This window comes from Amphiura filiformis, unplaced genomic scaffold, assembly GCF_039555335.1.
Source record: "Amphiura filiformis unplaced genomic scaffold, Afil_fr2py scaffold_26, whole genome shotgun sequence".
NCBI classification, from domain to species: domain Eukaryota; kingdom Metazoa; phylum Echinodermata; class Ophiuroidea; order Amphilepidida; family Amphiuridae; genus Amphiura; species Amphiura filiformis.
In genome coordinates this window covers 1219324-1363502 of record NW_027305490.1, presented here as the reverse complement: position 1 = coordinate 1363502, position 144179 = coordinate 1219324, and the positions used below count along the sequence as shown (strand labels likewise).

Below are 144179 nucleotides of genomic sequence, written 5' to 3'. Positions count from 1 at the left end.
TGAAAAAATATTTTGCAAAACATTGTTGTCCAAAATATTTACAATAACGTTTTTAAAATGTTTTCACGACCTTTATATAACCCGATATTTAAATGTTATTAAAACGTTTTGTAAAAAAAACATTTTAAGAACATTTCTGTGATTGCTGGGTGCAAATATTTTAATATAATGTTATTTAAGTGTTGACAAAATATTTGGTCCAAAATATTTGCAAAAATAGTTTACAATGACATTTCGAAAACATTTTAAAAATATTGTTGTAGTGTGTTTTCATACAAAACATTTTAAAACGATTTCATGACCTTTATATATTAAACCCGACATTTTAATGTTATTAAAACGTTTTTTAACTAAACCAAAACCCAAAATATAACTTATTTAAAACGTTTTAAAAACGTTTTTGTGTTTGCTGGGAATCTACCAAATAAATAAGTAAGTAAATAAATAAATAGGTTTAGGCCTAAATAAATAAATAAATAAATACATAAAGCAGAATGCAGTTAGTATTTTAGTTAGAAAATCCCAAACATTCTATTATAATTTTCTGCTATGCACACAAAGGACCTGTGCTTTTAATATCCGCGCCTAATCAATAATGGGTCTTTTACCATGCTCACACCATGTTAAACTACTGACTTTATCCCTGTAGGATTATCTACTGACCAGGTGCTAAACAAGTCAGTAAAGTGGATGCTTTTACAGTACCCAATCAAGTCTACATATCAAGGTCATAGCAGCGCATTTACAAAGTTTCCAACGTTTCCAAAGAAGTATAGTATAGATATTGACGCAAGCTTTGGTGCGGGAAACATAAAAACATACTCGCCAGCCGTGGCCTTTTTATGAGATTTGATACGGCGCGGAAGTCTATAGCTGTTCCAAAATCAGTTCCAGACCCGGTTTCCAGACGCAAATCTGTATGTTGTTACAAGGAATTCAAAGTAATTTTATCATCAAGTGACCCATATAGAAGAATACAACATCTACCGTGAGCCAATCTGCGGCCTGCAAAAGCCAACGATCAGGTAAAAATTCTAAAAGGAGCGTGACTAGATATTCGCGTTAATTTCATGATAAGCTTAAAACGCATTGAAAAGGCCAAATTGCAGTCACAAAATATATAATATCAGTAAATCACCAAAGCAAATGGTAACGTAGGTATGTGGAAAAGAACTGCAATAACAATAACAAACTATGTGCCAAAATAGTTGTCTTTGGCATGTCGCTTTTTTGGAATATCACATATCAAATTTTGGATTAACGCCCCAAAATTTAAAACAAACACGAACCTTCCAAAATACATACACATTCGCACTCGGCGGCCCAGTGACTACCTGCCTCTGTGATTTGGGATAACTCGTTGCTTCCTCTCTCCAGATACATGTACTTCAAGTTCGCCAATACCCACGCCTTAACACTTAAATAACATGCATAAAGATCATACTTTTTTACTTTAGTGTGGATAGGTTGTTTGTACAATAACTTACTTTTATTGCCTTGATATCACGTCCTCCATAAGTTTGACCAACGATTTCTTCAGTTGCTAAACTCTGCTGGGCAGTAAAGTCCGTCACCCACTGATTAATCTATCGGCAAAAAAAAGGTGCTATATCACCCAAATCTTAATCGCTCTATAAAAAATTCCACTGAAAGACCGACCTTATTGCATATAATCATTACTGCAATTTCACTAGGGACTGCGCGCCGAAAATCCCAACTTTTTCGATGTCTGTGTATCGCATCAGGGGCGACTACACCTGTTCCCTCTCACCCTGACTCCCACGGTAAGCACAAAAACACGGGCAACTGGGCAAACTACAATACAAATATACATGATACTAATAATATCGACATACATAATGATCGATTTGAATTTGATAAAATAATAAATAATAAATAAAAAAAGGTCCTCCGCTTCATCTGTTTGGAAAAAAAAAGGTATTTTGTTCTTACTTGGCCTTAAAATATATTGCTTGTATTATTATTGCATATCATAGGCCTATAGATCGCGATCGCTGTTGTCAAATTGTTCCGACAAATATATATGTCAACACAACACAACTTCGTAACCACAATAACTTTTTTGTTAAAGCCTTAATGTACGATCTTTTTTCAGAATATACCTTTATTTTTTTCAAAACCGATTTTTTGGCATATTTGTAATACTTACACATGTTCCAACTTACATCTATGAGCAAACTGTCAAATTCGCCCTATTTGTAGTAAAACGGGATGATTTTCTGTTGGTCCGACATATTATCATAACTTTTCAGATTATCTTAATCTCCTACGAACCCAGTTTGTACGAACCCAGTTTGGTTATGCTCTCTCCACACCTGTGGAGGGAACATAACCAAACTGGCTTCGTAGGAAACTAATTCTGAGGCCGCACTCGGCGTCTAATCCAAAGAGTGCGAGATATTACGAGTGATAGAGGTGAAGTTTATGATGTTGTTTCTTTGCAAATTTACAATGGTTTTCACGTCCAAATGTATTAGGAACTTTCATAATGATTGCATATTATCATTTTGGAAGAAAAAAAGAAAAATCTAAAAATTTAAAAAGATCGTACATTAAGACTTTAAAAGACGCGCGAGTACGTTGTTTTCATTGTATTTTTATTTCTAACATATTTAGTTCTTCAATTGTTTTTAGAAATTGATTCTATATTTTTCAATGGTTCAATTAAGGGATCTGGAATGAGCGTTTCGACAGTATTTTTTTGTGGGACATAAGAGCACATCAGACATATCGAATTGCATTCTGAATACGAAGAATGTCTTTCTGATATCAAATAATTTTCATTTTTGAAATTCACGATATAATACAAATTTTATGACAAATTATTAAAATTTGATATTTTTCACATTTTGATATATAACAGTCCTCGAAGTAAATTTCATAAATCTAATGATATATTCTTAAAGTGTATGTAGCTGGGAGGAAAAGCCGACGATCAATTGAAAATTTTGACCTTTCGTATTGAAGATATGGATTTTTTCCCCAAAGACCTAATTTTTTTGTGTGTTTTGGGGAAAAAATCCATATCTTCAATACGAAAGGTCAAAATTTTCAATTGATCGTCGGCTTTTCATCCCACCTACATACACTTTAAGTATAAATCATCAGATTTATAAAGTTTACTTCGAGTACTGTTAAATATCAAAATATCAATTTTAATCATTTGCCATAAAATGTGTATTACATTGCGAATGTCAAAAACTCAAAATTATTTGACATCAGGACATTCTTCGTATTCCGAATGCAATTCGATATGTCTGATGTGCTCTAATGTCCCACAATAAATACTGTCCAAACGTTCATACCCCATCCCTTAACTGTGCGATGCCAATCTGCATTTTTGATATTCAAGGGTCTCCACATAAAGGAATCCATGGGAGAATAATAAAAAAGAAGAACGAACAATCCTACACTTCTAAGTCAAATTAAACCAAAATGCAGAAAATCATGTACGATAAGGATACTAGAGGACATTCGTACCTCTTCAATGGTATGATAAATATTATAATCAAATCCAGCGCTTGTTTTAACACAGTCTTTACACCTCTCTGTTTCAATCAACGTTTGCACATCTTCAATATTAGTTGTGAAAGTTAGTCCTTGTTTAGCAATCTCAACTTTAGCATCTTCAAGGAGCTCGGGACTTGTCATAATATCTACGGGTCTGTCCACACCCGATGGCTCTTTCCAGAACTGAACCTACAGTACGTACAGTGAGAAAATCAAATAAATGATTATTTATATTATTTCCCTTAACGGTTATTTATATTATTTCTAAACTGGCCTCAAAAAGAAACTTATAATTTTTCACAAGGTCATATCTTAAAATCCTTAGATGAACAAAAATTACAAACAGGATAACTTCAATACTCTACTCTAAACACATGTCAATAACCAAGCAGTTGTCCAACTGACACAACAGTAAAATGCACTGACACGGAACAGCTTCCGGGACCACATTCACAGGCGAATAATTGGAACCCAACAAAAGAAATCTGTTGGGCTGTGAATTTTGGTCCAGGAAGGTGTTCCATGTCAGTGCATTTTACTGTTGTGTCAGTTGACAACTGCTTGGTTACTGACATGTGTTTAAGTAAGTATTGAAGTAATCCTGTGTGCAATTTTTATGGAGAGGATTTTAAGATATGACCTTGTGAAAAAATTATAAGTTTCTTTGAGGCCAATTATAAATACAGATTAATGGAAATGCAATTTGTTATCAGCAGCAGACCAGCAGTAAATTGATAAAGGTCAGCCCTTATCTACATTATTGTTTTATTGTATTCGTGCTTTTTCATATTGAAGAAACGATTGGTGGCAAATGATTATCATTAGTTATGCAATTATTCATCACCAGTATAAAGTGATAAAGGTTGGCTTTTTGGTTTTTCTTGGTTGAAATGAAAACGATAAACGATCATAGTGACCCTTATTCGTTATGTGAGAAATTGGATTCGTCTATAAATGATAATAATTGTATATAGACGAATCCAACGAGCCAAGTCATGGTCAGGATTTGGTCGGCCATCTTTGGGTAGCCGCTAGCACCAACCTGGTGTTTTGAACGCCCTATTGTGCAAATAAAAGCCGCCTAACACCTAGAGAAGATGCAAGGACGAGGAGGGTTAATAGAATAATACAATAGAGATAATTCCGCAGGTAATCCCGTCGCATCTATACATACATAGTCCTTTTATTCGCAAGTACATCCATTTGTAGTGTTTGATATGGTGTAGTTAATCCGATTATTATGTCACTTCAACAGCGAATAGACCATGTATATAGAAACTGTGTGTTTTGCCGAAGGGAACTGTAGGGCCTATTGTGTTGTAAACTTTAATCATTCTTTTGTCTACCTGTGTTTTTGCGGAAGATGTAAAACGGGTGATGGAACGCAGTTTAAAATTTCCGCCAAGGCCGAATCATTTCACATTTTGGGTGCATTGTAGCCGACGGCTACCCAACTAAAGGCTGCTAGACAGGTGTAGGAATGCGTGGATTCGGATTCGTCTATATAAAGGACCGAGAATCTCACCGATAGTACAAAGCGCGGTCAATGGAATGGATCTAATCTCTCTTTATGGTTATGATTCGCCAGCGAAGTGGTGACATAACTTCATGGTAACTGGATCACGCTCCTTTTGGAATTGGCAATACATGTAACATGTCATAGACTTGGTGTTGCGATCATTTTGATCGTGGTGCAGAACTCAAAAGCGTGATCCAGATGACGTGGTGATAACACGTGACACTTCACTGGCGAATAGGATAAACCTTGCTGAAATGAGTTAATGAATCGCATGTAATGTGTTTATAATTATTTGTTGTTATTTACCATATTAGAAAAGTCATCGTAAAAGGTTCGTATCTTGTCCAGCTGTTCTGCATCACGTGGAACTATACGAAGTACCTTGTAGCTGCAAAATAATAAAATGAATTGAAATTTTGCGAAAATGCTCTTCAAATTTATACCCTTGTTGACAGGACGAGAATAATACTTTACAACATAATACATAATACCAAAGAGCTTTCAATAGTCGTAGAGTAGCAATAGATGATGTAATGCTTTGTTCCTTTGATGCCGATTAGAAATTGCGACAGGCTATTCATAAAAGTGGTACCATTGTTTCAAACAAAGGAGTTCCGCCATTAAATTGGTCACTGATCCGGCATCATATTAACGCTTTACACAACAGGCGAGTATAAATAAAGTGACCACAATACAGTCATGTGTAAGGGCAGTCATGTGTAAAGTGGTACCATTGTACTCACGTATCCCAAATGTGCGCGTGTGCGGGCCTGAAGTCTATAAAGGAGGCTTAAGTTGTCGATATAATCTTTTATCACCCACCTGACTTCAGGCGCATTATTTAAATAAATTGAATGCTCCAGCTGATCGATTACACATCAGAATGTGAAGGCTGCCGGGTCCACATTTCTATAGTACTCTATAATGGTAATCGCTGCATATACATGTAAGTATAAGTATAGGCCTATACTAAATTTAGGCCTTTTTTTAAATGTCCATTTAATTTTATTTTAAGAATGAGATTGGCATAGAAATATCGGCGTACCCAAAGGGGGTGGGGGAGGGGCAGCCTCTCCCTGTGAGAGGGGATGAGGGAGGAAGAGGGTATAGGAGGGATATAGAGAATGAACAGGGAGAGTGAGAGAGGACAAAAAGAAAGAAAGAGGGGGAAGAGAGCGAGGGAGTGATAAAGTTAGTGTAGGCCTAGTAAAGAATAAGTACAGAGAAAGAAAAGAAAGGAAAATAAATGTAATAATAATTATTATAGAAACTTAACACATAACAGCACTAAGCAGCCATTCGATGACATCAATGCCGTTGTGCGTTGCGTAAAGAGCCCAGTCAGATGTATTTCGCACCTGCCAAGCACAAGTCACCCAATTTCGAAAACTGGACGTTGAATGTACACTCTCATGAATATTGATTGGCAACATTTTCCAATATGTCAGCGCTCTAATAAGACACAATAGAACAATGAACGTTGCAGCCCGTATATTTATCCGCACCCCTCGTATTCCTTCCACTGAAACCACCAGTAATATCTAATTGTTAGCTATTGGAATTTCCTTCCTGGTTCAGTAACCTCTTTCCCTCCCTAAGACTCCTAGTGCAAACTCAAGGGTCACATTTCTGTCTGCTGAATTTATTGTGCCTACCTGCCCTGGCTGGTCAAAGATTTATCCATGCACTGCAAAAACACTCTTTAGCATTATTGTAATTGCTCAAACATTTCTAAGATACGAAGTACCTTGTAGCTGTAAAATAATGTCATGAATTGGTTTTTTAATTATTTTAACTGTTGGACAGGGCGAGAATAATGCTTTACTGGCCCTATAATTAGTGCAGACAACCACTATACAGCACTGTACACAAAACATACATCTGATCTGATGCACAAAGAGAAAGTGTGGAGCAAACAAACAAACGCAGAGCTTTTTTTAAATTCAGTTTTAATAGTCATTTTAATTATTAATTTCTTTATAATTTTTCAGGGCACGAATATCATAAGTGCTAGGTAGTATGCAAGACTATCGTAAGCACTACATGCAACAGCAAAATAATACTGCACCTATAATGTCTTATTTCATTAATTAAAATAATAATCAATCACCTTCGCATGGGGACACAGTGGCGCAGCGGTACTGGATCTTCCTCGCAATCGAAGGCTTGCGAATTCGAGTCCCGGTGGTGTCACCGTGTTATGCGCTTGGACAAGGCGCTTTACGTCACTTGCCTCTCTGTGCCCAGGGGTAAATTGTGGAGCTGTTAGGAATATTGTCTATTGAGCGCCGCCAAAAAGTATGAACATGCCTTGGACACTGTATAACATATTCTAACGACAGTTGAATAAATGTAAAAGCGCTTTGATACATGTGAAAGGCGCTGAAAAAATGCCAACATTTTTTTCGCAACGTTTTTGTCAAAAATGTGATTATCTAGCATTCCGCCGACAAAATGCATCGTGGTTATGTATTAAACTTTCAATCATCTTGAGCACACCCAAATGACTCACCCAGTATAGTCTTTGGCTGCCAAGGCAGACGAGATGATCACGAGAAACACGCAGATCGACTTCATGTTGTACAATGAGGAAAGGAGTAGTTGCCAGGATCATATTTCTGGGGGGCACTCAACTTAGATTTGGTAGGGGTTGGGGACTAACGAACTGATTTTAGGATAAAATAGGGACTTGATGAACTGAACTTTTAGCATTTTTGGGTGGTCTGGTGAACTGAAATTGGTTCAAATTATAGCTTGGGGATCTAAAAAATTCCAAATTTGAGCGAAAGATCTACGATTGTCAGAGTTTGAGGCTCAAATAACCGGAGCATGATTCAAATGTGTGTCTTAAGGAACTGCCAGAGAGCCTGAAAAAGGGACCCTTGATCGCCGCACATACCCGTACCACCTTTACATGTGAGTGACCCCCCGGGATCATATTGTGTTTGTACAGATGCTGCATTTATTTTGTTATCGTCAACTGGTGAAATGAAAGTTGGGGTGGGCAGAACAAACGTTGATAGCGCAGAGTAAACGGACTTTGAAATTGCCCGGGGGGCACTCGTGTATAAAAGTTGCAAGCATCCGTGTGAATTGACTTTCAAAAATGACCCTTAGCGAGGATGTAGCAAGTTTGATAAAATAACCCTAAACAAGGATTTTACTAAACGAAAAACACCCTAAGCAAGGAATTGGTTTGAAATTTGCCCCTAAGTAAGGATAGACATTTCGTGTGTTGGTATGAGTGTCATTCAGTGATGATGATCGGCTATTCCTGGCGCTGTTGATGTCGGCTCCAAATTCTTTGTAATCTGGTTTGTCAAATCAGTCGGAAACCACTCTTTTTTGTCGAATAACTTGATAAATATGTCACTACACGACTAATGGCTCTTAATTGGGTAATTTTAAACAACTGCTAAGCGAGGACCGCTCCTTCTTCTAGTAAAATGAGTGTTTTGAGACCCTAATCGCTGATCCGCACGGATCCTCGTTTTGTTTTTCAAAACTACACTCAACCCTAGTTTTCTTTCACGCAGATGCATACAAGTATAATTCTGAGTGCCCCCGGGTGAATTTGGAACCCTGTTTATGCGCCTGTCACACAGTGCCGCATCAGCCCTTCGTACAAAGAAACGGATGTAATTTTAGTAAATCCGTTGCTGTTCGTCAATGGTCGTTTTATGTTCTTTTTATGTTCTGCTATCTTGCGCCATTGTGCATTTTGTGTTAGGTGATGTCCGGGGGTGATGTTCGTGAAATCCGTCGGCAAATTTTAAGCATGCACACGGTGCAGTGCGCAGTGGTACAGGCGATGACCATAATTATAACGATGTTCTGGCGAACATGGGACGGATTCGCCGGATACTTGACGGAAGTTGAACGTGAACGAATACATATCGGACATATACAAGGTTATTACTGGCCAGAACTCATATCTTCTGCCTGATGGCAATTGGTGGTGGGTTACCCCCTTATAAGTTTAACTAACCTATTACAATAATAATAATTATTGTTCGCTACAGACAGGTATCCTTGAATGGTTGGTGTCTTGCTTTATCATAACATGCGAGTATATGTATCAGATGGAAGATATGCGGAAGAACTTTCAGAAGTCTTCCGAAGTGGATACAATCAAATTTATGGGTGTTTTTAAAGAATGAATGAATAAATAAATAAATAAATACCCAATTCCATGGTCCCAATTTAATCCCTTAAATAAGTAAATAATAGCTGGAAATGAATATACGTAAACAATTATGTGCGTAATTATTATAAACAAGTTGTTTAGACTCTTAACTCAGGATGGTTAACGCCGAATTTCGTTGTTTAATATGTCAAAAGTTACAAATATAACCAACCATTTATGTGGCGATAATAGCGGCAATCGTTTCGATCTTGTGTTTGTACAGGTGTTGCATAAATTTGTTATCATGACATAAAAGTTGGCATGAAAACAACAAAGAAGACCTTCGACCCCTCATGGGAAGTATAGGGGCATAGAAAAAATGGAACCAATTCGTCGGCCGTATCACATACTGACGTATTTGCAAAATACGCATTTCGAGAAAATCGAACATTTCGCCGTTCAAATGACAAACACGTCGCGCAAATACGTTAGTATGTGAAAAGGACAGAACAGCAATATTGCTTTTCCCCCAATCACCATACCCCCTGGCTCCCTTGGCTATAAATGCCTGTTTAAGCCAATGGATCGGTACCGATGACTTTCAAAGCCTCAAAAGTTTCTATGGCAGTATCATCAATCAATGACTCGGGCAGCAGATATCCATATTCTCCCTGATCTCGTACTTCGATACGATATGGGTATTTCACGCCCAATGTGCCGTATGCGTAGTCTTCGGATACCCCCGCTTCAAGAACTGTGAAATATGACATAAACAATACCGGTTTGAAAAACAAAATATACAACCAACAATGATTTTATTTGACAATGATGCTATTTATTATTCTAGCCTCTTCTACCAACCGAAGGTTCGTATATTGTTGTCTTTAAATCGAAAAACATCAAGCGCTCATTCCAGTACTCTGATCCCACAAGTGAGAAAACATCATAGAAAACATACACAGTATTACAAATATCTTTAGATCTGACATGTTTAGCAGAAATCTATTTTCAACTGTTCCTGATGTTTAGTGAACCTGTGCTTTATGTGATTAACCCTAACACTACTACTAAACTCTACAAAACCATACAGATCGAAGCGACTGCAAGACCATACATTGCACGTGATCCTATTGCGTAATCATGTCAAACTACATAGGCACGAAACCGTTCAGGCCACGGTTACACGCGTGGCTTGCTATACCCGTTATAATGGTTGGCACCCGAGGGTCGGTGGATCAATTCTCGGGCGAAAAAAGACAACTTTTCTCTTCATCTTCTTTCTTCCTTCTTTCCTTCCACTTTTCACAAAGAAAAGCAGAGAGGGATGTTAATCTAATTTGTACATTGTTCAGTGTACAATGTCTGTGACGGATCACAATTTCCCTTGATCAGTTACATGGACAGGTTTCCATTTCTCATAAACGATATTAAAATACAAGTTCAATAGAAGCTAATAGACAATATACTAGTAATGGAGTGCAAAAATAGAACTCTTTCCATAAGTATATGTATAAGTATTGAAACATGATGAAATGATCTAATTTGATATCGTCACAAATTTAGATGTATCTCCGTTGCCATTTTCTTTTGGTACAATTATTTGAAGTATTGAAGTCTATTTTCACTTACTTGAATGTCCTAAGCCGTAAACGGTTCCGTAAGGTACTTGTAATGCGTTCAAGGCCCGTCTCCCCAAGTCGTCCTACATATTATATTAATGAAAATAACGAAACATTCATTCTTTTTGCCATTGGGAGAATGGGTTTGGAAAAAATTTTATTGAAATATAGTAAATCCAGCACAATTTGGCGACAGAATAAGTTTATGGTACAAAGGTGAGTAAAGCGCGCAAAAGTTGTTGCCATAATGAAGCTCAAATGCTGAACTATGGTGCAAAGGTAGAAAAATTCCCGCGAAGCGTATACTTCTCCGTAGTTCACCTGTCCATTGTGCATGCTCTGGCAATTACATTTAAGCATAAAACTCTGATTTGTGTTAATTTGTGCGCAATTGATAGATTTTCACATCTGATCTTTCAGTCACCGTACTCCCTCTGTTTGTTAGCTTCCCAAGTGATTTTTTACTCGGGCTTAGCGATCAATAAACTGGTAGATTCTAAAATCAGATTGTTCAGTATTGAAGTTAGTCATTATAATTAGGCCATTAAGATATGTTGCATTCAATAATATAAGTCTATGTATACTTTACTTTTGCTGTCACTAATTATATAAACGTTTTTATAACTATTTACTAGTATTTTGATGTGATAAACATCAGTATACTTTCGAGTTCAACTGAATGCGTGCATCATGATTAATAACATATTTTTATTTATCAAAAATCGACTATGGCGCAGTCTACGCGAAGTGCAGAAAAATGGGCACTTTGTAGGCTAAAATGACCTGCCTCCCAATCAAAGACATCATTATTATTATTGTTTCAATATTTAAATTCTGGTTCGCGGACAATGTTGCAGAACTAACTAGTTCCTCCGTCAGTCGTCACCGGGTAATGGTGCGTGAGATGCTAAGATTGGTGTTTCTTGAAAATCTTCTATTAGAGTTACCAGTTGGTTTAAATGATTGCACCAATCTGATCCCTCATCATTTTCCATTGAGGAAGGAACCATAAAGTATCTGGTTAAAAACCTGATGAATCCGCAGTTTTAATCTTTCTACTTCTTGTTTGTAACCTGATTATTAATTTATACAATTACTGTAGTGTGCTAAATCGGTACATTGACTATTGCTTAAACTCCTATTCACGCACGGAGACAGAGTATACGTAAAAGCATGAGTCAAAGAGTTCAGAAGTTTATTTCAATAGCCATATTAGAGAGATTGCGACATTCATACTTGGGTACATATTGCTAGTTTCTGTTCCAAGCTGGATTGTGCGCATTTGTCACAAAGGAGCATAAGCCGACTGTGACCGAAACGCTTTTGCAGAAGAAATCTGACCACATGAAGGCGACTGCCTAATATTTTAAAACGATAAGTCTATGCCTGCTTTTGATGTTGACTAAACAGGGTTAACATGCCGCTGAAAATCAATTATATTTCAAAGCTTTCCGAATATTATGGTACGAAAAAATATAATTTCGGTAGGTTCGGGGAATCAGGACCACAACGTGCATATATAATGACGTTATTATCAAAATTATACTTTTTCGTGGGCAAAATAGTCACGTTGCATCAAACCGCGTGAGGCAGTATCAAACGTTAATTTCAGCGTTCGACGGATTTAAGTGGACTTTTGTATGAAAGATGCAAATCGCAAGCTCCTTTTATACACATTTCAATTAACCCGCTGCTTGTATGAACCGCATGTATGAATGAAGTCAAATTTTCACAACTCACTGTTGCTTTATTGTAATAATTTCTTACAAACATAATGTTGCTGAGGGGTCCTCCGATCGGGGGGTGGGACGTGTTGTGTTGCTGAGGGGGTCCTCCGATCGGGGGGTGGGACGTCTGGAGAGGGAGTGAATTGTTGTACTTGTGAAGCGGTTTACCATTGGTATGTCGTCTAACAGTCCTGATGAACTTATTCAATGGGCTCATATTTAATCGTTTTAAATATCTAATTGTTTTTGATGTAGTACTTATAAATGTGCAATATATGTATTTTATAATGTTTTTCTGGCGAATAAAATGAAATGAAATGAAATGAAATGGATCATGTTAATGCAAATTGTATTCTGAGATACAGTGCAAAATATATGTGAAGGTCGTATTCATAGGTGTCTCAATTAGGCGCGACATGTTTCTCATTTGATAGCGTTTAAACCAATCAATAATCCTATTGCTGAAGAGGATAATAATCTTCTACATAAACAATCATTAAATAGATCTAGCCACTGTTTGCTTTGGTTAAATCCTGTTTAAGTGGTGGGTTACAATTGCATTGTATTTTGTCTTGGTATGTACAACCCACAATGACAATGAGAGGACATTCATGAACCTCGTTGACTTGGGGCTGATTTAAAATGACCGCCAATTGTGACTTTATTACAAGCAATGTAGAAAAAGAGACACGTGTAGAACCGAAAAAGGGTACCATTTTGTTGAAGGAGCAGAGTTCAACAAACCATAACCCCGCTTCTGTATATCGTTTGAAGTCAAATGATATACTATTTTAAAGCTTATGATATATATTTTCTAAGCACGAAATAAAACAAAATTGACCTGGGGCCGACTTTACGGTTGATTCGTAGTGTCCAGTCACATATTGTAAAACGTGTACAAATGTTGTGCATTTCTTGCGTTCATTTTGTGCGTGCAGAATCTTCAATACTTGCTAAATACATGAAATAAGGGACTATGCTCCGTCACAGCAGAGTGATTTTGAATAGTTAGACGGGCGTCGCATCACGGTGTATGGAAATCCCAACCTCTTTATTGTCTTTTGACATACGTGTTCCTTTGTCATTACCTCTTTCGAAGACAAAATACAAACCTGGACACCTTTATCTGGCTGTGGAGCATCGTCTTCGTTAAACAGATAGGCCCATGGGTAATACAACACCTGACCATAGCTTTGGAAATCGATAAATGCAGCAATGTTTGACATTTTGTTGACCCAACGGTGAAGATCGTTCAATTCTACGCTGCTTAGTGGTCCCTCTCCAAAAAATCGCTGATCGCAAGGTAAAGGTGATCCACCATATCCTATTAAATCGAGCAACAGCAACATTAACAACAAGGTACAGCGACAACCTTCCATAGGGTGTACTGTGTAGTTGAACAACACATCTGACCTAACTTTTATAACCAGTGTACTTCGTTATATATATAAATGCGCTTTTATAAATGCCCACGTGACCACCTCCGCGCTGCCATAACAGCTTGTAGACAGTACGTCTCGAAGTGACCTTCTACATAGCGAGTGGTCTTCTTATACATTTGAATGGAAAGGCGGAACAACATTATCTATTTTGTTCAACTTTGTGATTATATTGTAAACATTTCCGTCGTTGCTTTTTTTTTTCCGTCATCAAATGCTTTCAAAATGTTGTTTTTAATAACATATTACAAATTCGGAATTGCAAAATGAAAATAATTTTGCAATTCAATTAATACTTAAATTTGATGATATTTATCTACAGAGTTCACATCCCTTTCTGTATGGCGGTCAATGCAAGAGGATTTGGTCACGCTTGCTGGTCTTGGTATGTCGTGCTCATGGGTCACGTGCGCATTTATAAAAGCGCATTTATAGATATAACCGAAGTTACACTGATAACCGAAAGAACACAAATCCTTTGCCATACTATTCACGTGATAGTATGGGAGACGCATTCTTAACAGCTTCAGACATGTTATAAATTATGTTAAGGATGAAGACGATTACGATATAATAAATAGCACATTTTTGTTTGTTTTACTCTTTAAGATTAGTCACATCAGATTCAAACTTGCAGCAAATCGAGCCAATTCGAAAAAAAAATCGCGGATAGGCCAAACTATACTTTAAAAAAATTATTTTAGAATATAAGAGGGCCCAGATTGCACCCTCGCTGGGATTTAATGACACATATTTTTAAAGTGCTAAGATTAAGGGTGCCTATTACCAGATTTAACATGTTTTAAGAACAACATCAAATACAAAAAAGGAAACCAAAAAAACAGCCAACAAACTTTGGTTTTTAAATACATCAGTACAAAGTACACCAAATAGAAATAAAAAACCCACCATTATAAAGTGATTCTAAGCTCGCAAGGGTCAATCAGAGGTCAGCACATGGAAATTTCAAACTTGCCGAGAAAAGGTATAGTTTGACCTACCTGCAACACACCATTCTGATTTCTTGAGCAAAAAGATCATAGCTGGGGGTGGTCAGTTGTTTTGGCCACACGGGGTCAAAAATTAAGAACGCTCCGATCAATGAAAATTGTCTCAAATTGCTCGTCATGTACATGTAAAACAGGCACTATTAACGTACACATAGGATAGAGGAGAGCGTGGCCTAGCGGTTAAGGCATAGGACTGTGAACCCAAGGGTCAAGGGTTCGAATCCCAGGTCCGGCTCTTTGTGTCCTTGAGCAAGACACTTCACTCTACTTGCTTAGTGCTTCGGAGGGCACTTTAAGCTGTCGGTCCCGTGTACATGCATATTTTCTCACATTAATGTAGTGTGCACGTTAAAGAACGTCACAGGCTATTCGAAAAGAGCAGGGGATCATCCCGGTCATGTTGACTGTACTTCAAAATACACTCATCTACTCTAGGTTCCAGAGTAAACAATAAGTACAGCTTGTCTGTACGCAGTGCGACAATACTCATACATATGAGGGAGGCACTTATAAGGAAGAAGAGGACTCTATTACCTCCCCATTGGTACGCGTAGTTGTATTTTAATTGTGTGCCCCAACACACTTGCGTCGAATGCGGTTGCCAGTTCTTGCCCCATAAACGGTCCTGTGCATGAAAGAAGATTAATGTAGCTTTGATAAACAAATTCGATAAACCGAATTGGAGTTGTTTTATAACCTCACAAAAAGTCAGTCTTCTGGTAATTAAGTTTGTCGGGGAAGGGGGGAGAATAAATAATTGGTGAGTATTAATTCTTCGTGGGAACATTTTAAGTTTGACACTGTTTTAAGTGTAAGTTGGCACATAAGAATAGGTTGATTTCGCGCGAAAGCGGGCGAAACTTTGAAATTTTACACTATTTTATACCGAAATCAAGGTGTTTACTAAATGACTGTGTGCGTATTTAAACAGTACTAGAGCAAGGAATATTTCTTCTTCTTTTTTTCGTTTGAGTTATCGAGAGGGGGAAGGGGCAATAATCACACTTCCCCCGTCAGGCACGCCATTGCGTAGGTCTTTATAGCAATTTTATAGTATATTTATAATGCATGTAGGCCTATTGAATTCTTAACCGATTCCTAATTGATCCTAGCACTAACCATATTGTAAAATGTTCTTTAAAAATTGATTTCTTTTCCATAAAATGTCACCTTAATTTTGAATTTTGAGCCGAACAACGGAGATAAAGCAAAGAAAATCGGAATTTGATACCAGCGCCAATTCGTGCTACTCCGTCGGTCGTGCTACGGTACAATCTTTTGATATGTGTGTATGACCGTCCTGCACACCATGTACGTAGTGAGTTATCCGGGTGCGTTATTAACATCGCATACGCTTTCGACTAATTTTTTCCATCGTAATAATACATCATCTTGTTCAGACGGTTTATTCAAAATCTCAGATTTTGACAAAACAACAGCACCTATCTTGATTTTTGCTGGGTAACTTATTAAACAGAAACAGAAAAATTATTGAGGGCGTCCTAGCAAATGGTACAATATGGCTTTAATACAGCAGCTAATGATCAGTGGCGTATACAATCAGACCAGGTAACAAAGACTGTAAATCTTGACCATGCTAACGCTACCCGTTACAATTTAGACGCTACACTTTCCAAAGATAACAATTTAGCGCGTAAAATACTATTTCGACCCATATAGTTCAAGTTGAATTCTACGATTAAACGGGCTAATCTACCAGCTGGTGGATCGAGCTGATACGCTACTCCTTACTCTTAATTCAAACTCTATCAAAAAGTGCTACTTAAAGGTCCTTGACCCGATCGACAGCCGCATCCCCCAGTTTTCTTCATCATTTTGGTATCAGAAGAAAGCTCGTACTTTTTTCATTATCTCAGTGAAATTTAACACATGAGATATTTTTCATTTAAATGGTGTGTATAAAAATGTAGTGATTTGCTTCTCAAATCAAAACCGCTGGAGTAATACAACTCAAGATTTGGGAACATATTGTTTTAATGGTAGGCCTTTATCTAAAATAGAAAACAGAACATGAAAAATCGGACCACGCCTCTTTAATAAAATGGAGCGGCACTGATAATACAGTATAAACGATACACTTACAGTCGTCCATGTCATCTCGTAACCATCAGGGTTAACTACTGGAACAATATGCCAATCATAATTATCTACCATAGCTTGTACTGTAGTATCAGTTGTATACATTGTTGCCAGCTGAAAACAAGTAATAATAATAATAGTAATAATAATAATAATAATAATAATAATAATAATAATAATAATAATAATAATAATAATAATAATAATAATAATAATATGTGCGCGAAATGAAATTGAGGTCAACCAAGGTCAAAGGTCATCAAGTCGGGCTCAAACTAAACTTGGTGAGTGGAATCCTGCATATGAGGGGAACATGTAATAATATAACCAAGGTCATCCGAGGTCAAAAGTCATCCAAGGGTTAAATTTTAAACTTCGACTGATTGACTTAAACTTAGTGAAAGTAATTCTCCATATTACGGGAGCATGGACAAAATCAAACCGAGGTCACTTGAGGTCAGAGGTCATCATATGGGGCCAAATGTAACGTGAATAGTCAAAAAAGTCAAAGGGTCATCAGGGGTGAAAGAGCATCGCTATCAGTTGCTCTCACAGCTACGGGTGAACTAGTAATAATAATAATAATAATAACAACACTAATAATACTAACACTAATAATAATGATAATAATATTAATGATAATGTTGATGATGATGATGATCACACTCAGCAACTCTAAGAATTGCTGACGCATAGCGTCATCATCCTTTTGTCAGAAATTTCCATGATAGTAGGGCGAATTCATTACTTCTTCAATAGCCACGCATGGCGATTTCGTTCCGCCGTGTTGGCCGAAGCAACCAAAAATCGATTTTCATTATCTAAATCAATATATTATTGACAAATGACAATTTGATGTTTTGCAAATGTTCATTCTACAAATCATATACTTTGAAAACTTGCTAGATTTATTGTTATTAATGAGTTATGCACGTTTTACAAAAGAGTTGTTGTTTTAGTCCTCTTTACAACATAACTCAAGAACCACAGGACGCTATGAAATGGTCAATGCATTTTTTGCGAAAAGCTCACTACCATTCACAAGATGCTGTGACAACTACCAAAACGCAACAGTACTTGTACGCACACCACCTGTACGATAGATATATATATTTCTTTCCACTACGCACTGCCATTCATTAGTTAAAATGACTCGTTTTTACGATCTGCGCATGCTCATTACCTTCTTTAACGTTCCCAACTCAAGAAAATTATCATATTCTTTCAACACATATATACAACTGCAAGTCTTACAAAAGTGTTTTACAAATACCAAAAATAAAGAAATATAGTCGAGGATTTGAGATATAATCATACTTTGAATAAGCTAGGAATAAATACCAGAAATTTAAGTGAAGGTCACACAATTCATCTCAATGTGCTTCAGGAATGCGATTCGATTCGAACCATTGTCACTGAGCACTTTTAAAGAAAAGTTGAACAATGGTGGCGCTATTTATCTAAAATCTTGTTTGCATCTTTACAAGAGGTAGACACTGTCTTGTAAAATGGTATTAGAACATCAGCAAACTGACTAACAAATGACAGGGGAATTTTCAAAAAACTTTTTATCATGAATGTAAGGTAGAACTCATATTATTTGGATAATTCAAATTTAAAATATATGTAAACAGCGCCCTCAATTTGCACAGTAATGCACAGTTTATAGAATTAAAATTGCCACAAAAAGCAGAAAAGATGAATAATTTAATATAGAAACGAAAATTTATGATAAAAATTGCTACAAAATATATGTGTATAATGCTGTTGGTATTATTCAGGTCTAGAATTGAACACTATAATAATGTTTTGTTAGCAATATTAATAAATGATCACATCAAGAGCTACCAAGTTTTCAAGTCTATAGAAACAGTGTAAAGCTTTATTGTCCGACATTCAAAATAGGATTTTGCCTGGATATTTTGAAAGACAACTCATAACTGAATTTATTACATCTCTGAGCTATAGCGATTAGTTTTTAGCTAATGAGAAACCAATACCAATCGGTCACCGCGCGCGGAGTATAAATTTAGCTTATTTTTAACCAGCAGCTACTCTCAGTATCCGGTGGGCTTTATAGACCGGTTCGTTTACTGATTATACAAAATCATTAGTATACCTGGTATAGATTTTCATCCTCAACACAAAAGCCGCAGTGTTCATGAATTACACTGGCCTGTTTCAGGTGTTATTAAACTAGTTTCCGTTTTCGTCGTTTGTAATTCCATTAAATGTGCTTCAACCCTACGTAAGACCCGTACAACTCCTTATGTCTCAGAAATCCAACAATATTGCTTTAAGGGCTCGGTCACCCACCTTTGCACAGTATTTTTTATGGGACCTGCGAGCACATCAAACACATTGTATTGCATTCTGAATACGGGGATTGTTCTTCTGATAATTTGGTATTTTATGAAACTTCATGTATATTTTCAATACGAAAGTTCAAAATGTCCATATGATGGTCGGCTTTTAAGTACATTATCATTAGATTTATAAAGTTTACTACGAGGACTGTTAAATGTCAAAATGTAAATTTTTAATAATTTGCCATAAAATTTGTATTATATATACTATATATATGATATCAGAATACAAAATGCAATTTGTTGTGTCTGATATGCTCTCACGTCCCACAAAGGTGGGCTATGTGGGTGACCGAGCCCATAAGTGAACTTTCAAATATAGATGATCCTGTTACCATGTTTGCCATATACATTAACATTGCTGGTGTTATCCAGTGATGTGGTTGAGAACCGCCTTGAAGGTGTATGATTCGTTTTTTATTCCCACCAGAGCTGATCTAAAATTTATAAACATAAAAATATTATTAAAACACAAGTTATTGAATGCTCCTATTAAAAATCAAATTCGGTGTACAAATTCATTCTTATTAAAGGGTTTTACTAGTGAAGTAGCGTGAAATGGGGAATGTGATTCATCCTAGGGAGGACCATGATTGGGGGTGGGGCACACTGGACCTGATGGGGGGGGGGAGGACGGCACAAGCCGTTTTCATCGATTTTCTCAATTTTCAAATCGATTGGGGCACGTTTCTACGCCCCTATGGCACTGGGCTTTACTTCAAATATTAAGTATTTGAAAATCGTATATTCGACATTTAACATGGCTGTATGCCTAGTCTAGACCTTGTTTTTTTCCCCCAAAAATTGAGCTTTTTTGAAATGTATGTACTTTGTTAAGTTTTTTTTTATAACTTAGGAAAGAAAATCCAGATTTATTTCACTATTTCACTCGTTTCCGCAATTTAAAATCTTTGTTGTACCATCGGGGTACACGCGCGAAACAACGTATCGTGTTGCCTAGTCGCGTAATTTGTTAACGCACAGATACGCTACGCATACGCAACGCTTATCTACATGCGCGGCACATCCTATGAAAGCACCATGGAAGCACTGATGTCACAAGAACCTTTTACCGTTTTAGCTGATAAAATGTGATAACTTACTTTTACTGCCTTGATATCAAGTCCTCCATAAGATTGACCAACGATGACTTCAGTTGCTAAACTCTGCTGGGCAGTAAATTCCGTCACCCACTGATTAATCTATAGAAAAAATAAAACACCGGTGCTGTCCTTTTATATCACCCGCAATACTGTAATACCACCGTCTATCATAAATAGTGATAGAGGACATTCTTACCTCTTCAATGGTATGATACACATTATAATCAAATCCAGCGCTTGTTTTAACACAGTCTTTGCACCTCTCCGTCTCAATCAACGTTTGCACATCTTCAATATTAGTTGTGAAAGTTAGTCCTTGTTTAGCAATCTCAACTTTAACATCTTCAAGGAGCTCGGGACTTATCATAATATCCACCGGTCTGCCAACGCCCGATGGCTCTTTCCAGAACTGAATCTACAGTGAGAGAATAAACGATTTGTTGATTTAATTCACTTTTACAAATGAATTGAAATGTTATTATCTATTTGAAACATGAAAATGATATAGGTTTAACCATTATCTACGAATGTTCTTCTACAGTTCCACAAATATCAACAAAATGTATACGTGTATAATCTACACGTATACATTTTGTTGATATTTGTGCTTTCTCATAAAAAAAAACTATAAATATCAAATTAGTATCATTAAAAGTATAAAAAGGCAGGCCGTCAAAGTATCCTCCCCACGTCAGTATTATATGAGACATTTCATACTAGTGGAACCCGACAACGCGTGAACGACTAGGTATGAATCTCTTACAAACTTAAAAAGTTATATAGATGAAACAGTCTACTGGTCAAAGTTTCGAATCCGGGGGTACGTACCAAGTGACTTCTCTTTGTGACTAATAGTATAAGTAACCATAAAAGGATATAAAAGCTGCCCGAGTACCAAGAGCGGTGAATGTATAAATGCTCAGAATAGGACAAACCTTGCTGAAATGTACAGCATTCTCGAAAAGCAAATTTCTTTATATTTGATTTTATAATATAAATTAAAATTAGTGAATGGATAGCAATGTAACTAAAAATTATGGGTGAGTCCATAATAATTTGTCTTTTGTGTTGGTTTCTTTACAGACTCACCGTATTAGAAAAGTCATTGTACCAGGTGCGTATCTTTTCCAGCTGTTCTGCATCAGTTGGAACTATACGAAGTACCTTGTAGCTGCAAAATAATAAAATGAATTGGTTGAGTTTCTTAATTTGCGTGTAATCATTATTTGCTAATTAATTTTGTGCACCGAAGGCTGCTTGGTCTGGTAAGAAGGTAGTCTTATTCTTTTGTAATCTGCATGTGTTTATATAGCACGATGGCCGCTTGTAGCACTCCTGGAAAGGAACTGGTAATAGAATTATCATCATCCCTCGGCTGCGGAGCAGGCGACCAAAAGATTTCTTTGGCAAATGCGGATATCTGATCTGCTGGAATGCCTTCATCATACCCGAGCACACGTTGAAATATAGTTGCATATATTTAAGAACAATTAGAAAACATGTTCCCTCGTTCACTTGACTTGACGTTGTGCATGTTAATATTATTTAGCATAATTCAGAAGCAGGAGGTAGCAAAATTGTTGAGTTTGCCTTCCATGCATAAGGTATTTGACAACAACCAGGATTCACAAGGAGAATAAAACGTTATTGTCAATGCAAGTAGTGTGATAAACCATTTAATTGAACATTAACAAATAATTATTACTGCTTTGGGTCTATTACATACCTCTTAGTCTATTGGGTACAATTATAAACCATTCAGGGAGAAATGAACCAAACCATCATAAGTACCGAGTAAGATACTAGCAAAGTTTGAGAATAGATACAGATTTGGTGAGCTAGAAACCATCGCATTCGAAGAGCGCCGTAAGTTTTGAGGTCATCTTTTGTTTCTTAAGTCGAAACGTAAACCTGCTTCAATCAGTTTTAAATTGGGACTTGTAATATCAATGTTGGTTAATATAATATACCTATTACACTAGAACTGGTTTCCGGCTCTTAAACATTCAAAGTTAAAATGTGCAAACACATTTCACATGAAATTTGTTTGTTATTTTTTAATATCGATCCTGCATCAGCCTATTATTACAAATAATGTGACCTGCGAAATAATGCACAGAAATTAAAGAAATTGGCGAATGAAATATAAAAAAATACGCCCGATTTAAGTCTGCTTATGTAGAAGAAGACTTAAAGTCTGGCGTAAGAAACAAAAGATGACCTCAAACCTTACGTGTTACGACGCTGTTCAAAGAAAGTTGGTAAACTCGCCAAATTTTGATTTATTCATGGCAGGCAGATCGCTACTGAGCAACTCTAATGTTGTGAATAAGTAGCTACGAATCGCAAGACTATTTCTTTGAGACACTGTCGCTATAAATAAATATATCCTACATTATAAAATATTTTAATTTCATATCAATTTGTAAGCGCTATTTTTTAAAAGTCATAGTTCATTGCATTTACAATCGTATGACAAAACAGGCGAAAATAGTAACTTTTTGCGCAAGATTGGCAATTTAAAGAGAATTGACCATTGCTCATTCTAGTGACTCTAGTATATGGACAATATAAGTGTGCTTTTTCATTTAATGACATAAAATTTGACAAATATTGTAAGGAACACTTGAGGTTTTGACTTTTAAAACCTACATATTGGTCAAAAATTGTGCCTGGATAGGTAGTCATCTAGGGTCAAATTAGTAAAAACTGTCATATGAGCATGAAACTTGGTGGGTAGGTGCATCTTGACCTAGGACAGAACAAGTTTGTACTGATTAGTGGGTCAAGGTCACCCAGGGGTCATCTGAGGTCAAATTAGTAAAAACTGTTTTCCGCCTATTTTCTCGGAGACTAGGGGTCGCACGTTCCTCAAACTTGTTGGATGGGTGCATCTGGACCTCAGACAGAACATGTTTGTTTCAGTTAGTGGGCCAAGATCACCCGAGGTCATCCAGGGGTCATCTGAGGTCAAATTCGTAAAAACTATCGTATGGGCATGAAACTTGGTGGGTACAGTCAACTTTTATAGTCAAATTTTTGGAAGTCATTTTGGGGTCATCCGGGGTCACCCAGGGGTCATCTGAGGTCAAATTAGTAAAACAATGTCGTATGCGCATGAAACTTGGTGGGTACAGTCACCTTTTAGAGTCAAATTTTTGGAAGGTCATTTTGGGGTCATCCAAGGTCAAATTACTAAAAACAGTCATATGGGCATGAAACGTGGTGGGTACATTCAACATTTAGAGCCAAACTTTGGAAGGTCATTTCGAGTTCACAAGGGGTCATCTGAGGTCAAATTAGTAAAAACTGTCCTATGGGCATAAAACTTGGTGAGTACAGTCACCATCAGCCAGGTAATCGCGACAGCCGAGAACCGCCAAATACGGGTAACCGCCTAGTTACATTAATTTATAACATAATTAATCGACTTTACAACTTAAAACATTAATGAGAAATGTGTGCTTTGATGATTTTCAAAATTTTCGCCTAAAATTTCACTTTAGATGGTCTCTCTTTCTGTCGACGAAATTGTGGTTATGCCTATAAATATGACAAGCTTGTGTTTTAAACTTTCAACCATCTTAAACATGTTAAATACACCCAAATGACTCACCCAGTATAGTCTTTGGCTGCCAATGCTGACGAGACGAACACGAGAAACACGCAGATCGACTTCATTTTGCACAATAAAGAAAAATATAATTGCCAGGAACATTTTGTGTTTGTACAGATGTTGCATTTGTTATCGTAAAATGAAAGTTGAGTTGAACAGAACAAACGTTGAAGATAGCGCAGAGTAAACGGACTTTTAAGGCCTACTTAAGGTGTGTGGCTAATTAACCACACCCTCTTATGAATATTAATGAGGTGGGCGTGGCTAATGAATCGGACCGGGGCGAATGCATCGGGACGAGGGGGTGGTTTAGGAGGGTTTAAAAAAACATTTCCCCAAAAAACCCCTCAAAAGGTGACCTTTGACCCAGAAGTGACATTTGACCCGGAACGACCCTTACACGAACTTCGATCCCTACGTGACCTCAGACCTTCCCACTATGCGTAAAAGTTCGCCGATTGCGTAACGAAATGCGTAAAAGTCTATCGATTGCGTAACGAAATGCATCGATCGCATAACGAAGTGCCTAAAAGCGCGTCAATTGTATAATGAAATGCTCTAAAAGCCCGGCAAATTTAGGTCGATGTTTAGCCAACGTTATTTTCAGCGCTTTGCGTGCGTCCATGCCCTTATCCGTCTTCTCTCCGAGGCCGGCTACGATATCCTGGTGAGTGTCGTCGTCTTTCAAATGGACATTTTGCGACAAAACGAGTCGTGTTTAACGGCCCACTCGGTCTTCGTATCTGCCTTTTCTTCGGCCAGGTCTTCGTCCATACCTGCGTTGACGTACTTTTCGTATTTTTGGGTCCTCATCTCGCGAGTAGCTCATCTGACCCGGTTTATAGGCCATTCTCGGAACATGACGTTGTCCTCCAGCTCCGCGTCGCTATCGGACGCATCGGAATCATCCATCTTCAAATATTCGGGTTCAGAATCGTCTACTTTGGAGCGTTCTTCTTCCTCTTCGCCGTGAATCGTTTTTACGTGTCTTCTTGTACAATTGATCGAAACGTTTGTCGCACGCGTGACAAGGGTGATTTTTGAACGCTGAAATAGAAGCCATATGTTGACTCGTTGAAGTTTAATCTCCGAATGACGAGAACTGGTTGAAACTAATCTTTATGCTACTCTTTGACTCATTTCCCCGCACATTTGCTCAATTCACCGCTCATTGACTCATTCCTTGCTCATTGACCCATTCCACCACTCATTGGCTCATTCCATTCTCATTCCTCACTCATTTCGCCGCTCATTCACCGTTCATTGACTCATTTCCTCTCTCATTGACTCATTTCATCGCTCATTGACTCATTTCTCTGCTCCCCTTTGATCGTGGAAAGTATATTACTCGCCGTTCATCCCCTAGTTAGGTCGTTTATAAATACGGGTACGTGGGAAAGGTCGGTGGTCACATAGGGATCAAAGTTTGTGTAAGGGTCGTTGCGGGTTAAAGGTCACTTCAGGGTCAAAGTTTACTTTAAAGAAAAATCGATCCGATTCACTAGCAACGTCCACTATATTAATATTCAGCTATGCTAATTAATGCGTGTGTACTAGTTAATCATCCATTGGGCAAAAAATCTGTTTCATATACAGGATGTCCCAGAATGATTTATACCGGGAAAGATGGATTTTTTAAGGTATGAACGGCATTTCTATTGGTCATATTGTTTTGCATTTTAAGTTGTACATATATTTAGCTTTCTCAGATTTTTTTAGATTTTAAAAGTTGGACATTTCTAGTAGAAGTTAGAGAGGATTACGTAAAAATGGTGAATTCCAAGTTTTGACAAAGCAACCTATTTTGAAAATCTGTAAAATTACTAACCGTTCAGTACAAAGTTATTTGGAAAATGTTATGCAGTATATTTGTTGTGTCCTGTTCAATACTTCTACTACTAAATAGTCGATGTCTATCGTTTATTTATGATGTTACGAAGCAATCCTTGGAATAAAGGATTTGCTACGCTTGAGTGACCTTTTAAGGTCTAAAAACTATTCTTTCTTTGGCGGCAGTTTTGAAGCCAATTAGTGCGGTGTGTGAGTTTCATCATTTGAAATGACGACAGAGATGGATTGTTTATAAAAGCATAGAGAAGGTTCGTCCTTAGTGTCACAGCATGTCCACAGTATATTGGCAAACCCACAGCTACGTGACGAAGAAGATCAAAATTTACTGCAAAGGATCCTTGAGGAAGTTATATCCTCTGTAATAATGACATTTTGGGGTAAAAATTGGGTGAAAATCACATAAAAAGTATGTTTTTCAACCTAAATATCTGATGTCATATTGAAATGTTTCACTTAATCCCATATCAAGAATTATTTAGCATTGTAAGCTCTACATCTGTGCCAAATTCGGTGTATTTCCTATAAAAGAATGCAGGTTTTCTCCAATATATTGCACAGTGCGGCTGACGATGGTGATAAAGGATCCATGTGTTATGATGCCTTTGCACTGTAAATTACACAAATGCAGTTTTTGTCCATTTTCAGTAATGGCAATGTCACGCAAAAATGAATCAAGCTATTTCCATGAAAGTCAGATTCAGATTCAACTTTATTTAGCCACGGTGGGCCCACTTCAACCCTAGGTTGTTCTTCCTTGGGGCCGTGGATACAAATTACAGTACTAACAAATATTTAACAAAACATGTTTACAAGAGATATGTTATACAAAATATCAAAAGAATTGTTAAGAGATACAAAAGATCATATAAACTTATATTAGGTTACCTTGTAAAACTGTTTACAAGCAATACTTCATAAAAATATCAAATGAATTGTTAAGAGATACAAAACATCATAAAACTTATAACATACAAGGGGAAAATGAAAGAATTTATAAACTTATAAACAAAAACTGAAAAGAATTAAAATGAAACATCTTTCAGCATATTTTTGAAAGTAAATAAATTAGGTGAATCTGTGACCCTATCATCAAGACTATTCCATAAGATTGCACCTCTATATGATAAGCTACGTTTTTGAAATCAGTTTTAGGCTGTGGGATGAAAACATTATTTTTACTTTGCCGAAAATTGTATTTATTATTAGAAAATGAGGAAACAGTTGAAAGGTAAGGAGGTGCTAAGTTATTCAAAATTTTATAAATCCAAATTGAGGTATTATACTGATGTCTGTGAGAAAGTGGCTTCCAATTGAGCTGATCTAGGACAATAGCACTGGAGGTGTCCCATGGAGCTCCACAAATAATGCGAGCAGCTCTGTTTTGGATAATTTGTAATCTCTTTGCTATAGACATACCACAATTTCCCCAAACAACATTACAATATTCAAGGTGAGGAAGTACAATTGCATTATAAACCATATTCAAAATATCTGTAGAAATAAAATTAGATTTACATTTCTTCAACATAAACATACCTTTGAGAGATTTCTTACGAACTTGATCAATTTGCTGATTCCATGTCAATGTGTCATCAATGATGACACCTAAATGTTTACATTCATTAACTTGTTTAATATTAGCACCATTTATAGTTACAGAAACATCGTGAATATCATCTTTAACAGATTGCAAACGCTGCCTAGATCCTATGAGCATGAATTCAGATTTATCAGTGTTAAGACTAAGTTTGTTGCTTTTCAGCCAATTACTTATTATGTTAAGATCCTCATTTATACAATTCACGATTTCCTTAGTTGAGTTAGAGGCATAATATATTACAGTATCATCAGCATACATATTAACCTTACAGTGTGTGACATAATTTGGCAAATCATTAATATAAATAAGAAAAGCAAGTGGGCCATCGATTGACCCTTGTGGCATTCCACATGTTATTTCACACGTATCAGATAGAGTACCATTAACAGTAGTACATTGGGAACGTCCTGTAAGATAGCTTTTAAACCACTGAATACAATGTTTACCAATTCCATATAATTTAAGTTTATCTAAGAAAATTTCATGGTTTACTGTATCAAAAGCCTTCTTTAGATCAAGTGAACAAAGGCCAATTAGATTTCCCTTATCTATTTCACAGAATAAGTAGGAGACATGTGTGACATTGTATTGCACTTATTAAGATTAGATACACTGTTGACTATATATTTTTGATATTTTGTTCAAACACGGTATAAATCATTCTGGGACAGCTTGTATTTTGAGGAAATCGTTGCATTGTATTCCCTATTAATACTTCATAGCAATGCTGCCTTGTACTTTATAATGATCTCCATTTTGACATTTTCTCCCGCCCAAAAAAAGCATGGTAAATCTTCACATACATTCATTCGATAAATTTTCTTTTATTCTTTGTAACAGTTTCCAAGAAGCAAACTTAAATAATTCTTTGTCTTTCGCAAATTTGAGAACTCAACAACATAATAATAAGGTTCAATCTCTATCAGATATGACAATTTGACTGCTCAAATCGCGTCTCCACTTTTTCACTTACAGTCATGGAAATTGTTTTTAAAAAACACTATATTTTTCTTAAAAAGACAATCCGATATTTTGACAGCGAACCGAAGTGTACCCAGTTAGGGATAATGTTCGATAGGTTATTGAAAAATAAAGGGTTCTTAAAGCGACACAGGAGGTGCTACTAAAAGGGTCCCTATTGGTGGTGATATGTACAATAAAAAGATGTCAATCTTTGTTGGACAAATGAGTTACTAGGATGACAGAATTGTCTTAATGACATGTTTTTGAAAAGCAAGATATTTTGTCACAGTTTCTTTAAAAGCATCCGGGGTACTTTTTTTTGTCAAACTCCTCAAGCCATGGGAAAATTTGCGAATACCTCTACCTTTGTTGGAGTTATTATTGAGTAAAACAGGGTTTTAGCAATGTCATGGCAAGAAGGTGAAAAAATATTACACACTTTTGACTGTAATACAAATAGGGATTGTAACATTTGAACCAGCTATTACTAGACTATATAGCATTGTAAATATAGATTCAACCAATACGTAGAAATTGAGCTGAAAACAGTTAGCACTGCTGCCGAACATGATATTCATGTTCATATTTTATTTCCATAAAATCATTACATTACATTACATCAAAAATATACAAACACGATACATATGGAGGAAAAGGCTGGAAGACCAAAAAGGCCTGAAAGTTAGCCTTTCCCTAAAATCAAATGAAATTAGCACAAAAAATAAAAAACAACTTTACCAAACATTACCAATAGACAAGACAAGGGACGGGGACGTGCTCACGGAAAAGATTAATTATATTGAGAAATAAGTTGTTTTTTAATTCATTGCGGAAATGTTTGACAGATTTTGAAGCTTTCAGATTTTTATCTAAAAAATTCCAAAGAATGGGACCTCTTGTACGTATGGCATGATCAGAAAACACTTTCTTATTTTTGGTTAAATTTAGGTCATTTACATATCTTGTCTTGTAGTCATGTATGTCAGAACGTTTAGTAAAATAATTATCAAATGAACAGGGCAGCTCATTTATGGAGTACCTGTACATGAATGTATCTAATTCCAGTGTGTATGTTTCCCTATTTACGTATTTTAACAGCATCATCCCCGGGCATCATCCTTATTTGCAAGAAATAATCACATACATATATCTTGATGTTAATAGTTTAGGACCTTTTCCAATGATTGTCTCAATTTAAAGGATCCGTTCCAAACACTTTGAGCGCTTCAAATGTCTCGATATCAGACGGTTCAATCAAACTCTCAGGAATCAAGAACCCATATCGTCCTTGGTCTCGCAATTCCACAATGTAAGCATAGTTGGCACCAAGAGTACCATAACCATAATCCACGCTGGCTCCGGGGCCGGGGGCTGAAAATTTGAATGGCAAGAGATAAGTTTAAGCAATAACGTGTGATTTCCATAAAGAGTTTTACACAACAGTGGCGGTGGAAGCATTACAATTTCGGGGGGACGAACAGAATTTGACCCGGTTTTACTGTGACAATGGCAAACGAAAAACATTTGTTATTCAGACCAGTGGCGTAGCTAGGGTTTGTGGCGCCTGTGGGAATTCACAAAAGGTTATAATGATCTAGTTGAATTTCGAGTTTTGTCTTTTAAATGATTGGTCGATTCGGTGCCCCTAAGACGGCATTCAGTGCTCGTGCCTTCCCTTGCCCCTACATTACTAATTCAGACTATTTTAGCCCAAAATTAAAGTGATTTTGGTATTTTCTGCTACAGTTCATGGTCCGAAAACATACATTTATCAAGCTAAAACGGAAGACGAACAGGACAATTATGGAAATTTCAGGTAAAATATATACATGTGAATAAGGTGATACAGATGTTGTTTTGACCATAGTTTTAAAACTACGCAACAGGAGTCAATTTCATGCTCAATTTGAAACAGTAGGATCAAAAAGGGAGTATTATAATAAAAGATAGGGTTTTGTCTTTTGCCTATCCAATATCGTGTCATATATGAATGAACTGGCCAATATTTTGAATGCTGGATGCCGGCGCAGTTACCTTTGTGGGGACATCTCCGTTGTTTTAAATAAACGAAACCGTTATGAACATCTAAGCTGCTGAACCGCGTTCTTAGTTCTCGCACGTGCATTACGTGAACGCATGATTTAGAGAATAAACGATAGGAATTTTGTTTTTACTATCCTCTACTGTGTGATAGACACGGTCCATATTTTGAGTAGTGGATGCCGGCACACACTACGATAAAAATATTGGACCTGCCTGTCGTCTATCATAGGTAGAGGATAGTAAAACCAAAAATTCCTATCGTTTATTCTCATTCTTAGTCAGTTAAATATTATTTTAATAACTGTAAATTATTTTTTTAAGCAAAAACAAAATTACCGTCTTAAAAACTCCCCTTATTATAAAATGAACGAAACTTGTTTACAACTTCACGTATTAGTTACTGCTAGCGCGTTCGCATATCCCGCACTAGTCTACGCATACAACGCGACACATACGCGCACATCTACAAGCGTGTTACGCGTTATCAACGCTCATGATGACGTGGGTCGTCTACGGCCTGATAGACGGCACCCAAAATCATGCGATTGTCCAATCAAATTATGTGTCTACGAAGTACAAAAGGGCCTAAAAAATTTACATTTTAGGGGGGGGGGCAGTTTCCCACACGGGGCAAAAAGGTTGTCAGCTTTTAGAGAAACTTCTAAATAAAGAGTAAATTTGGAACGAGGGATGGGTCATATTAGTTTTAGAGTTTAGTACTTACCTGAGTCAGGTCCAGACATTCCAACGAAATATTCCGTTCCGTACGGCACTTTCAAAGCATCAGTTGCTTTTACAGCTAGAGCGTGCTGTTGTATATCGAATAAATATAAAGAAATAAAACACGAGATGGTTTTAGCTATGGCAGACCACATAAAACATTTCGAACACAACTTGCACTTGTATTTTTTGATGGTATGTATAGCTTGTAACACATTTAAGCATATAAGAGTTTTGGGCATGCAATTTTTTTTAAATCTCAGGCCAAAAGAGGGCGTACTAAAGGTAAACAAATTTCCACTCATCTATATAAAAGTAAATTTTACGGTCTTTCAATATACCGATTTTCCACAAAATGGAAAAAGAGAAGTAAGAAGCAGGAAAAAGGGGAAAGCTTGTTACAGCAAGCCAAACAAAATATTTTGCCCTATCTAGGACAATTTGGTTCCTAGGAATTTAGGATATACAGCAAAATAGGACTAAATAGGTATTGACCCGTTTCACTGTGTTACCTTGGTAACGAACCATCTAGGATATCACAAACTATTCCGTATTTAAAATGTTATAACAAATACATTTGCATAACGTTTTCATTAAAATCATTCTGTTTGGACACAATAGGGCCCAACTGTTGATCTTCGAGCTCTTTGCTCATAACTCCTGAACAGTTGGAGGGCCATTCAACTTTGACGCGCTATTATTAAACTGTACGCTATGAATACGCACACAACGAAAATTCAAATTTGCTTGGTTTGGGTTGCAGTTTTAAAAGCTCCCAAAATTCTCTCTACAACTCCTAATAGCTATATATTTTATAAATAACTACAAGAAAGGCTTTCAACATTCCATATATGTTCACAAACAATACCGTAACTTTGCAAGGAATATGATATTGGCACATAAACACACATTTTTGTCATGAATTGAGATAAAAGAGTAACAAAAACTACTATATTTTAAAACTGGTGCGAGTTCATAAATCAGGAATTTGCATATGATTAGAAACATGGCTTATTATCCTCATATTAAAAAATCAAGATTTTTGGTTGGTTAAGACAAAAACCTGCCGGGATGAAAAGGGTATTTTACAAGACGGAAAAATACCAGTATTCAGTAGGCCATGCGACAACAACATTGAGAAAGTTCATGCGAGCAGTGTTAAACTGCGCGCGCGTATTTCACTGAACGCAGATGAATGACGCGCTTGGGCGCAACAAAGTTGCGCGCGTGTACTCGTTCATGGTGTCAAGTCACGCGCTATTGTTATGAAGTTGTTTACTTAATTTTCGTGGATGGGCCTAATCTGGGTAACCAATTTAAACAATTATAACAACTTAGAATTTTAAGTTCAAAATTTGGGACAAAGACTAATCGATAGATAAAGGTTGAAATTACTTGTCTGGCTAAAAATTAGAATGATTAAAGCGTTAAGACAGAAAATATCCGGGTTAGAAGTCCTTAGCAACGAAAATAAATTTGAAGGTAAAGCAAACGCAAAAATCACAAATTCTAACGACAAAAGTAGACAAAATGGAAATCAAGTAGAGAATTGTGAAGATATTTTCAATACAAGTCATTTGTAAGTTGCCCAAGATGATTGGCTACACATAATACGATACATTTCAAATCGAAATTTTCCGCGGGAAAGGTAAAAAAACATACCCAAGAGTGCGACGGTCATTTTTGCAAAGGTCGCGTACGTTAATAATTTGACCTTTAACGGAAAACGCGCACGATGGCCCTCCGACTGTGAAGGATAAATTCTGCTTCCTAATGACCAAAGAGATATTTTCGACGCATTTACATAAACATTTATAACAACTTTTCATTACGGAGATGATGTTCCTTGGATAGCCGTTTATACCGTCTCTGCACAACCTCCATGCTCATTTCCCGTCCCAGTTCAGACTGAGTCGGATTTACCGCAGGGCCAAGTGGGTTCGGGCCCAGGTGCCACAATCTAGAGAGAGGACCAAAATTGACGTCTGTGTGTATGACTTTGACCAAAATTAATCTCATATTTGACCAATTCTACTTAAAAAGTGTCAGTTCTCCGCGTGTCGCTCGAATTTGTCCCAATTGTTTACAACTTTTGTACCATCTAAATACCCAGAGGCGATCACGTTGCCTTCTCTAGGGCCCGGGAGGTACTCCCATATATTGGTACGCGCCATGATTCTGTTGCATCGCAAACAAAATATATTTGTAATTTGTAGCATCGAACGTACGTGGAATCTATTCAAAATCCCGCCACAGGAGAGTGATTTTGAATAGATTCTGCCTACGTTCGATACGTACGTTTGGAAATCGCAATCTCTCTAATGGCACTTTTCGGAGAACTTATTGTTGAAACTAGCGGGCATATCCCGGGGGTCATATAGCGGAGATGTCGGTGAAACTCACGCTGCAGATAGAAGGTGCAGATGCAGAGTCTGAGATCGAATTGAACACAATTACTTGTTAATATATGATGCCTTACCTAATTACCAATACCGACTTATAGGGATTCATCTGGGGGTGATGGGGTCTGCATCTGCCTTCATTTATCATTTTTAATGTAGTCATAAAGACGACTATGATAATGATATAATGGGATTCATTATTCGGTAATATTTAGACACACATTGCGACTGCTCAGTGCCAGAAATGGGTAAGTACAAATTATACGTTATCATTCCGGTAATAAATGGACGGTTAATTCTGCCTTCCATAATAAATGCAAGTAACTTTGGGGTATATGCATGGTCCATTAATGAGTAATATGTAATTTGCACTTACCCACTTCTGGCACTGAGCAGTCGAAAAAAGGTTTCCCAGAATAATTAAAAAAAACCTGGCCAAGACAATATGTTGTTGGAAAAATTCACAATTGCAAAATGTACAATAAAGTTGAATATATCCCTTCGTTTAAATGCTTAAAAGAAACTCCTGCCCAGGCCCATCATATAATACAAGCTAATACAGGTGTCTATGTCTCTGTGGACGGATACCTACTTGAGCGTCCTTGTCTGGTTGTGGCGTGTTCCTGTCGGCAGTATAACTCCATGGGTACATCCAACGCTGACTGTAGTTATGGAAGTCAATGAACAGTGCTATGTTGCCTGAGAACTGCTTGATCCAGGTATCTACTGCAGAAATCTCTGTTCCACTTAATGCTGCCTTACCACGATATGCGTTGCTGCAAGGATTAGATCCGACACCTGTTTTAAATGAAATAAGCATGGATGAAATATCTTTATTTATTCATCAGAGGTGTTTTCATGTGGTCTCTGTCTCCTTTATTGAGGCGGGAGGGCATTATAATAAGTAGACCTCCTGTGCCTTTCAATATATTCACCTTTTCAGGACAGATCTGTCAGGAACTTTTTAGCGTTTTCGTGAAATTATATCACCCTTGATATATTTGTTGTGTTAGAGGGAGTCTCCGGCAATCATAACATTATGCCTTTTATGTTAGCAAAATAATTATCAAGCACGAATTACATGGTTTTATTTAAAACAAACTCATATTGACCATAAAAACAGTCGGCTCTCAACACGCGATATTCAAAATTCCCGCGCCGAAATTGTCTAAGTGCAATGACGTAATGGTTACTTGTGCTCAATTGTCGTCAGCCGTCATTGTATTACTGTGACGTCATTGCACTCGACAATTTCGGCGCCCGGGAATTTTGAATATCGCGAGTTGAGAGACGGATGTTTTTATTCAGTTTTATGGTCACTATGAGTTTGTCTTAAATAAAACAACGTGATTCGTGCTTGATAATTATTTTTCTTACATATAAAGACTAATTGCCGGAGACTTCCTTTAATCCTTTAATGAGAATGGTTGAGTATTTGTTCCACTTTGGTAGTAAAATTACAAGACCATTAACTAAATAGAGGCACATTTGCTCCAGAGGCGGATTTAAGGAAAAAGGTCCTGTCAGCAAAATATCCTGGGGGCCCATCAGTAAAGAGTTAGAATCAGGAGCGTGTCTGAACTTTTTGTCTGATGGAGGGCAAGAAAAAAAATGACCAGTGAGCATTAGTCCGGCCCAATGTTATGAGATATGTGCGCGCAGTACGCAAATATTCATTCCATTTCATATTTGAGGAAGGCATGTGCACTTAAGTGCCCAATGCTTGGTTTAGGTATAAGATCGACGGTGGTGGAAGGAGATTACAATTTAGGGGGAGATGAACATAGATTTTAGCAGGACATTTTACGGTGCGTGCGAAGCGCGTGAAAAAAGTTCAATTTAGCCGAAAATAAAGGTGAATTTTGCTATATAACTGGCCATTGCGTGCGAAGCGCTCAAAATTATGCAATTTTACCCTATTTTGGCCCAAAACATGGTGTATTTTTGGCTGAAAGGGAAGATGCAAGGGCAATATTTGGGGACCTAAAATTTTGGGGCCCTGGGCCAGGCTAAAATTTGGAGGCCCCAAACTCACCGTGAAGAAGACATGTACACCCAAGTGGCCAGTGCTTGGTTTAGATATAAGATCCACGGTGGCGGTAGGAGCATTACAATTTAGGGGGAGATGAGCATAGATCTTGGTAGTACAATTGTGCGCGCGAAGTGCGCGAAAAAATTTCAGTTTAGGTGAAAATGAAAGTGAATTTTGCTATATAACTCGCTATATAAGCGCGCAAAATTATGCAATTTCAGGGCAATTTTCGGGGCTCCAAAAAAGTTGGGGGCCTGGGCCCGGGCCCATCTGGCTCTATGGTAAATCTGGCCATGGGGCCCCGGACCCATACTAGATGACCTACTTGTATTTTGAGAATGTATAATGCTCTAGGATTATCAGCATACCAACTCGTAATCCTGATTCAATCGCAACTGTATTCACAAATATTAAATTTGGGCCCCTGGGGCCCTTGACCTTTGACTTCTTGCTGGGGCCAAAACGGGCAAAATAAAACTTTTCGGGTAGGGCCCTAGGTGTGCAACATGCCGGGTCTGTTATCTTTTTTAGTTTTAGGGTTGCTATAGCATTGGCACTCATGTGGATAGAGGAGAAGGAGAAGCAACCCGAGAATCATAAATGCGGGCATAAATAGAATGGCCTCTTGCACGTACGGGTAAATATATAACCTTTTCGTTTCTATTCTACCCACCGCACCTTGGAACCTTGCAGAAAACAATTAGCCCTTAAGCTAAAAAAAAAGAAAGCAGGGGGGCCCTTTGGCCAAAATGGCAGGGGGGCCTTGTCAGCAACTGCTGACTTGCTGACAGCTTAAATCCGCCACTGATTTGCTCTCACCGTATAACTTTTGCATTCGCAAGTATTCGGCGAGGATGGTAGCAACGTAATAGATGCAATGAGGACCAGGGTTGAAAGTAGGCAACCAGGTAAAGGGCACAGCAACATAAAATATAGTAAGAACCAAAGACAAACGAAACAGCCCTTTTAAAGCCTGCTTTTTTATCCAAAAAAAAGAGAAACGACTTGTTGTAAATAAAAAGAAAGCAAGAAACAACAATGTAAGAAAGTAAGAAACATAATAAAACAAAAAGGCATAAAAGAAAAAATAAGTAATTGCAAGTATAGCAAAGGAAGTCCCATCCAACATCCATTTTACCCACAAATTAATGACAAAGCCCATAGCCCATAAGCCCACAGGTAAAGCCCATTCCCAAAATAAAGTTGTTATTTTATAAAGTTATCAGAGAGAAATGTTTGATATTCATGTTCTCCTATTCAATCTTTGAAGTAGCCAAACCTCTTTTGTGGAAAGAGTAAATAACATGTACATTTCTTAAGAAGAGCATATCTTCAAAAGTTGTCAGCGATTGAAATATTTTTGGGGTTTATCTTCAAAAGTTGTCAGCGATTGAAATATTTTTGGGGTTTATTAAAGCTAACGATTAAAGGTTTCTTTACATACTAAAATATATTTGATCAACTTTTCTGAAATAGGAGAAAAGGAGGGCGCAATGAGGATTTTTATAGCACTAACCTTGCCAATCTAATAACATTGGACCACAGATCTTTTGGTTATCATTAATAAAATAATTGCAAATCTCTTTAACAAAGAGATAATAAAAAAAAACAACAATTTGTGTCAAAATCTCACCATATATCGATTCGTGATATCCAATCGCGTCACAATTGATCTGGTTTAGAAGCCAGAGTAATTATTTTAATTTTATAGTACGCCCTATTTAGTGAAATTGAAGACTGATGGCCATTTTTTTTATACCAACAATCTTTTTAATCAAAGCAGCATCGTTTAAATCAGTTAGATTTATGTGAAAAAATACATATTGCGCTGTTCGCCGCTTTTTATGGATGATTTAAAAGTTAACATAAATCATACAGTTTCAATTGTTATGAATTGAGCATTAGTATTATGATTAGTTTTTGTTTGAATCCGTTTGAATATGTTGAATTTCAAATGCAAGTATGCATTAACAATTCAGTCCTTTGCATAAATAATATAAAGTAGATAATGTATTATCGAGTAGAGCTCATGAGGACAGCCATTAGGCAAAAAAAAATGTTTGGTTGCCCTCAACCGACCGACCCAAAAAAATTGGAAATCTTGGGTCGGTTTTTTTTTCAGTCACTCATTTTATTTATTAAATGCATATTTGATTGAAAACAAGAAGTATTTCCATTTAAATCCAGTCTAAAAACACACATTGTTGTTTACCATAAAATGATCAAGCATTTGTCAATACTAGCCTTTTCAAAATGGAGGAAAAATCGAGTCCACGAAAAAAAAAGGAATCGACCTACCGACCCTCCAAATTGTTGTCTCGGAAGGGCAACCAAACAATTGTAGCCTTATAAGACCTCCCATTGTTAATAGCAGCAGCAGAGTCTCATATCATAGTATTGACCAATGTGAATATATCACAGTTTAGTATAGTGCCGCGCCCTCAATTGAATGCAGCCAAATGCTATTGTATTTAGTGTTGTTACATTAAGACTACTTTTACCTTGCTTTCATACCCTGCGGGACTCTTATTATTGGAACTCCATAATTTAGTTGCAAGTCTTTACTATGTAATTCTTGCGGCGTCACCCCACCTTTTATTTATGTTTTTTTTAAATATTTACCCTTTAATTTCCCTCATTTTTCAGGTCACCTTTATTACGTCAAATCTGTAATATCCAACGCGACTGGGCTATTTTGTCTTTGAAATCAAAGTAGTCACTTTTGGCTATCTCGGTACAAATAGCGAACTTTTTTTTTTATCTTTTATTTTATTTGCTTCGTTGATTTCATCACATTATATATTTACATAACTCATTTGTTCTCACTTAACTAATTTCTGACTTTGCTAATTTCTACAATTTTTACTACATAAGCTTTCTGATTCTTAATTCAGAATGTAATAGACTGATCAAATCAGGATATTTCCCGTAACGATATTTACTAATTGACAGTTTACTAACACTTATTATTTTATTGATTGTAGTATTACATTTTCCTGCATGGTAGTAACCAAAGATAACATCTGCTTGTGTGGTTTTAATTTTAACATTGTAGCGAACTTTGATGTGAGCTGTGATTATAAAATATAAAACACAATTATTATAATTTTCAAACTAATCATTGAACCTTATTTTGCTCGCAATAAACATTAATTTTTGAAAGTTATGTATACGTTTTCCGCTATCTACGACCTAAAATGATGTGCGACTAACGATTATCATATGGTCAACTCTTCAATTCCAAATAGGTTAATTATACCGTTAATATATCAAAGAAGGTTTTTGTTATTGATTTCTTAGATATTGCTACATTAATACACAAAAACTGAAAATTGAGCATGCAAACTTCATGTAATTTGACACGTACCTCCCCATTTATAGGGGTAGTTGCCGTTCAAATTAGTTCCAACACAAGAAGATCCCTCGTTTGGCTGGCGGTTCTTCGTCCACATACGATCCTAAGTGAGTAGATGAACACGATTTTGATAATGGCTGTGATCGCTATCTTGACTATAAAGCCACAGAATATAAGTCTGCACAAAAAGTAACGCAGCTGTTATTAATACGCCTATAGCTTCAGAACTAATATTTGTTTTCACAATATTTCAACATAGCGAGAAGGATCATGTATTTACGCGCATTTTGATACCCCATTTGTCAAATGTCGTTCAATATTAACAACACAGTAGTGCTTTTTAAAAAAACCACCAGAATTTTAAAGTTGTAATTTACAGTGAATCAGTGATCGATGGTTATTACACAAGCATTAATGTGGCACGGATAACGCTCCATTATCTTCGCGCTGACTTCAAATCAATACAAATAGCTGCAACGTTTAATTAAATTCGAGTACTTTTCTTTCAAAACACTGCTGTGTTGTTAATATTTAACAAAATTAGACAAATGGGATATCAAAATGCGTGTAAATAAATTTTCCTTGTTTTTATGTTGAAATATCGTGAAAACAGTTATTAGTTCTGAAGCTATATGCGTATTTATAACAGGTGGGTACTTTTTGTGCAGTCTTTATATTCAGATGCAGACCAAACGCGGTGAAAATGAACACTCAAAGGGATAATGAATTGTGAAACTTGACAGAATACTATAGATTCTAGTTTATTATTATAAAATATTGTATAGTGGAAACTCTCATACCTTTTGAAATTTTTATAGAGCTAATATAACTTGTAAATTTGTATACTCACATCGGTCCATGTGTACGCATAACCATCTACGTTGATGGATGGTACAATATACCAGTCATAGTTGTCTACCATGGCTTTCACTTTGGCATCGGTGTTGTAATTTGTTGTCAGCTGTAAGATGTAAATTACTGATATTAATAAAGAGCGCGCGAAATACACTTAATAGCATTTGTTACTTTTTTACCAACGAAAATGTTATTTCAATATAAACATCTCAAAAAAGTAACTAACCCCCTTAAATAATTACCAAGTAACGAGTGATTGTATTACAAATCTGTAAGATGCGTCGGAATTTATTTCTGCACATTTTGACACCTCATTTGTAGCAATTGACTAAATATTGACGTCACAACGTACATTTAAATCAATGTAACCCAAGATTTGAAAGTTGCAGTAAATTCTATTGATTTTGCATTCAGTGTATAAATGGAAGGAAATCTGTGCAAAAATTTGTATGTAAGTGCAACATTCAAATCTGGACCTCACTACATTAAATTGACCGGTGTTTTTTGTTTTCTGGGCTATCGTATCAAAATGAATGAGGTGTACAAAATGCGCAGAAATAAATTCTGCTTCCAACACATTTTACAGATTTGTGATACAATAGCCCCCTTTTGAAAAATGGCCATTATTTAAGGGGGGTTAGTTACTTTTTTTGAGATGTTTATAATTGCATATAAACATATAGTCGGCTGGCTTGAAATTGAAATTGAAACCACTGCACTGACGGTTTTTGTGCTAACAGTTTGGTCTGCTACTGATGGAAACACTACTTACTGTGCGACTGCAAAATGTGGGTGTTTTGTTGTTAGTGTTTCAAATGTTAGGGCACCGACAGTTTTGCCTGATTGCTATGAGTTAACTTCAATATGAAATTGCTACAGGTTTGTAAGTGTGAGACAGCCTTGAAAAATTAAGGGGCAAATCAGTGAGAGAGTAATGTAAAAAGTGGCTTTGGGTAAGAGATAGACCTTTCAAATTATGGGTCACTGGGTTAGAACACAATTTTTGCAACAAAAATTGTTTGGAGAATCAAAAAAACACCCCACCGAATATTTGATTGCTTCTTTAAATGGTTTCAAACTGCGTTAGTATTACAAAGAAGCCTTAGTGATATAAAGTGGGTTTATGCCAAACTCATTCATTCATTCATTCATTCATTCATTCATTCATTCATTCATTCATTCATTTTATTTTTCATCATCATCAATACATACATAATCAGCATAACAGAAATAAACAATGTTAAAAATAATGATGTGATGAGGTAGATGCATTACAAAGCCAAAGGCCTGAAAGACAATGCATCACCTTTACATTAAATAATATTTTAGATAGTTTAGATAAGTTTAGATATTTACACAAGAAAGAAAAAATTCAGTGAAAAAAACAGAAAAAAAAAGACAACACGGAACCCATCTTGAAAATATATACATTAGCCAGGCAAATTAATGCAAAGTTTTTTTGTTTTTTTAAAGTGTTTATAAGTAACAACTTCAGTAACTTGTACAATAGAGTAAAAACAGAAATATTACATGTATGCGATAATCAAGAGTTAGTGATCACCTTTAATGATTCTAATAATACCAGTTTTGAATTTGGAGATGCAATTTGCTTCTTTGACTTCCTTTGGTAAGCTATTCCACAGCCTAGGGCCAAGTGACAAAACATTATTAAGTCGATGGACCTCGGCCCGATAATCATTTTTACCTCTTGTATTATAATTGTGGATAGACTTCATATTGATGAAAGTATTATCAAAAGATCTTATTAATAGACACCTGTGGTATTTGTACATAAATAGACCCAATTCCTTATTATAAAGTTGATACACATCAAGAATATTAAATTTTTCAATTGTGTATGACACAAATATGAGCTGTTAGAGATGACCCTTACAGCTCTTTTTTGAAGCTTTACAATTCTATCCAAAATATTTTTATTGGCATTGCCCCACAATATTATACCGTAAGTTAAGAATGGTAAGATAAGCGTACAGAACAACTGGTACATGTTGGGTTTTGGTAAGAAATGTTTGAGTTTGTTTAGTACACCTATATTCTTACAGCATGTTTTACATATACTATTTATATGGGACCTCCATGTGAGGTTATGATCTAGAGTAATACCAAGAAATTTTCCATCATATACACGTGTCAACTTACATCCATCAAGATATATTTGATAATCATTGGTAATATCATTAGTCTGATGAGGTGTTCCAAAGAACATAAGATTTGTCTTGGTGGCATTTAAAGACAGTTTGTTACATTTGAACCAATTTACAACTTTTAACTCTCCATTCATAGTATCACATAATCTTTGTATATTACTATCAGAGTAGCATACTGTTGTATCATCAGCAAACAGTATAAATGATAAAAGTGTTGATGTGTTACATATATCATTCATATATATAATAAAAAGAAGAGGACCAAGGATAGACCCTTGTGGCACTCCACAAAGTACATTTTCATATGATGATTGAGCACCATTAAAGGATACAAATTGTTTTTTGTTTGACAGGTAGTTTTCAAACCATTTATGAGATACACCACGAAAGCCATAATGATATAGTTTGTGTAATAAAATTTCATGGTTGATGGTATCAAAAGCTTTCGATAAATCCATAAAAATACCAGCAGTGTACATATTATCATCAATAGCATTATTTACATCTTTAATAAAATCCAATACCGCCATATATGTTGAATGATTATGGCGAAACCGCGGGGGCGAAACCCATACTGTCTGTTGTAAAGAATATCTTTGGCATCTAAAAAGTTACAACATCTATCATGTATAATTCTTTCTAGAATCTTGGAAAAACAAGGCAACACAGATACAGGCCTGTAGTTCCCAAATGATTCAGGAGATTCTTTCTTATAAATTGGCACCACCTTTGCTATTTTTAAGGAATCTGGAACAATTCCATCTGAGAGTGACTTATTGAATATTAATTTCAACGGATACACAATCTCAGCTGCAACCAATTTTACTAAGTCAGATTTTACAAGATCATGACCCGGGCTTTTTCTGTTACCCAGTTTTTTGATGATTTTCAAGATTTCATTTTCATCTGTTGGTTGGAAAAAACATGTAGAGTTACAACTATTAGCTAGGTACTGGTTAAAATCTTTACCTTGATGTTTGATTGATCCAGCTAATGTTGGTCCAATGCTGGCAAAAAATTCATTAAAATTGTTTGCAATTTCTTTAGGCTCAGTATAGGTCTTATTGTTACTTACAAACTTTTGACATTGTACCTTTTTTGGACATCTGAGTATTGAGTTCAGGGTTTTCCAGGTATTCCTCATGTTGTATCTTTCTTTATCCAGTTGAGAACTGAAGTTGTTTTGTTTTGCTCTCCTTAATAGGGAGTTTAATCTGTTTCGATACATCTTATATTTAGATACATTAGTTTCAGTAGGTTTTTGCATAGATTTTTTATACAACCTGTTCTTCCTGCGTATACATTTCAACAATGAGTAGGTTATCCAAGGTGCCTTTGGCGTCTTGTTTTTTAGCGTTATGTTTTTTAAGCACTTTTTTGGGATACATTCTTCAAACACTTCTTGGAATTTATCTATAAAATTGTTGTATGATACATTAGCATTTTCGTTTTCACACACATTATCCCAGTCAACCTGGCTCAGTTTGTCTTTAAGTAAATCTATATTATGTTTACTCATGTCCCTGATTTCTATATCAACAGTACTGGAATTTCTGTCATAGACACTTACATCTGTAGATACAAATATAGGTAGGTGATCACTTATATCACTTATTAAGATACCAGAGGTTTGCTTAGCATAATTGTTGGTAAATATATTATCAATAAGATTTGCTGACGTACGTGTTATCCTAGTTGGTTTGATGATACTCGGATACAAGGAATATGAAGACAAAATGTCTACAAATTCGCCAGTTGATTCATGGACGTCATTATTTAACAGGTTTATATTAAAGTCACCCATTATATACAGAAGCTTATTTTCTTGACCTGTGATTTTAGACAATATCGTATCAACACATTTGTTGGATTCTTTCATATTCTGGTCAGGTGGCCTATATATCACACCAATGATAATGTTTTGTGATTTGTGCTTTTCAATTTCAATGAACAGAGATTCTGTGTCTTTGAGGCGATTAAGGTTATTAACTATTTTAAAGTGTTGCGATTTGGTAGTTCACAGCATCTTGCGAATGGTAGTGAGCTTTGGCAAAAACTGAATTGCTCATTTCATAGCGAGCATGTAGAAGAATTCAAATATCACAGATATACTTTTGTCATTCCTGTGGTTCTTGAGATATGTTGTAAAAAGGACTGAAACAACAACAATTTTGTAAAACGTACATAACTCATTAACAACAATAAATTAAGCAAGTTTTCAAAGTATAGGATTCGTAGAATGAACTTTTGCAAAACATCAAGGTCTCATTTTTCAATAATATATTGATCTAGATAATGAAAATCGATTTTATTGATTGCTTCGACCAACAATACCTCGTCTACCCTTAAGCTCATTGATGTCATTTCTCATATTATAAACAATATTCTCCTCAACATGCATACACACACCACCGCCTTTCTTATTAATTCTGTTACATACTTCAAGGTTGTAGCCTTTAAGATGATAATAATCATGAGGCTTGTCTTCCAACCAAGTCTCAACAAGTCCAATGACTTGAAAATTGATGTCGACTTCTGACAGTAACTCTGTGAGTGAATCAAAATTCTTTTTTACACTTCTTACATTACTACAAAGCATTGTTAAATTGTGACTGTTGATACCAGCAGTATCTTTTAATTCATCAGTGAAATAATATTGCAAGTTACTATTACAATCAATATTTTCAGGTATACCTACATTGTCATCAACAGGATTAAACTTCATGTTCTCAAAGTGAGTTTTTACATGGTCAGTGTTTAGAACACTATTTTCAAAACACCTGTATAGTTGAAGTTGGAATTCACATTCATTGGTTATATGATTAAAAGGTAATGTAAGACTTTCGTTACAACTAGCACAATGCCAATATTTAGTAGTGTCACTACATCTAAACTCTTTCGCGGTTAGGTTACTACAGCATTTATGAACATATTTCATACATAATTTACACGTTAGCTTTCTATGATTTCTTTTTACAAGATGGGAACATACACTACTTACACAAGACATAAAGAAAAATAGGGAAAAATTACTCAGAGATGCTGTTACTACAGCGATCAATAAGATTTGAATTAGATTTCACTTTACCTGCATCATACAGAAATAAGTTTTAAATCTAACACCATACTACAAGCTGAATTGTTGGAGTACAAAGGTATGTATACAACAACAAAATTATAACATAATATTAGATATATATTGTCACACTCATCAGATATACCAAACACAGAAGCAGTATTTGCAATCATAAATGTGTTTAACCATAACAATGTCAGCCTCATCATTTCAAACTCACAAGCCTCTGCAAGCTTCTGCACACAGAACAGATTATCGCTGACCATTGCCATTGTCACCTCAATCGTTACAGAAATCATTTAAGGTTAAACAAAGTGTTGAAGGGCTTTACCGCCAGAAAAAATATATTATTACCTTATACGTAAGAAAATATGTCTACTTATCATGTGAAATAAAAAAATCCGGAAAAAATTGTGTGAAAATGTGTTTTTAGCCTATTTTTTTAGCTGTTATCAAGCACTATTATTCGATTTGTTTACAAGCGCCAAGCAACTGTCGTCTGGGAGAGTGATTGACATCTTTATTATTAGAGAAGAATGGAATCTGTATAGTTCATGAATATTCATGTAGTATTTACACAACCTGTATCCCAGCCATTTTTGCCTAGTTATCGTAATCGTTCATATAAGACGCCCATATGATCCATGGTGTTAAACTGATATTCAACAACGTTATATCTCTCGATCTTTGCGATCCGAAATATTGAATTTCAACTTTAGGCACATCTCTAGCAAGGTAATAAATACCTGTCACAAATAGAGGTCTTGAAATGTTACTTGCAACGTTAAAAATGTGAATAGAGAACAAATCGGGTTCAAACATGCTTCAAAAATATGAAGGTAATTGTCAACGCCTACTACCAGAATAGCCGGAAGAGGGCAGACTTCATAAGGGAGTGTTCATATATTTTAGTGGGGGACAAAGAATTTGGAACTTATTTCGGGAAATTTCCTGGGTTTTGGTTTTGTTTTTTTATTTTATCTTCCTGTTCGGGTGTTTCGGTTGGCACATTTTCGGGGCATTTTCATGCACTTTACAGGAGTTTTTCGTGGTTTCTCTGTAGCTGCCGTGTGTACTTTTCCCCACGTAGGCCTACAGGGTATAAATCCGAGGGTATAAATAAATAAATGAATAATAACATATAAAAAAAGAATCTGGAACTTCAACGTCAAAAACAAGACAAATTGTACCCTGCTAAAATATCAACCCATATCCTCTCTGAGAATAAAAATAATAAGACTCAACCTCACCTGCAAAAAATATTTTTCGGGGATAATTTATAAGGTGAAATGTGTCGTGGGGATGTGCGGCAGATTTGGGGTGCATTTTCAGCCATTTAGTTTAGACTCTGTTGTATTTTTTAGCCATGATTTTATTGACCCTCAGTGTCATGAAAATTAGGTTCAAGAAGGGTATTTTCAATAATTTTCTCGAAAAAGTAAATATTTGCGAAAACTTTCAGTCCAAAAGTTGATACAATTTTGGGTCTGTTTTCTTCAAATTTGGTTTAAAATCGTACCGTAGTTTTTCGGAGTCACAGCCTCACATCCTTACCCAAACCAGCTTGAGAAGGTTCCCCAGGTGTGTGCAAATTTGTAATTTATAGGCCTACACTCGTTATTTAAGCCTAAAATCAAAGTGTTAATACCATTAACACTGCCATGGCCTGTTTTGTCGTGATGACTGGCTTCCAAAATGTAGGCCTATTTTAAATTATAAATCTGGTCCCGCTAGAGGTGTGTTTTTACCCGCGGAGGTCTCTCCCTCGGGTTCGTGGATGTGCCACAGTTTTGGGGTAGGCCTACCTTTTCAACGACTATGATGGGTGGGTTTACAGCGAAGACCAACTTTTGGGCGCATTTTGGCAAAAGTGCCCTTAAAAAAGCGTCAAATTAGGCCAAATTTGGATGACTTTGATCCCCGCGGTACAAATGTTTTGAAGAGACCCGCCCGAGGTGTTTTATTTAAAAAAATGGTCGGGCCTGCTAAAAAACCTCCCGGAATCAAGCATGGGTAGGCCTACCAAAATGCCTTGAGACCCCCCCACCCAGCGCCGGGACCTACATGACATGATATTCTCCGCAGAGTCCACCAGAAAATATAAAAATACAACATTTTGATAGGCCTACTATATTTGTCTGTATAAAGAGCTAGGCGTACCGGGATTTGCCGACTCAATGTTCATTTTGAACCATTAATATTTGAGCCACGGCGCTCGGGAATGTGAAAAGCGGGGGGGGGGGGGTAGTAGGAGCAACAAATTATTCAGGACGATGCGTGAGATTTTACTCATTTTCCAGCTTTTGCGTGAGATTTATTACGTAGGCGTGAGATTATACTACCTTGGCGTGAGACCGGGAGAAAGTGACGCAACGCGTGAGACTCACGGCCAATGCGTGAGTTGACAGCCCTGCTTGTAGGCCTACCGCGTATGTCTACCGTGATGACAGTAGCGTAGCTGCCGGGGGGGGGGGCAATTGCAAAAATTGCCTATTTGGCCCCCTAGTGCAAGGGAAAAAAGAGGAAGGGGGAGAAAGAGGAAAAAGAGAGGAGAGGGTGAGAGGAGGGGCAGAGATGGGGAATCCAAACGATATGCAATACAGCTCAATAGGCCTACCAGGGTAGTAGGAGCAACAAATTATTCAGGACGATGCGTGAGATTTTACTCATTTTCCAGCTTTTTGCGTGAGATTTATTACGTAGGCGTGAGATTATACTACCTTGGCGTGAGACCGTGAGAAAGTGACCCAATGCGTGAGACTCACGGCCAATGCGTGAGAGTTGACAGCCCTGCTTGTAGGCCTACCGCGTATGTCTACCGTGATGACAGTAGCGTAGCTGCCGGGGGGGCAAATCCAAAAATTGCCTATTTGGCCCCCTAGTGCAAGGGAAAAAAAGAGGGAACGGGGGGGGGAGAAAGAGGAAAAAAGAGAGGAGAGGGTGAGAGGAGGGGCAGAGAGATGGGGAATCCAAACGATATGCAATACAGCTCAATAGGCCTACCATATACGATTATAATAAGCCTGGCAAAAATTGTCTATTTGGGCCCCCGCCCCCAGTGGGAAATTTGGTGGATATTTGGGCCCCTCCCCATAGGGCCTACAGTCTTGCCCCTCCTGGAAAAAATCCCAGCTACGCCGCTGCGTGATGATGTTGCAAAGTTGCGGAAGTTCATTCATAAATTTCCCATTTCCACTCGACAACAACAGACCAGCACGCAGCGCGCAGTAGCTAATCCCCGAGCTAATCAGAGACATGTGCGTTTCTCTTTCAACAGAAAATAATGTGACCATGTGACTGACACGATGTACGCTTCAAATAATTATGCTCTCGGCGTCAAAAGTATGATATTATGAAAAAATTTATAATGAACACTCCCTTATTTAGCCACACCTTTCTCGTGTTGCCTGGTATATCAGCAAAATCCTACACTATCGCCTTCCCTTGGTAAAATCCCTGATAAAAACTCGTGATATTGAAATTGAATTTCAGCGCCAGAACTTCCGTCATTCTAGCATCATGGATGGATAGGCTATGCAGTGGCGCCGCTAGAGGGGGCAGTATTTCCCCCAATATTTTTCTTTCTCATCCAGTTTTTAGGCAAAATCCCCACAATTATGTAATTTTCCACTTTTGCGGCAATTTCAAGTGCAATAAGTGCCCCGTCTCAAATTCACTTCCCCGGGCCCCATGCCCGGAAAAAATTCTGGTTCCGCCACTACGGGTATGGCCATAGCTAGGGGCGTCCCCCGTTGCCCTTGGTTATGCTGGACGTATGAGAAATTTAGAGCTTGTTCAATTCCGCCAATTTTAGAAATTTTAAAGGTAGGCCTATATACAGTGTAGGCATGTATATAGCCTATAGAAAAACGGATCACAGTCAAATAAAATATAAAAATCGTAGGCCCAATAATTTTACTAATGGCATTTATTGAGCTGCTCACTTCTTGAAAATCCTATGGTTTAATATTGATATTATATAATTGAGCTCCTTGTCAAGCTCCTCAGTAGGCCTACACATAGGAGAGTGACTAACTGAGCTCCCGCTATTTTCAGAAATGAAGGCCTGGCCTATTAAATGAATAATTAGGATTGAGGCAGCCTTTTGTTTCATTTTACAGAACTTTTTAATCCCCAAAATTAGTGGGTTTTTTTTAATGGGGAGTAGGCTTTTAAAACGAAATTCAAATTTGGCAATATTTTCCATTGCTTAATGAATTGATCTGCGGGAAAATGCCTAAACATGTGGCCAGAGCGGGATGACTGGTATAAAAATCTTAACTTGTGAGAAAGGACGTAGGCCTATGGGGTTGTATGAGGCTGTGGATCACGAAATGCCCCTTTAATGTGTGCTAGGTAAAGTCATTCTTCCTTTCGACCTGCCAAAATCAGTAATTTTATTCCCTCCCCCGGCCCCGGCTTGCCAAAAAATTGCTTTCTCGAAAGGCTGTGCAATCAGTACCGGTATTAGCCTACTAATTATAAAATTTCCAAGCGACTCGCTAAAAATCGCTTGCCTCCCGTCTCGGCCAGCCGAAAATCGCTTGTCCGCACCCCCTGGACTGCCAAATTTTGTGGCCCCTCCCCTTGGCCTGCCAAAATGCCCCATCCTTTGCATATAGCCTATATATAGGCATATGCCAATTTTTTGGGATCCCCAATTTCCATACCCATACCCATACCTTAAATGGATTTCTAAATAGGCCTATCTACCTGTTGCAAGCGCAGCATTGGCGCTGGATTTTAAGCTAGAAAATACCTAAATATTTTAAAATCCAAACTCGGCAACACCACTTGCCCTCGACAACACCACTTGGCAAATACAGCCCGTCGTAACAATGTCGTACGTAAACATGTGTTTTAAAAAGAAATGAGAGTGTCACTTCTGTCCAAAAAATTTCGAATTTTGGCCTTGAGCAGCGACAATCAGAGGTAAGAACAACACAGTATGACGCAGCTTGAAATATAGAATCACTATATCAATTTTGAAGTGTGTACTTCAAAGCACAAGCCGAAACGAGGTGAAATGGTTCGAAAAATTGATTTCGCTGTATCTTTTTATCGCGAAACTAGACAATTTGGCAGCAGCGAGTCGGAAAAATAGCAAATATCTCAATTTTCTGCTATCGAAATGAAAATTTAAATAGCACCTGCATGCAGAAGAGGGTTTATAGAAATAATGTAGGTCAGAATTTTGTCTATGAAATCTTGCACGGAATTATTATTACTGGTTACAAAACGACATACAAGTGGAGGCCATTTTACTTCAAATTCGGCCAACATTTTAAGCTTACATAAAAATCAGAGACAACCAATATCAAGAATGAATATGCACATTCTTTTATTGACTTGTTTGTAATGTGCGTCGAAGTTCCCAACAAAATCGCCACTTCCAATGAGAAATTATGGCCGTGTTCCCAAAAATCTTGATGCTCCGGATATTGAAAAAAATTTGAAATGTTTGAAAAGTACATTTCATTTTGAGCCAAGTGGAAATTTCAAGCATAATAATGACCCTTACACTTTCAGCTTTTAGACGTAGTTTGCGTTTTCTCTCTCCGATATTTATTTCCAGAAATAGATAAGTTTAAAGGGGGCTACGTGCATCCCATTTTGCTTCTGAAAATGGCAAAATTGTGTATAACCTTAACTTAGTATATGAAAGCCCATAAACTAGGAGCAGATTTTGAAAGGGCCAATGATGAAGAGTTATCCAGACCGACCATTTAACGACATCTCCGGGACGTGCAGTAAGAAGCGCACACCTATTACAGTGGCTCCGGAACCGGGGGGCCTGGGGGGCCCGGCCCCTCAATAATTTTGGTGAGGGGGCCCAAGTACCCTAGAGCCCCCCCCCCCAATAATCTGAGGTAAAATTCATAATTTTAGGGTAAAATTCATAATTTAAGGGTAAAATTCATAAATTTTCGGGTAAAATTCATAATTTTAGGGTATAATTCAAAAATTTTAGAGTAAAATTCATAATTTTAGGGTCAGATTCATAATTTTAAGGTAAAATTCATAATTTTAGGGTATAATTCTAAATGTAAGGTACAATTCGTGTAAAAATGTATGCATTTCAAAAGCTTCCTCGTTTCGCGCGAAAGGGGGATGCCCCTCCCACACCACCCCCTTCAGCGTTTCGCGCCTCGGAGGAGGACAAAAAGTTTGGCCCCCCCCCCCATATTCAAAATCTTCCGGAGCCTCTGTATTATGTTATACATACAACAAGTTTGAACCATGATCAGCTCCCAGTCCGGGTTTGCAATGGAACAATAAGCAGTGAAATATTTGTCCATGAGATTTCACTCACGTAAGCAAACTAACAACACTGCGGGGGTCGAACTCCAACCCTTACACAGCGGAGTATCTTACCTATCAATAGACCTACTATGACCGCTTGCGAAATAGGTGTTAGTTGGGCGACAAGAGAATGAATTTTAACAAAAATATCGGATGACAGCGAGTCCCCAACCGGTTCGAGCAACACGAACTATTGCTTCGGACCTGTCTAGCTTACCTGATTGGCCATATACATCATAGTTGCTGGAGAGAACCACTCCTTTCCATGGATACCACCTTGTATATAAATTACGCGTTTATTTCCTCCGGAGCTGATCTGGGGAAAAACAGATTGTTTATAAACAGTATACTAACGGTAAATTTCCATGCGTATTCGTCCCAGTATTCGTTCTGTGCCATATTGTCGTGGGCTATTCAAAAATATAAATGAGAAGGATATTTAGTCCATATTCAAGATATATCGCATCTAGCGGCAGGGAGCCTTTGGAGCTCACTCTATTATGATTACATTGCTGTCCGTTAGTTCCTCGGGTACAATCAAGTCACCCCTCCCATAAGTAGCCTCCGGGTTGAAGGGTTTTGGGCACGTCCCTGGGCACGGCAACATGTTTCCTGGCTCTTCGGATCGAATTGTTACACCCCACCACTGTTACCTAAGTGTTTTCAAGAACTCGTGCTTCAAGTTGCTTGACTATTCTAGTGTAAAACAAGAAAAAAAGATACGATATCTTCTTTTTGAGACACATTTGCTGCCTGGGTGCTGAGTAGTGAGTACTGACACAAAAACGTTGGACAGTGGTCAAAATGAATTCGTTATGATGAAGCGGGCAATAATTCAGTAGGGGTGATCCCTCTCTAATACATGGAAAGGTTTTGGCAACGTACCTTAACTGCTTTGATCGGGCGACCTTCATAAGAATTACCTATGTTAATTTCGGTAACCATAGCATTTTCGTTGCTAAAATCTGTTACCCATTGACTGATCTGTGTATATCAAGTATCAGTAGAAAAAAACAAGCATTAGCAACATTACATTAGCAACATTACATTTAACTCCACCATCATACACCCCCCCCCCACACACACAAAAGAAATTACACACAGACAGGGAACGCAAAAAAAAGACAAGGTCAACATAGCTTTATAATGGGATGTTACCAGTTTTGCTCCTTCACGCAGGTAACAAAACACCTGAGATATAGCAAACTATTCTGGTTTACATTGTTTTTGAGAAAAAAGTTTTCAATTCAGTGTTATCCACTGTGGAACCCAACATTTAACCAATGAATGAATGAATGAATGAATGAATGAATGAATGAATGAATGAATGAATGAATGAATGAATGAATGAATGAATGAATGGATGAATGCCACATCTACCCTGCTTAGTTGCAGAGTTCAACGAATTATAAGAAAACAAATTACTTTCAATTTGAGAGATTTACCACACCATGCATGAACATCATACATACAATAAAAAAGTCACACAATAATGATAGTGATATATTATTATTATTGGTTTTATGCATTAAGAATAAGATGTATGATCAATCGTACCAAAAGCCTTGTATAAATCCCCAGAAAATACCAACAGTATTCATGCTTTTATCAATTGCTTATATAATTGACAAGATCAGACACATGTTCACAGTGTTTGAGTAGTTCGCTTGGAAGTCATGTTTTTGGAAAAGTATAATTATTGTTCTTTAATACACCGTCAATCTTCATTTGAAGGTCGGAAAAGCACCTCATTACTGCTTTGTATACGAAGACAAATCTTTGCCTGAATGATGAATAGTGGACGCTAGCTAGGGATCAATGTTTGTAAAATTCTTAATAAATCCTGTAGCAATTTGTACTGGAATTCTAATGCACTAAACCACTCACCTCATCAACCGTATGGTATCTATTGTAATCAAACCCGGCCTTAGTATTGAAACAGTTCGTGCATCTCTCATTATCAATGTTAGTTTGCACATCTTCCACAAAGATGGAGAAATCCAAACCTTGGCGAGATAATTCTATCTTCACATCTTGAACAAAATTTGGGCCAATCATAATGTCCACGGGTCGATTCACTTTGGTTGGTTCTCTCCAGAATTCTAAAAAGAAATAACAGTAGTGTGAAAACTGATGTATAAGACTGTGTAAGCGAACATCAACCAGCGATATGAAGTTGTTAGCTAGCACTCAAGACATTGCCAGACTGTTGTCACTGAGAGTCAAGAATATACCTCGATAGTTAGCATATGTGCCTACTATCAAGCGCTTTTGAAAACATGAAATTGTATCATAGTCCGGCGCTTTACCAACTGAGCTAACTATCAAGTTTTTACGGTAAGGCTATCAAAATCGCATTGAAAATATTATAATAACCCTGACAGATATTTAAAACATAAAAACTTCTTTCTGCAAGTGTTGAAAAATGTTGGGAGGGTGGGTTATTATTTATCATGTCTATGGTCTTTTCTTTGCTTGAGTCAACAAGGCTAGGAAAAACAACCTTATTATGCTAGGTAGAGTTAAACCTTATTAGTTTATACAGAGAGAGTACATTATGGTATCGGCCTATATGTAAATAATAGACGACATACGGTATCTTCGAGTAGATTGTACAACTTATGCAGTCTTTGTAATTGTTCCATGTCCTGTGGTACCACACGCAACACCTGGTACCTGAAAATATAGTGGGAAAATGATGCTGATCACTGATTCCAAAATTGAGATTCTTATTATCTTGATCTGATTTATATTTATAGGCAATTAAACAACATGTAGTCATATTTCCTGTATTATTTCACCTTGGATAACCTAGGCCATCTATGGCCTTGAAATCCTTCAAATTGTTGGGTCTACCAAGTTTGATTAAATCCAACCATCTCTACTTATGTGACTTCAGATGACCCACATGACATTGAAATAACGGTAGAAAGTTTGGCACCTAATGTTGATCATTTCCATGTTTTATGAAAATCCAGCAAGAATGCACCTATTATCTACATAATATTATAGAACCATTTAAGACGAAAATGAAATGCAATCCGAAATAAATAAATAAATAAATAAATAAATAAATAAATAAATAAATAAATAAATAAATAAATAAATAAATAAATAAATAAATACATAAATAAATAAATAAATAAATAAATAAATAATAAATAAATAAATAAATAAATAATAAATAAAACATATCGCCATACCTCGTGAAACGAAACATAATCCAGTACTAAAATTTCACTCTTGAGCTGGGACTATGGCAAACAGATGAGCTTTCAATAGATTCCAAAATCTGCATGGGGGTAGGGGTTGGGGAATTGGGGGTATGATGTTGTCAATCTTGTCAAGTTCATTTAATGGTTAGTAGAAGGCTTTTGAACGCGTAATTAAGACCAAACTTGTTTCCCAAATTACGCACAAATGACAAGGGGCCGATGATGAGCATTACAGTATCATACTTCAAGGTTTGCATGGCTCAAGTAAGTGTTCACGTGTCAAGAAAAAGGCATTGGTTGATCATCATGAACTTGAACATTACGCATACCAGTAAATAATGAATTATTAACTTATGAATGTGTAAAATTTGCTTATAATCAATGATGTATTATTTTGCCATGCCAAGAAAACAGTTGCATGTTAAACAAACATTTGTAAAACTTTCTGAATACTGACTTACCCTGCATAGTTCTTGACCGCCGAAGTAGATGCCACAAACACAAAAAGAGCGCAAATCAACCTCATGATTACTGGTAGCTATATAGCTACTGATAGCCGAATGTAATGCAAATAATCAACTTAACAATCCTGTGGCAGTTCTAGGACCATCTTTTCTTGAATGTATAATAACTAACTAGGCGGTCACCCGTATTTGGCGGTTCTCGGCTATCGCGATTATGGCTGTTGCTAGACGCTATACCCATACCACAGTTTATACCAATGTTCGGAGGCTGATATAACTGGGCGGCTAAGTTGTTTTCTTTCATTTACCACATTATTTAATATGATCAGAACATCTTCTTGACAGTTGTTACTAATATTATATAATAATTTGTGGCAAAGAATAACAAAATTTGACCGAAATCTTACGTTATGGCTTTAAAACGTATTATCGTTTATTTCATATCATCATAATCATTGTGTTATCTTGAATCTACTTATATATCATTCAGGCGTGTAAGCTACCTACAAAGCACATTTAAAAATAATCTTTATCATTTATCAGTGTTTACTTCATCTGCACAAATACAGCATTTTCTCGCAATATATAATGCTAATGAATTTTAAGTCATGAAAGCGGGCAGTGAAATCCTAATTTTTCTTTGTTACTTTCTGGCAAATTGGAAGTCTGACATATTTTATTCAGAATAGGTGTTATTGTTGTTAACCCAAACGGCCCACATAGACTTCCCTAGCTTTTCGCAACTTGCTTGCTTACTGTTCTGCCTTATAGGTAGATCCCGTCTACACCATTCTCCTCTCTTCTGCTCTTCTCTTTGTGATGATATTAGCTCCACATACGACCACGTCCTTTAGATAATCAAACATTTTTTCTATTCCTCTCTGTCTTTTCCTTACTTTCCTTTCTTCCTCCCTTCCTTCTTTCCTTCCTTCCTTCCTTAAGTTCCTTCCTTCCTTTCCTCTTCCTTCCTTCCTTCCTTCCTTCCTTCTTTCTATCAATGTGAAATAGTCAGTTTTCCATTGCACTCACTCGCAGCTACCATGGCAACGTTGACAAACACGAGCGTATAACGCTCGCGGTGACCACCTCTTCTAAATACATAAGAGTGTAGATATATTTATTTTGTTTTATTTTGAGTTACAAAAACAAATATTGCATGTTTTTTTTGTTCATGTTCAATGGAAAGAATATTTTTATTCGGTTAAATATGTACTGTTTCATTAAACTAGGTAACGCCTTGTTGAATGGAACAGTCAATATTGTACATAGTGAAAATATTTGTACCATTTTACTCATAAACATTAAATTTTTATATACTATACACCGGCCCACGACGTTAGTTAATCGTTGTGGTGTGTGGGTGTGGGGTGTACCAGTCAATCATCCGTGTGGACAAGAATCTTTTTCATATATTATATGGGAAAGGTTTCCTAAATACTTCATTGGGATGCTGTCTTGTACTTCACAATGATCTCCACATTTCCATCTTGAAATATCCTCAGGTCCATAAAAACAAAAAACATCACAAATTTCTTGACACGTACACAGATTCGGATATTTCCTTTTATTCTTGTCAATAGTTTTCCAGAATCGAACTTAAATAATTTTTCAGGCTTTGTAAAATAGAATCATAATCCCTTAAATAAGGTTCCAGTTTTTACAGATATACACTTTTTCCCTTACAGTCATGGAAGAAAGTTTTTGAAAAACGATGCTTTTTTTCTTGTGAAGACATTCCGATATTTTGACAGCAACTGAAGTGTACCGAGTAGTGGCACATTAAGGATAATTTTCGAAAGATTATTTTGAAAAGCAAATGGGTTTTAAGGTGACACGATCTAAAAGGGGGTTCTGCTTGTAAGTAGAGCACCCTTTTGGTGGTGATATATCCGATTAAAATACCTCAAACTTTATCAGACAAAATAGTTACTAAGACGATATGTGGAATTAAACAAAAACAACAGGAGGTCTAAATGACATTTGTTTTGTAAAAAATAAAAGCAAGATGTTTTATAACAGTTTGTTTTGAAAGAATCCGCAGTACTTTTTCATCATCAGAAACTATAGTATTCGAATACCCTTCCTTCTCCAGAATAATTTTACATATTTTAGAGAGTATTCTTAATCTTGAGTTTATCAATTGAGGTGAAAACAATTAAACTTGAACTTAAGTTATCATTGAGTAAAAAAGGTTTTGGTAATGACATGGCAAAAAGGTAAACATATTCCAAAACTGTATCCATAACTGTAATAGGGAATGCAACATAACCAGTTTTGTTTAAAACTGGAGAAATTCCATACTGCTGCCACAATGAGTATGTATCCCTATTTGCGTATTTAAACAACATTACCCATGTATTTAACAGTGATTTAAGGAAACAATCACGTATCTTAATATTACTCTGTTAGGGCCTTTTCCCATGATTGTCTCAAGCTAAAGGATTGGTTCCAAAAACTTTAAGCGCTGCAAATGTCTCTTTACCAGACTCCTCAATCATCCTCTCTGGAATATTAAACCCATATCGTCCTTCGTCTCTCAATTCCACAACGTAAGTATATTTGACACCAAGAGTGCCATATCCATAATCCTCGCTGGCTCCGGAGGCAGGGTCTGAAATTTTGTAAAAGCAAAAAAGTTTCTTTTCATATAAATGATAATGTACATCTTTATCAAGTTCTAAGGGGTTTTTGATGTCTAAGCCACACACATTTGATTGGTGGATACTACTACATCACCTGACATGAAATGTTTATACTATATCCTCGAATAAAGTTGTCATAAAAAGTATTATATACTTCATTAATATATTCTTGTTCATTGAGAGCAAAAATACGTAAATAGTACCTCTAGTCTATAGGCGTAATTATATTATTATCATTATATTGTCACAACAGGTCAAATATAGAAAAGAAAATAGTCATAACCATAGAAAAGAATCTTTATGATTGCAACATTACTCTAATACAAAACGTTTCGACATTAGTTTCAATCGATCAGAATCGGGTTAGATTATACTTTTTTCGGTGGATTAGCATCTATTTGATATGACAATTAAAATAACTTACACATGTCAGGTCCAGACATTCCAACAAAGTAAGAGGTTCCAGCCACTGCTTGTAAAGCAGCTGTTGCTTCCAGAGCAATGGTTTGCTGTACAAAGGGACATGGAAAAAGAGATGTGAGTATTATCCTCGATCTAAATGCGTCCAGAAATATCTATGAAATGTTCATATTCATATATATTCTTCAAAATCTAGAGTTATTTTATACATTCTGATTAGTGATTATCTTAACAGCCTTCTTTTTAAACTTGCTACCCGGGTCCGGTAACACAACACTTAATACTCTTACCTAATCGATTATGTAGCTTAAGGTTACGCAGGATTTTAATAATCGTTTTATTCTGAGCCAAAGGGAAACATTTGTTGATAATGTTTGAATTGTTACCATATTCAAGAACCATGACTGTTTCCAAAATCACTTCATTTTCGAAAGTAATAAACTAATGTATACAATTCATTAATTTACTAAAACAACGGTTACCCAAACTGTATACTAGTATCCCATACAAAAAGTTCATCTCCATCACTGCACATCCCTTTTACTGAATTTATTCTCATTCAAAGAAAGACCTCACTTGTATGTTCAAATTATGTTCTCACCCGATGAACCCATGTTAGGTCAAAAACAAAGTCCATCTCTCACGGTTTCACCGAAATCTCCTATTTTGTATAATGTTCTCTCACCGAAAGCGCCAATACAGGGTGTAACAATAAAATTTGTACAATTGCATTTTGACTTCTCAAGCAAAAACTAAAAGAGTTACGGCACAAATGTTATAGGCAATAGAATCAGAAATATCTTGGCTAAAAGAAGACGTTTAGTTGGTTTCTTTACTAGCTTGGGTTCAAAAGTTATATTCGATTAATTAAGTCGTCCAGAAAACGTGTTGGGCCACTTTTGCCATGTTAGCGTATATCAAGTTCGAACCACGTAGATTGTGCTTATCGTGCATTGAACATCAAAGAACTGACACAAAAGAATAATAAGTGGTGTTTCTTCATATTATTAACATGAACTTAATAATAATATGATATTTCTTTAAAATCTATAAATGAAGTCATGAAATTTCTTTCAAATTAACTTATAAATAAAGTAATTTCCCCGGGTAATTTCATATCCCTGAGATATCATTGGTAAAACTGAGAACAGTTTTTGCACCCATAAGTACAAAACAATAAAAATTTGAAATTATGTTCAGCTGGGCTTCTAGCTGTTCTGGGGCGACCACTATTGCCAGCATTTCTGTCAACAAATTTTACATACTTCTCATAGTTATATGTAATTGTATGCCTTGATGGAAGACGTGAGTTTGGAAAATGAGCTATAAACAATCTTATGGTTTCTGCTTGACTCCATGTGCTATCGAATGTCACAACCATAAAAATACGCTCTTCCAACGTGAATTGGGGTTGAAGGTGTTGAGCTGCAGCCACGATTTCTAGTAAATGAGGTTGTTATGTCAGTGCTTAGTTGTGACTTTCAAAAACTCAAGGACATATTCTATTATGTAATCATTTCTACCACTTCGAATACCCCGTTGTTTAAATTGACCTATCATAAGAGCACCGCCCAACTGGTACATGGTTCAACTCTATTCAGTCACTTTTGTAACACTTAGACAAAAGTGGCCCAAGCGGTTTTAAGACTAGGTTACATAATTGGCTATATCTTCACTTGTATACCTACGATTTTATTGGAATAAAGCTTATCTGGTGGCTAAAGAAATTATCTTGATAGACATATAAGTATCAAACCAAAAATTAGGCGGCATACTTGTGTCATTCTTTTTTCAAAATTGTACAAATTTTATTGTTACACCCTGTACTTTTAGTCTTTGTTAAAGACTGACTCGCGATCAAGGGGGATGAGCTTTGGATAATATAGGTACACGGTCTGTAACACAGACTACAATACTTTCAGCCTTATACACCTTTATACATTTCATATCGAAATACCCATCCCCGTCCTCCGGGATAGGACTGTTTTCCCCAACACTTGTATAAACCATACAGGAAGCCGGCGCTCACTTTATCAGGAGCCCCCAGCACCAAAATGTAAAGAGAGTTTATGATCTGGACGATATACATACTTGAACGGCCTTGTCTGGTTGTGGCGTTGCTGCGTTGCCTGTATAGCCCCATGGGTACAACCAAAGCTGACCGTAGTTATGGAAGTCAATGAACAGTGCTATGTTGCCTGAGAATTGCTGGAGCCAGGTATCTACTACAGAAACCTCTTTTCCACTTAATGGTGCCGAACCATAATATGTATCAGAACACTTACTGGGACTAGCTCCGGTACCTGTTTTTATTGAAATAGACATTCATGAAATATTAGCACTAAATATTGTCATTTATTCATCAGAACTAGTATCAATTAGTCTATGGCTCCTTTCCTGAGGCGGATGGGGAAATTACGTCTTTTTAAACCTTTCAATATCCAACTTTTAAGGACAAATCTGACAGGAACTTTCGGGAGCTTGTAGCGTCAGTTTCCTTTTAATTATATCACCCTTGATACATTAGTTGATTTAAGAAGAATAGTTGTGCACTTGTATCCCTTGGCTTGGTAGTAATATAGGCTCCACAACTTATAAGTTCCCCCTAATACGTTTTGAAATAAGTATAAAATTATTTTATGAAAAGTAAAAAGGTAAAAAGGTATGCATAGAAGGCTTCTACGAGCGTATTTAACATGTTTAATATTATCAAAGTACGTAAATTTAGGTAAACAAATCCAGTAAACTACACACGTCTTTAGCTTTCGTCATCTCGGATGATGGCTTTCTCAAAAGTGACTTGGTTCACTGCTTCTCCCGCGGAAACCGGCTGTAGCCTCATTCCCTCATTCACGTTATTTAATGTTTCTACATGAATGAACTTTATTAAAGCATCAAAAATCAAAAAACGGAATTGAAATCGGTCAATGCATTGTGATGTAGTGTCAATTTAAAGATGCTCGTAAATGGAATAAAAACCTGCCACAAAATGGCTGCAATCACAAAATTGGCACATTCCGAGATTTTGACGGTTTATTTGGACGCTTGCTTGAAAAAGCAGCGTTAATTTAAGTATCACAGGTTAAATGCCTATCTTTCCTGACTTCGTTAACGAAAACAAAATTAAAAAATGTATCATTGAATAATTATAATAAATTAACCAAATGTACTATTTTAGCAATTTCGGCCAATCTGCAGACAAATTAAAGCTGAAAAAATGACTATGTTCAGCTAATTAATATGCAAAATTGATGCCAGTGGAAAACCGTACATGATATCAGGGTGCGGTTTTTTTGCACACATATGTATACGAAGTTCTTTCAATTGATAACAAAAAATACACAAAAAGTAATTAATTATGCAAATTAGCTAATTACAGCTAATTATGTATTCATGATATTATTATGTAAATTAGGCATGAGTAATTTTGGTGTTTTTTAATATTTAATGAAAGTCTATTCATTCACCATAAATTTGTCAAGTATGAACCTGTTATGATGTTGAATAAAGAAACTGCAGTTAATATCAAGTTGATTTAAATTAAATCTAGTCAACTGGACTTACTATTTATTGACTGGCGACGTTTCACATCCTGTCCTGGATGCTTCCTCAAGCCGTCTGATATTTCGGCGGCGATTGATCAGTGACCCGTGACGGGGTCACAGAACTGAGACGTCGAGGGATCTTTTGGATAGCAGAACTGTAGGCCCCCGCCAAGTTGTGGCGCAGACCTCCTCCTCTGTTCAGACGGCTTGAGGAAGCATCCAGGACAGGATGTGAAACGTCGCCAGTCAATAAATAGTAAGTCCAGTTGACTAGATTTAATTTAAATCAACTTGATATTTTATTTACCTGGATGACTGAGAATATACACAAAACTGCAGTTAATTAAAAATAATACAAGAAATACAAAGTTTGACATTTTGATGGTGTCTGGAATAGAATTTTCTTTTTTACTGTCAACATGGTATGTGTCACCATTACTCAAAGCCAAATCCGAAAGTAAAAATAAAAATAAATTTGCAATGAGACTTAAAATTAACATTTTGTTATCTGGATTAACGTAGGAGGGCAAATGGTAAAAGGAACTGTCATTTCACTCTAGCGCGTATACAAAACTAGTATGGCCTTGGATACACACAATGGCTTAAAGCTATTGTGGTTTGGAAAACTACTCCCTGTGGAATATCTTTGATAATAGGCCATGTGTTTTGAACTCGCCACCCTTAGCGTTACATCACAAATATTATGAATTTTTACACCAATCAAGTTTCAAATTAGAATATCTCCACAACTATCAACCCTAAACTAGCAAAAGTATACATTTTTGGAAAGCTGAAGGCAAAAGCAATTTAAATATACACATTTCAACTCATTGTACAGGGTGACCTTGAAGTTATACAGGGTGGAATAAAACAAAATCCAAATAAAAAATGGGTCACTTACTTGTTTACTTGCAGTTATAAACTGAAAGTAAACAACATTGATTTGGTTAGAGGTTAGGGGGAGCCTACTGACTTTGGAAGAAAAAAAAATCACAGCTGTTTGGTAATCTCGGAATACAGGGTGTCCCAAAATATGTTCAAATTTTTTTACAATTAAACATATTTTGAACTGAAACATTTTACCCCTAACCCATACAAAAAAGTAAGTCCATATTTAGATTCCTCATCAAATTTCCTCTCAGAAAATGTAAACTTTGACTATGATAGGATAAGTAATTAAAAATTTAGGGCAGCTTTTAGATTTTGAAGACATCCGCATTGCTTACTACAGTGTTTAATATGAAAACAGGTAGTTTTGCACATAAAAGTTTGCATTTCATAGACTAAACCAATCATAAAGAGTTCAAAATTATTAAAAACAATTAGCAGAATAAATAATCTTTCAAAAGAGCTCTTAACCATGTCTGTAGCCCATATGGATGCAAAGATATGATCAGTTGATTCAATGCACACACACAAAATCTTTATTTCCCATAGACTTTGCACATACCGCCACCGCCTCATCCGCCACCGCCTCATCCCCCACCTCGGTCATTCTGAACTCAAACAACTCTAACTCCACTATCTTAGCTGATAAACAATTCTCCTTTGGAGGTCTGTTAGGGCACACATTTAGCTACAACATGACACCAAATACACTTCAATACCTTTTGTTTAAGCAGAGATATAACAATTTGAACGAGTCTCGATTTGGAAAAGCGTAACAAAACCACCATTTTTGGGTGGCGAGTTCAAAACGCGTGGCCATTATTATGTTTTAACTAGTGTTCCTCAAGTGCTTCATTCAATGTAGACGGAAATAATTTACATGCTAAGAAAGATTAGTATTTTAGCTAAATGGTGGTAGATCAGATATTTCAATAGGCCTATATTTACTGATTTATGAGCAATCGTCTAAAATCCATTAAACAGGCAGTAATTCTTGAACAAAGCAAAATTTAATTTTGTCGGATTCAATGGTAGCTTCAGAAAGATTTCACATACCATGTATTAAAATTTGAAACAATTGGGATAAATGGAACATAATAAGGAAATTCATTTTTGACATTTATGTTTTCCTAAAATCAGCCGACTTTGATGCGCGCGCTTTTTAATTCACTGTCATGCTTGCATGCACAGTGTGGCAGAATTATTGCGCAGCCACTGTGACATACCTACATATACGTGATCTAGAGTGTATGAGCCTATGTCCCGGTTCATGGTGGTGGCCACCTTTCTCCTGATCCATATGGCCTCCCTGACTTTTCTTTTGAACTGATTTGCTTCCTTGTCAAGTATTGTAGCTCCCTCCCAATCTATAACATGGTTGTCGGCAGCGACATGGTCCGTAATTGCTGATTTGTTGAATTCTGTGGTAGATTCTTTCCGTCTTGTGCGGATGTACTTCTTGTTTTCCGCTTTCTCGGCATCTTTCTGGTGCTCTTTCAACCGTGTGCCAAACGCTCTCCCTGTTTCACCTATGTATGATTTTTCACAACCCTTGCAGTCAATGTTATAGACCACTTCGCACATCTGGTTGGTTTCTCTCTTGTCTTTAGGGTGCATTAATAAGCTCTTAATAGTGTTATGAGGTTTCATGGCTGTTGCGATTTAGTGCTTCCAAAAGATGCGCTTGAGCTTCTCTGAGAGGCCTGCAACGTACGATAAAATTACCATACCCTTTGACGGGTTATCATCGGTGCTCTTGTTTGAACTGTTACTCTTGATCTTACTTGTTGACATTTGCTGCTTAACACGGTCCATTGCCCACCTTGGATAGCCACAGTTTTGAAGCGCGGTTCTGATCTTCTTTTCTTCTTCCTTTTTATCCTCCTTCTCTGTCACTATGCTATCCATTCTGTCAAACAGTGTACGAATGACCCCGAGTTTCTGATATAGGGGATATTGTGAGTCAAAGTTCAAATATTGATCCGTGTGGGTTTTTTTCTGTATATGAGAAGCTTTATGCTGCCATCTTGTTTACGGACCACTAATGTGTCAAGGAACGGAATGCTACAATCCTTCTCCTCCTCATACGTGAATTTAATATTCCCCGTTTCGTCCACCTTGTTTAGATGTTCAGTTAGTTTCTCTGTGGTGTCCTTTTTGATGACCTCAAGCACGTCATCCATGTAACGGCGCCAGTATTTTGGTGCACAATGGAGTGGTGCCGTGGCAATAGCTTGTAGCTTGTACCATCATACTCTGGGAATGAGGCTACCCCGGGGAGGCTACAGCCGCTTTCCGCGGGAGAAGCAGTGAACCAATTCACTTTTGAGAAAGCCATCATCCGAGATGGCGAAAGCTAAAGACCTGAGTAGTTTACTGGATTTGTTTACCTAAATTTACTTTGATAACCAAACCAATCCTACAGATGAAACTGTTCAGTGAATGTTTAATATTGATTTCTGATAGTGTGAGATATTGTAACATTAATCCCGGACATTAATGCACAAACTGAAAATTGAGTATTAACATGCAAACTAATGAGACACATACCTCCCCATTGATAGGGGTAGTTTCTGTTCAAATCAGTTCCAACACACCGAGATCCATCGTTTGGCTGGCGGTTCTTCCTCCACATGCGATCCTAAGTGAGTAGATAAAAAAGGATTGTGAAATAAAATGAAACACATCAGACAATGGTGCTATATACCGGAAGAATATTATAGTATAAAGGGAGCAGTGTTCATTAATACTTTGGTCGGATCAGAGAACAATGGAAGGGGAGCCTGCGACAAGCTCCAATCCAGTACGGTCTGTGTATTTTGGCCACTTTTTGAGCAAAAACCTGGTAATGAATAATTTAAGTCCCTCCTCGCGCAAAATTGTTCCGATTCCAATAATGTCAACTTGGATGTCAGACATCAGGACGATTTTGCAATTTTGCTATAATTATTACCACCATTAATTACTAATGAAATAACTAACCCCTATAGACAATAAGCTATTCACTGCAAGTCAATTAGGCGCGGCAAATGTTAATTTTCTATGCCCGGTCATAAGGAATGCCGTGCAAATCCAATATGGCATACGAATTCAAATATATACGGACGTCACATTTCAGTTTTCTTCATATTTTATCAATATTTCTGAAATGAAAATGTAAGAGTATTTCCATTTATGGTCCTCGACTGGCTAATGCTAAGCTAAAGCCCGAAAGCGTTGTAAATGTGATCAAAGTCTGTGCATGCGGTTCTTGCGCAATTGAAAAATTGAAATCTTCAGGAATTGGATCCATAGCTCAAAACCACCAGTTCGCCCAATGGGCTATTCCAGAAATTAAAGGCACCCCTAAAGAAGACATGGGATTCCCAAACATTTTCACCATTTTTTGCTCTGGAAATTCCCCAAAAAATTGGTCATTATTGTCACAATCCTAAAGAAGACATGGGAATTCCCAAGAAAAAGACACCTTTTTATTTTAGGCTTTGGAATTTTGGCAAAAATGTGCCTGCCTTCTTTAGGAACACTGGGAATATTCAATCTTTTAATCATTTTATTGTCAAAATGGGAAGTCCCATTTTTGGGGATAAAATTTTGTCTGGGAATTCACAAATATTTATGGTACAAACTTACATGTCTTCTTTAGGGGGGGTGCCATTAATTTCTGGAATAGCCCATTATTGCAAAAATTGACGTGACGAGCTGACGAGCAGAATTGATGAAATAATATGACAACGTACAGCACGAATGAGCCGTAAATTCCCTAAATTGTATTCTGAGTTACAATGTAAAATGTGTATGAAGGTCGTATTCATCAGTAACTCATGCTGGCGCGACATCTATCTCATTTTGGTAGTCAAACACCAATCAATAATCCTATTCTTGAAGTTGATATAGAATTTTAATAGCACTGGTCTTTGTTTGCTTTGGCTAAATTCTGTTCAAGTGGTGAGTTACCAGGCATTGTATTTTGTATAGGTATGTATAACCAACAATTGACAATGAGAGAACTTTCTTAAACTCGTTGACTTGGGGGAGGATTTGAAATGACCGCCAATTATAACTGTTTGATATTTATTGCCAGCAATGTGGAAAAAGAGACACACGTAGAAACGAAAAAAGCTACCATTTTGTTGAAGGAGCAAATTTAACAAACCATAACACCGCTTCTGGATATCGTTTGAAGTCAAATGATATACCATTTTAAAGCTTATGATGTATATTTTCGAAACACGAAATAAAACAAAATTGACCGGGGGAGGAATTTACGGCTCATTCGTCGTGTACGGTCACATATAATGTGTTGGTAATGCGACAAAATTATTAGTTTCTCATAATAGCACTTATTCTATATTCTCTCATACTTTTTGAAGTTTGTACAGAGCTAATAAAACATGTATACTCACATTGGTCCACGTGTACGAATAACCATCTACGTTGAGGGATGGTACAATATACCAGTCATAGTTGTCTACCATGGCCTTCACTTCGGCATCAGTGTTGTAATTTGATACCAGCTGTAATATGCAATGAGCGAGAAATAAGTAATAACATTATTTTTTCACCAACCAAAATATTATTTCAATATAATTGCGTAGACACACGACGTATAGTCGTCTGGCTTGGAATTGAAAAGGTGGGCACTTTATTTTTGCTAAAGGTAAAACAGGAAACTACTCCAGCAAAATCAATCGATAAAGTCTAGTCTATCCTCCACATTTATGGTGGACTGCACTTATGCCCATATATGGCACTAGCCAATCAATAAGCTCTACTTGAAATCCCTTGACTCGCTGCACTGACCAAAGATATGACAGATATGGGAGCTGTTTTTACTGCGATCTGTCATTTACATATCAGGTAGGTACGAACATTTGCAGGTGCCCCACATACTCAGTTTTTAGCCTACATGTAATGTATACATTATTCTTGATTGACAGCAAGTACAAAAAATATCAGTCAAGTGGTTTAGCTTTAATGCCCTTCGGAAGAAAGCGGTCTACAAGTGAGTGATAGTCACTAAAAGTTGCATTCGATTTACATAGGGAATTTTCCAGGCCATGCCGTGCCCTACCTACTAAAACACCAAAGTGCGAACATTTTCAAATATCTAAATTAGCTTTAAAATGTTACAAAATTATATTTCCTAGAATTTCAGAGAGTACAACATATATTGGCCGGTTATTTTTCACACAGTGACGTTAACTAGGAAATGCCCTATACCTCTAACATACACTGTTTGTAGAGGTCACACCTCAATGGTGAGAGCACTGTGTATTGTGTATAGGAAAATGAACAGTAACTGCAGTATGTACTACTTTCTGTGCGATTGCAAAATTTTTTTGCTGTTAGTGTTTCAAATCTTAAAATTTTGTGTATTCAACTCCAATATGAAATCTATACAGGTGTGTAAGGGTGAAACAGACTTTCAAAGTAAGGGCATTCTTTGACAGAAAAATGTAAACAAATGTGGCTTTGGGTGAGAGATAGACCTTTGGACCTAAAATTATGGGTCATAGATGATAATTTTTGCCATAAACATTTGTTTGAGAGTCAAAATACAGTCCAAAAAACCCTTGAGTATTGGCTTGGTTGTTCTATATGGCTTCAAATAACGTCGGTATTACGAAAGAGCCTTAATGATATATAGTGCATTTATTCCAAACTCACAGGCCTCTGCATACTTTACCACCCCAATCGTTCCATAACCCAATTCATAAAAGCTCATAAACCATGAGCGGATTTTTGAAAGAGACCAGTCATGAAAACATTTTCCGACTCGACCATCTCACGGACCTACAGTAAGAAGCGCAGAAAGAAACGCACACCATATACACACAAGCTTCGCAAGTCGCAATCGTGATCAGCTCCCCGTACGGGTTACAATGAGACAATTAGCAGTGAATTATTTGTCCAGGAGATTTCACTTACTTGACCAACTAACAACACTGCGGGGCTCGAACTCATACCCTCACGCACCAGAGTATATTACATATCCATTTACTACTTGGACTGCTGAAAAAATAACGTGTGAGTCTTTGGGTGACAAGAGTATAAATTTAACAAAATATCGGAAGACAGCAGAAAATATATATTGAAGAATCCTCGTTCGGTCCGGTCCGACCAACATGGTATATCGCTTTGGCCCTGTCTAGCTTACCTGATTGGCCATATACATCATAGTTGCTGGAGAGATCCACTCACGTGCATGGATACCACCTTGTATATAAATTACGCGTTTACTTCCTCCGGAGCTGATCTGAAATTTAAAAAAAAATACACCTTGTATAAACTGTATAGTATTAAACGGTAAACTTCCGTGCGTATTTGTTTTGTGCAATCGTCTTAAGCCTTCAAATATGTATGAGAAGGGTCTTTAGTGCATACATGTAATCAAGATGTGGGGATTAAACCTTAATATATTATGGATACATTGCTATTACTTAGTTTGTCCTCGAGTACTCTCCAGTCCCCCTCCCATAAGCTCAATACAATTTAGTGCAACTTGTAAATTCGGGGTTGTCCTTTACAAATACTACTATGTTGTTGATATAGATCAAATTGGACGATTGGGGTATCAAAATGCGTGTACGTACATAAGCCACCTTTCTCATTATGTTAAAACATTATGAATACGATTTGATAATTCTGAAGGTATATGCGTATTTGTAACGGCTTCGATACTTTTTGTGAAGTCTTTAGTATAATTGCAGTGCATCTTGTGCCCATTAGAAGGGACAAAATCAACCTGCTTACCAGATCCTTAAATGACTTTACCGGGATAAATGCACGCGAAGTGCGCGAAAATGTGCAGTTTTATACTAAAATACTAACTTGAGTACTCCATACAGTACCTCTGTTACCTTCTGATGTATTCTTGGATCAATAATGTATACAATAAGGCCTACGAAGCAATAAGCACTAAGATGACATTAGCAACACCTGACTGACCATGACGTTGAAGCTTCAAAGGCAATACAAACTATTACGACCTTGATTACCATTAGGTCTACTTATGCAAAAAAATCTAAAAATCTAAATCCATTTGAATCATTACGTCTTAAGGGAGTTCAGTGGCGTAGCTAGGGTCTGTGACACCAGGATCAAGGATAGAGAACAGGGAATTGCGCTTCCTTTCCCTGTTTCCTAAAAAAAATGCTTCAGGGGTTCGAACAGGTGCATATGCTACTAATTTTGTCAGACGTTTTTCATTTGACCATGTATGTTGAAATACGAGCGACGCGCGCGAAATTATTTTGGACTTTCACTTCGATATTAATACAGGTGTAAGGATCTGACCTTCGAGGTAAGGGCATGACAACAAAATAAAAATGAGGTCTTTGGATTGGAGATGGACTTATGAATTTATAGGGTCATCATGGTCATGGAGAGAATATAGCGGGTATCAGAAACTTTGAACCCAAAGGGATGATAAATATTATGCTGCTGACAAGTTCATCACATTTATAGATGTATTTGGATGCTATCCCGTGGATGCCATATTCTATTTGGGGACCGTGGTCAAAATAAGTTTGGAAAGGTCTTGGCAACGTACCTTAACTGCTTTGACTGGTCGACCTTCATAAGAATCACCTATGCTAATTTCGGTAACCATAGCATTCTCGTTGGCAAAATCTGTTACCCATTGACTGATCTGTGTATATTAAATATCAGTTGAAAAAAGGATAAATTTATAGCAACATTAATAATAACTACACAATAATACACCAAATTACCACCTCGCGAACTACACACACACACACATGGAACGTAAATATTCATAAAATAGGTCAATGTCAAAATGGGCTTTGACCTGTTACGCCCTGGTAACAAAACACCGGAAATATAACAAGCTATTCTTGTTTAAATTGTTTTACCAGCGGAAGATCTGAGACTTTTTCAAATGTTATCTCTGTGTAACCCAAAATTTGACTTTGATCCTTTTGCCTATAACTGAATATCGTACATCGGAGGAGATGTGTCAAACTATACTTTTTCTGAATCCTTATGATGAGAAGAATACATTCACTTAATTATTATAATCATACAGATGTGTCCGGAATATTTTTATCGACAAATGAAAACAACCAAGAAGATCAATTCAATCACATATAAATTAAATAAATAAGAAAGAATCATCAACACCAATAATTTTAAGCATTAGTAGCTTATCACAGAATTAGTTTGCCTAACTCTCCACGAATTGATCAATGACATGAAAATAATGTTGTGGAGAGAAATTATGATTTTTTTTGAACGCGCGCTTTACGCGAATTTTCTATACAGACTTTTTCTATCGAATAATCTTCCATGTTTAAATTACAGTTTGTTAAAACCATGTATTTATAAAGGCTCACGAAATTCTTAATCGCAATGCTTCATAAAAATACCACAGACTTGTGGAAAAAACAATAACTTTATTTCAGACACCATCATGCGCTTCTTCAATTCTTGTTATTAACCCTTTTCCCTATTACAGTATTTTGAAATTTTTGAATTCCAGGTTGTATCCACTAAGTTTGAAACCCGCCTCGATATTAGAACAGAATGTACTAAAACACTTACCTCATCAATAGTATGGTAGATAGTGTAATCAAACCCAGCCTTAGCAATGACACAGTCCGTGCATCTCTCATTATCAATGTTGGTTTGCACATCTTCCACATAGATGGAGAAACCCAAATCACGGCGAGATAATTCTATTTTCACATCTTGAACAAGATTTGGGCCAATCATAATGTCCACGGGTCGATTTAATTTGGTTGGTCCTTTCCAGAAATCTACCTATAATAAAAAGGAATAACAGTAGGAGTGTGAAAAGTAATGAACAAGACTGTATACGTGAACTTCAACTATTAAAGTTGCTAACGCTCAAGCCATTGACAGAGTATTCAAGTTGTCACAGAGAGTCAAGAATTATAAGGCTATCAAAATCGCAGTGAATATTATAATAACCCGGAAAGGTACTAAAGTGAGAATCTCTTTCCCAGGTGTTGAAAATAATTTTGGGGGTATTATTTGTTGTCATATTTGGGCAGTCCGTAAGCAGGATTTATTTGGGGGGGGTGAAAAAGTGGACCTTTTTGTTCAAAATTTGGACCTTTTTTGACTAGGGGCAGTTTTTGAAAAAGTTGACATTTTACTCCAAAATATTGCCGTTTTTGACCAAAAAAGGCATAGCATTTTTTCAATCACTACGCTCGCAAATGGGACTTTGGTCCTGGTTACGGGCCTGTATTTGGGGTCATTTCACAATAAGTGGGGCTGAAAAAGGCTAAGTCAAATCCCAAGATCGATAATGACGATAATAAATGATAAGGTTTTAATATGTTCACATTAAAGGACATCACAGGTTTAGGCAGGGTTTTTTAGACAATCATTTTGCTTGAGTCAACAGGGAAAACAAGCCAGGTAATGTTTAACCTTATTAGTTTGTATAGGAGTCAACTATCAAACAATAGGCAGTAGGCGAGTGGCAGTAGGCCAAGCCTATTCATGAAGGAAAGTTGACTCCTATAGACTCTGGCGCAACTTTTAAAACGGCCTCTTTTTTATATAATCATGAACCATTGTGACCGAACGCAATGATTGTATGACGTTATAAATTGGCGCAGATGTGTAAAACAAACAAGGCTACACATACCTTTTTTAAATTTCAACATTTCGTAAAATATTTTTCCGATGTTAGGGGGAAAATTATAAGTTGTGATCTTATATAATCCACTCTCCATATCATGTCTTTGTCATGTATAAACCTAATAACTCTACCTAGGCTGGGTTTCGTAAAATACTTTTTCAATTTATTTCAAAAAGCTCTAGAGGGAACTTTTAAGTTGTGGATCCTAAAGTATCCATGTAAATAATAGACGACCTACGGTATCTTCGAGTAGATTGGACAAATTATGCAGTCTTTGTAATTGTTCCATGTCCTGTGGCACCACACGCAACACCTGGTACCTGAAAATGTAATGGAAAAAGTTATGTTGATCACTGATCCAACAATCTGTACTTTGACTCTGATGATCTTGAATGATGACCTATTTTGTAGGCAATGCAACAAGCTAATCCGATATGTCCCCGCCCTCAAATAATAAATAAATAAATAAATAAATAAATAAATAAATAAATAAATAAATAAATAAATAAATAAATAAATAAATAAATAAATAAATAAATAAATATATATATAAATAAATAAATAAATAAATAAATAAATAAATAAATAAATAAATATTTGAGAGTAAAGAAAAGAAAGGAAGGTTTTATTTCAAACTCTAATGGTGACCCGCAGGTCAAATTGCTAGAATAGAGAGTATGTCTTCATTGATAAATACTAATACCATTTCTTTTCATTTTTACGTTTGGCGTAGGATTATTTCGGTCGTACATACAGGTACATTATATATTTTAGTTTCATTTTTCCAAAGATTGACATGATAGATCGATTGAAAAGTATTTTGTGAATGACCAGATTGTGGTCCGACTATGTGGTTTCTACCTCACGTTGAGCATGTTGAGGCCCATTACATAAACGTTTTTATTCCAAATTTGATTTCAATAATTACTCGAGCGATTTAGACAATCACCAAACTACCATGCTTTTGTTCATACCGCCTAAACGAAACATATTCCAGGACCAAAATTTCACTAGGATTATGACAAACACATGAGCTTTCAATAGATACCAAAATCTGCATTCTGATAGGGGGAAGTAAAATTGTAGGATGAGGCTGTCAATCTTATCAAGCACTTTGAATGTTTGTGAAATTAGTAGGGTGTTTGACACGTAAATTAAGACCAAACTTGTTTCCGAATTTACCGGCTTAATTTTTATGTACCCTACTTTAAAACTTTGATGGTACGCATAAATGACGAGGGCCTATGATAAGCAATTATTAAGCATGCATTACAGTATAATATTTTCACGGTTTACATGCTCAAGAAAGTGTTCACTTGTCAAGAAAAAGCATTGGTTTATCATTATGAACTTGAAAATTATTTTGGCCCGTAACTACAGCAAATTATTTATTAACTTGTGAGTGTATAAAATTACTTTTGAAAAATGTATATTCAAGTGTATAAACGTGTTATGTTGCAATGTCAAGAAAACAGTGGCAAGTTTAACAAATATTTGTATACATTTTGAATTCTGACTTGTATATAAAAAAAAAAAAGACTTACCCTGCATAGTTCTTGACCGCCGAGGCAGATGCCACAAACACGAGAAGAGCACAAAGCAACTTCATGATTACTGATAGCTAGCCGAAGTATGCTCTAGGACCAATTAATCCTTTCTTGAATTTATACCGATTTAACACCGCTATCTTTAGCGATGAATATTCATCATAACTTATCAGCGTTAGATGCTTGTATATGGATGTATAATCAGTGAAATTAACATTAATCGTTAATAATCGACGCACATATAATATTTCTCTTATATTATCACGGTATGTTTGAGAAAGCAATAATTTTTACAGTATTTTAATATTAATGTTCGTTATTGATCATGTTGATATTCCAAGTATCAACCCTAACAGCTCCTAAACCCCCGTGACTACCAGTCGACGATTGTGTGCTTGGCACGCGAGGGATTTAAGGTTCGAACCCCCGGGATACCAAAGTGACTTATTTGTTCATCTTCTGATCTTTTTCGTTTATTCTTTTACTTCTAATAGCAAAAAAAAGAGTGTTCAGTGTTAGGGTTAGGGTTAAAAATCAAAACTAAGGATAAACAGCAAAAATGAACAGACGATCGATTTCGAGGCAAGACGTGTGGTAAACATGTTAATAAATCATTGAATAAATTCATTAGGTTGTTGATTATAATAAATATTTCCATTTTGCTTGACTAAACCAAGTGAATTTTTACGTACTACAATATTTCGTCCTTCACATGATGAAGTCCTCCGATGTGAAGGACGAAATATTGTAGCGAGTAAAATATCACTTGGTTATGTCAAGCAAAGTGGAAATATGGTCGAGAAATACACCCTCTCCCACTTACCTACCACACATCTGATCATATGAATGGGTTATAACTGGGATATTTACAATGCTCATCGATATTGATCACAAAAAGTAGACAAAAAGATACCCCAAAGTTTATTTTAACAAGAGAAGTGATATTATTGTGTTCTAGCAAAATATGCCTAGTACCCTATATCTGTTTAACACTACCTATCCAAGCACATTTTTTGACCAAAATGTAGGGTTTAAAAGTCAAAACCTCAAGTGTTCCTAACAATATTTTTCAAATTTTATGTCATTAAATAAAAAAGCACACTTATATTGTTCATATACTAGTGTCACTAGAATGAGCAATGGCCAATTCTCTTTAAATTGCAAATCTTGTGCAAAAGGTTACTATTTTCGCCTGTTTTGTCATACGGTTGTAAATTTAATGAACTATGACGTTGCTAAAGAGCGCTTACAAATTGATATGTTTCCCAACAATATGGACTATTTCATTTGAATGAACCGTGCCGTGTATAAGTCTCACTTTGTGCTTATCTTTTAAACCGTATTATCGTTTATTTCATGTCATCATTGTTGTTTAATAAGCACCTTTAAAGATAACCAGTATCATTTATCATTGTTTATTTCATCTGCACAAATACAGCATGTTCCCGTAATATACATGTAGTTATAATGCTATAAAATGAACTTTATAGTCATACTCCACCAGTGGGAGAAATCATGTATGTAGTTTTTCTTGTTACTTTCTGGTAAATTGGTAGCGTGACACCTATTCAGAATAGGTTTCATGGTTGTATTTAAAATCTATGTGTTAACCCAACCGGCCCACATAGTATTTAAAATCGTATATGTTAACCCAACCGGCCCACATAGCCTCTGGTCTTCAGAAGCGTTACTCAAAGTAGCCTGCTTGCTCAGTGTTCTACCTTTAAACAAGTCCCATCTACACCATTCTCTTCTCTTCAGCTCTTCTCTTTGTGATGATATTAGTTCTAAATACGACCGCCTGTCCTTTAGTTGATCTTTCTTATTCCTATTTGTCTCTTCCCTTTCTTCCTTTTTTTCTATCAAGTCTCTCATAAGTCCTGGAGTCCTCAATTCTTCTCCCCTCATTTAAAACCTCCTTTTTTATTTTTTCCAACTCACTTCTTCCATTCTTCTCGAGCTCATTTATCTATTCTTCTCATTCCACTCAAAACTAGACCTGATCTATTTTGGAGGTGACGCGAATGTACAGCTGAAAAGACCCCCTTTTAGTATCGCGGTCACCCAAAGGCACCCTTTTTTCAAACACATGCTTATTTTTCCATTTGATCTGTCACACAAAGGCTTGTATTGATCGAAGTATCGAAACCAGATCATGAACTGATGAAAAAAGGAAAAAGTAACTACAGTAAAAGAACTTCAAAGCACATTTGAAAAAAAAATCCTGAAATTTCAATCATGGAATGATTGCGGATAAAGCTCTATCACTTCAGATACGGTATGAAATGAGCATACTCATAAAACCCGCCAGCTACAGGGTGAGTAAAAAATGCAATAGGGCAAGGAATCTATATACTAGTATACGTGAGAACCAATTGAACTTTCCCATTGTTGAAAGTGTTTATAAATGCCACACTTAATAATCATGTTTTGTAAAAAAATGAAATGAATCGCAACTACCGTTTTGAGTTGTTTTATTTCGATACCCAATTTAACTTTTTGTCCACGAGGCACCATGTATTTTGAATGAGAGCACATAATGCGCAATGAAGACACCAGATCTGAAACTGACTTTAACTTAAATCAAGGTTGAATTTTGTGTTCTTTCAATTCCTTGTTTCGGTTCAAATTAACATTCCACCATTACTTAAGTCCTTCATACCTCACCCGACTCTAACTCCACCTGCAAAACTTTTTGTAATTCACATCTCTTCAATTTGCACGCATATCTTTTCGAAATTTGAATAACCCACCCACAAATTTGCATTATAGTAGGAACATTTTTAATGTGAAGGTAAATATGAAAATAACAACAAAGTTTCTTCTACTTAAAGCCATAATGTACGATCTTATAATAAAATTGGTTAATTTGTTTTCAAACCTGATTTTCTGGCATATTTGTAATGTTTACACGTGTCCCATGTTTTGTAGATCAACAGAGCACAAAGTCATAATTCAATGAATTTATGACTTTATGTCTCCTTATAGAACTACATGTTAAACGTGTAAAATAACCAGCAGGGTTTCTTTTCTTTACCTTGTTATTTCAGCTCAAAATGGACAGAAACCCTTTCCGGCAATATTACTAGTATTATTTCAGCATTTTCAATATAATAACAAATTAAAAATTTGAAGGAAATCGTACATTAGGGCTTTAATCCAGACCAGGGACAATTACGTTGGATGCTCCATTTTACTTCAGTGCCAACGAGGTTAAACAAATGTCAGTTTTAATATACCTTACATATAGTGTGCTGACATTCACAAAATTCGCTATCGTAGACATGACGTCATATTGGTGACCCCGGGGCGTTACCATAGCGATTGGATCACGCTTTCGTGAGAAACGCAATGGCGATATCAATGTATGGAATTTATGTATCAAATTTTTTAAATTACCAGTCATATTTAAGACCTGAAACCTCATGATTTCAGGAAAACATCTTGAAAAAGCTTACTAGGCAGTGAAACCCATAAGAAATGGCTAAAACTTGATTTTCAAACAGCAGACTATCGATGTGTACAGCGTAGATAGCGTCGTCATGCAATCACTTGATCCATCACTACGGAAGTAGTTGTGACCTCGGCAGGAAGTGACGTCGGACTACGATAGCGAAGATGTCTCATGGATGAACATTAAAATTAGGTGTCGCTAAAATGTGTAGTCATATTAACGACAGTGCTATTTACTTTTTTTTCACACAAGGTCACTAATAAATATATCATGCACATAACGGTTTAAAACCTAAAAAGTTCAACCTGGTTATAAAATAAAGATGGATTCTTTGCATTATTGCACCTGTTGACTCACCGACTCACCCTGTATATAGCAGGTCCTAGCACTGTGGCAAAACAATACATCACAGTGCAATTCACCTTGGTATGTACTGCAGGAGGGTAGGGAACTTACTATATCCGGGAATTACGACTGAAAAAAGTCACGATTCACACAAGTGGTATATCATCTCTATGACCTGAATTGACATTGGTCAGTATATTTAGAGCCACATCCGGGTATTTAATAAAGATTTGGTCACATTTTATCAATATGATAGAATATTATTAATACAGTAAACATGGTATAGTAAATCGGTTATACCAAGGAACTGATGAGGCATAATATGCAGGGATATTAATCATCTTCCTGAATATAGGCCAATCAAATTAAGGAAAATCAGGGCTTAACCCACCACTAATTGCAACAGAAACCATTTAATCACCATTCATTTCAGAAAAAATATAATAAAGAAAATATCAGTCCACAAAAGTGGTGGAACAGTGCCTTATTTGCCTATGGCTGCTTATGCATGGGGTTAAATTTCAAAGTTGGTCAAACGGTGTTAAAAACCATACCAATGTCCAATATCTTATTCTCATCGTAAGGATACAGAAAAAGTATAGTTTGACCAGTCTCCGACATACAGTTCTTGAGTTATAGGCAAAAAGGTCAAAGGTCAAATTTTGGGTTCATAGTCGTTTGCAATGGAAATATGCTCCAATTTTAATGCAACTGGTCTCAAATTGTTCCTTTTACAAAAATAAATCACAATGAGAAAAGTTGCATTGTTTTGGTTGCTTTGTTGCATAGGTAACATCACAAAATAGGTCAAGGTCAATACGGCTCTATGGAATTTGATCTTCTTTGCCATGTTACTAGGGTAACAAACCACCTGAGATATGTCAAACTATTATTTTTATTAAATTTATTTGCAAGCGGAACAATATGAGACCATTTTTTATCAAAATCGGAGAATATTTCATTTTTGCCCCCCCCATTTGACCTTTTCCCCTATTAGTCACAAAATGTACATCGGAGATAGGTCAAACTATACTTTTTCTGAATCCTTATGACGAGAGGAATACATTGGTATGGTTTTTAGCAAGATTTGAAATTTCACCCCCTGCGCCATTTTGGATTTGTGCAAATTAGGCACTGTTCCACTACTTTGATATGTTTTTGTGTCAGCTTTTGAGAGATAGATGCATGCAAAATGGATTCTGTTGCAATTACTGGTGGGTCAATTTTTAATTTGATTGGCCTAAATAGCCAGTCTATGGTTCAGGTCACTGGCGGGCTTTTTGCTTCCGCAAATGGCCGTCGGTGATCTATCATCTCTTCTCGAGCTGTGACCTGTGCAGTGTTATCCTCCTGAGGAGGGAGTATTGTCCTGGTAAATGCCAAATTTAGCAACATTTTGTACGGCCCCTATTTGTTCTCGTGAAACTTAAAATTTCCCAGGGCATTGAACTGCTTAATGTCTCGGTTTATACAAAAACTCGGAGACCTGCTGAGTACGATATAGTTTTTTGGTGTTTTTTTTGTATGTATAGGGTGTGCGCTCAATTTTTCCACAAGACCGTATAAAGTTCGAACCCACAACCTCTCGCACCACTGTACGCCTTATCGACTGAGCTAACTTGACCACTTGAACGCCTTATCAATGAAGCTAAAATGACTACACATTCGTTTGAATAAAGTGCCCCCTGGAGTTGCGATTCCGTAATAAGCATTGGTAGATTGGTACCCGAGCTAGTTTGACCTCTGTCCTTTGCTCACTGTCAATCATAAATATCCATATTGAAACTCAAAAACACAAAGTATGGGGTTTTATCAAAGTCTATCCTTTTTAGATCATCGAATGTGAGATTTGGATAAGGAAATACAGTGATTTCCTAACAATTTATGAAAACTTTGTCCTCGAATACACCCACGACGTTAGTTCCCGCGTTAGTTAATCGTGTATAATGTGTGTATTATCCGTGGACAGAAAATCAGTTTCATGCATTAAAAATGTTGGGGAAATCGTTGTATATCATATTAATACTTCATAGGAATGCGTACGTCATAATGATCTCCACATTTCCATTTTGAATATCCTCACGCCCACAAAAAAGCATGGAAAATCTTCACACATATATTAATTCGGACATTCCCTTTTATTCTTTTCAATAATCTCCAAGAAGCGAACTTGAATAATTCTTTATGCTTTGTAAACTATGAGAACTCAACAACTTAATCTCTTAAATAAAGGTTCCAGTTTTATCAGATATAACAAATTGACTGCTCAAATCGGATCCCTACTTTTTCACTTACAGTCATGGAAATACGTTTTTGGAAAAATAAACGCTTCTTTTTTCTTGGGAAGACACTCAGAAATGTTGGTAGCGATCACAACTATAGCATGTGAATACCCCTTCCTTATCCAGAATAATTTTACATGTTTTTGGGAGTTATTATTGATCATATTATAAAACATGGTTTTAGCAATGTCATGACAAGAAGGTGAAAAACATTCCAAACTTTTGTCCATGACTGTAACAAGGTCTGCAACATTTTAACCAGATATTACTAGACTATACACGGAGACTACATAGCATATTAACATAGATTCAACCGATACGTAGTTTTGATTAATTTGATACTGCTGCCAAACATGACTATATATATGACGAATATATATCTATATTTACGTATTTTAACAGGATTTTCCATGCGTTTAAGTTAATAATCACGTATTTTGATTATTAATATTTTAAGACCTTTTCGAATGATTGTCTCAATTTAAAGGATCTGTTCCAAAAACTTTAAGCGCTTCAAAAGTCTCGATACCAGAATCCTCTATCATCGTCTCTGGAATATTAAACCCATATTGTCCTTCGTCTCTCAATTCCACAACATAAGTATATTTGACACCAAGAGTACCATAGCCATAATCCTCGCTGGCTCCGGAGGCAGGGTCTGAAATTTTAAATAGTAAAACATAAGTTTCATTTCCAATACAAGTAATGATTATAATGTACATTGTTATCAAGTTATACCATGGTTTTTTGACGTCTGTGCCACACATACCATAAACTATTATAACACATAAAAAATATTTCCGACATTAAATATTTCACGGCAGGGAAAAAGTTCCAATAAAAAAGTATTTTATACTTCATAATATATTCTTGTTTATTGATTGGTTAAAAGTAGATCACATGACCAATAATAGTTCTATCATCAGTAGGCATATGCGCCATTGAAATACACAGGGAAAGATGCACTTTTGGATCGCGTTTTGGCAATTGAAAACGTATTTCAGCTATCAAGTTTGGTATCATATTAAAGCTTTTTTTTTGCTATTTTGCCGCAAAGAAAAAGTGTGCAAATTTAACATGTTTAACCCTAAAAAAATCACTCAATTTTCGAAACTGGACATTGTCAAAATTCGCGCCAAAACTCCATCTCTGAAATAAAACATTGGGACTTTTTCTCACGTTTTGAAAATAAAGCCGCAACAAGCTCAAATAAGCGATGGGCTATTTTAGACGAATTTCATTGGTACGTAAATCGTGGAGTGATTTGGTGGTGCTCCCTCGTAAGTGTTAAGGAGGGCGCGCGGGGAGATTGCGACAATTTTGCGTTATATAAGTAAAGATTATGCACACATTTTGATTAAGTTAAAAGAAAGCGCACATAGCGCGCCAAGATTTTGAGTCACCAGCACTTAGGGACGCACCATTAGATTCTCAGGGGGGGCATGGGAGTTTGGGTCAGGCAGAATTTTTTTTTTTCGCCGCCGAAGGCGGCAGAATTTTTTTTTTTTTTTCGCCTCCAAGAGCACCAAATTTATTTTTTTCAATTTTAATGTACATTTTTATACAAAGTTGGGTGGGGGAAGTTTTTTTTTTTACTCATCAGTGAGGCAAAATTTTTATTTTTTTTTCTTACTAGTGGGCAAAGTTTTTTTTTTTTTTTTTTTTCTCACTAGTGGGCAAAGTTTTTTTTTCAAAAACTCCCATGCCCCCCCCTGGAAATCTAATGGTGCGCCCTTAATAATATCATCAGAAAAAGTTCGAGGTCATCTCCCATTCACCCGTGTGTGGTGAATTGACTACGTAATAATCACACACTCATCGGTATCGGCCAACTGCACGTATCCACTCCTTTCGAAAGCCGTATCTTTCTAAACAAATGTATTTAGGCCAAAATATCACAATTAATATTGATTTGAATATGTTATCTTCATATTTCATGCAAAAAATTAAAAAACTTAAAAATCCGACTCAGGTACCGATGTTATTTCAATCAAGCATTTCACTGTTTCGCAGGCCCGATAATGTCATTGACAATACATGGTACCACGCAAACAGAAGGCTGTGTGATACCATTCATACAGTTCATTCATAAAAATATCAAACTCACTCAATAGTATGAACCATAAGGTATATTCGAACCAAATTTGGACATCATTCGGATATTTTCCCTTTATGTACCATGCAATATCCATAAATACACCACTATAATGCCCATATTTGGCAAACCATTACACAAATATTATACACAAGTGCGCTAGAAATTCGGTGTCATTTTTGACGCGTAAAACAGGTAGATTCTCTTTTGATATTTACTGAGGTATGGAGAGTCAGTAGCCTTCAACACGTAAAATTGGGAAGGCTATTTAGCATAATAAAGGGTTAGTTCCCGATACACTGTGGAGCAAGGAAAGTGGTTATTTGCATATTAAATACACTATTAAATCACGGTGAGATATAAATTGGGTAATGATGTCACAGCTCATTAGAGTTTGTTACTCGGTCTATTACAACTTATTGCAATGTTATATCCCCCATATTTTTGGCATAAAAATATATGACCCCCCTATTTACCCCCCCCCACACACCACCATTCCGAAATGACAGCCCCAAAACAAACATTTCTCCATTAGCTTTGTACACGTTGTCAACCTTGTCATTTCAAATCATTTTGTAATACTATGATAACCATGATAACTCCTATCTGGACTGCTTCCAGGCATTGATTAGAGATGAAAAGTGCAAATCAACAGCAGGGGAATAATTTTGACCAAATTACACACATAATAGTAGGCATGTCCACGTCAACACAATTACCACTAGAACAGTTTCCCACTTTATGTATGTGAGCACTCACCCATGTATTTTCTATGTAAACACAGCTCCATGCACTGAACATGCTTTAGGCTCATTTAGACTTAAAACAGGGTGTTCCAAGAAGTCCCTTATTCCAACAGAAAACATTAACCAAACACTTTCCTGATTAGTCAGTAAATAGAGAGGACCCTCCTTTATCAAGAGATCAACTTTATGAGATGAGAACAACAACAGGTTGAAGTGACACCACACAGTGTCTACACCCTATATTATAAATATTTTTTCATGTAGCTCCATACTCCGTTGGTGATCAATATTCTATTGTTGACACAGATAAAGAAAGTTTACATATGCAATGTGACATAGACGTGTGATTGAATATATTCAATACAAGCACATGGATCCTAGGTGAATGGGCTAATGTGTTCCTTTATATAATTGTAATTCTCAAAATTAAATATATCACAATTTCAACTTACGATTTAAAATTTTTTACGCCTAAAATGCAGTAAAAATATATCCAGAGCAATTGGCAATGGTCGCTAATTAGTGTATTTAATTTCAAGTTAGTGTATTAAAAACAAAACCTGCGTTTTACCTGAAAACAAATCGAATTTCCTTGTAATAGCAACACTACATGGGGTACTAGAGCATGCACGCAAATCGTAATCATGTGTAGAATAGAAACTTGATGGTATCTCATATGATAGTCGTCGTATGATGCTTAGCCTCAGTCGCTCGGCCTATCTCGAACAAAATCGCCATGTGTAGCTATTGAAAAACGAGAGGATTCGCAGTACTATCGCGAAGATATAGGGATGATGACGCTGTGCACCATTCTGTGTATCAGGTGTTGAAACGCAATTATCTCCGAATTTGGATTGATTCAGACAAGCAAACTTACATACTCATAAAATTTAACTGTTTTTGAAGACAAAATGTGCAGGATGTTAAGAAATTAAAGAATGCTTAAGCCTACCAAAACCCATCTCAAATTATGCACTTCTGACTAACATGTCCATTTCATATGCTATCCATCATGGCTTCCATGCACACACAGTATATTGCTCAATGTAGTAAAGATAACCTTTGAGTTGGAGCACATTTCTCAAAATTGGTAGTGATTAATGTTACCAAACTTATGCCATGATGAAATATAATAATTTTTGAAGATAGAATGTTTAAGACTGTCGCTATTCATTTGAAATAAAGCACTTATTGTCCATCTCCTCTATGGAGATATTTTCCATGGCAGCCATCTATGATCATGCTTGAGGTTCCACCAAACAAACCATGGGTTTTGAGGTCTTATATTTTTTGTTGTATGTCAACAAAATCGCTTAAAATTTCAGGATGATCTTATTTCATGTTGTTATAAGCAAATATAATGTTCCAGATAACGCTAGTTAATAAATACATTAAGAAAAAGTACCTTAAAATTAGTATTCCTTTTTGGACTTAGACTTTTTAACATGTTCTAGCAACCCTATATAAAACCGTGACACTCGAAAGGCCATATCTCTGGAATGAAACGTCCGATTAAGATTATTTAAACGCCAAATTGTTTCTTTCATCAATTCCCAGCCAATCAATTTAAAAGTACTTCAATTTTTAGTGGACATACCTAATAATAGTTTGGCATATAATTGGATTCAACTTGAGTTTATCTTGACCGACCACCCATGTATGCTGCAGTCCAAACTCAGTTGTACATGTACCTCAGCAGTGGCGGTGGCGGTGGCAGTATAGGGACAAGCATATTTTGTGCCTGTTTGAGATAGCAAAAAGTTCCGCCGGGGGAAGAAGAAAGGACGGCAAAATGAATTATTAAAGAAAAAGGGCGTAAAAATTATGAAAAAAGTTTAGTTTTTTTTCCTTTTCACTTTTTCAAACCATCGAAAAAAATTAGGTCAACCTTTTCGGGCTGTTAATGAAGGGAGCGGCAAAATGTATCTTTACTGGAACCCCCCAACAACCCCCCCTCCCCCACACCAGGTCAAAAATAGAAAAGAATAATAGTTATTACCATAGAAAAATCATCTTACAGATTATGATTACAACATTACTCAAACGCAAAACGGGTCGACATTAGTTTGAATCGATCAGATCGGGTCACCTTGTAATTTTTTCGGTGGAATTGAATCTATTTGAGGTGCCAATTGAAATAACTTACTCATGTTAGGTCCAGACATTCCAACAAAGTAAGAGGTTCCAAATTTTGCTTGTGAAGCATTTGTTGCCACCTCAGCAAGGCTATGCTGTACAAAAAGACATTGAAAAAGAGGTACTGATTATTATCCTCGATGTAAATGCGCCCAGAAATATCTATAAAATGTTCATATTCATATTATTTTTTGTTTTGTTTTTTGCATTGCTAATAAATTATATAAAATTTTGTATAATACTTCAGCTACATTTCTCATGTAAAATGCACAAATTTGTTTTAATTGTATACTGTTTCTGATTCATTTTTCTATTATATCTGATTTTGAAAATTGTGGTTATCATGTGAAAATAAATGTGTGAATGAATAAAATTGAATGAATGAATGTGCTATATGATTTCATGGATATGAAAGTGATTTTTTTTTAATTCTCTTTTTAGACTTGCTATCCGGATCTGGTAACTCCGCACTTAATCTGACCCAATCGATTAGGTAGTTTAAGATTACGCTTGATTTTAGTAATAATTGTTATATTCTAAGCCAAAGGGAAACATTTAGCACCATGTCTGTTTTTCAAAATCACTTCATTTTCGAAACCTTGCTATCAACGGATTTCGTTTAAAGTTTAGATATGCGTTGATTACAAATTAGAAAAATTATTTTCATATGTAAAATGAGAATAAGGGGTGGTGCAATAATTATGTGTACCCAGGGGGGTGAATTATAGGGGGGCAAAGATTTTTGGCAGGCCAAAAGGGGGGCAAGCATTTTTGGCAGGTCGAAAGGGGGGTCAAGCGATTTTTGGCAGGTCGAAAGGGGGGCAAGCAATTTTGGCACAGATATTTTGGGCACCATTTCTATATTACGCCCTAAAAAGGCGTAGGAAAAAGGTTAGAAACACGTTCAAATATGCAAAATTTCCTGCTCGTTCCGCTCGCATTATATGGTAAGACAATTGAAGGTTTTAAATTCGAGCTCACCAAAATCTTGCATGTGTAAGGGGGGGGGGGCATAGATTTTTGGCCCACCAAAAGGGGGGGGGCAAAGGTTTTTGGCACGTCAAAAGAGGGGGGGGCAAAGATTTTTGGCACGGCCAAAGGGGGGGGCAAGCGATTTTGGCAGACCATTTTGAGAATTCACCCCGGGGTACACGTAATTATTGCACCACCCCTAAGTGGTTCCTGATTTATTTGTATGATTGATAGGAAACTGGTGACTTTCAGTGCTCCACACATGGTAAAAACAACATGGTTAAGATGTTTCTATTTCCAGTGTTGCACCAAACTAAAGCAGTGTTGAAAAACAGATAGCCATCTATTCATCAATGCCACCAGAGCATGTAGTTTATTATTAGCTTCAATAACTAACTGGATAGGCTACATTATATCAGACGATTCTTTGTAACTGTTTTTTTGTTTTTTTGTTTGTTTTGTTTGTGGTTTTCTAATCAAATTTCAAAATCTAGGAAATATTGTTTGAATTTTGACCAAATTTGAGAAATATTTGAGAAAATGGTTGACAAATTAGCAAATTAGTTGTGTAAACAGGTCAGACAACTAACTTTCAATCGTGTTCTTGTGCATGTTCACATGCATATTTTTAATAATCGAATATAGTTTCAAAGTGAAGTGGAAATAAAGTATATAACTATGTATAACTAACTAATCGTGTCGTCTGACGATTGCCTTTTAGGCATGAAACTCAGAGTAACGACTACCTATTCTGGAAGGTCTGTTCTTTGAATTTTTATAACTAACTACATATAGGAAACCTTTAACGTCACATCTTGCTGGCTTCCCTTGAAACACAGGGGACAACTAGCAGGGGATGTACATGCATCTCGCAGTCCGTTTTGAGAAGAGGAGGGTATTAAGCCCTGACTGTCCTAACCCGTCCCGATGTTGCAATGGACCTGAACTAAAATAAGCTTCAGGCTTTCTTAGGTTATCCAGGGTTGTCAAACCCAAACAAATCACATTAAAAAACACTTTCCTCGACACTAAATCTAATTTGAAAGTGTGTCTTAGAAAATAAACAAGAACCGTCTTTAAAGAAATACCATGGCGGTTCGGATAATGACCCTAACGATTTCCTGTCCACTGTTGGAGAAAATCTTGCCAAAAAGTTTGGTTCATCAAATGATTTTCAACATCATACATGATACATGTTCCAGTAACTTCAAATTTGTCAAAATTACAAATGATCAGGTTTTTAAATCTCTTCAATCTTTAGATGACAGGAAGGCGACTGGTTTAGATGGTGTGAGTAGTAGTCTGTTAAAAGCAGGGCCTGACACCTCCTTTAACTCACTTGTTTAACTTAAGTCTTTCTATGGGACAGGTTCCCCAACCATGGAAAACAAGTAGAGTTACCCCTCGTTTTAAAGAGGGATCTAGAACTGAGGTAAATAACTACCGCCCAATATCCGTCCTTCCTGTTGTCATGAAGATTTTTGAGAGACTGATCCATAATCAACTTTATTCTTACTTATGTGAAAACAATCTTCTTTCTCCAAACCAATCTGGCTTCAGACCCAAACATTCCACACTCACCACCTTAGTTGAGGTTTCTGACTACATCCTTAGAAATATGGATGCCGGTCATCTTGCAGGAGGAATTTTTTATTGATCTCTTATCAAGGCCTTCGACACTGTCAGCCATACTATTCTGCTTCACAAACTCAAATCTTTCGGAATCGCAGGTCTGGAGCTGGATTGGTTTAATTCATATTTGTATGATAGAAAGCAAGCCACAAAAGTTGGAAATGTTGTTTCTGAATTTGAAATAGTCCAGTATGGGGTGCCTCAAGGATCAATACTTGGCCCTCTTCTTTTCACAAAGTATATTAATGATCTCCCCCTGGTTGAGAAACAAAAATCAATCTTTATGCTGATGACACTGCTATTATTTTTGCTTCCAAAGATGTTCACAACATTAATGATCATCTCAATTCTGATCTTTCTCAAATTGCATTGTGGATGGAAATAAACTCACTCTAAATGCAAAAAAGACCAAAGCCATGCTCTTTTGCTCAAGTCATAAAATAAGTAAAGCCGATGATCTAAGTTTATATTTGAATAGTGATGTTTTGTAAACTGCAAGTAAATGTAAATACTTAGGCCTCACTCTGGATCCAAAAATGTGTTGGGAGCCTCAAGCTCACATAAATCAAATTTGTTGTAATGTATCAAAATACATTGGTCTCCTGTATAGAATTAGAGAGTGGCTTTCAGCTGACAATTTAAATACAATTTACAAAGCTCTTGTGCTTCCAAGACTCAGTTATTGTGACATTGTATGGGGTAACTGCAATTATACTCTCCAGAACAGGATAGAACGTCTTCAGAATCGGGCTGGGAGAGCTATCCTCAGGGTCCCTGTTCGCACACCTTCTTCATTTATTAGGGACAAGCTTGGCTGGAAGCTCCTACAGGGTGTATCAAAATGATTGGTACCGGGCAATGTGACATTTTCAAAAATATATCAAAAATATAAAATGGCTAATTAATATAGTTTTTGTACTATAAATAGAAAGGGGCATATGTTAACTTATTCATCTAATAATCAGAAGATAACAGGTTGCTGCATCTGGGAGCTATTGTCATTTAAACGAAGATCGACGTAATCATGGTTTTACTTACACAACAAAAGATGGATAGGTTCACTGCTTGAAGTTGAACTGTTTATTGCATACATGGTCTTCAATATCTCACCTCAGTCTGCATAACATAAAATTGCTTTACACATGCTTTTAGAAAGATAGTTCCTGACGTCCCTGACTAACGACTCTGGCAGTGTGAAGTGAAGCCCTATCTTGAATGAACTTAACACCTGGGATGGATCCATGTTGTAACTGCCCATATCAAATTTTTGAAACATTGCAAGTTATAGCATGTTTGCATCGAATACTCCTTGCTCTTCTAAATCTTCTCTGCACTTCTCCATAGCTTCGTGTCAACCAGTAATTCTTTACTATGAATGTTCGGTAAAGTGTGGAATACTGTGGAGCCATTCCAATAACTTTTACCAAGTCTAGCCTACACTATCTACAGTCTATAGCCATTCTGCCACACCATCTACTTATCTCAATGCATCTTATACTACAATTTAAATTACCGCATTGGAAGGTGTTGATACACAGACTTCTTTCACCCCACCAAAATTATTTAAGTCAATAATATTACTCTCAACCAATAAATATTGATCACAACATTTATATAGGCAAGGAGAAAACAAACATTTCCATGATTTTCAATATGCAAGGTATTTGTTGTAAAAAGAGCTTTCAAAACGGTGTGCTACTCACTGATCCAGCGTTACGATGAAAAGTGTAAAACCACCTACTTTCCTTTAGAATCATGTAACTTCTGAACAGAATGTGCTATCTTTATGATCTAAAATTCTTAGAGACTATGACACTACTATAATTACACATATTTAAACAATTTACCCCAAACAGGTACAGCAAATAGTAAAGAAAAATCAGTAAAAATGAGAAGTCCTTGGTACCAATCATTTTGATACACCCTGTAAGTGATCGTAGACATGATAACTTATGTATCACTGTCTTTAAATGCCTAGCCGAGCTTGTTCCTGAAGGCCTAAATGATGTATTTACTCTTATCGGAAACAATCATGGCCATAATACACACGGTAATATAGCTCTCAATTTTAAACCCAAAACTGAAGCTGGAAGACGTTCTTTCCTGTTCAGGGGGGCCAAAGCATGGAATAGTCTGCAAAACAGGTTTTTAAGTGTGTAATATTAGCAATATTTTTAGTGAAAAATGTAATAAGTAGCAAATCTTTTTATAAACTGTTTTCATTCACTGTAAAAATTTTGTGAACATGGCCTTAAGCTTGTATATGGCCAATGTTGAAATCAAAATGTTAGTTTTGAAATGTGTATATTTAATAATTAAAATACTGATAAAATTTCTTACAATATAAAGTTTTAGTATGTTCAAAATCTTTAATTGTTTTATAATTTGTGAAATGTGTTTATTTGTCTCAAATACTAAATGATGAATTTTCTTGTTATATAAATGCTATGCTGTCTCAAATCTTTTAACTGTTTAATTATTTTGTTTCAAAAACATGCCTTTTATGCAGTATTTTGGAAATCTGAAATCTTTTTTTTTTTTTGTGAAAAATTCCCCAAGTTTTGGTTTGGGATTTTGCTTGCAATTTCTGAATTTTGAATTTTATAATTTTGATAAAAGTGCTTTGTATTTAATTTTGATGAGCTGTGTTGGTTATTTATTTTAAAATTGTAAATATGGGTTAGTTTGGCTGGAAGCTCCTACAGGGTGTATCAAAATGATTGGTACCGGGCAATGTGACATTTTCAAAAATATATCAAAAATATAAAATGGCTAATTAATATAGTTTTTGTACTATAAATAGAAAGGGCATATGTTAACTTATTCATCTAATAATCAGAAGATAACAGGTTGCTGCATCTGGGAGCTATTGTCATTTAAACGAAGATCGACGTAATCATGGTTTTACTTACACAACAAAAGATGGATAGGTTCACTGCTTGAAGTTGAACTGTTTATTGCATACATGGTCTTCAATATCTCACCTCAGTCTGCATAACATAAAATTGCTTTACACATGCTTTTAGAAAGATAGTTCCTGACGTCCCTGACTAACGACTCTGGCAGTGTGAAGTGAAGCCCTATCTTGAATGAACTTAACACCTGGGATGGATCCATGTTGTAACTGCCCATATCAAATTTTTGAAACATTGCAAGTTATAGCATGTTTGCATCGAATACTCCTTGCTCTTCTAAATCTTCTCTGCACTTCTCCATAGCTTCGTGTCAACCAGTAATTCTTTACTATGAATGTTCGGTAAAGTGTGGAATACTGTGGAGCCATTCCAATAACTTTTGATCCTGTGCCATATACTGGGGTACACAAAAAGGTGGCTTTGTTACATTTTGATGTGCAGTTTGGATTTCAAAACACTGTCTCTTGAGTATTCCTTCACTTAGAAGATTCAATTAGGTCTTAAATTGAGGCTAATTTATTCTATATTACTCATGTTTTTATCCTGTTTTCAAATATTTTTCAATTATTTTCTTATGACGTTTGGCATGAAATGTGCCAAGGGTGGCTGAGGATTAGGGGAGGAGGATTAGGGGAGGGATTCATATTGTAAATTTGATTTAAAACCCCTTTAAAAATTTGAATCTAGTAAAAAATGTCTAAATGAACTCCCAGACATCTAAACCAAGTGAATAAATACAAAAGTTCATTTAAAAGACCAATACTTGCTCAGAATGATTGTAAATGTGGAAAAAAGAGGTGGGGTTACATCCTCCCTACTTTGTGATTGTTTTTGCCCGCACTCTCTCATTTTTTAACCGATTTCCATAAAAAAAAGGTGTCAAAATGCTCAGAAGGATGAACCACTTCAAATGAGATGTGTAGGTAAAATGTATGAACCATTTCAATTTTTTACTATGTAACACAAAGGTACCCCAGGTTGTGACACAGGACCTTTTACCAAGTCTAGCCTACACTATCTACAGTCTATAGCCATTCTGCCACACCATCTACTTATCTCAATGCATCTTATACTACAATTTAAATTACCGCATTGGAAGGTGTTGATACACAGACTTCTTTCACCCCACCAAAATTATTTAAGTCAATAATATTACTCTCAACCAATAAATATTGATCACAACATTTATATAGGCAAGGGAGAAAACAAACATTTCCATGATTTTCAATATGCAAGGTATTTGTTGTAAAAAGAGCTTTCAAAACGGTGTGCTACTCACTGATCCAGCGTTACGATGAAAAGTGTAAAACCACCTACTTTCCTTTAGAATCATGTAACTTCTGAACAGAATGTGCTATCTTTATGATCTAAAATTCTTAGAGACTATGACACTACTATAATTACACATATTTAAACAATTTACCCCAAACAGGTACAGCAAATAGTAAAGAAAAATCAGTAAAAATGAGAAGTCCTTGGTACCAATCATTTTGATACACCCTGTAAGTGATCGTAGACATGATAACTTATGTATCACTGTCTTTAAAATTATGCCTAGCCGAGCTTGTTCCTGAAGGCCTAAATGATGTATTTACTCTTATCGGAAACAATCATGGCCATAATACACACGGTAATATAGCTCTCAATTTTAAACCCAAAACTGAAGCTGGAAGACGTTCTTTCCTGTTCAGGGGGGCCAAAGCATGGAATAGTCTGCAAAACAGGTTTTTAAGTGTGTAATATTAGCAATATTTTTAGTGAAAAATGTAATAAGTAGCAAATCTTTTTATAAACTGTTTTCATTCACTGTAAAAATTTTGTGAACATGGCCTTAAGCTTGTATATGGCCAATGTTGAAATCAAAATGTTAGTTTTGAAATGTGTATATTTAATAATTAAAATACTGATAAAATTTCTTACAATATAAAGTTTTAGTATGTTCAAAATCTTTAATTGTTTTATAATTTGTGAAATGTGTTTATTTGTCTCAAATACTAAATGATGAATTTTCTTGTTATATAAATGCTATGCTGTCTCAAATCTTTTAACTGTTTAATTATTTTGTTTCAAAAACATGCCTTTTATGCAGTATTTTGGAAATCTGAAATCTTTTTTTTGTGTGAAAAATTCCCCAAGTTTTGGTTTGGGATTTTGCTTGCAATTTCTGAATTTTGAATTTTATAATTTTGATAAAAGTGCTTTGTATTTAATTTTGATGAGCTGTGTTGGTTATTTATTTTAAAATTGTAAATATGGGTTAGTTTGCCCTATTTAATTTCATGATTGTGTATGCCTATATAAATTTATGGATCCTATGTATTTAAATATTTTGTTAAATTATTTTGATGTATTTTGATGTATATTTTAATGTGACCCCCTGGGCCTCATGGAAGAACAGAGGATACCATAAAACATCCACTGAATGAGTAACCCAGGCAAAAGAAGAAATAAAAAAACAAACAAACAAAACAAGCGTATTATTTACAAACTGCTCCTCTACGTCTACAAGACTCTAAACCACTTAGCAACAGATTATCGGAACCTTTGTCTCCATATTTATCATCTAACCCATAATCTCAGATCCGTCAATGATTTTCTTCGTTTGAATTACTCTATGTGCTTCACGGGAATAGAATAAACTTCCCATCACAAGAAGACAATCCTCTTCGATCGTTCGTTTTAAAAAGTCGATTAAGACCTTAAGATCTTTTTCCATGATGTGTTTCCGCTGTTTTCTTTTGTTGACCTGTATATTTTATAACTTGCATTATGTAACTCTATGTACTCTATAACATTATTTATTTTAGGTTCTTGCTTTGTATTCCTTAAGATGTTTTTATTTTTATATTGTAAGCACTACGAGCTTGTCATAAGGAACAGCGCACCAAAAGTTTTCTGTTATGTTATGACAATGATAAGATGACAATGACAATAAAATAATGCGTTTTAGGTAAAATAGTACCTTGGTAAACATTTAGGTTACCATTATACAAGTCCCCTCCCCCCAATAATGATATTATAACGTACGAACATAAAGTAAAGTAGTCAATTCAAACAACATTTACCCCCAAATTATTTATAATGGTATCCCACACAATTACAAGGTGATCTCCGTTGTTGCACATCCCTTGTAAAGAGATCTATAGATTTTTGATTTAATTCGCATCCAAAGACCTCGCTTGATTGTAAAATTTATGTTTTCATCACTTTCATCCGATGACGCCATAATTTTCCATCTCTCACTGTCTCACCGTGTCCCCATTTTGTACAATGTTCTCTCACCTAAAGCGCCTTACTTTGAAAGTACATTTCACATCGAAATCCTCCGGCCTTCGGGGGTAAGATTCAGTTTTCCCGAACAGTGGTAACCATAGACAGGGCCTGAGCTCCCTTTGTCAAGACCCGCAGCCCCCAAATATAACGAATACCTACTTGAACGTCCTGATCTGGTTGTGGCGTGTTTGCGTTGTCTGTATATCCCCATGGGTACAACCAAAGCTGACCGTAGTTGTGGAAGTCAATGAACAGTGCTATGTTGCCAAAGAGTTCACGCATGATCCAATCATGTACTACACTAACCTCTGATCCACTTAATGCTGCCGCACCACGATATGTCTCGGAACACTTATTGGGACTAGCTCCGGTGCCTGTTTTAAATGAAATAGACATTCATAAATTTTTCATGTATAAAGTGGTCTCTGTGGCTCCTTTTTTTAAACGAGAGTAGACATCCTGTACGTTATAAATATATCCACCTCTTAAAGGGACCATTGAAAGAAAAACATATTTGGCATCAAAATAAAGCTAATAACATATAGAATCCATTTCTAAAATGATAAACGCAATTTTCCTTTATTTTACCCCCCAAATCAGCAAATAAAGACAAAGCGCCCAATGTCGCCTCGTTCCGCCCAATTCATATGTGCAGAGACACGTGGCAACCCCTGTGACGTCAAAGTGGTTATCCTTTCCGCTGCATGGCAACACTGCATAGTCCAGACTTGGTCCAAACCAACGCATTAACGTGTTTACAGCAATGAACTTTTATGTGCCTTTTAGGCCTAACAAGTATAATTTTTTATTAAAAAGGATATTATAATATAAATTACAAAGCTACAATGACTTCTATGATAGGCCTATATATAAATTCTAGCTAGGCCTACAAAATTGGCCAACAACGGGGAAACATAAGTAAGTTAGGCCTAGGCCTTCATATTGACAAAGTCAAAGCTGTCAGTGCTAGCTGCTCGGCGTTTGCAAGAGAGTATCATTTGTTTTGACTGAGACATTCTGATATATCAACTCTTTACTTATATTTCCTCTGAAATACCTGGTGAGGATAGGAAAGAGAAGGCAATGATGTTTCAGGTTAGCCCATGACATGCGACTTAATTTCTTTAGGCCTAATTAGCCTACCTCCCGAGCGTGCAGCCTAGGTTAGGCCGTATAAAATTAATATTTTGGTTCTCGTCCAGAGGATTTTCATGAATTAATGAGGGAGGGTGTTTTTTTTCAGTGTAAAATCAGCATTGTCTGCAGTTTTCGGTCTTTTCCAACAGTGCTCGAGGAAACGATGACGCACTTTTTTTTTTCAAATGTGAGATTCTGAGGGATAAACCCCCTAGAGTAGGCCCTACCACAAAAAGACTTGGAAGTGGCCCTTGTTCTCTAATAAACTTATTTATAGGCCTATGTATGAAAAATTCCAAAGTCTAAAATAATTGAAAAATCTATTTTAAAAAAATCGCTCCGTGTAGAGACACACTTATGGGACCAGGTTCAAAACAAAAGTCAGGCTCTGGAGAGCGAGTTGGCGCGGTTGTTTCCTCGCCTTGCACCACTACTGAGGTCCCGGGTTCAACTTCAAGCCCCTGGCGCGCGGCCCAAAGACTCATGTGAACTTGGTTTATCTCAATCCCGCAGGTTTTCTTCGGGATCTCCAGTTTCCTCCTGCTTCTAAAAATCGGTGATTAGTTGTTTGGTTATCAAAACTTCCTTCACCCAATGAAATTTGGGGAGCTGAAAAGATAATTGGTGGATGTTACAATCGAAGTGCGGCTAGATTTGCGACAGGTTCGGCAGCATCCAGCCTAGATGATGCGATCTGATTGTAGGCCTACCATGGCAGCGAAATTACAGCGCTTTGAACCCTCCGAGATCTGGGAAAAGGCGTTATTATATAAAAACCGAAAAAACCTATGAAAACTGAGAAACAAATTTGAAGATAAAGAACCACGAGAGGAACATATAAAGGCCAGTCCAAACAATCATATGAACAATATTTACTGTCAGCCTTTAGTTTACGTTATGGAAATGCTTATAGGCCTAATCCAATCTCAACTCCCACTGATACTTGAAAGTGCAAAGTGTCCGAGCGTTTTATCAAAGGTAGGCCTACAGTTACATAGTTTATGTTGATTGGGTAAATCTTGTAAAATACAGCGCGCCTGGCTGAATATTTCGTTTTTAGAAATGACTGACATCAATTTCGCATAGCCTAGGCCTACCCCGGTCCTAACCATCCATGGATTAAAATAAGTGTAGGCCTATAATATTTCCCATTTGATGTTTGTAGCATAATAGGCTTTTTGAAGACCTATGTATGTTTGTAGGCGCTCCTCGTAATTTATTTTAAGAACAGCTTGCATGTCATGTTCTTCTGAACCAACTTCTTCATCTGTCGTTCAGCTACTGCCCCAGTGCCAACGGCTCAAATAATATTGGCAAGTCTCCCGTATAACACATGGTAGGCCTATAGGGGAATAAATTTGCAAAATAAAAGGGCCTAGGCCTACTTTGCATTGTTTGGGGTATGAAAATAAGCACTTTTGAAAGTTAACTTATGGAAGAAAAAGCTTTTTTATACCAATTGTCAGGTTTTGGAAAAAATAATCATCTCTTGAATATTTTTTAAGGTAGGTCCTACGGAAAAAAATACATAGGCCTATAATAATAATACCCATGGGAGGTGCTCGCGCCGGCACATCATTGGCAATTTATGTATTGCGACAAATCTTGGCGATATTCCCCTCAACATCGTCACTTTATCATAGGCCTATAGGCATACTCAAAATTAGTTTTATGGTTTTATATATATGCCATGTAGGGCCTACATAAAGTCATGAATCGGAATCATATCTTGGTCATGTTGACCGGGGGTTGAACTTATGAATAAGTAAAATAGGAAGCTGCATGCTTGATGATGATTTAAAAAAAACAATTGATCGTCCCCGCCCGCTTCCTTTCGCATGGCATTGTAATTGAGGGAGTCTGAAATGTTCAATGGTATTTTCTTTATTATAAGGGAAAACCTTCTTTTTTTAAATGTTTCAAAAGTTAATAATATTATCAATAGTTTAGATTTGCTTCTGTCCAATAAGCATTTCAATTTAGAGGCTTTGTTTTAAGGGATGTGGCTGTAGGAACAAAGACCAAACAAACATATTCTTGTTTACGCCGTAATATTGTAGTATTTCAACCATTTTACAACTTCAGCTGTGTAACTTGCAAAAATTCCCGCTAAAAAGTGGTTCTTTGAATTTTTAAAATACATTAAAAATCGCATTGGACTTTTCGTACTGATTATACTATAATGATTACCTGCCTATAATGTTCTGATCACACTATAGACTGGGATTATATGTGACCCCATTGCCAGGCAATTTGTTCCTATTGTTCCTTGTCTGGAAAAATTCAGGGACCGTGCTTTTAAATAACCCGCCAGAACACAATAAGGCCATTGACCTGTGTAGTGGTCATACGTTGTTCATTCGACCATAAAAGATTTCTAGTCCCTCAGCAACTCATTAAAAATGCGTTGCATCAGGTCAGGGATTCTATTATAATAATTCTAATCCTTTCTTTGAGGTCAATAGATAAAAGAGAGTTCTTGAAAAACAGGTGTGATGTTGTAGATAATATATTATCATCAAAGTTGCTGGCATATAGGACATTTCGTGGAAGTGGCGCTTATTATATATTTCTTGTAAACACAATCTAATGTGGTACTCGCTACATGGAGAAGGTCGGTCTGCAAATGTCCATGCATGAAGCTATATAGTAGAGATATTATAGCTTCATGTTCAGTGTAAATCAATTAAAATACTATAGCTGGATATCAAAAAATCGTGATGCATTCCTTCTTGTTATGGACGATATTAATTTTGATATTACTGTGACAAAATCCATTCCCTTCTCAATTGATTAGGCTCCAGTCTTAGGCTTTCTTTTCTAAAAATAAATCATAGGGCCTAAAGGCAATTAAATATGGGCTAAACCCATATTCGGTATGCGGAAAGTTTTCATAGTCATCTATTACCTATACCAGGGGTCCGCAAATAGCGTGGCTTCCCGAGTGGCGCGAGGCGCCGTTTAGATTTAAAATAAATAAATAAATAAATAAATAAATAAATAAATAAATAAAAAAATAAATAATAAATAAATAAATAAATTCCCATGTTCTCCGTGTAAAGACAGGCTAAAATAGTGCAAAATATTGCACCAAATGGCGTCATTTGCACCTCAACTTAAAAAAACAAACACGTTAACTTCACAGGGGGGCACCCCTCTGACTCCCCCGGCCGTGCTAAAGCACCGCGAAAGCTGCTTCGCAGCCATTGAGTGGCGCTTTTCAGTCTCTTATTTCATGTGGCGCTTCAACAAACCTATTTGAGGAAGCCTGACCTATACCAGTTTTCACCCCGATGTGGCAGTGACGTCAACGCGTTGAAGCAGCTGTTTCGCTCGCGCATCTATGCGGTGTCTTTAAGCGCGTGCGAGTGTACACCAGCGCTTTGATCGAACGCTAGGGAGTGTAATGAAATTCATACAGTGCTGATGTCACTGCCATATCAGTAGCCTGAATCCTTCTGGCCTCTAATGACGGCGTCTTTTATTTACCCACAATCCGTCACTTTGCCTTATTCACCAACAGCACAACCCGATGACCGTGCGTAGTTGTTGAAAAACTGAAGGATCCAGTCTACCACATCAGGGTGAAAACGGTATAGCTTATCGCAAACCAGCCAAATTTGTATATGTTTGAATAGCTATAGAATACCCGTGAATATAGTGTCAGAAACTCTCACACATCTTGGGATAACCTTGTCATTAATGTGAGACAGAAAGCAACGCCATTTTGGGGATATATTTGAACATTGCGAGGGAAAACATTGCGGTAAAAGTAAGTTAATCATGAAAATCGTTTAATTCTAATAATATCAACCAGTAACGGACACTTAGCCAAGACTATGTGAGAAGTTTGGGGTATGTAAAGCATTTTCTTGTTATAAAAAACAAGGAAAAAGCAGTCCAAAATTAAACAACTCGATATTTTAAAAAGTACATTTTGAGAAGGCCTACGCTGGTTCTTTTAATTCTAGTTCAAAATCTGTTCATCACCTGCAGTCCGATTTGGTATCTACGGTTTCATAAAAGTATTGGGAACTCTTTTGGATGGTATTTTGATTTAAAAAACGATACTGTTAAAAATATCGGTATTTATGCCAGCGACATTTCTATTATGTAAAATGCATTGAAAATTGTCGGCTAAAAAGTGCATAAATTAAAATCGCGAACAGTAATAGCAACAACAACTATCTACATTCCAAGCGGAAACGCTTTTCAAAAACATACCACCTTTTTCGGGCAATCGCTGAAACCGAAATATGAAATTCTAGGCCATCTGTAAAAAAGTGCGTGAGCAGAAATGACCATGAACTTGGGTCACCGAAATAAGTGTTTATATTGGTGTTAGGCCTTTCATAGTGATACAACAATTAGCCCCCAATAATGGCTTTCATTTGAACCGTTATTTGTTAAACTGCGATTTTTACTTTTTGAGAAATCAATGAATGTATCAAAAAACTTTTCGAAAGTCGATTTAAAATGGCCTAACCCGTTAATCATCTTCTCAGAGAACCATCAAATAACAAGAGCCTCGATCCTATCATCCTCCTCTACAAATTACACAACTAGTAATAATGTCCGGGAATAATACATAGGCCTAAATGATCCATTTGCATTGAAAAAAATAACTAATAAATGATAAATAAAAAGGCCCTTCACTTCCTCTTTTTGATAACATGTGGACAATCAACTGGAATTTTGTTTTTACTTGACCTTTAAATAATTATAAGTGGTTGTATTACCATGATTATTGCATCTGATATTTAGATCGCGATCGCTGTTGTCAAATTATCCCGGCAAAAATGTCAACGCAACACAAAACGCGTAACCACAATGACGTCATCAGGAAAGCGCCCAATTTTCTAATTTTGATAATTGACGCGCGATGTAGCGTCGGAAGGGGTAAATCGAGTACGTTGTTTTCATTGTATTTTTATTTCTAAAATAGTTAGTTCTTCAATTGTTTTAGATATTGATTCAATATTTTATGGGCTTTATTTTGATACCAAATCATATTTTCTTTCAATGGTCCCTTTAAGGACCTCTTTTCAGGAACTTTTTAGCGTTTTCGTTTAATTAAATTGCCCTTGATACATTACTTGATTTATGGAGAATGTTTCAGCATTCGCATCACTTAGTTTGGTAGTAAAATGACAAAACCAATAACTAGCGTCACATTAATTTTGCGCTCACAGGGCGTGACTCTTATATAGCCATTTATATAGTCATTTATGCAGATGTCAAAGAGAATCTTAAGGGGTTGGGTATGAACGTTTGGACAGTATTTATTGTGGGAGAGTAGAGCACATCAGACATATCGAATTGCATTCTGAATACGAAGAATGTCCTTCTGATATCAAATAATTTTGATTTTTTGAAATTTCCAATGTAATACATTTTATGGCAAATAATTAAAAATTGATATTTTTGATATTTAACGGTACTCGAAGTAAACTTTATAAATCTGATGATTTATACTTAAAGTGTATGTAGGTGGGATGAAAAGCCGACGATCAATTGAAAATTGTGACCTTTTGTATTGAAGATATGGATTTTTTTCTTCAATATGAAAGGTCAACATTTTCAATTGATCGTCGGCTTTTCCTCCTAGCTACATACAATTTAATAATATATCATTAGATTTGTAAAATTTACTTCGAGGACTGTTATATATCAAAAATGTGAAAAATATCAAATTTTAAGCATTTGTCATAAAATTTGTATTATATCGTGAAAAATGAAAATTATTTGATAACAGAAAGACATTCTTCGTATTCAGAATGCAATTCGATATGTCTGATGTGCTCTCATGTCTCACAAAAAATACTGTCGAAACGATCAAAACGCTCATTCCAGATCCCTTAACCCTAATATCCTCAAACCCTTCACCTTGGTTCTCTCTTCAAAAATTATCTTTAGGCAAGGATTATTATTAGTTCAAAATTCACCACATTGCAATGGGTCAAGATTCGCCAAATGGTAAAGATTAAAGAAAATTAAGTCTTGAGATCGGCAAGGTGAAGATTCCCTTTGAATTTTGCACAAGCCATAGTAATTCAAAAGTCTGTTAAAACCATAATGTGTGATTTGCTCCACAGCAACGCCCTCAATCTTTTTCGAATTTCTACTTTTTGCATCCTTTGTAATGGCCAGTGGTGTAAATACATGCCCTGTGAAAGACTAAGCCTGAAATGCTTTAATTATAGTAAAATTCAACATTTATAATAAAACCGGAGATCACCGGTGTTATTCTAAGCTCACTGATCGAGTGCTGGATAAACACATCGCGCGCGCGCGTGTGTACCATTCAATCATTGAAGTAAGTTAATAATAGAAACAGCCATGCAGAAAAAAATGAGCTCAAGCGTACTTGGTGTATCAATCTACATGCAAAATGACCACGAACCTATGAAACCGTGGCACGTGAGTCATCCTATGTTGCAGGGATAGGGAGGGAGGGGGCAACCATGATAGGGGCTGTCGGGGTGGGGGTAGCCAGTTTCTGCCATTTTTCTATGGTATTTTATAAATTTTCATTTTTTAAAATATTATCCTTAGATGATATCTGTCGTGAAATAAATCAATGCCGCTATAGACTAGTAATAGGCCTAGTAGGCATTCCCTGGTTATGCAATATATACAACAATAACCACAATAACAACAATAACAACAATAATAATAATCCAACAACCAATATCTAACTTGTAAAAAATATTCATAGGCTTATATAGGCCGCGCCTATTTATAGTCGGCCTATTAATGAATTATACAATAATAATAAAAACACGGCAAAACAATCAATCACTGCAGTCAGAAAGAAATTAACGAACAAGAAAGAAGACAGACAAAGAGAAAAGTAAGAAGAAAAAAAAGAGAAAAAAATAGAATTGGACCACACAGGGACTCGAACCCGTACTAGTTGACCAGCTCAAAACAATTACATTAGTCGAGGAGATTATCAGTCCAGCGCGCTAGTCGATTGCGCCACAGAAGCAGCTTACGAAATCTAACGGCCTCAAACTGACTACATGATCAATAGTGCATGCAGGCTATTATGATAAACAAGCGCATTCCTCCGCAAAGTCGGACGCATCGATGACGAAAAAACTCGTTTTTTGTAAAAGTAGCTTTAATTAGGAATGAAAATCAAGTGGTAGAGTAATCAACAGACAGTTGAGAAATAATGTTGTTAGTTAGATGTCAAAATTAACGTTCCACAATCAAGATATCGATAATGTAAAAAAGCAGTGTTTTCTCAAGCAAGATTCTCGAAAAACGGGCTTTTACGATTTAATCGGTACTGTATTTGGTTCTTCCCCATGGCAACATTATTTCTTTGATCGATTTGTAGTACAATACAAAAAAGAAGAAAACAATCACTCGGCGTGGTTTTATACGGGGCGCACATTTGAAAAAAACGTCATGGAACGCGTTTTTGATCTTGTGAACAAAAAAAAAAAAAAGGCTTTAAACGAATGATTTTCAAATTTATTCTAAAAATTTGTATAAACACACAAAGAAAATGTTAAGCTACATCCAATGCACCAACATTTCACTCGCTGCGATATCTGGTTACTGAGAAAACTCTGTTTTAGAGAACAACTTTATACGTCTTTTATACGTTTTTTATACGTTTCATACTGCAGTTACTGTCCGTTTTCCTATACACAATACACAGTGCTCTCACCATTGACGCGTGACCTCTACAAACAGTGTATGTTATAGGTATATGGGCATTGCCTAGTTAACATCACTGTGTGAAAAATAACCAGCCAATATTTAAACTATTCTCCAAACTTCTAGCAAATATATTTCTCTAACATGACCTAAAATTACAGCTAGGTTAGATGTTCAGAAGGGGTCGCACTTTCGTAGAATATGAGTGAGGGCAAAGCATAGCTAGCTCATAGCTAGCCAACTCCCCGTGTTAATTGAATGGAGATTTGACCGAAAATATTGAGCTATATTGGTAACGGACCGCTCCGTTCTGAAGGATGCCACAAAAAACGGTACAAGCTACATTTAAACTATTCTATGAAATTCTAGAAAATATAGTTTTGTAACATGTCCTAAATTTTTAGCTAATTTAGGTGTTTGGAGAGGGTCGCACTTTTGTGTTTTAGGAAGGATATGTAAACGACAGATAACACCAAAAATATAAAGAAATTATTTCCAAACCGTGTTAAGTCAACAATCATTATGTTGCTCATTTTCAAGAATGCTGGTTTACAAAAAGCAGGCCATTGTCTCATTTCGTGAACAAAGGTACACATACCATTGTTTCCTTTCGTTTCCTTTATAATCGGTTACCCAACTGAAGCTATAATACCAGCTTTATTGCGATATCGCACATGTAAAACAGACACTTGTGCACAACCAAAGAAGATCCGATTTAATCAGTTGAGCTGTTTCAATGAGTGTTATCTTGGTTTAATAGCTTTTAATGGGGTTTAAGTCCTGCAAAGGTCGAGATGAATTCTACTGTAGACATGACTGCATCATGTCCTAGTGTAACCTTAAGTCAACTCAGCATAAGAAAGTATTACATCATTTGGATGAAGTAACGGGATAGCCTCTCGATGTCAGGTGGGTAAGGGTAAAAAAAAAGATTGTTCCCTCTTTGGCAAGAAAACATGTGATTCAGGATGTGTATTTATGATGTGCAATGCAGAAAACAACAGAGTAATACCTGAAAGTGTCACGGATGGCGTGGGACAGGTAAAGACGGATCTCTGCAGATATCTTGTAGTCCGATTGAGGACGTTCTTGGTTCAATTAATTCTTCGATTTCTGTTCTTCCTAAGACTTCTGTTCTCTTAGAAGTTAGCATCAGTCATGTACATGCAAGATTGTCTCAATGTTTAGGTAACACCACCAATCTCATAACATCTTTTCTGTATCACGAGATTATTAGGAGGACGTCATGGGATGATCTTTTCAACATTTCTTCCTGTAGTTTGGGCATTAACAAGTTGTACTTCTGGAAGTCCAAGTACGCATCTACAGTCAAGGGTTTTATGCCAAGTACCTTGTTCCACATGCATTTGTTTTCAGCAATGCTAGTGATACATGCTGCTTTGTTTTTATTTTAGGTTATGACGTCATTAGCAATTGTACCTGAAATGTTACACGCCATCCTTTTTGCTATGCATACTGCAGTTACTGTCCGTTTTCCTATACACAATACACAGAGCTCTCACAATTGACGCGTGACCTCTACAAGTAGTGTATGTTATAGGTAATAGGACATTGCCTAGTTAACGTCAATGTGTGAAAAATAACCGGCCAATATTTAAAGTATTCTCTGAAATTCTAGAAAATATAGTTTTGTAACATGTCCTAAATTTTAGCTAATTTAGGTGTTTGGAAATATTCGCACTTTTGTGTTTTAGGAAGGATATGTAAACGACAGATAACACCAAAAAATATGAAGAAATTATTTCCAAACCGTGTTAAGTCTGCAAACCATTATGCTTCTCATTTTCAAGAACGCTGGTTAACAATAAGCAGACTATTGTCTCATTTCGTAAACAAAAGCCTACACAGTATTGTTACCTTGCGTTCGCTTTATAATCGTTCACCCAACCGAAACTATAATACCAGCTCATTGCTCATTGTACAGGTAAAACAGAAACATGTGTAGTGTGGATTTAACCAGAGAAGATCTGATTTAATCAGTTGAGCTGTTTTCAATGAGTGTTATCTTGGTTTAATAGCTTTTAATGGGGTTTTAAACTTAAAAGTCCTGCAAAGGTCGTGGTGAATTCTACTGTAGACATGACTGCATCATGGATTTCTTTTTTTTCAAGGATCACTTCTAGCTTTGTCAAACTTTTTACAGACAATAAGAACGCAGTTTCGACATGTTTTAAAGTTTGGAACTTCTTCTTCTTCCTATGTACGTGCATACCTCAATATTGAGTATTGTCGCACGGGCTTAACGTGCACAGTTTACCTATGCACGATCCTGGAACCTAGGATTGCAGATATAAGAACAGGGGATGGTCCCCCTTCTCTTTTCGAATATTTCTGACACTGAAGAAGAAGAAGAAGAAGAAGAACTAGATGGCACTGTTGTTTTTGAGCAAACACAACTATCTATGCCTGTGATTCCCACCCTGACCCCCCCACCAACCATGACACCCTTAACCTATCCTATCACCCCTTAATATGTTTAATGCTGAAAGGGCTATCAGTATACCAACGCAGGGCAATGTAACTGTTTCATTTACTGAGTAACGGCCGGCGCTTTGTTTTAGAGTTTGGGGCCCTGGGGCCCATATCATGTGACATATGTGGTTTATATAATTATACACACAACAATATAATACTGAAGAGTTATTAGTGCACCAAATCTGAGCCCTGTACCTACTTTATTTGCTGAGAAACGACCGGCACTTTGTTTTTACATTTGAGGCCATGGGGCCCATATTATAAGACATATGGGGCTCATGTATACCTGTGAATATAGAGTACCCCTTGGGTTATCAGTGTACCAACTCAGGGCCCTGAGGCTGCTTTATTTGATGAGAAACTGCAATGTTTTGTATTTTTACATTTGGGCTCCTGGGGCCCGTGACCTTTGACCTCTGGGGTCGAGACTACCTTAGGAAATTTTTAGGGGTCATGGGCCATCATTGTACCAAGTATGGGCCCTGAGGCTACTTTGGTTCTTGAGCTAGAGTGAAATTAAGAAGCGTGAGAAGAAGAAGAAGGCGAAGGAGAAGAACTAGATGGCACAGCTGTGTTTGACCAAACACGAATATCTATGCCCGTGATGACTTTCACTCTAACACCCCCTTGGCCCTTAACCTACCATGACACCTTTAATCCACCCTGACACCCCGTAATACGTTTGATTCTAAAAGGGCTATCAGTATACTGACTAAAATATTAAATTGAAAATCAAGAAATGCCCCTTTAATTGCATTTGCTGTGTAAACGCTTGAAGGCGCTACACCATAAATAAATCAACAAACATGTTCCATACAAAAAAAATCAAAAATCAAAAAATCAAAAAATCTGAATACCCCTTTAATCCCAAAACGGAGTGTCCCTTTAATGGCTATTCCATCACCCTAACACTCCCTCGGCCCTTAACCTACCATGACACCTTTAATCCACCCTGACATCCCGTAATATGTTTGATTCTAAAAGGGCTATCAGTATACTGACTAAAATATTAAATTGAAAATCAAGGAATGCCCCTTTAATTGCATTTGCTGTGTAAACGCTTGAGGGCGCTCCTCCTTAAATAAATCAACAAACATGTTCCATACAAAAAAAAAAATAAAAACATAAAAAATAAAAAATCTGAATACCCCTTTAATCCCAAAACGGAGTGTCCCTTTAATGGCTGTTCCATCACCTTAACACCCCCCTCGGCCCTACCCTGTAATATGTTTGATTCTAAAAGGGCTATCAGTATACTGACTAAAATATTAAATTGAAAATCAAGGAATATCCCTTTAATTGCATTTACTGTGTAAACGCTTGAGGGCGCTCCTCGTTAAATAATGGAACAAACATGTTCCATTCAAAAAAAAAATCTGAATACCCCTTTAATCCCAGGAGTGTCCCTTTAATGGTTGTTCCATTTAATTTACATACTCCCTCTGGAATAGCTTTATAACAATACCTATATACATAAGAATTAATTGGACACATGCTAATGAGCTATTGTCACATCCTGATTTTATTATCCTTGGCAAAAGCGCGATGAGCACAAAGCTAACATCCTTTATACCTTTCACGTAGAGATGGTGACATTCCTACGATACATTTAAACATTTGGGGCCCTGGGCCCATAGTAAATGACCTATGGAGCTCATGCATATTTGTGAATGTCTTATGCCTAAGGGCTATCAGTGTACCAACTCAGGGCCCTGAGGCTGCTTTAATTGAAGAGAAACTGCGTGTTTTGTATTTTTACATTTGGGTCCCTGGGGCCCGTGACCTTTGACCTGTGGGGTCGAGACTACCTTAGGAAATATCTAGGGGTCATGGGCTATCCTTGTACTAAGTTTGGGCCCTAGGGCTCTTTTAGTTCCTAAGATATGCTGTAATAAAGGAGAAGGAGAAGGAGAAGAAAAAGGAGAAGAATAAAGAGCACTAGATGGCACAGTTGTGTTTGAGCAAACACGAATATCTATGCCCGTGATTCCCACCATAACCCCTAACCCACCATGACCATAATATTTGACTTTTGGGGCTCATGTACATAATTATGTTTGGGTATAATTCTCAAGTGCTATCAGTATATTCAAGCAGCGCGTTGTAGCTGCTTTATTTACCGAGTAACCTCCGTCCCTATGTTTTAGCATTTGGGACCCTGCATTTGGGGCCCTTGGGCCCATAATATGTGACATATGAGGCTCATATATACATATAACACTATAATGCTGAAGACCTATTAGTGTACCAAATCTGAGCCCTGTAGCTACTTTATTTGCTGAGAAACGGCCGACCCTTTGTTTTAACATTTGGGCCTCTGGGGCCCCTAGCCTTGAACATCTGGGGCCGAAATGAAAAATAGGCACATCTATATGTTAGGGCCCATACGTGTGCCACATATGAACCCTAGTGCTCTTGTAGTTTTAGACCTAGCCTTGTTGCCTCTTATTTTAACATTTGGGGCCCTAGGGCCCATAATATATGACATTTGGGGCTCATGTATACCTGTAAATATAGAGTACCCCTGGGGCTATCAGTGCACCAACTCAGGGCCCCGTGGCTACTTTATTTGATGAGAAACTGCAAGAAGAAGAAGAAGAAGAAGAAGGAGGAGGAGGAGGAGGAGGCGGAGGAGGAGGAGGAGGCGGAGGAGAGGAAGACTAAAAATTGAGCATTAGCATGCAAACTAATTTCCGGAATTTGACACATACCTCCCCATTGATAGGGGTAGTTTTTGTTCAAATCAGTTCCAACACAATTAGAATAAGGGTTTGGCTGGCGGTTCTTCATCCACATACGATCCTAAGTAAGTAGATAAAAATAGTTTTTTGAAACAAGTGAGACGAATCAGACATATACCATCTACCGGAATACAATGATGGTAAGAGAGTGCTCATCAATACTTTGGTGTGGTCGGAGAATAATAGAGGGGATCGGAAAATTTTAGGTGAGAAAAAGGGATCTAATTTTGTAACAGTCCAAAGGAGGGGGGGTGTCTTATACAAGCACGAGTCCAGTAGGGTCTGTGTATTTTGGCCAATTTTGAGCATTAAAAACTGGAAATAAATTATTTCCACCCCTCGCGCGAATTTGTTCCAATTCTAATAATTACAATAATTATTTTGCTCCCCTTGGACATTTTGCCCGATGATTTCTATTACCGCCAGGCTGGTCAGCATTGGCGTAACTAGGGGGGGGAGGGGCAGGGGGCGTGATCCCAAGACTCCGCAGATCCCCCCCACCCCGTGTCACCCAGTGCGTCGAGGGTGTTGACGCGCTTACAAACCCAAACAACATGAACGATGCTTGCCCCTCATTTATTATGTTTTCCCCGCTTGCCCCCCCAATGAAAATGTCTAGTTACGCCACTGCTGGTCAGCATCTACCAGAATTACCACGTGAGTCATCCTTTTAGCATGGTATAAACATCTTCGATTTGGGATAAAATAGTGTAAAACTTGCAAATTTGAAAAGTAAACATCAACTTTCTCCTTGATTTTGAGCTAAAATTCGCGCCCAATTGTTCAAAATGACACCCGCCAGAATATTTAGCATCTTTGCCCACTGAAAACTGGCCGGCCACCGGTGTTACGCGTATAGTGTCTATACAACATTATTCTAGATAAACAGTGCTGGTATCTTCTATTTTTTTCTCAGGGAGATGTTACATTTTTAACATTTTTGACGGGCAAGGCCAGATTCGCAAGTGCCTCCGAACCCCCACCAAAATTTTTATGAACGCTCCTTAAGTCACTATCGTTCAGCACAAATCTGATGTTAACTTACTTTACCAAGGGCTGTGCGTGACGAATAATATCTAAATTCACGGATTTCCCTTGTCGGCCGTGTAATTGAATGATATTATTTAGAAATTTTAAAACGCAAAATCATAAATCAAACAAATATGTGTAATTATTATTATTATTATTATTATTATTATTATTATTATTATTATTATTATTATTATTATTATTATTATTATTCGATCACTTAGAGTGCAAATTGAACAGCGTACCAGTGGTCGACTGCAGCTGCGAATTACACTTCCGTGTTCCGAGTGTATAGTCGAGAAAAAACGCCGTATGGTATTAAAGTTATAGCTCTGTATGTAATGTGACCGACGTCTTCCCATTATTATTCCCGTCTTATTATTATTATTATTATTACAATATAAAACCGTTCAGGTTCATCATTGAGCCTCACTTAACTTTAATTGAAATACAGTAAATAAGTGTTTATTAAATAAAGCAAAAGCTTAATTATTTACTGGTCGAGTGTCGCCAAAACGGTTTTAAATGCGCCGTATTTGTTAGGTTCTGATCACTTAGCGTGCAAATTGAACAGGGGTCAACTCAGGGCCCCGTGGCTACTTTATTTGATGAGAAACTGCAAGAAGAGAAGAAGAAGAAGAAGAAGAAGGAGGAGGAGGAGGAGGCGGAGGAGGAGGAGGAGGCGGAGGAGAGGAAGACTAAAAATTGAGCATTAGCATGCAAACTAATTTCCGGATTTTGACACATACCTCCCCATTGATAGGGGTAGTTTTTGTTCAAATCAGTTCCAACACAATTAGAATAAGGGTTTGGCTGGCGGTTCTTCATCCACATACGATCCTAAGTAAGTAGATAAAAATAGTTTTTTGAAACAAGTGAGACGAATCAGACATATACCATCTACCGGAATACAATGATGGTAAGAGAGTGCTCATCAATACTTTGGTGGGGTCGGAGAATAATAGAGGGGATCGGAAAATTTTAGGTGAGAAAAAGGGATCTAATTTTGTAACAGTCCAAAGGAGGGGGGGGGTGTCTTATACAAGCACGAGTCCAGTAGGGTCTGTGTATTTTGGCCAATTTTGAGCATTAAAAACTGGAATTAAATTATTTCCACCCCTCGCGCGAATTTGTTCCAATTCTAATAATTACAATTTTGCTCCCCTTGGACATTTTGCCCGATGATTTCTATTACCGCCAGGCTGGTCAGCATTGGCGTAACTAGCGGGGGAGGGGCAGGGGGCGGGATCCCAAGACTCCGCAGACCCCCCCCCCCCCACCCCGTGTCACCCAGTGCGTCGAGGGTGTTGACGCGCTTACAAACCCAAACAACATGAACGATGCTTGCCCCTCATTTATTATGTTTTCCCCCGCTTGCCCCCCCCCCCCCTCAACGAAAATGTCTAGTTACGCCACTGCTGGTCAGCATCTACCAGAATTACCACGTGAGTCATCCTTTTAGCATGGTATAAACATCTTCGATTTGGGATAAAATAGTGTAAAACTTGCAAATTTGAAAAGTAAACATCAACTTTCTCCTTGATTTTGAGCTAAAATTCGCGCCCAATTGTTCAAAATGACACCCGCCAGAATATTTAGCATCTTTGCCCACTGAAAAACTGGCCGGCCACCGGTGTTACGCGTATAGTGTCTATACAACATTATTCTAGATAAACAGTGCTGGTATCTTCTATTTTTTCTCAGGGAGATGTTACATTTTAACATTTTTGACGGGCAAGGCCAGATTCGCAAGTGCCTCCGAACCCCCACCAAAATTTTTATGAACGCTCCTTAAGTCACTATCGTTCAGCACAAATCTGATGTTAACTTACTTTACCAAGGGCTGTGCGTGACGAATAATATCTAAATTCACGGATTTCCCTTGTCGGCCGTGCAATTGAATGATATTATTTAGAAATTTTAAAACGCAACATCATAAATCAAACAAATATGTGTATTATTATTATTATTATTATTATTATTATTATTATTATTATTATTATTATTATTCGATCACTTAGAGTGCAAATTGAACAGCGTACCAGTGGTCGACTGCAGCTGCGAATTACACTTCCGTGTTCCGAGTGTATAGTCGAGAAAAAACGCCGTATGGTATTAAAGTTATAGCTCTGTATGTAATGTGACCGACGTCTTCCCATTATTATTCCCGTCTTATTATTATTATTATTATTATTATTACAATATAAAACCGTTCAGGTTTATCATTGAGCCTCACTTAACTTTAATTGAAATACAGTAAATAAGTGTTTATTAAATAAAGCAAAAGCTTAATTATTTACTGGTCGAGTGTCGCCAAAACGGTTTTAAATGCGCCGTATTTGTTAGGTTCTGATCACTTAGCGTGCAAATTGAACAGGGGTCAACTCAGGGCCCCGTGGCTACTTTATTTGATGAGAAACTGCAAGAAGAGAAGAAGAAGAAGAAGAAGAAGGAGGAGGAGGAGGAGGCGGAGGAGGAGGAGGAGGCGGAGGAGAGGAAGACTAAAAATTGAGCATTAGCATGCAAACTAATTTCCGGATTTTGACACATACCTCCCCATTGATAGGGGTAGTTTTTGTTCAAATCAGTTCCAACACAATTAGAATAAGGGTTTGGCTGGCGGTTCTTCATCCACATACGATCCTAAGTAAGTAGATAAAAATAGTTTTTTGAAACAAGTGAGACGAATCAGACATATACCATCTACCGGAATACAATGATGGTAAGAGAGTGCTCATCAATACTTTGGTGGGGTCGGAGAATAATAGAGGGGATCGGAAAATTTTAGGTGAGAAAAAGGGATCTAATTTTGTAACAGTCCAAAGGAGGGGGGGGTGTCTTATACAAGCACGAGTCCAGTAGGGTCTGTGTATTTTGGCCAATTTTGAGCATTAAAAACTGGAATTAAATTATTTCCACCCCTCGCGCGAATTTGTTCCAATTCTAATAATTACAATTTTGCTCCCCTTGGACATTTTGCCCGATGATTTCTATTACCGCCAGGCTGGTCAGCATTGGCGTAACTAGCAGGGGAGGGGCAGGGGCGGGATCCCAAGACTCCGCAGACCCCCCACCCCGTGTCACCCAGTGCGTCGAGGGTGTTGACGCGCTTACAAACCCAAACAACATGAACGATGCTTGCCACCTCATTTAATATGTTTTCCCCCACTAGCCCCCCTCAACGAAAATGTCTAGTTACGCCACTGCTGGTCAGCATCTACCAGAATTACCACGTGAGTCATCCTTTTAGCATGGTATAAACATCTTCGATTTGGGATAAAATAGTGTAAAACTTGCAAATTTGAAAAGTAAACATCAACTTTCTCCTTGATTTTGAGCTAAAATTCGCGCCCAATTGTTCAAAATGACACCCGCCAGAATATTTAGCATCTTTGCCCACTGAAAAACTGGCCGGCCACCGGTGTTACGCGTATAGTGTCTATACAACATTATTCTAGATAAACAGTGCTGGTATCTTCTATTTTTTTCTCAGGGAGATGTTACATTTTTAACATTTTTGACGGGCAAGGCCAGATTCGCAAGTGCCTCCGAACCCCCACCAAAATTTTTATGAACGCTCCTTAAGTCACTATCGTTCAGCACAAATCTGATGTTAACTTACTTTACCAAGGGCTGTGCGTGACGAATAATATCTAAATTCACGGATTTCCCTTGTCGGCCGTGCAATTGAATGATATTATTTAGAAATTTTAAAACGCAAAATCATAAATCAAACAAATATGTGTAATTATTATTATTATTATTATTATTATTATTATTATTATTATTATTATTATTATTCGATCACTTAGAGTGCAAATTGAACAGCGTACCAGTGGTCGACTGCAGCTGCGAATTACACTTCCGTGTTCCGAGTGTATAGTCGAGAAAAAACGCCGTATGGTATTAAAGTTATAGCTCTGTATGTAATGTGACCGACGTCTTCCCATTATTATTCCCGTCTTATTATTATTATTATTATTATTATTACAATATAAAACCGTTCAGGTTTATCATTGAGCCTCACTTAACTTTAATTGAAATACAGTAAATAAGTGTTTATTAAATAAAGCAAAAGCTTAATTATTTACTGGTCGAGTGTCGCCATAACGGTTTTAAATGCGCCGTATTTGTTAGGTTCTGATCACTTAGCGTGCAAATTGAACAGGGGTCATTGCAGCTGCGAATTTAACTTCCTGTGTTCCGAGTGTACAGTCGAGGAAAATCGCCGTATGGGTGTGAGGTTGCATACTCTGTAATTATTTTCTTGTAAATAACCAGGGGTGTATGTTTAGAATTTGCCGAGAGCCAAGAGGGCATCTTGAGTAAATTGAATTATTGAGGTCAAATGTCACACAAGGGGATACAATTTTAAAATGCTTTTAAGAATCAAGTTATAACGTATCACATATTGTTCTTTGGGTCCTAAGGAGTGAAAAAAGTCAATGGTCAAATATCTCTAGAATGCCGAATAAATGATATATAGACGTACAGCCTGTCTAAAAAAATATTGTGAAAGTAAAAAGCGCCCTCTTTGGCAATTAGAAAATACTGTTGTGACATGATGCTTACATCAACGTCAAGGGCGCAGTCTTAGCTCTCAAATGCTGTTTGTTCTATTCAATTTGCTTGTTTAAATCTCGAGATAAGTTTAGTTAAACAACGGAAGGGTAAAATCACAATTGTGCCACTTTTCATGCTTTTACTGCAATGATAGCTGATGTTGTTGCGTCTAATACACCTCCCCCTTCGCAGTAGCGTAGCCAGCGGGGGGGGGGGATAAAGTACCCCACCCCTAACAAAATATTAAAGAAAAAGTGCCCCTCTGACATTGTCTGACAAAAAAATAAAAGAGAAAATCAGGAGGGCAAATGAAAAGAAAAAAGGGCAATTCAGCCCAATCATGGGTCAAAATAGTGTAAAATACAAAATTTGTGTAATTGTAAAGATTTTAATCTTTACAATTACACAAATTTTAAAGCACTTTCCATCCTGATAATGGACGAAAATAGTATAAAATACCCATTTTCTATGCGCTTCACGCGCACATCGTCCCAATAAAGCCTTTTTTTAAAGCTCAAAAGACATACGGTCTCTATGTATTTGTATGATGCAACTGTAATTTTCGTCGGTGGCCCCGAAATTATATTTTGCTCCCCCCCGACCAAAAAAGCTGGATACGACCCTGCCCCTTCGGGGTTCGCGCATTAGACGCACAAACATCAGCACGCGTGCATTATTTTGTCTAATTTCTCTCCCAACAAGTAATTAGGGGTTCATTCATTTATTTTCATGACTAAACGGTTGTTTATGCCCACGGGACCGCTCCGTTCATACATACTACAGGGTGTCTCAATAAAAATAGGCCCTATGGAAAGTGGTGAATAACTTAAAATATCGGCAGTAAAATAAAACTTTTCTTAAAGATTCATGATGTGTCTGCTTAACAGTGGTGCAAAAATGATCCAAATCCGTTCACGCGTCACTGAGATAATTAAGTTTGTACAAATAGACACATTTTTGGACCATTCCAATGGGGTAATACACAGTAACAATAATGTATAGTTTATTATAAAAGAAATAAAAGGAAACGCCAAGTGTTGCTGAATAGGAGTTGAAAATCAATCAATCAATCTCCCGAATAATGATTTTCACACTTTTCTCTTTGGGTTAAGGGCTCGGATAGCAACGTTTGCATAGCATTTTTTGTGGGTCCTGTGTGAGAGCACATCAGACATATCAAATTGCATTCTGAATACGAGGAAAGTCCTTCAGATATCAATGTTGTTGGTTTTTTTTAATTCGCGGTATAACACACATTAAATGGCAAATTATTAAAATTTAATATTTTTTGTATTTTTGATATTTAACCATGCTCGAAGTTAACTTCACAGATCTAATGATATGTACTTGTTGTATGTAGCTGGGATGAAAATCTGACCTTCAATTGAATATGTAAACTTTCATATTGAAGATATCGATTTTTCCCCCAAAAGACCCAATTTGTTCCTGTTTTGTAATTTGGGAAAAAATTCTTTATCTTCAATATGAAAGGTACAAATTTTCAGATGATAGACGGCTTTTCGTCGTACATATCATTAAATTTATACAATTTACTTCGAGGGCTGGTAAATTTTAAAAATATCAATTATTAATTATTTGCCATAAAATGGTATTAAATCAAGAATTTTAAACACTATTTTATATCAGAAGAACATTCCTCGTTTTCGAAATGCAATTCGATATGTCTGATGTGCTCTCAGGTCCCACAAAAAATTCGTGAAGATGTCGCTCTTTATACTTTTGTCAACCAACAGTAGGACTGAACTTTATATTGAAGTGGCTGAAATATGTGATTCAAGAAAAATAGGTTCCCTCAAATTGAAATGTCCAGCTGATAGTAACAGAAACGAGGCATAGTTGCTGATCAATTATCTACTACCTAGCAACACTGGAAGTTACGGTTTGACACTTTTTCAAACTATTACGATTTGGTAGTTCACATCATATTGCAAATGGTAATGAGCTTTGTAAAAAATCGCATTGATATTACAGATAGACTTTCGTAGGTCCTGTGGTTCTCGAGTTATTTTGTAAAGAGGGATGAAACAACATTACTTTTGTAAAACGTACATTAACAACAATAAGTCAAGCAAGGTTTCAAAGTATGAAGTTTCGCAAAACATCAAGGTGTTATTTTTCAATAATATATTATTGATTTAGTAATGAAAATCGATCTTTTTGGCAGCTTCGACAAACAATACTTTATAATCAACCATTAACTTCATTAATTTCTTCCATTCTAAACTACAATGCAGCACATTATTGTTAATGTGTATTGTCCCATTGGAAAGGTCCAAAATTAGTCTATTTGTAGTTTCCCAATTATCTCAGTGACGAGTGAACGGATTTTGATAATTTATGCACCAATCTATAGAAAACACTTCATGGATTTTGAATCTGCAAAAAAGTTTTACTGCTGATATTTTAAGTTATGTCCCCCTATCCACAGGGCCTATTTTTATTGAGACACCCTATAGAACATTTTGTGATTCTTATTTCATCAAAATAATAACAACAAATTACAAGTTACATTATCAAAAAACGTGATTTTCCTTCATTTCCCCACCCGGCGATCTAAGATCCGGGACACCGGCTCTCGATCAATCACGCACTGTTACATAGCGTGTATGTATGAATATGCGTTCATTAACCTCTAAGTGTGCAATTGTTTGTCTTTAACATGCCTTGAGTGACAAAGAGAACAGTATACCATGATAAAATCATTGACATGTACATGTAGGCCTATTTAATTTTACAGCAGAATGTGAAATATTTATTTATCTTTTAATCTGTTTTAAGTGGAAAAAGATAATTATTATACATGTATCTTCATCTTCATAAAACAGTAAAAACATTGATGCATTCTTTTGATGTCACGAAGGAACTGATTTTACCCTTTCGTTGTTAACTAAACATATCTCGAGATTAAAACAAGCAAATTGAACATAACAAACGGCATATGAGAGCTAAGACTACGCCCTTGACATAAAGCATCATGTCATAACGGTATTTTCTAATTGCCAAAGAGGGCACTTTTCACTTGCACAATTGTTTTTGAGACAGGCTGTATATATGTCAAAATAGGTCAAAGGGTAAAAACAAAATTGTATGTGGGTAAAATTTTAAAAATGCTCCAATTGCAATGGAAATGGTTTCAAAATTTTAGTAGCCTTTGGTGTGTTATTTTAAATTTTATTGAGGCATATTTGTTTCTTTTTATAGGCATTTATCTTTCAATTGTAATTGAAATAATATTTGTATTGGGCCCGGTGTTGACTTGACATAGTATTTATAATGATTTACCCCTCGACAGAGCTAATAAAACTTGTAAACTCACATTGATCCACGAGTAAGCATAACCATCTACGTTGAGGGATGGTACAATAAACCAGTCATAGTTGTCTACCATGGTCTTCACCGTGGCATCAGTGCTGTAAGTTGTTGCCAGCTGCAATATATAAAAAATACACATGATAACATTTTTTCAACAGCAAAAATATTATTTCAATAAAATGGCACAGAAACGCGATTAATTAAGGGGCATTCATTTAGAGAATACTGTAGTGTCTTTGGGTGAGAGATGAACCTTTGTACCTAAATTATGAGTCATTGGAGTAGAACATAAACTGTTTGTTGGAGAGTCAAAAAACAGTCAAAAGAGTATTGGATAGCTTGTTGTGAATGGCTTCGAACAGCGTTGTTATTAAAAACGAGCCTTAGCCTCAAAGGATATTTTATATCAAGAAGACATTTGAAAGTTTAAATCTTGGTGAAGTCTACAAGCCAATCTTTCGAGTAACATTGTGTAACATTGCATTAAAGTTATAGCTCTGTATGTAATGTGACCGACGTCTTCCCATTTATGAGATTTATCCAATTTTGGCACAATATCTTTCCAAATATGGGATACCAGTAAAGATCTCTGGGGATACACATAGCATTAATATTTAATAGTATAAAAAGATACCCCATCTTTTGCATGCTGGGATTGGGATGGGGTAGATGTGGGATGTAAAGGTGGGACGGATTTCCTTCTCACTCCTTAATTGCAACATTTCTGGCGCTTCACGTGCACTGGCCACAAAATGCTCTTCTCTTGCTTTTAAAGCTTCCGCCGTCCATTGGCAGATTTAAAGCCATATTGTAACATTTCCATAAATAATATATCAGTAATTCTTTTCCATAAAATGTTAGCTTTTACTTTCAGATATGTCCCCTTTTAATTTTGAGCTGAACAACTGAGGAAAAGCAGAGAAAATTGGAATTAAATACCAGCGCCGATGTCACCAATAAGGATCACTCCTTCGGTCGTGCTACGGCACGGTCCTTTCATGTCTCGCACTGTACGTGCTGTGTTATGAATATCACGCACGCGTCTGGCAGCAAGTTTTGGCCTTATTTATTTATTTATTTATTTATTTATTTATTTATTTATTTATTTATTTATTTATATATTTATTTATTTATTCTACAAGGAACTTTTGAAGTGTATCCGCCCCTCCTCGGTCCAAGCGACACAGCCCTGACTAGCTTACCGGGTTTGGCCATATAGAGATCTTATCCCGTGCACGGATACCACCTCGAATCAAGGGAGTCAAGTTGATTGTGGGTGGCACAAGTTTAGTGAAATATGACTGCGAAGTAGGCCTCTCCTCGCGCTTGCGCTACACGTGGGGGGGGGGTATCTGAGGGATGGGCAGGGAAAGAAAACAACATTACCCAGTGAACATTATTTAGGCCCGATCTTGCTGGGACATGTGCGCGCGTAGCGAGCGAAAATTTCAGTTATAATATTTGGAGAAAAAGTTGCCCGGGAAAGTTGATACACATTGGGTTCATCAATTTGCATTTTACACTATTTTATACCCAAATTAAGGTGTTTACCAAATGTGTACATATTTAAACTTTGAATTATGTTGGGGGGGAAGAAAGAACTTTAAGAAGGAACTGATTTAATATTTTAGTCGGCTTCCTAACGTGTATCCGCGTCTTGTTCACTTTCTTCAATCCTTCTACTTCCAGAGACAACTGTACGTATTGTTCACACAAAACCTGTTATAAACTACGCAAAAAATGTTTCTTTATGGTTAGGAAATTTACCCACTTTTAAAATCTAGCGACTAATTTTGTATGTTTGCTAAATAATCGCATGCGGGAGATTGTCCTGCGCATTTTGATACCTCAATCACTACCCTACGACACTCCTGAGAAAAGATATGAATGTTTAAGTAACACGAGGTCGAAAATGAAAATGGCAAAGAAGCCTATTCAATGGTTTTAGAGCTGATTCACTGATCCAAGACCGTTTCATTATTCCCGCCTTTTCAATTTTAATTTAAAGCATTTTAATTGATGTATGTTGGATAATCCTTTGCATATTGTGCAGATGAATGATCAAAGACAAAGGTGAGTGGGTACTAAGACATTTACGTTTTGAGAGATGGATTTGGAAAAGGGATTCAAAACAGGTCATGATTACAGCTGCATTGGGCTATTCCAGAAAATAGGTGCACACCCCTTATAGAGGAGTAAATTTTCAATCAAAGAAATGTCTGGATTTCCAAGTTTGCTTTCTGAAAACGACGGGATTTCCAGTTGCCAATGTTACTGGAAAAAGCTTGGAAATCCAATGAGCTCTCATATTGAGGATTTCTGATTTTAAACTATTTTTCTGCCAGATTTTTTTGCCTTTGGGCACTTTAAAAGTCTGGATTTCCAACAGTCACGACTGGACAAAAAGTCCGGATATCCGAACTCCTCTATAGGGGGTGTGCATTTATTTTCTGGAATGGAAGCAGAAGGAATTGAGACACTTGAGTGGCCCTCCAGAAGCCCTGATCTTAACCCCTTGGTGAACCTTTGGGATCAGCACAAGAGACGAGTCAACAAGAAGATAAAGGCAGATACAACTCTGGTGGGATTGTGTCGCATTGTTATCAACGAGTGGAACGGGTAACATTCGACGCCTCATTAGGAGCATGGCTCCTGGAAGGGAAGCCAACGGTGAACACACAAAGTATTGAAAGACTGGTAAAGAAAGAGATTAATCTCAAGTGAAGTTGGAAGCGGCAGTATGAATATGATGCCTGAAATGTGCTAAGCAATTAAACAAAAAATGTTATCTGCATGTTTGTTGTTTTTTGTGTTCTTTTATGCTGAAACTGCTGAATAGGCCTTTTTGCAATCTTCATTTTTCGACCTCGTGTTACTTAAACATTCATATCTTTTCTCAGGAGTGACGTAGAGTAGTGATTGAGGTGTCAAAATGCGCAGGACAATCATCCGCATGCGATTATTTAGCAAACGTACAAAATTAGTCGCTAGATTTTAATAGTGGGTAAATTACATAGCCATATAGAAACTTTTTTTGCGTAGTGTACTATTTTAGCCAGCAATCAATGTGAATTTGAATGTATAGAGCTAAATTTACAATTTCGTACTATTTTAACCAAAAAATAAAGGTATAATACCGAATATTGGATGTATTGTTACAATAAGCCTACTTAGACCAAGGAAGTATTTGCCGAAAGTGGGGGACATTAGAAATTGCCCCTCCCATCCCAAAATGTGGAGACATGGGGACATGAAACCCCTGCCCCCTGTCGGGTTGACGCCCATGCCTCGTATGTAAATTATGCGTTTACTTCGGCCCCAACTAGCTTACCTGATTGGCCATATACATAGTTGCTGGACAGATGCAATTATGTGGCCAGTGGATGGGTACCGCCTTGTATATGAATTACGCGTTTACTTCGGCCCTGACTAGCTTACCTGATTGGCCATATACATCATAGTTGCTGGAGAGATCCACTCACGTGCATGGATACCACCTTGTATATAAATTACGCGTTTACTACCTCCGGAGCTGATCTGCAAATTTATATAATAAAAAGAAAAAATATTATCTTGTTTATTATATAGAATACTAACGGTTAACTTTATACTCGTTCTGTACCATATCGTCGTCTGAGACATTCAAAGATGAATGGAAAAGAGGTCATAAGTCCATAGTAAATATGTGTCATATCCAGGGGAAGGTTGTGGCTCACCTCCACTGGTTTACAAGAAAAGCCCTCGTTCAGCCAGCCCACACCCAGCCTCCGGGCTTGAAGGGTTTGGGGTTTTGGGTTGAGGTTCAAATAATGGCTCTGTCAGGGCTAGGAAACAAAATGACACATGGGTGAAATGGAAGAGAACAAAATAATTATGGCAATGAAACCTAACACAAACTTAAATAGTTGTTGTACATGTTACACTGTTACACATCGCTAGTCATAACGTGTAGTTTCCTATACCATGAGTTCGCTAGTCATAAACAAACAAAGGGTTCGCTAGTCATAAAAAGGTTCATTAGTCATAAGGCCAGCTAGTCATAATAGAAAAAAAGGTTCGCGACTCATAATTTACAAAAAGGACCCCTAGTCATAATAGAAAAAAAAGGCTCGCTAGTCATAATAGAAAAAGAGGACCACTAGTCATAATAGAAAAAAGGTTCGCTAGTCATAATTTTAAAAGAGGACCGCTACTCATAATGCTAAAAGAGGTTCCCTAGTCATAATAAAAAAGACCGCTAGTCATAATAAAAAAAACGGTCGCTAGTCATAATTAAAGAAAAAGGTTCGCTAAGCATAATAAAAAAAGTTCGCTAATCATAATTTAAAAAAAGGGCCGCTAGTCATAATAAAAAAAGACCGTTACCATAATACAATAAGGTTCGTTAGTCATGATAAAAAAAAGAACCGCTAGTCATGAAAGAGAAAGGGGTCCGCTAAGCCAGAGAATTAGAACTAGAGCTATTTGATTATCTCTGCATGACCTTTGGCCTCAACTATTAATGCAAATCTTATTATTCTCAATTAGGTGGCTTTTTTATTACGACGGAAGAATCGCAATGATTAACAGAACTACGCGCCCAAGAGTCATGGATAGCAGACGCTGGCTTCGGACCTCATTTGACTTTTAATCTTGGGTGACCTCAGCTTGACTATTTTGCTTTGCGCCACCCAGCAAACACAAAACGCTTTAAAAATGTTTTAAACAGGTTATATTTTGGATTTTGGTTTTTGGTTTTAGTAAAAACAATTTAATAACATTTAATGTCGGGTTATACAAAGGTCATGAAAATTTTTTCAAATATTTTGTATGAAAACACACTACAACAATATTTTTTTAATGATTTAAAAAAGTTATTGTAAAATATTTTTTGCAAACATTTTTGGCCAAATATTTTGTCAACACTTGAATAACATAGAATATTTGCAGTTATCAAAAAATATTTTGGAATGTTATGAAAACGTTTTATACCCTTTATATACCCTTTATATAACCCGACATTTAAACGTTTTCTGGTCACCTTTTTCGGGGTCATCCGAGGTCACCCAAGGGTCATCTGAGGTCAAATTGCTCAAAACTGTCGTATGGGCATGAAACTTGGTGGGTACAGTCAGCATTTAGATCAAAAATTTTTGAAGGTCATTTCGGGGTCATCCGAGGTCACACAGGGGTCATCTGAGGTCAAATTACTAAAAGCTGTCGCATGAAACTCGGTTGGTACAGTCAATATGTAGAATCAAAATTTAGAAGGTCATTTCGGAGTCAACCGGGGTCATCTGAGGTCAGATTACTAAAAACTGTTGTATGGGCATGAAACTTGGTGGGTATAGTCAACATTTAAAGTCAAATTTTTGTAAGGTCATTTTTTGGTCATCCGAGGTCACCCAGGGGTCATCTGAGGTCAAATTACTAAAAGCTGTTGTATGGGCATGAAACTTGGTTGGTACAGTCAATATGTAGAGTCAATATTTGAAAGGTCATTTCGGAGTCAACCGAGGTCATACAGGGGTCATCTGAGGTCAGATTACTAAAAAATGTTGTATGGACATGAAACTTGGTGGGTATAGTCAACATTTAAAGTCAAATTTTGGAAGGTCATTTTTGGGTCATCCGAGGTCACCCATGGGTCATCTGAGGTGAAATTACTATAAACTAACGTATGGGCATGAAACTTGGTAAAGTCAACATTTAGAGTCAAATTTCTAAAAGGTCATTTCAGGGTCATCTGAGGCCACCAAGGGGTCACCTGAGGTCAAATTACTAAAAACTGTTGTATGCGCATGAAACTTGGTGGGTACAGTCAACATTTAGAGTCAAATATTTAGAAGGTCATATTGAGATTCATCCAGGGGTCATCTGAGGTCTGAATTACTAAAATTGGTTGTATGGGCATGAAACTTAGGTACAGTCAACATTTGGAGCCAAATTTTTGGAAGGGCATTTCAAGGTCATCCGAGGTAACCCAGGGGTTATCTGAGGTCAAATTATTAAAAACGGTCGTATGGGCATGAAACTTAAGTACAGTAAACATTTCAAGCCAAATTTTTCAAGGTTATCCGAGGTCATCCAGGGGTCATATGAGGTCAGAGAGAATGGGGGTGAAGGGGTAGCAGAAACTAATCAGGATACGTAAGAAAAAAGAAGCTAAAATAAGATCAGGAAATATAAATTAAAAAGGTATTAAACTGAGAACGGAATTAAATAAATAACATGGAAACGGGAAATCACAAGCTAAGCAGCAAATAAAAAGAAGTCAAAAGGGAAATGTAAGAAAGGACAGATTTAGAAAATAACGGGAATGGGATTAAATATATATAAAAAAACATCGCAATGGAAAATCGCAAGCTTAGCAGCAAACATTTAAAAAAATAATGGAACAAAATCGGTCCATGTAGAAGAAACTAAAAAGAAAGAAGCTAAAAAGGAAATGTAGGCCTAAGGAGGGTAAGGTTCAGATAAAGCGCGGGTATCCCGCTATCATAATACTAATCACAGTGTGTCCGTCTGTTCGTCCGTCCGCGCGCTACGCGTACGCGTGGAGCGTTATCGCGTGCATAAAGAAGAGATAAAAGAAGAAGCATAATACTAATCACAGAGTGTCCGTCCGTCCGTCTGTCCGCGCGCTATCGCGTACGCGTGGAGCGTTATCGCGTGCATAAAGAAGAAGAAGAAAAAGATTTTTAGAAGAAGGGATAATGCGTGCACATGAGAAGAGAAGAGAAGAGAAGAGAAGAGAAGAGAAGAGAAGAGAGAAGAAGAGAAGAGAAGAGAAGAGAAGAGAGAGAAGAAGAGAAGAAGAGAAGAGAAGAGAAGAGAAGAGAAGGAAGATATACCCCATGGCGACGTCCCGTCTCAATCTCGCTCTCTAGTTCTTACATTTTACTTTTTTGTTATTTTTTCTTCCTTTTTTATTATGACTAGTGGTCCTTTTTTTATTATGACTAGTGGTCCTAAATTTATATTATGACTAACGAACGTGTTTCTCTATTATGACTGGCGGTCCTTTTGTTATATTATGACTAGCGGCGATGTATTTTTTTATTATGACTAGCGAACCCGTTTTTCTATTATGACTAGCGGTCCTCTTTTTTTTATTATGACTATCAAGCCTTTTTATATTATGATTATCGGTCCTTTTTTTGGTATTATGACTAGCGAACCCTTTTCTCTATTATGACTAGCGGTCCTTTTTTATATCATGATTTTTGACCCTTATGACTAAAGAACCTTTTTTATATTATGATTAGCGAACCTTATGATTAACGACCCTTGTGACTAGCGAACCTTATGACTCATGAACCTAGCGGGTGTTCACCTGTATAATAGTAGGCCTATAATATGCCTTCAGATTTTCAATAATCTGCTCATAAGCTCCAAAGTTCTTTAACATGTCCAATACCATCTCTATATAAACCTATTTTTGGCGATTGGAAACTATCATCATATATAAGAGATGAACTAGTTAGCGTCATATATCAAAAAGTATAAAAGCTATGATTTTAGTACTTGCTCTATGTTTCAATTACTTATTCTTTTCAAAATATCTGAATTTTTAACCCGGTACAAGCTTTAATAACGGGGGACCATACATTTGTATGAGAAAGGAAATCTACATCTTATTTAAACTCCCGTGTTAATCCAATGCACATTTTGCTTCACCGGGCCGCCCTGACTTGGTCGCATTTGGAAGATGGGTGCCAGGAAACCGTAATAGCTACAAATTTAGTACTTTCTGTCAATCAAGTATGGTTTATTCTCTACATGTCAATCTTTAAATTATTAGCATAGTCCTTGTAATAACGGAGGACCGCCTTGATAAGTAAATGATAGCAAACCAGTGAAAAATACCCCAAAACTCGGTCAGTGGAGCTCCGCCCGTACATGTCAATAGCATCATTATCGATTGGATTAGTCGACCGTAGCGGATAATTCGATCGCTCATTGGATTAATATTATCACGTGGTAAGATTTTGCATTGGACAATCGATTACTCTAATGGTTTAGTACTGCATATTTCGGTCTAATCTTCACTAAGCGGGTTTATGGCTGAAAAGGTCACGGTGAATTTGCCGTGGACAAAACTGCACTATGTACCAAATGCAAAACAAACCGTGATGGCTGACCTCGATATTTAATTGATACAGGTGTATAAGGCTGAGTTTCACAGTAAGGTTGCGACAACAAAATAAAAATGGTGTCTAGATGGATTTGTGGATCCAAATTAGGGACTCATGGGGACAATACGGCTTTTGCATACATTATCAGAAAGTAATCCCAGGCGGAGCCTCGTCCCTAATGTAGAGGGTACATTTTGATGGCCAGATATTGATGATAACTATAGTTTCATAAAAGTACATCTCGTGTATTTTATGAACATTGAATACCATACTCTATTCTATTCGGATTCGGCGTCGGGAGCATTCTTGGGCGTGATGAAAATAAATTCGTCATGATGAAATGGGATGATTATTCAGGTATGAGTATGCCCTCCCAGACACATGGAAAGATTTTACAACGTACCTTAACTGCTTTGATTGGTCGACCTTCATACGAATTCCCGATGTTAACTTCAGTGACCAAAGGCTGCTCGTTAGCAAAATCTGTAACCCATTGACTGATCTGTGTATAATTAAGTATAAATTGAAAAAATAATGATTTATTAGAAACGTTTATTATATAACTTCATAACATACACAAAAACGAATTACACACAGACAGGGAACACATCCTCGTATTTTTCCCGATCTCCCATATGAATTTGGCTAAGTTTAAGGCCAGTTGGTCAAAGTTTAAACTCACCAAGTTTAAGCCCAATCGGACCAAGTTTAAAATTTTGACCTTTGACCTTCGACCTCCGATTTCATCCGAATGTAGCTTAGAACACTCCTCGTATTTTTCTTGATCTCCCGTGTAAATTTGGCGATATCCGGATCAAAACTGACGGAGCCTTTTGCACACACACACCCCCACATACATACAGCATTATCCAACATCTAGCTGGGATGAAAAGTCGTCCATCAAATTAAAAAAATTACCTTTCGTATTGAAGATATACATTTTTCCACCCAGAAGTCGTTTGGGGAAAGCTACATACACTTTAAGTGCATATCATCAGATTTATAAAGTTTACTTCGAGGACTGTTAAATGTCAAAAATAACATCTTTTGATAATTTGTCTTATATCACTATTCAAATATTACAATTATTTTATATGAGAAGGTAATCAACCCAACAAAATGCAAGATCATATCTGACGATCCAAGAGATATCATGCTGAACCAAATGCCCATTGACAAAGTAAATAACTTCGTCTTTCTGGGTAGTAGTGTACCCTCAGTAGAAGAGGATATTAAACGTCGCACAAAGTTGGCAGCCTGGGCATTTGGTAGATTGAAAAATACCATCTGGTCTAACCATGACATCACCAGATCGCTAAAAGTAAGGATCTACCAGTCGCTCATCCTCCCTATTGCCACCTATGGGTCAGAATCCTGGGCGTTACGTGAATCCGATCGACACAGACTGGATGTTTTTGAAATGCGCTACCTTAGGGCAATGCTTGGAGTTTCCCTATTTGACAAAATTCCATCAGACAGAGTCTCAACATCACTAGCTCCATCAACGATGATATCTGCCGGAGACGTTTGAAATGAGCTGGGCATATCTTCAGGATTCCATTTGAATACCAGGACGGGTTGGGAACAGTCTACTCTTTTCGAAACTGTCTTTGAGATATATACATGAACATAGCTCTCTGTACATGGGACCGACGGTTTAATGCCCCCTCCTTTCATGATTCATTTACCCAATTCTAAATGAACCATGGGGAGAGCGGAAGTGTGAATTTAATCTACAGATGTCGCCAATTAATTTCAGTCATTTTCCCCCAATATCCCAGCAAATCTCCACCACCGGGAATTGAACCCGGGACCTCATGCACTAAAGGCAAGTACCCTAACCATTAGGCTACGCTCTCCCTTGGTTGTTGTGTAATCAGCAGAGAGATTAAATGCGAACTTCTTTGATGTATTTATATCGTTTATATATAATATAAATAATAGGTGTCCAAAAATTTACCCTTGTTGGTACACCTCAACTTATATTTTAAAACCTAACATTTTCATTTACAATTTTTCCAAATTTTGACGTACTATCATCGTAAGAACAACTTGTTGGTGATTCTTGGTAGGTTTCATATAAAATGTCAATCCTTTTATTGAAAGTATAAGTACACGTCTGGTTCACAAATGTTTGGTTAACGGTATTTTATGTTTTATAAAATAAAATTTAATTGACTTGTCATTATTTTAATTACCTGCAGCTCCATGAAAGTACACACCAGGCTCACTAATGGCATTAAGTTTGTAGTATTATGATTAAACAATGTTAATCAGAATACAAAAACGAATACAAACTCTGCAAAAATGCATAAAATGCACACAGGTGCCTAAAATTGCACGCAATTTATTTCTGTAAAATGTAATGATAATAAAAAAACGTTTTGACAATTCGATGAAAGTACAGAGCTAGTTAATCATGAAAATGAAAAACGCATACAAATCTCTGTATTAAATGTTGCATGAAAGGTACGCGTGTCCCTACCATCTCTTAAAATGTCGCAAAATGACGTAAAATTATCAAAATGTGATAATATTTCTGCAGTTTAAGTGAGGCAAAGGTGCATAATTAAGTTGCCGGCAAATTGTATAAAAAAGTTGCATACAAATTTAATTTCAAAAGATTAAACACACTGTTTATGAACTAAATGTCTATATGGTGCAAAACTTTAAAATCTAAGGTGTTTTAGCCCATAAGCAGATTGTTTATTTTCTACAAGTAATACAGACTTGACATTTAATATGGAATATTTTTTCGCAAAAATCCAAGACTAGTCTGGTAGAGGTCTGCATAAACGGCATGGGCTAAATATTGATTGGGGTGTGTCGGGAGATGATGTAAAATAATTGTTTGACAGAAAATGTGCTTTCCATTAGTTTACATTCTAACGCTCATAATGGAGTGAATTAGTCTAAAATGACGGATTTAAGGCGACTGAATTTGCTTTTTGTGGGGGTAAAATTTCTGAATTTGAGCAACATTATTCTGATATTATCAAATTCATTGAGGTTTGAGGCGATTTTACTAAACCTAAATACCACTAAGTGTTCGTCAGAACTCAAATGCACCTGTGATCTACCAGTTTTGAGAGCTTTAAAAAATATGGCTCTTAAAAGTGGTATGCACTCAGAAAGTTTGAATGGTCCCCTGGGGCCAAATGTTATAAACTTACTGTACACAAAGAAACAGTGTGAGTTCATTGGACAACCATGAATCCACACAGTTGTTCTTATACCAATTGCAACATTTGACCCCAGGGGGCCATTCAAACTTTCTGAGTAAGTAAAGCCTTTAAGAAATATTACCTCAAACCCCTATAAATTTGATAATAACAGAGCCATGTTGCATACAGTCTGAAATTGTGTCCCCCACAAAGCTCAAATTCAGCCTCACTAACTCCGCCATTTTAGGCAAATTTGGTACATTATGAGCACCATTATGTAAACATATGGAAAGCACATTTTCTATCAAACAACTATTTTGCACCATCTGCCGACACTCCCGATTTAATATTTAGCCCGTGCGGTTTATGCAGACCCCTTCCAGACCAGTCTTGGAATTTTGCGAAAAATATTCCATATTAAATGTCAAGTCTGTATATATATGTACGTTTAAGGGTATACGATGTACTGTTGGTCGAAGCAGCAAAAAAATGTAGTTCACAGCATCTTGCGAATGGTAGTGAGCTTGAGCAAAAATTGTATTGCTCAATGCATAGCGAGCGTGTAGAAGAATTCAAATATCTAAGGTGTTTTAGTCCATAAGCAGATTGTTTATTTTCTACAAGCAATATACGTTTAAGGGTATACGATGTACTGTTGGTCGAAGCAGCAAAAAAAATGTAGTTCGCAGCATCTTGCGAATGGTAGTGAGCTTTAGCAAAAATTGCATTGCTCAATTCATAGCGAGCTTGTAGAAGAATTCAAATATCATAGATATACTTTTGTAGGTCCTGTGGTTCTTGAGTTATGTTGTAAAGAGGGCTGAAACAACAACACTTTTGTAAAACGTATATAACTCATTAACAACAATAAATTAAGCAGGTTTTCAAAGTATATAATTTGTAGAATGAACTTTTGCAAAACACCAAAGTGTTATTTTTCAATAATATATTGATTCAGATAATGAAATTCGATGTTTTTGGCTGCTTCGACCAACAATACCTCGTATACCCTTAATACCCAAATTTTCATTATCTAACTCAATATATTATTGAAAAATAACACTTTGCTGTTTTGCAAAAGTTCATTCTACAAATCATATACTTTGAAAACTTGCTTGACTTATCGTTGTTAATGAGTTAAGTGATGTTGTTTCAGCCCTCTTCACAACATAACTCAGGAACCGAAGGACCTACAAAAGTATATCTGTGATATTTAAATCGCTTCTACGAATTGATCAATTTCATTTTTGCCAAAGCTCACTACCATTCGCAAGATGCTGTGAACTACCAAATCGCAACAGTTTAAAATAATTGCTAACCTTGTGTGTTTAGGAGCGTTTTTGTGCTTAGTTTAACATTGAAAGTGTTTAATTTAGTATTAACCTCTATACCTTGACCGTGTAAACACCAAGAAGAGTTTAAACCAGCTGATTTCACATGCATATACCAAATAAAAAAGAAGATGAACAGGGCAATTCTGGTCAATTATCCCGTAGATGGAGTAAGCTAGACCGGTAAAGCTGGGTAATCCAGGTCCACTGCCCCTACGCACGTTGCGGATTTTCTCATCCAGAGACTTTCCTCCACGAGTGACCAAAACATTAGGCAGAAATGGCGTTGCCAGAGACATTGTGAGGCAATATTTGCTTGATTTTCCCCCGGCAAATGAATATGTGACGGATTACCACAAACTATAGGCCATGGTTAAAATTATAGGCTCAAGGTAATCTCAACACTATGACTATGCCCCGAGGCGTAATTCTTGTCATCTGTTTGGTTAAAAGCATCGATTTTGGAAAAGAAATTAATAGTTTCAATGCGAACGGCACAGATTACAATCTGCGATTTCCGCGTGATTATAGCGAGCGAAAACATTAACGCGTGCGTAATATCATTTTACGCTGGAAACAAACCACACGCAGAACTGTGCCCGCGCTTTTAACCAATCAGATGGCGGGAATCTTTAGATGAGGTATATAATACGATTTATTTAATTACAGAATTACAGAGGTATCGGAAATCTTGTCGACATATGAAAATACACAGAAAGACATGAAAGATATATTTATACTTGAAAGTCAAAACTTCGATTTTTGCAATGGTAGCTTCGATTTGGAGTGTAATTGAAGTGGGATAGCGAGTAAGTTGTGAAATAATGTAGATATATAGTTAGATGTCCAAACCAATGTTCCACAATCAAGATGGCGATAATGTAACAAGACAGTTTTTTGTCATGCATAATTCGCCAAAATGTTTCCCTAAAACAGGCTTCTAAAATTTAATAGGCAGACCTACTGCATTTGGTCCTGATAATTGACGACATTATTACTTCTTTCATCGGTTTGTAGCACAATACAAGAAAGGAGAAATTACACACTTGATTTGGCGTGATTTTATAGGGCCACACATTTGGAAAAAAACAGAACCGTTTTTTATGTACTTGGGCTAAATTGATATAATGGTTTGTTTTTTTGATGGATCACTAAATTATTTCTTATCATTGGTTAAAATGACGTCAGTCATTTTAACAACACTTTTTACTCCAAGACGTCTTTGATGTCTTTAATAGTTTTTTATTATGATAAAGTGAATCATCCCGGCCCTCTACACCTTCTCTACACTGTACACAAAAACAGGAAGTAACCTTAAGTTAACTCGCCAACATCTTGACCAGATGATGGGCGATATATTACCAATCACCATGATCTAGTGCTTTCAAATTCTATAGACATACTTTTAACATTTTCAGGATATCTTTTTAGAATGCATAAAACACTCACCTCATCACTAGTGTGGTAGACAGTATAATCAAATGCAGCCTTAGTAATGACACAGTCCGTGCATTTTTCATTATTAATGTTGGTTCGCACATCGTCCACAAAGATGGAGAAATCCAAACCACGGCGAGATAATTCCATCTTCACATCTTTAACAATATTTGGGCCAACCATAATGTCTACAGGTCCATTCACTTTGGTTGGTTCTTTCCAGAAATCTACCTATTATAAAAAGAAATAGCAATATTAGTTTGAACGGTAACGTATAAAATTGTAAGTAACTTCCAGAAAGTTGTTACCATCCAAACCATTTAAAAATAACAAGTTGTCACTGAAAGTAGAGGAAATAAAGCTATCAAAATCGAAATGAATATCTAAATAAGCCGGAAAAGTATTAAGAGTCAAGGTAAAAAATAGTTTGAAATTGTTCATCTTGCCACACTTATTAAAACAAGTATAGTTTGCACAGTTTACCGTGTTTCCTTGTTATAATAGGACAACTTTCAAATGCCAAAAATGGCGATTGATATAGTTTGTCATGTTCAAGTTAAGTATATTTTTTTTTCCATCAAGTCATACAAAATACAATAATAAGCATATAATGGAGGGATGGTCAAAAGAGAGCACAGCTCGAGAATATTTGGCCACCCTAGAACAATGAAAAATTGTGCAAAGAGACGAAGGACAAGTCAATCGAGACAAAGAAACAGACATGGTGAAAACAACGAGACAATGTATCTTGGTAACCAAATATAAGAGCCAATGCAAATTATTTGGTTTCAATCCTATACCTTGGAGTATAGTTATGGAGAGTTGATTATAGAATTTACTAAATAATAGACGACCTACGGTATCTTCGAGTAGATTGTACAAATCATGCACTCTTTGTAATTGTTCCACGTCCTGTGGCACCACACGTAACACTTGGTACCTGAAGAAATAAGGAAGTGGTATTATGATTATAATGAGTAGTACGAGGTTTTTGCAGTAATGAAAGAACTACCCACCCATATCCAATAAATAAATAAATAAATAAATAAATAAATAAATAAATAAATAAATAAATAAATAAATAAATAAATAAATAAATAAATAAATAAATAAATAAATAAATAAATAAATAAATTAATTAATTAATTAATTAATTAATTAATTAATTAATTAATGTCAACACTTTCATCTTGTAATCGCCGCATATTTGTGTCAATACAATAATATCCGATTTCCTTCAAATTTTAGATTTGTTATTCTATACTCAAAATGCTGAAATAATACTAGTTATAATTGTTGGGAAGTGTTTTTGTCCATTTTAAGCTGAAATAACAAGGTAAAGTGAAAGAAAGCCCATTGGTTATTTTGGCCATTTAACACGCAGCTATATGGGAAGACATATTTTGACATTTTGTCGTACTTTGCTTTCTTGACCTACAAACACAATAAAATGCTGGTTCCATTTAGCATGTTTAGGTGCAAGTTGGGACATGTGCAAACATTACAAATATTATGCCAAAAACATCAGGTTTGAAAAAATAAGATCGTACATTTAGTTTTAATGAGTCTGTCCTTATTGATAAATCTCTTTTGCGTAGGATTATTTAGGCCGAACGTATAGGTACGTTCTTTTCGTTTCATTTTTTTAAAGATCGACATGATAGACCGATTGAAAAGTATTTAAAGGTGCATGACCAGATTGTGATCCAATTATGTAACACATTATATTTTCTACCTCACAATGAGGCTAATCACCCGGGTCATCACTCAAGCATTCTTATTCCAAGTCATATGAAAAGGTTTGGCTACAAAACGATTCTCTTATAAATGCATCTACGCACAGTTTCCACCTCGAATTAACAAATTTAACAAGTCTATATTTGTACACTTTCTGAATATTGACTTACAATAAATTGATCAACTTTATAACCATGAAAACTATATGACTTACCCTGCATAGTTCTTGACCGCCGAGGCAGATGCCACAAACACAAGAAGAGCACAAAGCAACGTCATGATTACTGATAGCTAGTCGAATATAACCATGCAAATATATCATCAGATTGCAAATGAACAATCCTGTTGGCGCTCTGGAACCAATGCTTTATTTCTTGAATTTATACCGATTTGACACTGCTATCTTAGCGATGAATATTCATAACTTAGGGAGTCTTCAGAAATACTCTGGTGGGGGAGGGGTCATAAAATTTTAGGACCTATGAATAGCGGGGGGGGGGGTAAAAAGTTTTGGGTGTATGAACAGGGGGGTTAAACCAGAATACAAGTACATTTTTGATCCAGTGTTGAAAATTGTCTTGTCTCTAACTTAATTTTGAGGTTTGTGTCAGTTCTTTCTGGTCAGCTCTTTAAATCACTAAAAGCTGCAATATCTTTGCTCTTCTTTAGTGTTGACAATTTTTACAATAATGTTTCATGTAGTACAGATTATTAATTTATTATCACTGATATATACAACTAAATCATGTTGCATTACAATTATAGGCGGAGGAAGCTTGGAGAACCGGGGTACACCCCCCCCCCTATTTTTTTGCTATGGGGGACATAAAAATCCCGGGGAAAATCCTAATAGATGAAAAAATAAAGCAATAATTGCCATGTGCAACTTTTTTTAGCACAGCAACATGTTTTAGGCCCAAATAGGGTAAAATTGCACAATTTTGCGCTTCGCGATCACGCGAACTGGCCCATCAATTAGCAAAACACACCATTTCGGCAGTAGCATAGACAGGGGTGGAAGGGCCTCCTGACAAAAAATGAAAGAAAAAGGTGCCCCTCTGACAAAAAGTGAAAGAGAAAATCTGGAGGGCAAAGAAAAGGAGCAGGAGCCCCTTTTCCATCCAAATTCACCCCGATCATGGACCAAAATAGTGTAAAGTACAAAATGTTTGCACGCTGTGTCATAATAAAGGCATTTTCATCCCATCATGGGCGAAATACACAATTTGTGCACGCTTTTTGTCCAAATAAAGCCTTTTTTGGAAGCTTAAAATACGTACAGTCTCTCTAAAAAACAAAAGAGGTATATGTATTTGCAACTGCAATTTCTTTTTTCGTCTGTGCCCCCGAAATTGTATTCCCCCCCCCCCACACACACACCAAGAAAACTATTTTGGGCTAAAATAGTCTAAGATTTTTGCGCCCTTCGCCGCAACAAAAGGTCCCAGTAAAACCAGAACAAAATATACTCGTCCCCCGACCTCAACCCCCCCCCCCCCCAACGTAAATTTTAATGCTTCCGTCGCCACTAATTCCAATCATAAATGTATGGTTTAATTATACTGGGTTACATAAACATACTTGTGCTACTTTAAAACATTTCCTCAATTCCACATATTCTATATCAATGACATGGGTACAATTTCATTGCACATGAATACACATTTTAGTACATGTATCATTAATGTTTCCTTTGCCATTTGATGTACAATGGTATATTATGATGGGGGGGGGCAAAATAATTTTGAACCTATATGAGGGGGTCAAAAAGTTTTAGGTCCATTAAGAGGGGGGGTCAAAAAGTTTTGGGTTCGCGAAGAGGGGGGTTAAAAAATTTCGACATGAAAAAAAATCCAGCCCCCCCACCAAAGTATTTCTGAACACTCCCTTATCAGTGCTAGATGCTTGTATATGGAGATACTATAATTTGCCAATTGCCAGTGATGGAATTTTAGCATTAATCATTTAATAATTCAAATTTATATGTTGACACTGTAGAAGCTGTTACAGTATTTTAATATCAATATGCTTTATTTTGAAGTATTAAAAAGCAAATTCAGGAAAACAAAGGATGAAGATGAATTATGTTTTATGTATGAACTTTAACATAACTATAGTCTTCTTACATAATGTCTACATAATGTTTATGTATCAAAAATTTCTTGCAGATTAATTCGTTTAGCAAAAATATCATCAAATTTGAATTACGTTCTGGTGTACCAGAACGAAATTACAACAGTGGCCTATCGAGCAGTGTAATACACATAATCATGCATAACTCGCAAACGCAAAATCGGAATCAACTGAAATTTTGGGAATAAGCTAGGATGCTAGGATCACGAAATACTACACTGAGTGCAACTATCATAATCTATCAATATCGTAAGCATGCACGTGAATGCCCTGAAAAACGGCATGACATAGGGGCCTTGGATTTCCCCAGCAAACGATCCGTCACAATTTCTTGAGAAACGAAGTGCGAAAAGGAAGACATTTAAGAAACACCTCTAAAAGGCACTCTTTGACTTCCCAAGGAATTATCTCTAAAACAACCTCATAGAAAGATTAACCTTCAAGACACACTATATAAATTAAGGCGTTGAATTACACCTAGCATTTAAAATGGGTCCCTTTGTAAATGTCCCTCAAAAGTGTCCCAGCAAGAACTGTCTTTAAAAAGAACTCCACGAATTACGGTCTTGTTTCATAAGTTTGAATTGCTACTAATCATGCTAATCATGACCAATCCAAATTTCAGCACAAAACCAATTACATGCACAATTTCTTTTTAAGCCAGTAACGGGCGATCACAGCAATAAAATAAAGAACTGACATTGCGTCGATTTCTTAGAAAAGCACAAAAGGTGCATAAAGGGTCTATCCCTTGAAGTCATAATACTAACTAACTAACTAATTAACTAACTAACTAACTAACTAACTAACTAACTAACTAACTAACTAACTAACTAACTAACTAACTAACTAACTAACTAACTAACTAACTAACTAACTAACTAACTAACTAACTAACTAACTAACTAACTAACTAAATAACTAAATAACTAAATAACTAACTAAATAAATAAATAAATAAATAAATAAATAAAGCAGCATAAGAAACAAATATGACATAGCAAGGTTTCGAACACCCGACGATCAGAACAGCAACTAAGAAATCACAACGCCTTAGACCGCTCGGCTACCGAACCATACATGCTATTCCATATCAAAGTAATATATTTACCTCTAGCGTTGCGTAATATTGGCACATGCCCCTGACACATGCTTGAAGGTAAATATCCTACATAATAGAAAAGCACAAAAGGTGCATAAAGGGTCTATCCCTTGAAGTCATAATAATATAGACAGTGTACTTCGGTTATATCTATAAATGCGCTTTTATAAATGCGCACGTGACCCATGGGCACGACAGACTAAGACCAGCAAGCGTTACCAAATCCTCGTGCACTGACCACTATACAGAAAGGGATAGGAACTCTGTAGATAAATATCATCAAATTTAACTATTAATTGAATTGCAAAATTATTACACCTTTTGCAAATTTGGAAAGTATTTGGTGACGGAAAATAATATTCAACGACGGAAACGTTTACAATATAATCACAAAGTTGAACAAAATTTTGCTGCACAGCAGTCTCATGTTGTTCCGCCTTTGCATTCAAATATATAGAAAGACCACTCGCTATGTAGAAGGTCACTTCGAGACTTACTGTCTATAAGCTATATGGCAGCGCGGAGGTGTTCACGTGCGCATTTATAAAAGCGCATTTATATATATAACCGAAGTACACTGATAGAGGTCATTGACATGTAACCAATTCTTTGTATACCTTGATACAATCAACATTATACAAAGAAGTATATTATTAGGCGTTGACGCAATCATCAATGCGGGAAGTATAAAACCATATTCGCCACTCGTGCACTTTGTTTGAGTCTACGGCTGTCCCGAAAACAGCCTTGAACCCAGAGGTAAATTCAGAGGTAAATTTTGGGTTGTTACATTGAATTCAAAGTAATTATATCATGAAAAACCCCACCGAGATGACTACAATACTTATTCAGAGCCAATCTACATTATGTTATTGGCAAAGGCCGACGATCAAAGTAAAAGTATAAAAAGAGGAGGACCGAAAATCAACGTTAATTCGAGGTAAGCCTCAAAACGCATCGAAAACGCCAAAATGCAGTCGCAAAATTTATAATATTACTAAATCAACAAAACGAATTGTAACGTAGGTATGCAGAAAAGAGTTGTATTAGCAATAACAAAGTATGTGAAAAAAGATTTGTCTTTGGCATGTCGCCTTCTTGAAATATCACCAAAATATAAAATTTCGGAAAAAACGCCCCAAAATTTAAAACAAACATGAACCTTCCAAAATAAATGCACATTTGCACTTGGTGACCCGGTCATTACCTGGCGCTGTGACTTGGGATTTCTCGTCGCTTTCTCTCTCTAGTTACCAGTACTTTAAGTTTCCCCTTTACCCAGCCCTTAAGTCCATCATTGACGTTTAAAAGATTTCACCAGGTACTCTTTGCTGGGCATTAACCAATAATCCATAGGTCATATAAGGCAAGATTAGTGAGCAATACAATAAGATTCAATGAATATTTTGGCAAGAAGTGCTTAACTTTATTTAAGACACCTATATTTCTGGAACACACCTTTCTGATTTATCTGGAATTTCTATATCAAATTGTCATCAATTGTTATACCTAAATATTTTGCAATGGAAACATGAGTTAAAGACCCATTCAGTGTTTATAAAATTGTTTATAAATTGCTTAAAAGTGAAGGATACGTCATTCAAATTGTCATTTGGTTTTTTTGAAATAAAAATTTGGGCAAAATTGGGCAAAAACAGCAGCATTGACGAAGTTGAAGCCCATTCAAATACATGTAGCTAATTTAGATACTGTCAGTATCTAATGCAGATTCATGTAAATTCCTTATTTTTGTGTTAAATACACAGCTTTCGGCTGAACCACTAGCAGGCTATGTTAACATATTTATGACAATGACAAAAGTATGATTTTTACGATCATCCGGATGAGCAAATCACTGAATGGGCCTTTATTTACAATCGTCTAAGGGAATGTTAACATTTATTTGAGCGTGTTTTGTTCGAATGTTCGATATCCTTTTATTCAATACCACTAATTTTATATGACACAGGAAAAATAAGTAATTTCAAGCACGATTTGGCTATAAATGGGACTCTCCGAGCGCAAAGACATTATCAATTAAGAGTAGAAGATTGAATCCCCAAAGGGCCAAAATTTCAACATATGAGACTGTTCTTGTTTTAAACCACTGAGGTGTAAAATAGGGTAGAAATCGATGAATTTGAGGCAACTTTTTTATCAAAACTGTAAAGCTAGATCTAATGATTGGTACCACCAAACTGGTCGAGAAGGAGGAGCTGGAGCTGGAGATCCTGGGAGTCATGGTCGACAGCAAGCTGACCTGGACAAAACACATTTACTAACGTCTCATCCAAAGCAGTGTTATAATACGCCTCAATCTCCTGGATGAGTGCCAGCGCCATCACTCTAGGATTATTAGACTCTATCCAGAGGAAGGTCTTTCGAATCATAGGCATGGGCGAAGAGGAAGCAATTGCAATGCTGAACGTCACATCTCTCCATCAAAGAGGCCAAGTGGCTGAAGCAACGGTCCTCTACAAAATGCACGCCAGCTTGTGCCCATCCGATCTGAAAGCACTGCTACCAAAGCCATTTGTAGTCAGAAGAGCTACCGCTCCAGCTTGTCCATGCCTTGCCATCACAAAATGGAGATATCCGTAAGAGCAGATCACCGAGATTTTGTAGGAAAAAAGTGCGAAGAGGTGGGGAGAGCTGCTGGAACATACTCAAAGAAAGTATTTGCATTGTTGAAGGAAGACGCGGTTTTCAGTTAGATACGTTGTCATCAATGATTCAAATGGCACAATGATCACTGAAAGCACCAACATCAAGATTAGATGGACTGAATACTGCCCAAAAGACTGAGGCAGCTCCTAGAAATAAACTAACCATGGAAACAGAAGTAGCCCCAACCCTTGAAGAGTGACCAAATCAGAAACTGGAAATCACTAGGAATTTATGAGATTCATGCAGAATTGTGTGACAAGATATGGAAGATATGGAGGCAAATGGAATGGCCCAGCGACTGGGGCAAGGCAGTTTTTATTCGTCTTCTAAAGAAGGGAGACATAAATAAATGTATAAATCACCAAACCCCATATAGCCTCATTAGTCACGCCAGGGTGGTGCTTTGAAAATAGTCAATCGGAGGATGACAAAGAAGCTGGAGAGTGAGATTGCTATATATTGATTTGATATGTTATCTTCATATTGCATACATTTGAATAATGTTATCTTCATATTACATGCAAAAACATTTAAAAACTTAAAAACCGACACAGGTACCTAGTGTTATTTCAACCGAGAATGTCACTGTTTTGCAGTGAATCAAGGCCCGATAATGCCATTGACAATACATGGTACCATGCGTTCAACGCTGACATGTACAGAAGGCTGTGTGCTACCATTAATACTACAGTCCATTCATAAATATATCAAACTCACTCGATAGTATGAACCATAACGTATATTTGAGCCAAATTTGGACATCATTCGAGTTTTTTTCCTGTACCATTTTATGTACCATACAATATTCATAAATATTGGTCGGAAACCAAAGAGCTTTTAAATAGAAATAGAGTCGCAATAGATTATATAATCTTTTGTTCGTTTGATGCCGATTAGAAGTTGCGACAGGCTATTCATAAAAGTGGTACCATTGTTTCGAATAAAGGGGTTCCGCCATTAAATTGGTCACTGATCCGGCATCATATTAACGCTCTACACAACAGGCGAGTATCAATAATTGACCACACTACAGTCATGTGTAAGGGCAGTCATGTGTAAAGTGGTACCATTGTACTCACGTATCCCAAATGTGTGCTTGTGTGGGTCTGAAGTCTAGAAGGAGGCTTTAGCTGTCGATACAATCATCTTTACCACCCACCTGACGTTAGGCGTTTCATTTAAATAAATTGAATGCTCTTGCTAATCGATTACATGTTAGAATGTATAAAGGCTGCCATGTCCAGTCCATATATCTATATTACACTATAATGGTAATCGCTACACGTATACATGTAAGTATAAGTATAGGCCTATGACGGTTGTTTTTAAGAAATTTCCATTTAATTTTATTTAAGAAGGAGATTGGTATAGAAATAGTGGGGTACCCAAAGAGGGGAGGGGGTTGGGGAGGGGCAGATTCACCTCTGTGAGAAGTCTTGGGAGGGGAGGAAGAGGGGAGGAGGGGATATGGAGAATGAGAGACGGCTGGAGGAAGGGAGAAATAAAAAAGATATAATAAAGACAAGTAGATAAATAGAAATATAAGGAAAATGATGGGAATGAGAGAGGGAGGGTGAGAGGCGACAATGAGAGCGAGGGAGTGATAAAGTGTAGGCCAAGGAAAGAATAAGTACAGAGAAGGGAAAAGAAAGGAATGATGAATACATTTAATAATAATTATTAGGCCTATATAATAACTAAACACACAACAGCACTGGGCAGCCATTCGATGATGTCAATGCCTTTATTCGTTACGTAATTAAAACGCCCAGTCAGATGTATTTCACACCTACCAAACACAACTCACCCAATTTCGCAAACTGGACGTTGAATCAAGGGGGTGACACTAAATTCACGGTTGTTCTATTAGCCACGCAAAATCTATGAACAATTCAGCTGGTTTACTAGCTAGAAAGTGAGGCCAGTTATCGGTCCGTTATAGCTCGTTATGAATAATTCATGTACGACCCCTTGGATCATGTTAATTGAGTTTGGCAAATAACAACGTTGTTAGTTTTGCGAACTTTGCCTGTTCAATGAGAGTATAGCGCGCCCCCAATATATCTGGGCACAAACCAGGCGAAAACGACCCAGTTTAATGAAATGGCGGACGGGTATTCCCATCAGGCACCAGTGATATGTTTTTTCAAAGAAAGTCTACTAATTTTATATGAAATGACATTTTGCAATAGCAAAGTCAAAATTAGGACTTGCTGTCAATAATATGAAGGAAATATGTGACAGAGGCAAGGTGTGAAATATAAGTAGTATTTAAGTTATAATAACCTTTGATACCCGACCTGACCTTCCATCATGGCGCCTTATTCGTCTTTATGTATTTCTATTATGCTCTCAAGTAAAATAAAATACCAACATGCACTGAGCAGACAATGTTACTTGGCTCTCAGCATGAATTATTGATTTTATACGGAGGTAAAGAAATGCACAGTGTATGTGCATGATGTGCAAGCATACTCCAAATATTTACGGTAAATCTGAATAGTGGTCACATGTTGAGATATCATGTGTTCGGGAAATCACGTGGCAACATTTTAAGATTTCAGGCTTGTTTACTAGTTAATTGCCATTTGTACTCTTTATTATTGATCTTTGTTAATTAACATATATTTTAATTGCTGATAAATCGTGGTTGGCTGCCCATGATATCTGTTAAATTCAATGTTTTATGAATATAATTCTACCACGCAGAGGGGGTCACACAGCAGAATTTCACATCACCTGACTTAGCTAGATTTCGAAGCTCTGCTCTTCAAATTCATGTAAATTTCAAAGTTTATACATTTAATATATTTAACATATTTAACATGATACTAATTTTTTGTTATAACCAACTGGTACACGAAATATACTAGCTTATTACCTATATACAGAAAGGTTATTATCAGCCTTCACTCAGCAAATTGACATGCCCGGCATATGCAGCCATTCTTCGTCTGGATAACATGACTGTCGCCCTCAATACGTCTGGGCACAAATTTAAATAACAATACGCTATTTACATATCAATGCGGCCTCATGCTAATTAAAGCTGCCCCATCCAGGAGTTCATCTATGGTTGAATGTACACTCTCATGAATATTGATTGGCAACATTTTCCAATATGTCAGGGCTCTAATCGGAAACAATAGAACAATAGACCCTGCAGAGCGTTGTCGGAAACCACCCAGTCGAGCCAACTTTATGCAAATTGATCATGCATGACTCATGGTCATTTGACGCAATTTGCCTTCTGCTTGGCTAATCGATATTGCATAGCATGTACACATTCCAACAAAGGATTTGAACCGATGTCCTTCACCGTAATCAGTAGCGCAGTACAGTCCATTCAATCAAATGTTGTCATCAACCTATTTGATGGCAGTGCATTTGTTATGTGTCGCAGTAGATTGCAATCATGCTTTAGTTGAATGCATTTGAGTAGTCTGCCATATTTACGGTATGATACGTTATATGCACAACCTCTATGGCTGTGCATGCGCAGGTCATTGTGAATATTCTCATTTACATGATCATCCTCTCTTGGCAGAGTATGCTGTTCTGATGAATATTTGGCAAACAGGCCAATGGTGTTCCAATTGTATTGGCTGTGGACGGCGAGATGTAAATTGGGTGATGATGTCACAGCTCATTATAGTTTGTCACTCGGTCTGTTGTAATGTGCTACTTGGTCATTCAAATGTGTAGAGTGTATGCAATAAACCAGAGAAGATGTAAAGAAAGGAGCTAGATCCAGCTATCCTCAAACAAAATATGTGTGTTGCCGCTCATTCAAAAGCAATCACGCTATTTAGGTTTAACAATAAAATACAACAAAAGGGTTCGAACCCATGACGGGTGTGATACACAAGTTGCTGCTTACTAGTTTTAGGGAAAGGTCAGTGTCTGTATACCATCAATACTATGCATACCATGCATGCAGATCCTAACATCCAGTTTATTTCAAATAAAATATGACCGAAGTTCCATGGCAAATAATAATTTTGCACGCTTGGTTACGCTTTCAACCTCTACGATTTATTATACAGCATATTTTCAATTATCAAATTATCTTTATTAGGTTTGCAGGAAATGACAGGAAAATACATAAAACAATAAAATATAGATGATCAAAAATCATCCCTTTTCTAACAAAATCCTAAAACACTCTCCTAAATAATTAATATATGTTCCAAAATGTGCGGATTTTTTTTAAATCTTTACAAAACTACATTTCTTTCTTATAGTATCCACGTGTGGCATCTCTTCAGAGCAACATCAGGTACTTAACACACACGTGTCATACTTTCAAGGGATTCTCTATAGAAACATTGGATATGGTTTCAATTCTGGAGTGAAAATTAATCAGCCGTAGTCGGCAACACACATCACATCAAAGGCTACTTTCAAGTAGATGTGTAACTACTTGAGAATAAAGGACTATGAATAGGTGCGACAGGATTACCTACGGGATTATCTCAAGGATATAATTCCGTTCTCCCTCCTTCTTTTTCAACTTTCCTGAATAAACCAACCGGAATGTTATACCAATTGAAATAGCAGCCATGTAGGAGGACACTTCTAAAGCCTTGTTCACACAGTCGGACTTAAACCACTTAATACCGGACTTAAATTACGTCGGTAATAGTATCGGGTATAAGTGGCAGTGTGAATGAGCGTCGGATATAACTATATCCGACGTAATGTGGTTTAAATCCGACAATTTAAATCCGAAGATGACCAGGGTTAAGAGCTGTTAAGACCGATCGAAACGTTACGATCGGTAATAGTAATTACGTGTGAACACTGAACAGCGCTTTTGGGCTGTCGGATATAACTGTGACCTTTCACCTTTCTGCGTGATTCAGCGTGAAGAACACTTCCGGGTTAAATTAAATCACTCGCGCAACTGATTTGAAGCAGAGTATAAATAGTGTGACCAGTGAGAGATAAAACAAAATCATCATGGATGCAGGTGCGAATATCAAACGCAATAGAGGAATGAACTGGCAAGAGAAGGAGACATTAGCTCTGCTGACCATTTCCGGTTAGTTATGACCGGTAATAGCTCGGATATAAACACGTCGGACATAGAGCTATTGCCGACTCGTCGTGTTCACACAGTCGGACTATTACCGGACTTAAATTACGTCGGTAATAGTATCGGATATAAGTGGCAGTGTGAATGAGCGTTGGATATTTAAAAAATTATTATATCCGACGTAATGTGCTTTAAATCCGACAATTTAAGGCTGAAGATGACCAGAGTTAAGAGCTGTTAAGACCGATCGAAACGTTACGTCCGGTAATAGTAATTACGTGTGGACACGCAGCACTATTGGGCTGTCGGATATAATTGTGAGTAGGCCTATATCACTCGCGGAAAATTTTAAGCAGAGTAATTTATGGCTGCAGCTGCAAATATTAATATAAACTAGCGGGATGCAGGCATTGCCGTTTAGATTTTAAAGGCGAGTGGTTAATCACTCGCTAGCATGATTGTAGGCGAGTGGTCGAATTTTCACATCACTTATTTAGGAAATAATCAAGTAGAGTTTCTGTCTTGACACGGTATTTATGTACATTTATGTTGAAATGCGCGCGAAGCGCGCTAACATTTTTCACTTTCTACGCTTGGAGGGAGTACAGCGTCGATTAAATACTGAAATGGCTGATTCAGTGGCTGATTTTGGGAGATTCGCAGCGAGTGATATTTAGTGTCTATGGCGAGTGGAAAATTGCTCACTAAAAATCGAGTTTGGGCGAGCGGCGGCGAGCGAGAGCGATCGCTC

The 144179-nt window shown here is 36.7% G+C and overlaps 2 protein-coding genes across 2 annotated transcripts; both read right to left on the bottom strand.

Moving 5' to 3' along the window:
- Window positions 1-64360: 64360 nt before the first annotated feature.
- Window positions 64361-73947, bottom strand: LOC140143711 (carboxypeptidase A1-like). Its single transcript, XM_072165524.1, has 7 exons — window positions 73877-73947; window positions 72571-72652; window positions 71261-71479; window positions 70251-70349; window positions 68856-68954; window positions 67102-67212; window positions 64361-64639 (listed from the first exon to the last, which is right to left on the bottom strand). Exons 1-7 carry the CDS (start codon window positions 73939-73941, stop codon window positions 64361-64363), a joined length of 954 nt encoding a protein of 317 aa, XP_072021625.1. The 5' UTR covers window positions 73942-73947.
- A 5856-nt stretch (window positions 73948-79803) lies between these two features.
- On the bottom strand, window positions 79804-132835 carry LOC140143710 (carboxypeptidase B-like). The gene is made up of 12 exons (XM_072165523.1): window positions 132703-132835; window positions 131610-131691; window positions 130764-130982; window positions 125223-125321; window positions 120141-120239; window positions 116707-116817; window positions 111359-111449; window positions 110639-110649; window positions 107748-107838; window positions 93889-94103; window positions 84948-85032; window positions 79804-80618 (listed from the first exon to the last, which is right to left on the bottom strand). Exons 1-12 carry the CDS (start codon window positions 132765-132767, stop codon window positions 80437-80439), a joined length of 1350 nt encoding a protein of 449 aa, XP_072021624.1. The 5' UTR covers window positions 132768-132835; the 3' UTR covers window positions 79804-80436.
- Between the last annotated feature and the right edge of the window lie 11344 nt (window positions 132836-144179).

Excerpts from the sequence above, each read along its gene's own strand:
- LOC140143711 (XM_072165524.1), bottom strand. The coding sequence starts at position 73,941 with ATGAAGTTGCTTTGTGCTCTTCTCGTGTTTGTGGCATCTGCCTCGGCG. Across the intron at positions 72,653-73,876 it reads GCGGTCAAGAACTATGCAGG|GTACCAGGTGTTGCGTGTGG; the intron begins GTAAGTCTTTTT and ends TTACATTTTCAG. Across the intron at positions 67,213-68,855 it reads TGATGTATATGGCCAATCAG|CTGGTATCAAATTACAACAC; the intron begins GTAAGCTAGACA and ends TGCATATTACAG.
- LOC140143710 (XM_072165523.1), bottom strand. The coding sequence starts at position 132,767 with ATGACGTTGCTTTGTGCTCTTCTTGTGTTTGTGGCATCTGCCTCGGCG. Across the intron at positions 131,692-132,702 it reads GCGGTCAAGAACTATGCAGG|GTACCAAGTGTTACGTGTGG; the intron begins GTAAGTCATATA and ends TTATTTCTTCAG. Across the intron at positions 80,619-84,947 it reads AATGTCTGGACCTAACATGA|ACCCTGCCTCCGGAGCCAGC; the intron begins GTAAGTTATTTC and ends TTAAAATTTCAG.